A 144,179-nucleotide genomic window follows, 5' to 3' on the forward strand; every position below is an offset into this window, starting at 1 on the left:
AGACCTTGACCAGCTCAGGGGCATCCAGTGAGCTCACGGCTGAAGAAGCATTTGCACCCTGGACTCCCCGGTCCTGCTCCAAACACCCCAACTAGCAGGAGCCAAATGAGAGGTTAAAAGGCCCCCGGAGCTAGTCAAGTGGGGTGCCCCCCCTGTTTAGCTACAAGCCAGCGGGACAGGGCCACTCAGCTCAGTGAGGCCGAGAAGAGGCGTTAGCTTCCCCTCTGCATCATCCCCCAAATTGGAAGCCGGGCAAGAAGAGACAGCTGGTGAGCTGACACCAACTGCCATGGGAGGGGCTGTGGCTCAGTGGTAGAGCATCTGCTTGACATGCCGAAGGTCCAGTCCCCCGGCATCTCCAGTTAAAGAGACTAGGTGAGTAGGTGATTGGAAAGACCTCTGCCTGAGACTCTGGAGAGCTGCTGCCAGTCTGAGTAGACAATACTGACTTGATGGACTGAGGGTCTGATTCAGTAGAAGGCAGCTCCATGTGTGTTGCAATTGTCTTTGATGCTGAAAGCAGCATCTTTCACGTCCCTCCCTAGACATTACTGTCATAGTATTGTGTCTTAGTTTTGAAAGTGGCACCACAAGGTTTTTATAGTAGCATAAGCTCTTGTGGACTAGAACCCACTTCATTGGTTACATGTCCTGGGTCCTCACTAGGCTGACATTTATATGTGAGACTATGAAGAAAAACAGGTGTAAGTAGCAGGGTCAAAAGACCACGAAATGCAGGCAGTACAGTCTAAGATGGAATTAGACACACATGGAGATGCTCCGTATTAGACCAATGGTCTACCAAGGTCATTATTGTCTACTCTGAATGGAAGCCGCTCTCCAGGGGATCATGCACAGGTCTATAACACCACCAACTATACTAACTGGTTCTTTCAGCTGGAGACAGACATGGATTGTACTTGGGACATTCTTTGTGTGAAGCAGATACAGTACCTGCCAGCCAAGGCCCAGTGCTAGATATATACTCATATATTTTCTAACAGAGCAGTTCCTCAGTGGAACAGTCTTCCTTGAGAGGTGGTAAGCGCTCCTTCCCTGGAGGTTTTTAAGCAGATGCTAGATGGCCATCTGTCAGCATTGCTGATTCTGTGACCTTGGGCAGTTCATGGGAGGGAGGGCATCTTGGCCATCTTCTAGGGGTCACTGGGTGTGTGGGGGGGAGGTAGTTGTGAGTTTCCTGCATTGTGCAGGGGTTGGACTAGATGACCCTGGTGGTCCCTTCCAACTCTATGATTCTATGAAAGTACAGTGACTATTCATCCCAGCAGAAAATGGTTCATGAGGAGTCTGGGTCAAGTGGCCCCTGGGGGCCCTGGGGCTTGGCTCTGCTTGCTCCTGGCCACCATGGGCCCTCCAAGGCAGTGGCCCACTGGGAAAATTCCCTGCAGGCTAACTGGCCAGTCTGCCCAGCCCACCAGTTCACCACGCTGTCCCCCAGTGCCAGAATGCAGTTCCCACCACACCCTGACATAGGTACTGGTTGGAGATCTCCTGCTATTACAACTGATCTCCAGCCAATAGAGATCCGTTCACCTGGAGAAAATGGCCACTTGGGCAATTGGACTCTAGGGCATATGAAGTCCCTCCCCTCCACAAACCCAGCCCTCCTCAGGCTCTGCCCCAAAAACCTCCCGCCGGTGACAACGAGGGACCTGGCAACCGTACCCTGATATCATCACTATCAATGGCGAGACCCTAAATAACACTAGGGTTTCCAGGTCCCTCTTTGCCACTGGCGGGAGGTTTTTGGGGTGGAACTTGAGGAAGGAGGAGTTTGCGGAGGGGAAGGACTTCAATGCCATAGAGTCCAATTGCCAAAGCAGCCATTTTCTCTAGGTGAACTGATCCCTATCGGCTGGAGATCAGTTGTAACAGCAGGAGCTCTCCAGCTACTACCTGGAAGTTGGCAACCCTCCCAACACCCGAAGACACAAGCTAGAGCGCCACTTTGCTGAAGATGGACTGGTTCCCCCCACAGTTTGCAACCGTGCAAGCGGCACTTGGAGCTTTTCCATAAGCGCCTGGAAATGCCCCCAGCTGCAGGTTGTGCTGGCCAGTGGCGGACTGGCCACTGTGTCAGCTTGCCCGACGGCAAGTGGGCCCTGTGGGCCCCTGCTGAAGTGGGCTCCCTTAAACATTAGACAATATGTTAAAAATAAAAATAAATTAATAACAATTAAATGATAGCCTTATAGTTGTGGGCGGGCCCCTTTTGTCTCCTGGCAACCAACATTTTTAGACCCAGACCGCCACTGGTGCTGGCTCGGTCAAGAGTACTCTGTCCATGCACAGAGGCACTCTCTCCTTCCGCCAGCTAGCATGTGCAAGGCAAAATAACCCCAGCTGACGCATGATATTAAGCCCCCCAGACCTTCTGACCCGGAATGGAGTCCTAGAAATGCTGGGTTTATTGCGGGGGGGGGGCGGCGCACGCCCCGCCGCTTTCCCTTGGCGACCCCCCCCCCCGCCGGCTAAGCCGAGTCCGCCCGGCTCCTTTAAGGGCCGCGTCTCCCCCCCCCCGCCGCCGCCCGGTTCCCATTGGCCGCCCTGCCTTGCAAGCCTGACTTCACGGCAGCCCCCGCCCCGGCGCTGGGCTGAATGAAGGGCCATTGAGCGGGGGGCCGTCGGAGGGAGCGCAGCCAGCCCAGCCCAGCCCAGCCCAGCCGGACGTGCCGAGGGTGCCCCGGGAGAGCGGGCCGCGCAGCAGGTGGTGGGGCGGGCGGGCCCCTTGTGGCCAGGGCAGCGGCGGGAGCCGCGCTCGCCCTCCTGATCTTGCGCATCGGGGCCGAGCGAGCGCCGTCCGCCGTCCCCGCATCCCTGGCGCGGGGCGCACGGCGGCTGCGGCAGCGTCTTCCAGCATCTCCCCAGAGCAGCTGGAAGGAAGGGGTCTCCTGCCGGCTGCCTCCGTCGCAGCATCCTTCATCCCTTGGGGACCAGCATCCTTCATCCCTTGGGGACCAGCATCCTTCATCCCTAAGGGACCAGCATCCTTCATCCTTAGGAGACCAGCATCCTAGGCGTCCAGCATCCTTCATCCCTAGGCGTCCAGCATCCTTGATCCCTAGGGGACCAGCATCCTTGATCCCTAGGGGACCAGCATCCTTCATCCCTAGGGGACCAGCATCCTAGGCGTCCAGCATCCTTCATCCCTAGGCTTCCAGCATCCTTCACCTCTAGGGGACCAGCATCCTTCATCCCTAGGGGACCAGCATCCTAGGCGCCCAGCACCCTTGATCACTAGGTGTCCATCCCTAGGGGACCAGCATCCTTGATCCCTAGGAGACCAGCATCCTTCATCCCTAGGAGACCAGCATCCTTCATCCCTGGGGACCAGCATCCTAGGCGTCCAGCATCCTTGATCCTTAGGCGTCCAGCATCCTTGATCCCTAGGGGACCAGCATCCTTGATCCCTAGGAGACCAGCATCCTTCATCCCTGGGGACCAGCATCCTAGGCGTCCAGCATCCTTCATCCCTAGGAGTCCAGCATCCTTTCTGCCTTGGGGACCAGCATCCTTTCTGGGCACTCGCCCCTGCCCTGCGCTCCCCCTACCCCGGGGGGCTCAGAACCCGTCCCCGGCTTCCCCCTTCCCCGACATCTCCGCCGTCCAGCCCTCTCGCGCCTCCCCGAGGCCCCCGCACCGCAGCCAAGACGCCGCGGGCTGTGCTCCGAGTGAAGAATGGGGCGTCGAAGCTGGCCAAGCCGCAGGCGGCGGCCGAAGCCCCCGGCGGCGCTCCGGGCTCGGGGCTGTTCATGGAGCGCTCGCAGAGCCGCCTCAGCCTGTCGGCTTCCTTCGAAGCCCTGGCCATCTACTTCCCCTGCATGAACAGCTTCGACGAGGAAGACACGGGTAAGGCTGGCGCGGAAAGGAGGGCAGCCGAGCGGGATGCGGTTGTTTTGCGGGCTCCAGCCTGGGGAGTTGGGAAGGGGTGGGGGAGATCAGGGAGAAATAAGACATGGCGAGAAAGGGGTTAATAGTTGGAGTAAGCCGAAAGCCAGGTTGGAGTCAAGGGATCATATAACACCCCCTCCCATTAATCCCTTTTACTAACAGCCTACTATAGATGATCTTTGTCACCTTCCCCCTTTTGATCTGCATCTGGCTTCCAAGTGAGGTAAAGAACAGAATGAGCCCACTCCAGAGGGGGGGGGGAATGGACAATCCAGAGGGGTGGGGGAGGCCTTCTCCACACACTTCTGTTGTGGTATGCATTAAGATGCAAAGGGTCTCTCTCACTCCTCACACCTCGCCCTCCCACCCATTTCCAGCTGGGGGGGGGGAGATCATGAATGGAATGGAAGGAGGGGGGTTTGTGCACTGCTGCTGATGGAGAGCCTCCCCCCCTTTCACACTCCTGGAGTCTTTCTGCAAATATTTGATTGGAGGGGAATGACTGAAACTCCAAAGGCAGAAAGCGGGGGGAGCAGGTTAATATTGCAGGGGCCAAGGACATCTGGGGGACAGGGAAACAGAAGAGCAGGAGCCCGGTTGTGTCCCATGGAGACAACATGTTAGGGCTCAATGGGGTGTATGGAGAGATGAATGAATGGAGCGGGTTGGCTGGTGGGTGCTGGAGGCTGACACGGGAGCGTTGCTGGATTATTGTAGGGAATAAAAGACAAGGGAGAGCAGAAGTTGGAGTAAGTGGTCTCAGAACCTTAAAGTTGAGCTAAAAATTATAGCAAATTAATAATATTATACAGTGTACACAGAGATAAAAACACTTGGCCTTATATATAGTCTAATCAATGAAAATAATAGATGTGTACAGTTACTAACTTTCCAACATTGTTGATTATAAAAAAAAACCTTGTTAATGACCAATAATAAACCTGATGCATTTTGGCCTGTATGGCCTTCTTCAGTGGTCATATATACAATTACAATTATTATAAAGACACATCCAGAAATACATGTAAAAGGTGTTGTTATAAAGCAATAACCTTATATATTGTGTGGGCCCGTTGTCATTTATTGTTGTATACCATGGATATTTCACCACTGGAATTGGCTCACACAGAAGTAAGCGGTCCCAGGTGAGTGGGTAAGGCACTTGCTCTGTGCTGTCTTTCTCTCTCCCTGGGCATTCTGAACTGTGCTGGTAGACTTGGCGCCAAAGCAGTCCGTGGGGCCTTCTTGGCCTGTAGGACAAGAGAATGGCCATCTAGCAGTCAGCAACACTGATTCTGTGAACTTAGGCAGATCATGAGAGGGAGGCAGGAAAGGTTGTGGTCAGTGTTTGGCTCTCGTGGCCCTTTCTTACATGCCCAGGGTAATGCCAATCTTCACTTTGGGTCAGGAAGCAATGTTCCTCCAGGCCAAATTAGCCGGGGATCCTCCAGGGTTTTTGTTGCCATCTTCTGGGCATGGAGTAGGGGGGCACTGGGGGTGTGGGGTGGGGGAGGTAGTTGTGAATTTCCTGCATTGTGCAGGGGGTTGGACTAGATGACCCTGGTGGTCCCTTCCAACTCTGTGATTCTATGATTCTATCACAAGGAGGACTGCAAGACTCATCCTAGGAGCTCTGCTGCCTGGCTTTCTGCAAGACGTTGTGGTCATAGATGCCCTGACTCAATCTCTCCCTGACTCAGTGTGAAGGATTGATAGCTCTGCTTGACAGCTGCCTGTCACTCCCTGCCACAAGTGTGGGGGGCTGGGAGGCAAATTGGGTTGGGACCCTGAATTAGTGTGCAAGGGATTAAAGGGTTGTCCTTAGGAGTAGCCGAAGGAACTCCGGCCTTTTGGTTCACGCTGAAATCAATGCATTTCCAAAAGCAGGTTGCGAGTTTTAATCCTTCTATTAAGCTCCTCAGCCTTCTGGATAACATGATGAAAAGGAAGACTTTAAATATGTTGTGTGTGGGGGGGGGAAGCCTTCCGACTGTACATTCTTTCCAAGCGTTGGAGAACAACCAGCGCCAGTTTCATAAAAACAAAGCATGCCACCCTGGCTATTTGAAGGTGAGAGCTGCAGTTTCCAGAATAAATAATCCCGACCGTAATTAATCTAGCATTTGCAAGGGGTTTAGGAAAAGGAATTAAATGTTTTGAAGGGTTTGTGTCTGCATGTTAAAAGCAAGCTTCACTGAAATAAATGAGCCTTAATTCCCAGTACGTGATCTGAAATATCACTGCGTTGGGAATAGAGGTATTGATTCCTTTATTACCTGGTTAGAAGCGGTAGATATTCTGTGACTAGGTGACTTTTCAAAGGGAGGGTTGTGTGGGGTGGGGGGCGGGAGGAAGACTAAACTGACCTTATTTAATCATTGACAACAAAATTTAAAATTTTACAGGTACACCCAGGAGCCAGAAACGGCTTTGGCTCTCTGTTGAGTGTACTCGGAGTAGCAAGCCAGGTTTGCATTTCAGAATATATGAAACAATTTCTTAATTCAACCTCACAGATTGGGGTGGGGAGAAGCATCAAGGCCATTGATGGTCAGCGTGGGGAGTGTCAAACTAGGATCTGGGAGACCCAGGTTCGAATCCCCACTCTGCCATGGAAGTTTGCTAGGTGACCTTGGGCTAGTCAAATACTCAGAACTAACCTACCTCTCAGGGTCATGTTGAGGATAACATGGAGAAGAGGAGAACAATGTAAGCTGCTTTGGGTCCTCGTTGGGGAGAAAGGCAGGGCATAAATGAAGGAGTGGTGGACTCTGATCTGGAGAACCGGGTTTGATTCCCCACTCCTTCACATGAGCAGTGGACTCTAAACTGGTGAACCGGGTTGGTTTCCCCACTCCTACACATGTAGCCAGCTGGGTGACCTTGGGCTAGTCACAGTCTCTTAGAGCTTTCTCAGCGCCACCTACCTTAGGTGTCTATTGTGGGGAGAGCAAGGGAAGGTGAAGGTAAGCTGGTTTGATTCTTCCTTAAGTGGTAGAGAAAGTCGGCATATAAAAGCAACTCTTCTTCTTTCCTTGGGAATACAGAGATGTTTCACTTGCACCTTGGGCAGCAATCATGCAAGCAGCTGATGCAAATCTGTATTGGTCATAGATTGGAGGAGAGAGGATTTGGTAGATGGCATGGGAGATGGCATGGGAGGAGAGAGGATTTGGTAGATCTGGCCTCCTTTCCAGGAAGTTGGTAACAGTGCCCTTCACTAGTGCATTTAAGATGAACCACAGGAACAAGGCTGTATCTAAGCGCACAAGTACTCTTCTACTGTAGTTTTGCACATTTCTTTGACTATGGAGCATCAGTGTTTGTCCCTTGATATATCCATGTAGCACTACGCTCACCTTCTTTTTTTGGCCAGAGGTTCATCATCCACATTGGTCGGATCAAAAACCAAAAAACCAAAGTCAAGTAACTTATTTACTTAGATATTCCTACCCTTCTTTTCTCCCAATGAAGACCTAAAGCGGCTTATGCCATTGTCCCCCCTTCCATTTTCTCCTCACAACAGCAACTCTAGGTTAGGCTGAGGGTATGTGACTGGGTGTGAGAGCTGGACAATGAAAAACGCTGATATGAAGAAAGTAGATTCCTTTGAAATGTGGTGTTGGAGGAGAGTGTTACGGATACCCTGGACCGCCAAAAAAACAGATCAGTGGGTTCTAGATCAAATCAAGCCTGAATTGACCCTAAAAGCTAAAATGACTAAACTGAGGCTATTGTACTTTGGTAGCATTATGAGAAGACAAGAGTCACTGGAAAAGACAATCATGCTAGGAAAAGTTGAAGGCTGCAGGAAAAGAGGAAGACCCAACAAGAGATGGATTGACTCTATAAAGGAAGCCACCGCCCTCAACTTGCAAGACCTGAGCGAGGCTGTTCAGGATAGGATGTTTTGGAGGACATTGATTCATAGGGTCGCCATGAGTCGGAAACGACTTGATGGCACTTAACACACGCACACATGTGACTGGCTCAAGTTCACCCAGCCAATTTCCATGGCAGAGTGGGGATTTGAACCTGCGTCTTCCAGATCCTGCTCCAGTACTCTGGCCACTGTACCATGCTGGCTCTCTACCTTTAATAAAAAGTAATGGGTTGGATCCAAACTAAATTTTCCACTCACACAAGACACTTCCGTCATTGGAACAGAATGTCCCCAGCTGTCCCCCTCTGACTGCAGCCCATCATCTTCCAGAAATGCTGTTCTTGGGGAACCAGGGACCCTCAAGAACAGTATGAGAAGAAAATGAGGGGGATGCATAGGGTTGCCAGGTCCCTCTTCACCACCAGCGGGAGGTTTTGGGGGTGGAGCCTGATGAGAGTGGGGTTTGGGGAGGGGTAGGTCTTCAATGCCATAGAGTCCAATGGCCAAAGCGGCCATTTTCTCCAGGGGAACCGATCTCTATCGGCTGGAGATCAATTGTAATAGCAGGAGATCTCCCGCTAGTACCCAAGGTCTGCAGCAGGAAGAGGAAATAGTGGAAACTATCCCACGCCTTACGTTAGCTGAAAATTTAGTCTGGCTCCAACCCACTATCTTTTAGTAAGACCAACCCAAATGACACAAAACTATATGTGAGTTTCTAAGTTCTCCAGGTTTCTTCATCAGGCTGGATGTTTAAAAAACAAACAAACAGAAAAAAAGAAAAAGATGGGGGAAAGCTTGAAACATCTCTCCCTCCCCCTTTTTTTTAATATCCAGTCTGATGAAGAGTTCTGGAGAACTCAAAAGCTTGCACACTCTTTTATGTCGTTTGGGTCAGTGGGGATAAATGGCATTATATGGCTTTTATTTGTGGCTTCCTCATCAGTGTGTTTTTTCTGGTACTTGGGACTGTGGGCCTTTTGGGTCAAGATGTTTTTCTTTCTTATAAACGTCATGGTTAATGCACAAACAGCTGTGCTCTTATACCAATTACTTTGTTCAGCAGGAGAACGTTGTGTAATATCAAGGATAAAACCCTCCAGGCAGATAGCACGAGTTCTGTTTTTATGAGGAAGGATCAATTCATTGGATGGATTAATAGGTGGAAATGTCCATATTTTCCTTATTTTCATTTTTTTTTTATTGTATTTTGTAATGGCTCAGCTGAGGGAGACTGCGTAACATCTGCCCAAAACAGGCATAAAGAATACCGTGCAAAGTTTAGCATCTGTTAAATAGTTAAAATGATGACAAGGAGCATCATTCAAGGCAAGTCAAGGGATAATCTGTGGGCTATACACTTCGTCCGTGATTCAGATCAAAACAATTGATGTAGATGAACCCTTCGTCTTTGCTGGATTTTTTTTAACAAAGCTGTGCAGTCATAAGCAGAGTTATGTTTGTCTTAACCTACTGACTTCAATGGCCTTAGAAGGGTGTTACTTTGCTTAGAACTGCATTGCTAGACAGTCACAAATGCTGATAGTAATATATTCTAGCCCCCAAAATGGAAGTTAATTTGTTGGAAAACCTAAAATTGGGAGCTGATCTTTCAAATATATTTCTTTGAATATTTATTTGCTGCTGAGTGAAGATGGAGATCTGCATAATTTGGAATTATTGTAATTGTGAGTTTTCCTGATTGTGAATGTTTGCAGCGTGGCAGTACAGTTATTATTTCTCATAGTTTGCCGGAATGGATAGAATGTTGAACTTGGAAACATTGAGCTGGAAGGGACTCCAAGGGGGTCCAACCCCCTGCACGAAGCAGGAAATTCACAGCTACTCCCCCCACCCATGCTCTATGCCCAGAGGAAGGCAAAAAACCTCCAGGATGCCTGGGCCAATCTGGCCTGGAGGAAAATTCCCTCCTGACCCCAAAGTGGCTATAGACTTGGGTTCAAATCTCTACTCAGCCCTAAACCTCGCTTAATGATTGGCTGAAGGTCCCCATCTTTTGACCTCATTCACAATATGATGGTGAGGGTGAAATATATGATCCTTTTACAGTTTCAGGGCAAAATTAGTTGGAAGTTAAGAGGTTGTATACTTCAGTTTTTCTTTTTTTCTTTATTTTTTATTTATGATTTTGTTTGTTTTTAAACTTGTGGGATTCGAAAAGTGAAGGAGGGAAATCAAGTAAATTTCATTTTTAAAAAATAAATAAAATGTGTCCTATGCAGCCTCTCTCCAGCACACATTGCTTTGGGGGAAAGGAAGTGAAATCCATAAGGATTTCCTGGCTTCACCTCTGCAGTTAGAAAATGTTGGTGAAATCAAAAATACAGTAGTTAATGTCAACTCATTTGGCGCATCTGTGTTCATGGAACAGCAACAGCAGAGTGGGTGACATTAACAGAAAAGGGCTAAGCAGATATTTGCAAGGAAATGGAAACGGAAGTTCCCCCTAAAATGGTGACCGGGAATGAAGGGAATGAAGGGAAGGGGGGATTGTAAAGCATCTCCCTAAACTACACTGCAATCCTGAGAACACAACACTTTTCTGGGATTGAGCCCCATCGAATAGACCCGTTTCAGGGGGTAGCCGCATTGGTCTGCAGTAGAACAGCTAGTCCAATAGTGCCTTAGTGATCAATAGCGTTGCCAGGTCCCTCTTCGCCACCAGTGGGAGGTTTTTGGGGTGGAGCCTAAGGAGGGCAGGGTTTGAGGAAGGGAGGGACTTCAATGACATAGAGTCCAATTGCCAAAGTGGCTATTTTCTCCAAGTGAACTGATCTGAATAATGTTATGCATACTTACCAGGAAGTAACTCCAATTTCACATATTAGAACTAGGGATGCCAGCCTCCCTAGTTGGGATTAGGGTTGCCAGGCCCCTCTTTGCCACCAGTGGGAGGTTTTTGGGGCAGAGCTGAGGAGGGCAGGGTTTGGGGAGGGGAGGGACTTCAATGACATAGAGTCCAATTGCCAAAGCAGCCATTTTCTCCAGGTGACCTGATCTTTATCAGCTGGAGGTCAGTTGTAATAACAGGAGATCTCCAACTAGTACCTGGAGGTTGGGAACCCTGGTGACCAACAAGACCTATTTAGACCTGTTTGGGGTTGCTCCTCTAGTTATGCTCTTCTAGTTATGCACGCAATACACTTGTACAGCATTAGAAAAACATTGAGTTGTTTTGCTGTCATCTGGAACAAATGATAAATTGTGTAACAACCCCCCCCCCACATCACACTGAACACTAAACCATTCCATACCTCCCTCACTCCCATAGCAATACATTGTTAAGACAATAAGCAAAGCACTGTGTCTCATTTTCAGGTGCTGCAGTTCTAACAGAGTAGCTGCGGTAGTCAGTTGCAGCAAAAAATAATTATAAGAAAGTGTATGCTTTATCAACATTTTGTTAGTTTTCACAGTGCCACAATACTGCAGGATGTTTTTCAGTCATTACACTGTTCTTCTGAAGCAAGAAAGTAATCTGGTTATTTGTAGATGAGTCTACAGGAAATTACATGAGCTTCAGAGCAAAATGAATACCAAACAAACACAAAACAAGCTTTAATCAATGGAGGTAAGAATCCAGCATCATGATTAGCCTGAATAAGTTGCAGGTCTAAAGGGAGAAATCTTGGGTTTGTGGGGAACTGTGCACGTCAGTAGGAAACAGCAACAACAACCCTTTCTTTGTGTTTGCTAAAAGTAATTGAGTTATACATTTACCTTGAGAGCCAGCGTGGGGTAGTGGTTAAGAGCAGTGGTTTGGACTCTGGAGCGGTGGACTCTGATCTGGAGAACCAAGTTTGATTCCCCGCTCCTCCACATGAGCGGCGGAGGCTAATCTGGTGAACTGGGTTGGTTTCCTCACTTCTACACATGAAGCCAGCAGGGTGACCTTGGGCTAGTCACACTCTCTCAGCCCCACCTACCTCACAGGGGGTCTGTTGTGGGGAAGGGAAGGTGAATGCAAGCCGCATTGATTCTTCCTTAAGTGGTAGAGAAAGTCGGCATATAAAAACCAACTCTTCTTCGTCGTCATCCTTGACTAGGGAGTCTGGGAAGAGGTATATTAGAAAATATGCTCCTTCTATCATTTAAAGCCCAAACTGTGACAGAATTTATAAGGCTAAAAGTGAGATATAAAGCAATTTTCTAGTTTATCACCATGTATATTCTATCACCATGCTACTTCTACTGTGCACTTTGGTGCAAAGATACTCCAGTCTAAACCCACTGCATAAGATTGCTTTGTGAGATAAGCACCCATTGAGAAAACTTTATATCTTTTTACCAAAGTCCACTGAAACATTGGCATCTGTTCTCCCATGGCTCTATGCAAACTTTACTGATGTATGCCTCCAATCATACTCCAGATTTAGATAATTAAAACAGAGATTTAGCCAATATAACTAGAAAGGGCTGTCCCTGATATGTGTGGGTAAAGTGCCGTCAAGTTGCAGCCGACTTATGGCGACCCCTTTTTGGGGTTTTCATGGCAACAGACTAACAGAGGTGGTTTGCCAGTGCCTTCCTCTGCACAGCAACCCTGGTATTCCTTGGTGGTCTCCCATCCAAATACCAACCAGGGCTGACCCTGCTTAGCTTCTGAGATCTGACGAGATCAGGCTAGCCTGGGCCATCCAGGTCAGGGCCATCCCTGATCTAGTGTCCTTATTTTATTTTCTAGTGAGAGTCAGTTGGAAAAAAGAAGAAACCACAGAACTTGTTCCGGGGATCACATAGGCTTCAGATCTGTTGACTGCCTGAGCAAGTCTCATCTGTTCCTTCCTTTATCACCTTGTAAAAGAGCTAATATAGTGTAGTAACCATGACAGGGAACTAGGATTGCCAACCTCCAAGTGGTGGCTGGAGATCTCCTGGGATAACAACTGAACACCCGATGTCAGAGATCAGTTCATCTGGAGAAAATGGCCGCTTTTGAAGGTGGAGTCCATGGGACTCCCCCCTGAAGTCCCTCTCCTCCCTAAACCCCACCCTCCTCAGGTTCCAGCCCCAAAATCTCCAGGTATTTCCCAACCTGGAGCTGCAACCCTACTGGGTTACTTTAGTCATGAACGTAATAGTTGGCCTCAGACAAGCTGCTCAGCTTCAATATGGAGACACATTCCATGGTCTGAGCATGATCAGAAGGAACATGTTGCACAACCTTGTTGAAGCTAACCAGGTTTGGATGTAGATCTTGTCCATACCTGGATGGGAGACTTCCAGGGGTGGGGGCAGTCAAGCATCTTCTTAGTCAAGCATCTTCTTAGCATGCAGAAGGTCCCAGTTTCAATCCCTTTTTTCTCCAGTTAAAATGACCAAGTAGTAGGTGGTGTGAAAGACCTCTGCTTGAGACACTGGAGAGCCACTGCCAGTCAAAGTAGACAATATTTGATAGACCAATAGTCTGACTCCGTATGAAGCAGATTCATACAGGGCCCTGTTATGTTGCCCTGTGCTCTCCAAGGAAGACAGGTAAGTATGACTGTAATAAATAAAGGTGGTCGATCTTACAGGACAAGTTGTAAGAATTAGCAAGATACCAACACGTGTGAAGTCCCTTGAATACTCCAAGTGCTATATCATTGCAAAACAGTAATAACAGTGTCTGTACTCTTTGTTCTCTAGGTGCTTTTAGACAGTCACAGTCCTTTTACAATCTTTTCTTCCTTCCCCTTTGTCTCCCCCTTTCTTTTCTTTTTTTAAAAGTGAAATTTTTGGTTTTTTAAACATGATTTTATTTTATCGGTCTCTTCCAGGAGTGCTGAATGTATTTTAAGGTTGCTGTATAAATCATGTTTTTACAGCTAAAATGTGTTGGCTCTTCCATTAGCCATTGAGGCAAGTGTAACAGCTGAGTCCTAGCTGTGTGTAAGTCCCACTTTGCCCAGTGGAGCTTACTAACAAGTAAATGGGCATTGCAGCTGTATGGCTTTTCCCGATGATCAAGCAAAGTATACATTTCATCTGCATTTGACCCTTTATAAGATGCTTCTGGAGGGAAGGCGACATGGTACAGCCTGACCTTGGAAGCTAAGCAGGGTCGGTATTTCAAAGGGAGACCCCCAAGGAAGACTCGGTAGAGGAAGGCAATGGTAAACCACCTCTGCTTCTCACTTGCCTTGAGAACCCCTTGCTGGGGTCACCATAAGTCGGCTGCAACTTGACAGCACTTCACACACTCACAAGATGCTCCTGTCATTCCCTACAGCTGCAGTATCCCTTCTAGATGTGACAGGTGGGGTTATAGTCAAGGTGTAGCCAGTGACTCTACTGCCCCACCTACAGGACTGATAAACCCCACTGAAATATGGTTAAAACTAGGCTTTTTCATTTGTGGTATGACACTTTTTGGAGTCTTCCAGACTGCAGCCCTGCCAGGGCACCTCTGTTGATAGGGCCGTGGGACAGTCGTTCCAACGTCCTGTTTTTATGTGGAACTTCCCTGTGTGTGTGTGTGTGTGTGTGTGTGTGTCATACTTTAATTTTAAAGACTTCAGTATTTTACTGGTTTTGTGTGGGGTGTTTTTTTTTTTTTTTGCTCTTGCGCTGAAGCAATGGGGTGGTTTAATGCCCCCATTGGCTTATGCAGTGACCACCCCCCAAGCCCACCAATGAATCATATCTTGCCTATGTGTCTGTCCATTTGTTTGGTTAGCAGATTACCCACATGGGACTGGTTGTTTTGATTCACTGTGCTGCCCTTCCTCCCCTTTTTGAATTATGGACAGTAGGTAAAGAATTCAGCATAGCTGTGATTATATGGCTGCTTGCAGTGCTGAGGGGATATTGCTCTGGAAGGTTATTGTTGAGGTTCTTCAAAGCACCCTTACGCTGGTACCGTTCTGTCATCAATAAAGGATATTGCTGTGTTTATGCTGCACTCATGGTTACTGTGCACTGATTTTATTCACAGAATAAAATCAGTGCACAGTAACCATGTGCGGGGGGGGGGGGGGACTGTACACTTCTTTCGGCCAGCAGAGGCTGGGGCTCCTGTACAACACATGCTCAGCTCATCAGCCCTGAAGGTAGGGTTGCCAACCTGCAGGTAGTAGCTGGAGATCTCCCGCTATTACAACTGATCTCCAGCCAATACAGATCAGTTCACCTGGAGAAAATGGCCGCTTTGGCAATTGGACTCTATGGCATTGAAGTCCCTCCCCTCCCCAAACCCCGCCCTCCTCAGGCTCCACCCCAAAAACCTCCTGCTGGTGATGAAGAGGCACCTGACAACCCTACCTGAAGGGGCTCCTTGGGCTGCTGGCTGCTTTGCTGCCATTCCTCCTTTCCCTTTTCCATCCAGAGGGATCCTCCATTCTTGGAGTGCCCAGGGCTTTTCCTCTCCCCCCCATCGCTTTACCTTTTGCATAATTAAAGCCTTAGAAGCCTATCCATCACTAGCAAATTGAGATGACAAGAGTTTCTTGGGCGAGCGTATGCGGAGGTCTCTTTTGATGGCTCCTGGGCAGTTGAGCTGCGTAAATGTCATTTCTTTGTTGGGAAGTCTCAATACAATAAGGGAAAAAAGAAAAGAATATCAGCCTAAAAAAAGCAGTACTCTAGAAAGCAAGGTTGGTAAGGAAAGGCACTTGCTTAGCCCACCTCTCTGCTCAATTCAAGAAAGTTATCCCACCCCCACCCCCTCGGCTAATGGAGCCACTTAAAGATGTTGCTAATTTCATTTTGCAATTAGACAGAGACAGAGAGAGAGAGAGAGAGAGAGAGATGTGTGGGTTGCACAACCTATTTGCATTTTCTTTACTATATTGAAATGAAGAAAGAACTGCTGGGCGATTTGACTGCCCAGAGCATTCTTGGGGGTCATGCAGATATAAAATCACAAACAGGCATCATGCGGAATCATGCTGCTTCTCAAAAAAAGGTACCAGAGAAACTGGTTTGAGAAAGAACAGGGGAGGGGGAAGCAGAAAATCTGGACAGCACGGGATTGTTAATGAAGCTGGGTGGAAATGGGGTGGAGGGGAATGGGAACATAGGAAAATGGAAATGGAACATGGATTCAGTCTGGAAGACGCCTTTGTTTATTGAAGACTTGGTCATGGGGAAAATGCTTTTTTAAATTACTAGTGGTTGTTGAATTATAAATACGTTTGGTCTTCAGAACAGAATAGGTGTTTTCATTCACCTTGTATGTTTCTGATGCTAACAATTCATGGCCAATTAAAACACACGTAGGCTCTTGAGTGGAATGACAGGGTTGTAGATTTCTGTTCCCTAGTGATGAAGAAATCACTGATTCCCCCCACCCGAGCCTTTGTTTCTTTGAAGCTCCTCCTGGATAGTAGCTCTGCCTAGCAAGAACGGTCAGCTACAACTAGGTAGAGGGGATCTCAGAAGGTGAGTAGCCTTGATGTAAGAGGGGTGAGAATAGAATAATAGAATCATAGAGTTGGAAGGGACCACCGGGGCCATCTAGTCCAACCCCATGCACAATGCAGGAATTTCACAACTGCCTCCCCCCCAAACACCCAGTGACCCCTACATGCCCAGAAGATGGCCAAGATAGCCCGGCTGCTTTCTTCATTAAAATTCTAGATGGTCTGCATTGTAATAGAGATGGCTTGAAATGCTCCTCTTTCAAAGAGGGTCCTATTTGACTGGGAAACCTTTTCCTCTCTCTTTTTTAACACAATGTGATCCAACACAATGAAGATACAAGAGTGATCAGCCTACCTTGCTATTTGCTCCCAACATCCAAAACCCCCGAGATCTACTGCCTCTAAATATGGAGGTTCCATTTTTGTGCTGTTCTAGCCAATTGCTGTTAATAATAATCTTGTTTTTAAAGTCACCTAAGCCATCTGTAAGAGCCCCATGGCGCAGAGTGGTAGGCTGCAGTACTGCAGTCAAAAAACTCTGCTCACGACCTGAGTTCGATCCCAACGGAAGTCGGTTTCAGGTAGCCGGCTCAAGGTTTACTCATCCTTCCATCCTTCCGAGGTCGGTAAAATGAATACCCAGCTTGCTGGGGGTAAAGTGTAGATGACCAGGGAAGGCAATGGCAAACCACCCCGTAAACAAACTCTGCCTAGTAAACGTCAGGATGTGATGTCACCCCATGGGTCAGTAGTGACCTGGTGCTTGCACAGGGTACTACTTTTACCTTTAATAGGGCTGCACTGTACAAAATGGTTTTACAACTTTGTTTGGATAAATGATTAAGGACTGTGGTCTATTCTGCTGTGTTTAGCTTATTATAAGTAAAAAATGTAAAGGTAGTCCCCTGTGCAAACACCAGGTTATTACTGACCCATGGGGTGACGTCGCATCTATTTTTTTAAAAAAAGTTTTTAGTTTTGCATCCGTTTGCAACAGACAATATTATCTCAGGGTGACGTCGCAGTTTGATGTTTACTAGGCAGACTGTGTGTACGGGGTGGTTTGCCATTGCCTTCCCCGGTCGTCCTCGGAAGGATGGAAGGCTGAGTAAACCTTGAGCCGGCTACCTGAAACTGACTGCTGTCGGGATCGAACTCAGGTCGTGAGCAGAGCTTTTGACTGCAGTACTGCAGCTTACCACTCTGCACCATGGGGCTCTGCAACCCTATTGCCTGCGCAGAAAAGCTCTCTTGAATAGTTCAGTTTTGCAAAGTTTGCAGAAGGCCAGGAGAGTGGGAGCTTTCCTTACCTTCTTGGGCAGGCCATTTCACAAAGCGGGAGCCACAGCAGAGAACGCACTTGTACAGGCAGTATTTGATTTTGCCCATTTGCAGGTTGACACCTGCAGAAGCCCCTGATGACTTGAGCGAAGTTGTCATGGTGGGCCATAGGGAGAGAGGCAGTCCCTCAAATAAGAGGGGCCAAGGCCAAAAAGGGCTTTGTATGCAATAGCCAATACCTTAAACTGGGCCTGATATCATATGGGCAGGCAATGGAGTGTCTGCAAATGGGAGTAATACGCATGCTCTGATACATGCCTCTCTCTCTTTCCCCATTGACCAGGATGCGCAAGACACATTAAGCCTTTCTGTCCTGTCCCTTTAATAGAGGCTTAATGTGTAGAAATGGGCAGCTGAAGCTGTTCACTGCATGGAGGAAAATAACTTCACCCGGTAAATAACATCACATTAAAGGGACAGGATATTTCTCTCCAGGCCTGTTGGCAACTCCAACACCCCAAACCTCACTCCCCTGAAGGGGACAGAAGCAAATTTGTCCCCAACCAGCCCAGTATGGATGGGCGAGTGAAGTTGTATTACTGTTAATCCTACGCTCTTGACTATAGCTGGGCATCTTCAAGGAGATATGGGAAGGACTGACTGAGATTTATGCTGTGTATTTACAGAGATAGGAGTTATGAGGTGGATTTGGGAGGATTGCTCAGCTGTGAAATCACTTTCTTCCCCGGAATGTCTGCCTTTTCTCTCAAGGCCCCTCTCCCCTTGATGGTCTGGCCTCCACAGAGGCACGTACTGTCTCACTTCCACCAGTGGGAAGAGGAAATGGCAAAGTGGTCCCTGCCCCATAAAACCTGATGCCTGAAAAGAAAAATGAGTGACGCTTTAAGGAGCCACAAGATGCATGTTTATGTTGATGCAATACCAACATTATTTTACTTATGTGTAACAGACAGATTTGCAAACACAAGAAAATAGCAACACGAGGCCAAAAAAGGTGCCAAGGAAATGGGCAGCGGAGAAAAATAAAGGAACTGAGTTGTGGGGGAAAAAAGCTAAGCAAAACAGTTTTGTAAAAATGTGTTACTTGCTCAGGTCAAGAGATTAGTTGTTCCCAAGGTGAGCAGTAAATCGTCTGAACGTTTGGCACCATAATCGTGGGGCTTCCGGGATTTGGCTCTCTCAGAAATATTTACCCAGAATTTGTAGCTTGCTTTTCAAAAATGAAAATCTTGATAGCTCTTATTTATGGAGATAGTGGAGCACCGGGAGGCCATATTCAATCCACGTGCTCCATCAGTCATAATCCTTCTCCCAGTTTCCACAGTACAGCGGCAGTGAAATGTCTATCAAGCACTAAGCTTTTTTTTTTTAAAGAAAACATTTTAAATGAAAATTATTTCATAAATAAGCTTTTTAAAAAATTAATCTTATATGTTGTATATGGCACAGAATGAGAAGGCAAACATTCCACACTACATTTAGTGGTTGTACTATAGGAATAAATATGATCTGATTCCAGGAAAAGTTTCCTGCTTGTAGAACTAGTTCTATCCCACATGAATAATCACATTCTTTATCAGGGAACATTTTGTTTCTTTTCTGTGCTACCTTTCAAGTGGTACCAACCCCTTTTCAATCATGCCATCGCTCACTGCCTGTATGCAGTGGTAGTTCCTACGAGTTCTGTATCATGTGACTTGTCGATCTATTGTTCAGCTCTTTTTCAGGGTTAAATAATTGCATTCTAGACACTGTTCAAATCAGGATCTCCACTGTACAGGTAAAGTTTTGGAATACACTGGGAGTGGCGTTTTAGAGAGGCTGATTTAGAAGCTATACAATATTAAACTATGGCCAGCTTTATATGTGTTTGAGCTTTTTCGTGATCTCTAGGAAAGCTTTCCCCCAATTCAGTAGATGGACATTACCACCCCTCACTAGCTGTGTTTTTCCTAGGGTTGCCAGGTCCCTCTTTGCCAACAGCGGGAGGTTTTTGGGGTAGAGCCTGAGGAGGGCAGGGTTTGGGGAGGAGAGGGACTTCAATGCCATAGAGTCCAATTGCCAAAGCGGCCATTTTCTCCAGGTGAACTGATCTCTATCGGCCGGAGATCAGTTGTAATAGCAGGAGATCTCTAGCTAGTACCTGGAGGATTGCAATCCTAGTTTTTCCTCATTTCAGTCGTCACCAGATTTCTATCACCCTCCAACTAGCGTGGAAGAAGATGCTCCCTCATTGGGCTGTACTGCCTCCAGTTAGTGTTGGAAAAAATCCCATCACAACACAGTTGGTGAAAGTTGATAGCATGGAAGGCCTCTTAACTGCCATTTCTATCATGGTCCACCCCCTTTACTGGTTTCTGGTGAAATGGACATCATCAGAGGAATTCCTCAGTTTCACCAAAGCCTCCTCAGATCCCCCCCCCCCCCCCCGCCCAATAATCAGTCTGTTAATCAGAGCTGAAGCAAGAGGAAAACTGCTGTTGAAACTGACAAGCCCTGAAACCAGACAGCAGAAGGGGTGTGGGAGTGGTGAAGGAAATGCCTGTGCCATAGATACCCACAACTGTGGAAAGGAGGACATCTAGAGCCTCTGCTGAGCATGCAAAAGGTCTCTGGTTCAATCCTTGGCATCTTCAGTTAAAAGGATCAGGTAGTAGCTGATGTGAAGGACTTCATCCCGAGACCCTACAGAGTTGCTGCCAGTCAGAGCAGACAATCCTGACCTTGAGAGACCAATGCATTGATTCAGTTTGAGGCAGCTTCATGTGTGTAAATAGTGATCAAGTGAGTCTTCTGAACATGAAAGTCTGGCTAAATGTGACAAAGGCATTCACAAATGAGTGCATGAGTGCTTGAGTCGCCTTCCCTTCCCCTCCCCACAACAGACACCCTGTGGGGTGGGTGGGGCTGGGAGAGCTGTGGCTGGACCAAGGTCACCCAGCAGGCTTCATGTGGAGGAGTGGGGAAATCAACCCGGTTCTCCAGGTTAGCGTCTGCCGCTCCTTTGGAGGAGCGGGGAATCAAACCCGGTTCTCCCAATCAGAGTCCACCGCTCTTAACCACTGCACCAAGCTGGCTCTCAATGAATGAGGATGTTGGAGTGTTTTGGTTTCTGGGTCCCTCCAGTGCTGGATTTGGGGAACATTTTCCTGTACGGGATGGGCCGCCCATCTCTGTTGCTGTAAGACTCCTTCCCTTCCCCATTGAACTGAGAGGGTAGCTCTTTGGCTCCTGGGAATGAATGGGAGGGGAGTTGTTCTCCAATTTTGTGCCCCCCCAATGGGGTTTTGCCTGCCATTGAACCTGTAAATTTGTGATCTTGGAAAGCTGTGACTCAGTGGTAAAGCATCTGCTTGGCAAGCAGAAGGTCCCAGGTTCAGTCCCCGGCATCTCCAGTTAAAGGGACTGGGCAAGTAGGTGATGGGAAAGACCTCAGCCTGAGACCCCGGAGAGCCGTTGCCTGTCAGAGTAGACAATACTGACTTTGATAGACCAAGGGTCTGATTCAGTATAAGGCAGCTTCATGTGTTCATGTGAGTGTGTGTGTATGTGAATTTATTTTAGAAAAATGCATGTTAGATAGAATGCATGTGTTCACAGGTTACATAAATGCTCAGGAAACTAAAAAAATATGGCTGTAAGTAAAATTCCACTTCCTGGGTGATCATCAATTTATCTGCTACAAGTGCAATTGAAAGTGTTTCTGTCTTTCTCATCTACAAGTCAACAGCAGAGATGCTCAAAAGAGTTTACCAGTGCAGTCCTAAATAGAGTTACACCCTTCTAAGCCAAGCCCATTGACTTCAATGGGTTTAAAAGGGTGTAACTCTGTTTAGGATTGTGCTAATGTATGAAAACATGTAAGTGAAAGAAGGTGGGATTTCTCCCTCAAAATAATACTTCTGTGGGTTTTGAAAAAAATAGTTAATATACTCTAAAAAGTCCTCCTGTCTCTAGATATCTTTCGTTCAAAGAGCAAACCTTCTCCTGCCACTTCTAATTTATGTAAAATTAATTCCAGTGCAACAGTTATTACCTGGAAAAAAACGAAGCTATGGTAGCACTTAAAAAAAAACAGAAGAAAAATCCTTTGGTCTGTCAGGTTTTTACATCAGGATCAGTCATGGAGTGCTTGTAGCTGTGCGACTTCCATGTCTTTGTGTGATGAAGTAATGCATCTGATTTGTCACAAAAAGAAATGAGGCTCAGTTGTTGCTGTCGTTGGAGAAATAATTTATTTTCTGAATTACCCATTCACAGTTTCTGAAGTTGGAATTACATGGGGAAATGAGCAACTTTTTTTTTCCAAATGAGAAAAAAAGGCTGCAAAATAGATTCTGTCAAAACTGTCAGCTATCACCTGACTGCTCTTAATTATCATAGCACTGGTTCTGATCATTGAAGTCTTTACTTCTGTTTGGTATTTCTGTCACTTGTTGCCTGGGGTGCATCTGAAAAGGTTTTAAGAAATTTGAATAGGAGCTTTATGTGCTCCGAACAGCTGTGTAGCAGGCTTGGAATACTGTAAAACAACAACGACAACCCAGCACTGTTGGTGCATCACCTGCATACCTTCCAGTGGGATTGCATAGGAGCAGTGATCTATGAAAGACGGCCTCTTGCTGTATCTGTTGCTATGTTTATAGATGGTTCTGATTAATCTTCTGAACAAGAGAGACATCTGTGAAAGTTACAGGAGAGTGGGGAGGGGGGGAAGAGATGAGGCACAGAGCACGTTCCATAAATAAACATGCACGTATACACAAATTGAACCCTCAACAGCCCTTCATTTAACTAATTTATAAACCCACTTCACTGCATATAAAACATAAGAAGAGCCCTGCTAGATCAGACTAGTGGTCCAGCTTGTCCAGCAACACTGATTTTTTGACCTTAGGCAGATGATGAGTGGGAGGGCATCTTGGCCATCTTCTGGGCATGGAGTAGGGGTCACTGGGGTGTGCGGGGGGGGGAGGTAGTTGTGAATTTCCTGCATTGTGCAGGGGGTTGGACTAGATGACCCTGGTGGTCCCTTCCCACTCTGTGATTCTATGAACCTGTCTCACACAGTAGCCAATCTGTCGCCCTGGAAGGCCAACAAACAGAGTATAGAGACTATGGCCTTCCCCTGATACTGTGTCCTAGCACTGGGCTTTATTCTGCCTCTGAATATGAAGATTCCCTTTACTCACCATGACTGGTAGGTAATTGATGGACCGATCCTTAGGGTGGCCAGCTCCGGGTTGGGAAATACCTGGAGATTTTGGGGGTGGAGTCTGAGGACGACAGGGTTTGGAGAGGGGGCGGGACTTCAATGCCACAATTTCCAAAGCAGCCATTTTTTCCAGGGGAACTGATTTCTATCATCTGGAGATCAGATGTAAAAGCGGGAGATCTCCAGCCACCACCTGGAGTTTGGCAACCCTACTTATCTTCCATGAATCTGTCTAAACCTCCAATGACTGGGACCCAAGGTCAACAAAGATTGACTTCCATGTGTCTTAGGAAGCAAGATCTGAGCACGGCTGTTTATGATAGGACATTTTAGAGGTCATTAATTGATAGGGTCGCCGTAAGTTGGAAGTGACTTGACAGCACTCAACACACACAGCCATCGCATTGTGGGAAAGATATCAGCGAATAGCCACATATCCTACATTTCCCATGCACATTCCCTAACATTTCTAAGGATTGTTATCCCACATTATATATACACACAGAAAAGATTTGCAGCCACTCTAGAGGAGATTTTCACATCCATGTTAGGGTTGTTATCTGCAGTTGCTGATGCACTTGATGTTTTAAGTCTCTCTCTCGTTGATGCCGCTTGTTTTTTAGCTAGCTACATTCTCTTTCACACTAAGGGCGGTGGAAGTGTTATCCACACCCTGCAGCAAGTGTGTTCAACCCACTTCCACCACACTTTAAAATGTATGTCCGTTTCCTCCCCTCCGCCTGTCCCCTGTTTACCAGGGACAGTCCCTAATGAAATCCATTGTTGTTACAATCAGATCAGCGGCCGGAAACAATGTTATGTAAGGGTTTGAGGAGTCTAGAAAAACATATCTTTCTCAAATCACACTGAGAGTCAATCTTAAACTTTTACAACAATAAAAGGACTCCAGAGAGAGAGAAATTTGGGGATAATTTCCCATTGAGCCTATTTCATACTCATAAAACAGAAGAGGCAAACAGATTCTCATTACCTTTGTTTCCTGAGTGGGTAAGTGTTGTTAAGCACACACACACCCCTACACACACACCATTTCTCTGAGTTCTGAGAAGTTCCAGGGGTAACATTAGAGGCTTTTTTTTCTTTTGAATGAGAGATCATTGGAGAACTGCAATATTTGTTTGTTGACAAATAGACTCGCCATGAGCATGAAAGAGCGAACAAGAACGAACCCAGATGGACAGCATAGGTTTTTTAAAGCAGCATCTCAGTTCTTCCCTAAAATCGTTTGACGTTCCCAAGGTTCCCCACTCCTACATGTGAAGCCAGCAGGGTGAGCTTGGGCTAGTCACAGCTCTCTCAGCCCCACCTACCTCACAGGGTGTCTGTTGTGGGGAGGAGAAGGGAAGGTGATTGTAAGCCCGTTTGATTCTTCCTTAAGTGGTAGAGAAAGTCAGCATATAAAAACCAACCTTCTTCTTCAGCTCCCTGTCACTATGGAAAGTGACAGCAAATATTTGCATGTATTCCCTTTCTGATAGTTGTGTGTGTGTGTTAAGTGGCATCAAGTCGCTTTCGACTCATGGCAACCCTATGAATCAAAGTCCTCCAAAATGTCCTATCTTGACAGCCTTGCTCAGATCTTGCAAACTGAGGGCTGTTTCCTAGCATGGCTGTTTTTTCCAGTGACTCTTGTCTGATAGTAGTAGAAAAGGGCAAGAGTCCAGTAGCACTTAAAGACTAACAAAAATATTTTCTGGTAGGGTATGAGCTTTCGTGAGCCACAGCTCACTTCTTCAGATACAGCGTATCTGAAGAAGTGAGCTGTGGCTCACGAAAGCTCATACCCTGCCAGAAAATATTTTTGTTAGTCTTTAAGGTGCTACTGGACTCTTGCTCTTTTCTACTACTGCATCTGAAGAAGTGAGCTGTGGCTCACGAAAGCTCATACCCTGCCAGAAAATATTTTTGTTAGTCTTTAAGGTGCTTCTGGACTCTTGCTCTTTTCTGCTACTGCAGACAGACTAACACGGCGACCCACTGTGAATTATCTTGTCTGATAGTTGACGTGCCTTTAAAAAAAAACTCTGGGCCATGGCCCTAAGTGTCGTTTGAACGATCGAAAACAAGCCTCAGCTAACCACAGGTGGCTGGTGGTACAAGATGATGTTCATTGTTGCAGCTAATAGGCGCCGGGCCACGCTGTGATTTGTGATCCTCAAAAAGCATCCTCGTATGCTCGAGAGCCGGGAGCTGCCAGATTGGCCAGCGTCCCATCGGCAGGCCATTTGAATTGGCTGCCGGGTGCTGCAGTGATCACGGCGACCTCTAGATGACGCTTGACGTGAGCGGCATTGATTCTGCTCGTAACACACAGAGACACAAAACCAGCCTGTGTCAAAACCGTATGAGGACATTTCCATGGCAACGCACGGATCCCAGGGTACCTTGCCTTGCGCTTTGGTTTCAGCACGCACGGCCTGGGCTGCACATACTTCTCTCCCCCCACCCCCAACCTGATAGGAGAGAGCTTGGAGATGACACAGTAATCCTAATAAACATTTGAGGAAGGGCGTCTTGATAGAGGGCATGAAGCTTTGGGTGGTTAGATGGAAAGATGCTCCTTGAAGTGCTGGGCAGGAGAGTCTGTTTTTTTAAAAAATATATATATATATGAAGTTTTATAAAGAAGGGTACAGAAGAGGGAAAGGGTAAAAATAAAGATATCCAACATAGAAATGTAAGTCAATCAGACGACATTGCCCTGCTTTTCTAGGCAGGAAAGTCTGGAATCACACAAGGGAATTGTGCAGAGGGGAGATATGCAGCCCCCTGACCTGGATGGCCCAGGGTAGCCTGACCAGGGTTGCTGTGCAGAGGAAAGGCACTGGCAAACCACCTCTGTTAGTCTCTTGCCATGAAACCCCCCCCCCAAAAAAAAGGGGTCGCCATAAGTCGGCTGCGACTTGACGGCACTTTACACACACACAAGATATGCAGCATCTGCAGAAATCCTCCCAGGGGCAGAATCAATCTGATATTAATGCACTTATGATAAAAGATGGTCGTCTTGAGAAATTATGTGTTCTGTTCTCAGCTTGCCAAGGCAGCCCACTAACGCCATATAGCTACGGTTGCCAGGTTCCTCTTTGCCGCTGGCGGGAGGTTTTTGGGGCGGAGCCTGAGGAGGGCAGGGTTTGGGAGGGACTTCAATGCCATAGAGTCCAATTGCTGAAGTGGCCATTTTCTCCAGGTAAACTGATCTCTATCGGCTGGAGATCAGTTGTTATAGCAGGAGATCTCCAGCTGGTACCTGGAGGTTGGCAACCCTAAATATAGCCCACTGCCTTGGTTTGCTGCTTGCCAGCCGTTATAAGACAGATGGATTGATGAGAATCTTGTGGGTATATGCTTAAAAAAGGTTCAGCTTCTGCAGTGCTTCATTCCTGAGACTGTAGGTGATTCACAAAGGTAGTATATGAAGATATTTTCTTTCCCCTTTTGGAAAGGAAACCAACTAGCAGCCTCCTCCTTCTGTTAAAATAACCTTTGATTTCTGCCTGGGCGGATGGTTGAGCATCTGCAGAGTACTTGTGTAATTTCAGCCTCTGGATCTCCCCCTCTCCTGCTTACACGATTAACGGTGAAACAGTTTGCAGAGTTACTCTAGTCTAAGTCCATGGAAAACAGTGGACCTGGACTAGAGTAACTCTGCATAGAGATTGTGCTGGAGGTGCACTAACATCATTTAGTCTATGATGGATTTCTGCATGTTTTAGACCCCGTCTCCCAGTTCTGCCCTCGGGTTGCTTTGCAGAGGTAAGTGTTTTCTATATGCAGCCTGGCAGCGTGCAGACTTTCTGTCATGTATTCATTGACACCATGGACTGGAGGAAGTCTTTTTTTTTAACCTAACATAAACTTGTGGCCTATGAAACTGCCTAATCCCCTCCTCCACACCCAAGCCATTCCTCTAGTTTCATTCATGTCTCAGTCCATGTGTTTTGTGTGCTTATAAATAATTCAACCCTGCTGCTACTTTGATGTACAACACAGACTCTCTAGGACTCTTCATTTCTCTATTTATGCATCTTTAGTGCATGAATAGTTTATGGGGTTTGTTTTCTTTTATTAGTTGTAGGCTCTTTTGGCTTGTTCTGAGGTTGTCTAACTTTTATAAGGGAGTTTTTCCATTTCCGCAACAGATTTCCTCTTTATTTATAAACAAGCGGGGGAGCAGGAGGAGGATTTTTATGTCACTTTCAGATAAGTGATATTAAGTCATTATTTATGATCCTTAGTAAAGAAGGTACAGCCAATCTGTACAAGTTGTTCGGAAAATGTCAGAACCAGACACTGTCAGTGTGGGTATAGTAAAAGTAGAGTATCTGACTAGGATCTAGGAGACCTAGGTCTGAATCCCCACTTTGCCATGGAAACTCACTGGGTGACTTTGGGCCAGTCACACACTCTCAGCCTAACCTCCTTCTCGGGGTTCCTGTTCACAAATTACTGTGAGCAGACATACAACTCATGTACAGTGTACACTTGATTTTTCTTTATACATGCATTGAGTAAATAAGAACACAAGAAGAGGTGGTAAGCTCTCCTTCCCTGGAGGTTTTTAAGCAGAGGCTAGATGGCCATCTGTCAGCAATGGTGATTCTATGTCCTTAGGCAGATCATGAGAAGGAGGGCATCTTGGCCATCTTCTGGGCATGAAGTATGGGTCACTGGGTGTGTGTGTGGGGGGGAGGTAGTTATGAATTTTCTGCATTGTGCAGGGGGTTGGACTAGATGACCCTGGTGGTCCCTTCCAACTCTGATTCTATGACCAGTGGTCCATCCAGTCCAGCATCCTGTCTCACACAGTGGCCAACCAGTTCCTCTGGAGGGCCAACAACAGGGCATAGAGGCCGAGGCCTTCCCCTGATGTTGCCTCCTGGTATTGGTTTTCAGAGGAAGACTGCCTCTCAATGTAGAGTTTTCCTTTAGTCACTATGGCTACTAGCCACTGATAAACCTATCCCCCACGAATCTCTCTAATCCCCTTTTAAAGCTGTCTAGGCCCGTGGCCATTACATCCTTTGGCAGTGAATTTCACATTTTAATCACTCACCGTGTAAAGAAGTATTTCCTTTTCTCCATCCTGAATCTCATGTTACATTCAGCGCACATACAGCTGAACTTGTGCTCGAAACCACAAAGTTATCCTGGTGCTGGTCCCTGGTTTCATTTGTAAAGTGAATGTGTGCCGGCTGTTTCTTACAAACATTCATGCAATTCACTTAAACTTGCAAACCGAGCTAGGGTTGTTGTGAGGATGAAATGGAAATGCTGTGTGGCTGCCGAGAACCCAAGATGGGTTCGAGGAACCCGGATCCAACTCTTTAAAAATAAGCACATCTGTTTCGGCCTTCAGTTCCCCCCATGAGCGCTTTTAAAAGAAATGTGGAGAGACAAGCAATGAAGTCATGGATCGCCAGCAGCTCATCCAGTTTGGTGCTAATTAGGGTTACAATCCCATGCACCTTTAATTTTGGAGCAAATCCCACAGAATTCAATGGAACATCCAGCTAAACACACACAGGGATGGATTATCCATGTGTCAACTTGATTGCGAACCAGTTTTTGCTTAAAATATATTTTGATGCCAATTGTTGCTGGACCTGATATATTTCAAATGGTTGGAGAATAATTCCGTGGTTACTTGCAAGGGGATGTAGTTATGTGGTACAATACAGTGGGCTGTATCCCGACTAAAACTCCCATGCACAGGAGGACTTCTGTGCTGGGCAGCGCAACTTCCCAACTCCCTTTCCACTGCAGCCTGACATGCCCCCCAAATGCTGCTCCCGAGGGATGGGGGACCCCCAGGAACAACATGAGGGAGGAATTAGAGCGCTTCCACAGAGAGGGGAGAATCAGAAAAATCGCCTCCCTCCTGTGTGCACAGATCTTGATGAGATACAGTCTAATAATTTGGATCCACTGGAAGATTTCCACAGGAGAGGAGGCAATTTACACCAGTTCCCCCACCCACTGCAGACCTCCTGTTCCCATCGTTATGTTTCTGGTGGTCTCTGTTGCTCCCCCAAGCAGTATTTTTGGGGAGCATTTTGGGTGGAAGAGGCAAGTCCCATTCCACCATCAGATATAAGAACATAAGAACATAATAAAAGCCATGCTGGATCAGACCAAGGCCCATCAAGTCCAACAGTCTGTCCACGCAGTGGCCAACCAGGCCACTTTTGTCCATGGAGATTTTCCATGGGATCCAAGCCAATGGGTTCCACATTCTACCAAGCATAGAGAAATAAACGATTCCTAACATTAAATTCCCTTTGTCACCATTCACATGTAACCACTGCCTAATGTATATTATACTGACACAGCCACATCGACAAAACACACACAAAAACTTTATTTGTAATGTATGGGAAGCATCTTTTATTTGTTAAGGGGTTGTTGTTTTTAAAGGATTTGGTATTCAAGATAACAGGTATCCCTTTTGGAGAATTTTCCATTTGGTTTTCACTTGATGATACTGGAACTCTGGAAATGTCATATTGGGATGGGCTCTCCATATTACTTTTCTGGGATCAGCCAGTGAGCAGGTTCTACTGCAATAGTCCCTGGAAATGTGTTTGGCTCTGCATTCTGGGCGCTCATCAGTTGCAAAAAAAAAAAAAGACAGCTAGGCTTTTTGGAAAAGGGAGAGAATGAATCTTGGCTGCCTCTGTTACGTAATATGTTTTGTTTATTCCCCCAAGAAGTACTGGGCTCAGGTCAAGAAAAGTTGGCTTCTCTTAAGAGCAGATGCACATTTGAACTGCATTCTAGCGTTTCTAACTAGCAAAGACTGTTTTCATGACTAAACATTTGCCTTATTTATTCTGCTGGACTACAGAACGTGTCCCAGTGACCACCCAGGAAATCTAAAGGCAGCCCATGCTAGAACTGTTGGAAATGCGTACCTTCAAAATAGTTGGTCTGATATGCTCAGCAAAACCAGCACCTTAACAGACCAACACAGGGTCCCCAGCCCCAAGTTTTCCTTGTAAGGCAAACATGGGAGGGCATTTGCCTTAACCTTTCCTTCTCCTGCCCATTATCCCTGACTGTTCCCCTCCTTCCTCATAGTCATTTGTAGATATTTTCTCCTCCTGGGTTCCTAAATTGCAAGTTAGCTTAGGGTTGCCAACAACCGGGAAGAAAACAACCTGGCAACCCTACCCTAGGCTCTCCAGGTCCTTCTTCGCCACCAGCAGGAGATTTTTAGGGCGGAGCCTAAGGAGGGCAGCGTTTGGTGAGGGGAGGGACTTCAATGTCATAGAGTCCAATTGCCAAAGCGGCCATTTTCTCTAGATGAACTGATCTCTATAGGCTGGAGATCAGCTGTAACAGCAGGAGATCTCCAGCTAGTACCTGGAGGTTGGCAACCCTACCCTACCCTCAGGATGAAGGCTAGACTTGGCAGTAGGCTGGCAGACAGCGGGGTTGCCAAAGGTCCGGCTCTGCTTTGCTTCTTCACCTCTGCAATTCAAATCAACAGTAATAGAGCAATCCAAAGCACAGCTATGTCCTTCTAAGCCCCTTGAAGTCAATGGACTTAGAAAGGTGTAACTCGGTCTAGGATTGCAGTGATAGAACCTGTGTGGATCTGACAAGCTGATCACGTATCTGCGATGAGGAAGCCGCATGGACTCGTTCTTGAATGAATCTAGGATTGTATTCATGTCTTTGATTAGTAATGCACAGAGATCCTTCCACATGCTATTAGCTGCTGCAGTATCTTTTGCAAACCAGTAAATAGAAAATTTTCCTTCACATGCTCCATTGGTATGAAAGGGAATTGCACAAGGGCTTTGCAAGAGTTTGCTAATGGGTGGGGCTCCGCCTTGAGTGAAACAAGGAAGAAAAGGTCTGTTTGTTAATGTATATCTTTGCTTCTCTGTTGAAGTTGGGAAAATGTGTAGGCCCGGCCTTAAACAAAAGTCCCCAGGCTCCGGCCCCAAATCTCCAAGAATTTCCCAACCTTGAATTGGCAGCCCTACTGGGACAGTTATGAAAGGGCCTTACAGAATAAACAAGACAATGGCCAATAGGCAAGATGGAAAGATACTGAACTTCCTATACATCCACCAACTCCCCCTTGCAAATCTCCTCCCCAAGGCTGTTTTTCCACCAGCCAGGATTATTTAGGGTTGCCAACAATCTGGAGAAAATTGCCCTGCCCCCTTTAACAGAGGCTTAATGCAATCTCCATTGGTAGGGTTGTCAGGTCCCTCTTCTCTACTGGCAGGAGGTTTTGGGGCGGAGCCTGAGGAGGGCGGGATTTGGGGAGGGGAGGGACTTCAATGCCATAGAGTCCAATTGCTGAAGCGGCCATTTTCTCCAGGTGATCTGATCTCTATCGGCTGGAGATCAGTTGAATTAGCAGGAAATCTGCTACTACCTGGCGGTTGGCAACCCTAGCTGGAGATCAGTTGTAATAGAAGGAGATCTCCAGCTAGTACTTGGAGGTTCAACCAAGGAAAAAAAAACACTAGTGCTGTATCACAAAGTATAAGGGAAAAAACAGCACACATACTCTCTATGTTACAACATAGAGAGCCCGTGTGCTGTTTTTTTCCTTATTCCTAGTACCTGGAGGTTGGCAAACCTATCCATTGGTAAGAGCACCAGTAGTGGATCTGCCATCCTGGACAGGCTCATATGATTGGGGTTTAAGAGGGAGAATTTTTAGGTAGGAATATTGCAGCTTTTTGAAGATTCCATCAGAGTTCATGACCCAAAAGTGTTATCAAATACATTTGATTCATTGGATAAGAGAGGTTATTGCAGTTGTTGACAAGAAATTGTAGCCACATTGTCTTTTCCTGGTAGATGGAAAGCAAGAGGAAGAAAGATCCCTAGACCCAAATACATCTTTTTGGGGAGAAATGTGTAAAGAATGTATTGACCCAGTTTCTCAACCTTGCTTCATTTTGGGATGGACGGCGGGGGGAAAACCTTGAAACTTTTGAATCTTATGAATCTTTTGAAACTTATGAATTTTTTAAATCATATTGATCTGAATACTCATGAATAGTTTAAATGTTTTTGTCCTGGGCATATTCTCTCTCTGTCTCTCTATAAACTAAGCTTGTCTCCAGGCTGACACGTTTCCCCTCCCTACCATGCAGAGAGCAATGGAAAGTTTCTGGGTTTGGAAAGCCCTGAATCAAAATTCAATTAGTGTATTGCCCGAATGCAGACACCTGGGGGAAGTGGAGTATGTCTGCCCACAACTAACAAGATGCTAAACTGAAAGTTGTGGAGGAAACACACTCCCCCTGGGTGTTTGGATAACGTGGAAACTGGGTGTTAGTTCAAACCTTTCCAGATCCAGAAATCTTCAATTGCACTCCAGAACGAGGGGAGTATCATGCTTGTGCCTGTAATGGCATCTGAATGCAGATCCCTCCCTTTCCCCAGACTTATGTCATGTGTTCTGCAGGTGTGCTACCCTGTCAAGCAACTTCCCTAAAAAAAAAAAAATCTAGGCCAGATCTGTGCTATTTTTATCACCGTCCTAGTTCAAGCTGACAACCAGCTATTGAACACCTACAAGTTTGCATTGGTGAATCACTCCCCAACGGACGCGACTGATGTCACTGGGTATTAATAGCCACGTAATGGTAATCACATTGAGGAAACAGCTTCATTCACAGCTTTCACTGACAGACCTAGAAGGCTTTGGTGCTTCCAGGAGCCCACGTGCCAACTTAGACCTCCTCGGCTGGGCTATTTCCCCCGTCTGCCGGCTGCGGACATTCTCTGCAAGAACTTGTGCTTCTTTCGTGGTGGCACCAATTCTACAGCGTGGGATGCTGGAAGAAGTCCAGAAGACACCTTTAATAGCCATATTCTGGAGAGGCTTCAAATGAGTCTTTTATCTGTACAGGGCTTGTTTAATCCAATATGATTAATTTAGTTTCTGACAAAGGGAGCTTTGACTCTCAGCCTCTCCCCAGCCCTGCTCCCTAGGAGTGAACCCCTTCCCTTTTCAGGAAAAGCCTTTTATTCCTTCTGCCCAGGTACCACTCCCTTACCCCCGATTGGCCCTAGCCTTCCCTCCAAATCCTCTTCTACCAGTCACAAGGCCCAGAGGGTACCTGGGAGATGTAGGCCTGGTAACTACGGGCTATGAATTTAACAAATAAATAAATAAATAATAGGGAGGTAGAAGGTCATCAGAGGAGGCTTGTTAGGATAAAGAGGTGAACATATGATTTTTGGTGTTAAAATGTACAAGCGAAACGAGCGCAGCCTGAGTTGAGAATTCAGACATCTTTTTATGGTTCCGATTGGCTCTACCCTAAGGGCTGAGCTAGAGAACTATTAAGCCGTGCACCAACGAAGGATTTGAGGATCCAGCTGCCAAAATGTAGGCTATGAATAGATTCTGGTGAGCTCAGTGAGCCCTTACAGCTGGGGGTTCAAGCTCTGCAAGCCCCCAAGAAAATTTTGAAATTTTACCAATTACAGGGACATTTTGAGGCCATATGAAATGGGTATTAGAGCATATTCTAAAGTCAATATTACGTACTTCAACCCATTGGCTTATGATTGTATCACTAAAAAACTCCCATCGATATGGTAGAGAAATTCACTCATTAAAAAAAATTGCTTCGGGGGCCCCTCCAGGATTAGGGGCCCTGAAGCTTAAGCTTCATTAGGTTCACAGTAGATCCGCCTCTGCCCATGGGTCAGGAATGACCCGGTGCTTGCACAGGAGACCTTTCCCTTTATAAATAGAGTTACACCCTTCTAAGCCACTGACTTCAATGGACATATAAGTGTGTATCAATGTTTAGTTAATCTCTAGGGTACCAAGATGATAAGACAGAAATCCAGCTCTATATATGTAATGTTCCAGAGTGTCTTTTCAGAAATCCATTGAGAATAAAGTCCTTGTTTATTCAAATCTGGAGGATAGTCTCCTTCTTGACATTGTTAATTAATAAATAAAATCCTTGTCTACCCGAACATGGAAGTAAACTAGAGCTCAAAGTCAGGAGAGTTCCAAGAGAGTATGGCTCAGTTCAGCCGTCACATGAAACCATAATTGACTAACCGTGGTTAACAAACCAGCTTCAAACATGGTTTCATAGTTTGATATACCTTGAATGAAAACTACAGTTGCTACGATACTTCATACTTTGTGGAGTGTCACCTTTTGATACTCCTACCAACTATAGTTTTCATTCAACTATAGGTTTGTGTGACATTTGCAGCAAATACTTCAACACAATCTGACTCATCAGACTCATTGCATGCCCAATGACCCATAGAGGGAATTCACTGATTCCTTCTGGAACTGATGATCTAATTAACCATCACTAACCAACTTTGCAGCCTCCTTGCCAGGAACGAGTGCTCTCATTTCGGATGAGTTATGTGAATGCCTGTGAAAATCTGCAGTCACCAATGCTTCATGATCCATGATATCAAAAGGCTGCAGATCTAGTAAGCTAGATAAGGTGCAATTTTCCTTGCCAATTTTTAGACATAATCCACAATACATTTAAGGCAAACAGTCTAAGCGCTGTTATCATACATGTATAGAATGCATGACTGAGCATTCTAATGGTTTTGTCCTATTCTCTACCTGGCCAACCAGGGGTGGGGGGAGGAAACAGGTCTTTGGCAACTGAGTACAGGCCTGGCTGCCCCAGGAGCTGGATGGGAGGGAGCTTTCCAGGACTAGCAGAAACTAGATTGGAGATCTATTGACCCACCAACAGCTAGAGCTCAACTGAAGACTTATATAGGCAGCTGACAAACCGACCCCTTCCTGTAGCCAGTCTGGGTCCTGCAAAAGATGTAGACAGCAATGCTCACTTTCTGCCTGAGACCGGAGCGTGGGATGCCTTGAGCTGGCAGACACGCACTCTTTCACCTGGTCTGTGCTTCAGCTGTGGCTCTCTGACTGCTTTGTTCCAGGGGTGCTAGGAGCCCCCCTGGGAGTGCTGGAGGTAGATAGGACCACTTAGGGGTTCCTGGTCTGCTTCTTCCATTGGTTCTGGAACATGAGCCTGCTGTTGTAGAGAAGGCAGAAGGTCTTGGAGGATCTTGGCTGCAGGGAACCTCAGGTATAGTGGAGCTGCTAGATTCGAGTCCAGTAGAACCTTAGAGACCAACCAGATTTTGGAGGGTAAGAGCCTTAGGGAGCTTTGACTCTCGAAAGCTCATACCCCCAAAATCCTTTTGATCTCTGTGGTGCTACTGGACTTGAATCTAGCTGTTCTACTGCAGACCCTTTGACACTGTCTTCAGGTATAGTGGGGGATGCAGGGGGATGCTCAGCCCAGGAGGAGAGAGCCAGCGTGGTGTAGTGGTTAAGAGTGGTGGTTTGGAGTGGTGGACTCAGATCTGGAGATTCCCAGCTCCTCCAGATGAGCAGTGGAGGCCAATCTGGTGAACTGGATTCATTTCCCTACTCCTATACACAAAGCCAGCTGGGTGACCTTGGGCTAGTCACACTCTCTCAGCCACACCTACCTCACAGGGTGTCTGTTAGGGGGAGGGGAAGGGAAGGTGATTGTAAGCAGGTTTGAGCTTCCCTTAAGTGGTAGAGAAAGTCGGCATATAAAAAAGAACTCCTCCACTTCTTCTTCTTCGTCTTCTTCTTCTTTCTCTCAAGTCTGGGACAGTTGAGGTCCTGACAGATATAGAATCTGTAGCCTAAGTAGGAATAGTCAGGAACAGCAAAGTAATGAACTTTGATTGTATCTTCTGTTACTCACAGAAATCATCCAATTGTATGTTTTCTTGTATTTTTGTCTATTCTTGGTTATCCTTATGCTTTTTGTCCTCCTTGTTTACTTCTTTCGGTAATGAATAATTCATCCGGGTTGCTTAAATTTTTGCAGCCTGACTGCTTCTTCACCATCTGTCCTCTTGTCTTTGATATTTATAAAAGCGTCGGTCACCTTGAGATGACTTTGAATTCCCTGACCCATAGCTTTCTTGTGAAGCTCGATAATTATACCTTTCTAGTGGGGGCAGGAAAAGACTGGAAAAGAAAGGCAGAGAGGCTACACACCAGAAAAGGGAAGAAACTGTTTGGAGGGGAGGAATAGAAAGTCATACTAAATATGTCATATTTCATAATATATACATCTGCAGTATTCATCTGTTTCTCCAGGGTAATGTACACATTTAAAATAAACAGAGCCTATATATTGGGCCTCACTGTCCTACTCAATCTATGGACTCATTTAAACCTGAACCACTCTATTTATTGAAAACTATTATTTTTCATCCAATATAACCAGAATCTAGTATTCATTATAAGTATGTATTGTATATATGGAGTACATGGTATTGTACTGGATTGGTAAAGACAAACAGCCCTGACCTGAACGTCCCAGGCTAGCCCAATCTCATCATGTTGCATTTTATATGTAAGAAGGCTCATCCTTTTGTTGCTTTATATACCTTGGTGGTCCTAGTGTGGTTGCAACAGAAAAGGGCATGGCATAGCCCAATCTCGTCAGATCTTGGAAGCTAAGCAGGATCAGTATTTGGATGGGAGGCCATCAAGGAAGGCTCTGCAGAGAATGACAATGGCAAACCACCTCCACTTCTCATTTGCCTAGAAAGACCCTTGCTGGGGTCACCATAAGTCGACTGCGACTTGACGGCCCTTTATGTACACATTTGATGCACTGACATTTTTAAATGCACCCTTCAAATGCAATGTGTGGTAGCATTCTTACAGTGACACGCTAAGCCCAGTTATACCCTTTTAAGCTCATTAACTTCAATGGACGTAGAAGGGTGGTGTAATTCTGCTTAGGGTGGCATTGTTAACGTAGCCATGCTCTTTTATTTTTAAGATTCAGTTTAAGCCTTTTTGAAAACAATCAAAAGCCAGAATTCGGTACCAGTTGAACAGAGAGGAAAATATATCTATTTAGGCAGACCTTTTCTGCCGTTTTGCCTTTTTTCACATCTGCACAAACAGAGCCTGATATAAATGGCCCATTCATTCCTCCTCATCTCCTGTCTGCACTGCCAGCGATTTGCCCAACTAGCTGAATTTATATTTCAATATCTTCCAGTAATATTGCCTGTACACTCTGGCATTTCGGTAACGGGTGATGCATTGTACATGACTATGTCAAGCCGTCCTCTAGTCCAAATTGAGTAGGTTTCATCAGCATGGGGCTGTGAAAGATGGTAATTAGCAAGGTATGTAAAGCTGGCTTGGAAACGAGATGTGGAAATAAACAGGCGCATTTGAAAGGGATTATAAAGGTAGATGACAAAAGTAGAGGTTTCGAGGTGCATGAGTAATGGGTAGGTGCAAGAGTTCGCTAAAATATTATGAGTTTATGTCAGCTGTTCTAATGCATAAGAAACCCATTAGTGCATGATTTTCATAACTTGCATCTTTTAAAAAAATATTTTATAATAAAAGGGGTACAAAAGGAAGAAAAGGGGAAGGGGGAAAACAATGATATCCAATTTACATTTAAAGATTAAAAATGCACAAATGCAAAGACAGAATGAGCAGACTACATCGCTTTGCTTTTCAACACTGTTTTACAATCAGGTGATTACCCAGGTTATAAGATAAAAAAAGAAAAGAGTGTTGAGGCAAGTTAAGCGTATAATATACCGGTAGCTGGAAGATAGTAATCTTTTATATCTATCAAACATATTTAACGTCACTACCATCAGAAAAATTGCCTAAATCTAAAATTGAAGTATCATTACCATTAGTTAGTATCTACTTTCTTATCTTATTTTTGTTAAGCCTCAACATATTTATAAAACAATTTCCATTTCTCATAAAACTGCTCGTAACTCATGCCATTACTTGTGTTTATCATATTGGTCAATTTTGCCATTATGGCATATCCCATTAGTTTTTCTTTCCATTCTTCTATATCCAGGAGAAGTGATGATTGTTTCCATTTCCTTGCAACAACTACTCTGGCAGCAGTTGTAGCATATTTAAACAGGTCTTTAAGTTGCTAGGATAGTTCTGATCCATCAGAACCATCAGAAATAACTTGCATCTTAATGATTGCGTGGGCATGGTGGATGCTAATAGCATAATGAGAAGACCGAGAGCATCAGCGTTCTCACTTCATGCTGGAGGGGCCAAGGAAGATGAAAGAAGAATCTTCCTCTCCTCCCCCCGACCCACATTGTGCAGCCTGTGTCCTTCCTGGATAGGCACCCCCACTTGAAGTAAGAGGCCATGCCCTCATCAGAATCCTCTGCATGTAGGGTTGCCAACCTCCAGGTGCTGAAAGGCACCCTGACCACTGCTGCCACCTGTTTATCCAACAGGAAGCCCAAGTCCAGGAGCTCTCCCAAGCTATGGACCTTCTCCTTTAGGGAGAGTGCAACCCCATCCAAAACAGGAGTCAACCCATTCCCTGGGTCAGACTTTCCTCACACCAATAGCATTTTGGTTTTGTCAGGATTAAGTTTCGGCTTCTTAGTCCTTATTCATCCCAAAACTGCCTCCGGTAGGGTTGCCAGGTCCCTCCTCTCTTCCGGTGGGAGGCTGTTGTTGGAAAGTGCGTGTGTGCACGCACGCGCCGACACACACGCGTCACTTCCAGTTTAGAACCGGACGTGCCGCCTCACAAAGGGCTTTTCCCTCTTAGTTTGAGTGGTAAAGCGGCCCTTTACCACTCAAACTAAGAGGCATAAGGCCCCTCGCGAGATGGAACTTCCGATTCTAAATCAGAAGTGACGCGTGTGCACATTCACCCGCTGACTCTCAGGTGGTCGGTGGGCAGAGGGGCAAATTGCCGGGGGGTTGCCCGCCACCAGCCTCCAGGCATCTGGTCACAGTTTTCACAGCCTCCCTGGGATCTGTAGATTTGAGCACTTAGACTATAGGTGTGGGGATGCCATTTTTAAAAAAACATATTACCTCATGTAAAGACATTATCTGTAAGCAGAAAACTATAATTGCAGGAGGAGCATCTTAATGTCATACACAGAACTTCCAAAACTGCTGAAACAGCTTCCAAGGTGCTGGTTTGGAAGGAGGGAGGGAGGGAGAGAGAGAGAGCTCCCTTTCTCTCTCTCTCACCTAGCTGGCCTGCCGGCCAGCCAATTGCTGATGCTGCAGCAAGTAGGTGAGTGACATTAGGGAGAGGAGGAGGAGGAGGAGGAGGAGTTCTTCTGGAGCTCAGATATCTGAGCTAGAGAATAACGCAGGGTAATGCTCACCCCTGTTTTGAAGGAAATCATGGCAAACATTATGAGACACGGAGGTTTATATTTCCAGCATCTGAATCATACTTCAGCAGCATCATTAATCTGTAGCGGTGCTTTTCGTTTCCCCATGTACTTCTACCACCTGAGCCTTTCAGTTTAAAGAGTCGCTGGACAGATTTGTTTGTAAAGTAATTGCCTGCCAAATAGGGACGACAATTTCACCACACATTAATAACCAATCAGAAATCCCTGGGGGTCAATACTAGGGATGTGCACTGAGAAAAAAATAATCTTATAATTCTGGATCCAGGGGGAGGGGGATTGTTGCCCTGATGGCTTATTTTCAAGTAGTAGATTTTCAGTTCAGGATTCAAATCCATGTGGTTCTGGGGTCCAGGACCATTATTTTCAATGGGCAATATATATGAACGTCTGGGGCAGCTGTTTATAAAGATAATGCCACCACATTTGTACACAGCACAGCCCTCCCTGTAATCTAAAGACCCCTACGTTTCAAGTGAATTGGACCAAGTGGGTCAATTTTACAGAACCCTGAAATAGATGCCACTAGGCACAGACTCAGTTCTCTGCCCTGATCCCCAAAATGGCAGTAGCAGGAGAGCTGCAGCTGGCCATGGTATTTTTTTTTTAAAAAAAAACCTGCCTGCATTTTCTTACTCTTATAGTGACTGATAATAAAAAAAAAGGTGAGGCAAAGATCGCGGCTGCACCAGTGCGATTGCATCACTTCCGGTTTACACCCAGACGTGCCACATCGCAAGGGGCCTTTTACCACTCAAACGGAGAGTTTGAGTGGTAAAAGGCCCCTTGCAATGTGGCACTTCTGGGTGTAAAAGCATCACAAGGGGCTGTTTACCAGACTCCCAGTTTGAGTGGTAAAAGGCCTCTTGCGATACATTTACACCCGGAAGTGCCACATCGCAAGGGGCCTTTTACCACTCAAACTGGGAGTTTGAGTGGTAAAAACTGGGAGTTTGAGTGGTAAAAACTGGGAGTTTGAGTGGCAAAAGGCCCGTTGCAATGCAGAGCTTCCGGGTGTAAACCGGAAGTGACGTGGCACGGTGGGTAGGTGCGCGTGCACACATTGCCCAATGACTCTTAGCTGGTCGGCGGGAGGCCAGGTGGATTGGCGGGGGTTTTCCCACCACCACCTGGCACTTGGCAACCCTAAGTCCTTAAGGTATGTTGGTCCTAGGCTGAATGGGGCTTTAAAAGTCAATACTAGCACCTTGAATTGAGCCCAGAAGCAAAATGGAAGCCAGTGGAGATGGAACAAGACTGGAGTGATATGGTCCCTAGGATCCACTCCGCTCAAGACTCTGGCTGCAGCATTCTGTAGCAACTATAGCTTTCAGACAGTCTTCAAGGGCAGCCTCATATAGAGCCCATTGCAGTAATCTAATCTTAATGTTACTGTGAAGATCTGCAAAGGAAGCTGGCTCACCAGTCAAAGTTGGTGAAAGGTACCCCTGGCCACTGCTGCCACCTGTTTATGCACCCCCAAGCTACAAATGTGCTCCATTAGGAGGAGTGCAACCCCATCCAGAACAGGGGATAACCTGTTTCCTGGACCACACCCTCCCCCCAGCAGTAGCACCTGTTTTGTCAGGATTAGGTTTCAGCTTGTTAGCACTTACCTATTCCAAAACTGCTTCTAGGCACCTGTTCATGGTTTATACAGTCTCCCTTACACACAAAAGTTGCAATCAAAATGTGGAACAGATTACAAGAAACCTGCCCTGGCCCTGGAATGACAGCCTCCAGACTGGAATGACGGTCCCTGAAAAAAATGCTCTGGGACTGGAATGGCAGCACCCACAGTGGAATGACAGCTCCTGGGACTGGAATCAGTGCACTGGTGGCTGTCCAAAGAGGCTTCTCTAAATACTTCCCACATTTTCATTGCAACTTTTGTGACATAATGTGTTCCAACGTCGCTCATACAAGTCAATTAGCATTCCTGGCTCCCATTATATGCAATGGGCATTCTTGTTACTTGTTTTAGTATATCTCTTCCTTTGCTCTCCCCTCCTGATCCCTTCCCATTGGTCTGCCATTATTCCCTATGGAGTACTTTCAAGCAGGCTAGAGTGGCTGTTTTTCAACCAAATAACACCAAAAATGTGGTGGAGTGGGTGCTATCTATCCTCTAAAGAAACCCCAAGTTTCAAGCAAATTGGACAAAGAGTCTGAATTCTATGGGCCCCTGAATAAGCTGCCCCCCAGATCTCTATTTCTCAGCAGGGTTGCCAGCTCCAGGTTGGGAAATACCTGGAAATTTGGGAGGTGGAGCCTAAGGAGGGTGGGGTTTGGGGATGGATTTCAGTGGGTTATAATGCCATAGAGTCCACCTTCCAAAGTGGCCATTTTCTCCAGGTGAACTGATCTTTGTCACCTGGAGATCAACTGTAATCCCAGGAGATCTCCAGTCACCACCTGGAGGTTGGCAACTCTATTTCCCAACCATACTATTTGCAAAGAACAAAGGGGCTCTGCCCCCCCCACACACACACAAAAGAACAAGTGAGGGAGAACAGCAGCTCTCTACAAAGAGAGAGCTTGTCTCCAAAGGTGATTGGCTGGAAGTGCTCTGAGCTCCTCCCTCGCAAGGATCTGAGAGGAAGGGAGACATGCCACTTCCCAGGAAATCAGTGGAATCAAAGATGAGCATGTGATGATTTGCTGGTAAGTATCCAAACTCAAAGAACAGGAAAAAAAATTAAATACCTGATTTTTTCAGGGAGGGGGTTATACCAACACCCCTGGATTTGTATTACCATTCCGGGAAATCACTGTACCAACCCAAACCAGCCATTTCCATGTATATCTTTGGCTCAGCAATTTTGTTATGCACAACCCTAATCAGTACAATCCCCCACACTCCTTGGTAGGCCTTAATGGATAACCTGTTTGGGAAAGGGCTCCGGGTCAGTGGTTGAGCAGCTGATTTGCAGGCAGACGGTCGCAGGTTCAGTTCCAGCATCCCCAGTTAAAAGGCTCAAGCGCTATGTGATGTGAAAGACCAATGCTTAAGACCTTGGGAGGGGTCATGGCTCAGTGGTTGGGCATCTACTTTGTGTGCAGAAGGTCCCAGGTTCAATCCCCAGCATCTCCAGTGAAAAGGATCAGGTAGAAGGTGATGTGAAAGACCTTTAACTGGAGAGCCACTGCTAGTCAGAGTAGACAGTACAGATCTTGATGGACCCATGGTCTGTTTCAGTTTAAGGCAGCATCATGTTTCCTGGAGAGCCAGTGCTAACCAGAGACAAAATGTCCAACAAAGGGTAAGGCAGCATCATGTATTTACCAATGGGTTTCATGGACACCATGCTTAGTAGCCAACTGCTAAGAGATTATTTGGATCTACCCATTCTGTGGTGGGAATTTAACAAATGACACATCTGGCATCTCATTGCCTGAATCTCCAAAACTGTCTGATGTGTGGACTTGAGACAGGTCTGCTAGTCTGAACTGTCACTAAACAGAAGCAGCGCGGTAAACTACATCTCAACAAAATGCCTTCAGCGCTTTCATCTTGTCAGCCAAGGCATTAGGAAAGGCTGCATATGAGGGGACCCATTAAGCTTCAAAGACAAAACCCTCCCATGAAAGGCTTTCTGACACCGTGGGATGAATGATGCCACAGCAGTAACGCATTTGTATGACTGGTGTTTTAGGATGAAGAGAAACATTTAAACAGCACTGTGAGTATGCTGAGCAAAAATGGATAATGAAGGTTTTATTCGACACAGCTTCTACAGGTTTTTCCCCCCTCCATAATGCAAAGTGCTTTCCTAGCAAAATAAAAAGTACAGATTCAGGTGTTGTTTTGTTAAGCTGAAATCAAGGTTTCTGTTCTCCCTTTGATGCATCTGCACTTTCCACTGGCGTTAATTGGGAACTGCTGGCTTTATATAGAGAACAGCAGCAGGCTTTCTGGGTTGGTATATACTGAGGACTGAAATCTGGAAAATGCGGTGCTCAGTTTTACAGGGAACTGGGAGGTTCCTTGACAATGAGTTTTCTAGGAATATCTCAGCCATCAAAGTTCACGGACAAAGTGGCTGATTAACCCAAAGTAGAAAAAGAAGAGTAGTTTGTTTTTGTATGCCGACTTTCTCTACCACTGAAGGAAGAATCAAACCGGCTTACAATCACCTTCCCTTCCCCTCCCCAGAACAGACACCTTGTGAGGTAGGTGAGGCTGAGAGAGTTCGGAGAGAACTGTGACTAGCCCAAGGTAGCCCAGCTGGCTTCATGTGGAGGAGTAGGGAAACCAACCCAGTTCACCCAATTAGAGTCCGCTGCTCGTGTGGAGGAGTGGGGAATCAAACCCGGTTCTCCAGATTAGAGTCCACCGCTCCTAACCACCACTCTTAACCACTACACCATGCTGTCTATCAAGTATCGAGTAGTATCAAGTAGGACAGTCACACAAAAAAACCCTGACTTGAATTGTGTGTTTTGCCTGATCCCACACCAGGGGACCACAACAGAGACCCAACTCCCAGCTCTTGCGATGTCCTTTTTTCGTAAAGCAGGGAAGGGCTATGGCTCAGTGGTAGAGCATCTGCTTGGCATGCAGATCCCCGGCATCGCCAGTTAAAGGGACTAGGCAAGTGATGTGAAAGACCCCTGCCTGAGTCCCTGGACAGCCGCTGCTGGTTTGAGTAGACAGTATTGACTTTGATGGACCAAGGGTCTGATTCAGTATAAGGCAGCTTCATGTGTTCAACATTCTACTGTGCCTTTTTGATTTCCAAAAATTGTATATATATATATATATTTTTTTTTAAATTCCAAAGTCCTGTACTGTGGTACTTCTCAATGTGGTCGTTATCACAACAAACAGAAAGTGGATACCATTTCCCCAGCAGGGTGTCAATCACACTATAAAGTGGGAGATGGTTTTGCTGGGTTGTTGAAGGTAGGTTGCAAGGTGGATAGCAGCAGGTGGGGTATTATCCTACCCCATGTTTACGTTGGCTAAACAGGGCTTGCAGGGTTTTATACACTTTCAAAAACCTGCAAAGCCTGTTTGACAGATATGACAATGGGAGAAAAGCAATATGCATTAGGGAAATTGTGGCTGCCTCCACACAAGAGTCTTGCTTCATCCCCCACCCCCCCATCACAGCAGATTTAAATTTGGCTTCCGCACAGATCATCATGCTTTGGATGATCATGCTCAAAACAGGTTTGGGAAAATGTGGAAGGAAAAATAGATTTCCATACCTCCCCACCCATATCTCACCGCTTCCTCTCCCACCCACCATTTAACCCACCCAGGGTTGCCAACCTCCAGGTAGTGGCTAGAGATCGCCTGCTATTACAACAGAGATCAGTTCACTTGGAGAAAACAGCCGCTTTGAAAGGTGGATTCTATGGCACTATACCCCCCTGAAGTCCCTCCCCTCCCCAAACTCTGCCCTCCTCAGACTCCACCCCCAAAATATCCAGGTATTTCCCAACTCAGAGCTGGCAACCCTACCCCAGGCAGGATTTTTGCTGTTTTCCAAAAAACAAAAACACAACAAAAAAACCCTGGTTAGTACATACATCACTGTAGTATTACCACACTAGTGCAATATACTAACTACCAACTATAATTAAAAACGAGCAAAAAGCTGACCAGCAGCAGGGGGTCAGCGGAATGACAGGCAGGAGGGGAAAGCATGGAATCTCTGTGCAGAAGCTGCATTGCCATTAGTAACGTCTTTGCATTTGCAACGGAAGTCAGAGCATATGTGAAAGCATGTTTCTCTTAAAACCACTGTCAACTTTCTTAAATATGACTACCTGTTTCTAGCCAAAGACTAGGGCTATGATCTTCAGGCATCTGCAGGAAGATAAAAGGCAGTTTGGGGGCTTTGGTCCGGAGTGTTTTATCGTTTGGTAAGCCATATTGAGGAAGCAATAAAGTTCAAATTGCAATAAGCCTAATGAATAAGGTAAGGCAAAGAAAAGATCAATTCCTAGATTTCCCTACTGAATTTACCCCAGTGGCCAAATCTGTCTCAGGACACTTAAAAATATTTTGATGATGTCGTGCTCAGATTTTGAGCATAGTGGGATCACAGCATTAAATAGATCTCCCAATGGATATTGGCTTTCTCTCTCCACCTGTATATAAAGAATGCTCTTCGTATTCTTTCTTTAATGGTGAAATCAGAAACTGGAGGTTCCATCTCTGTTAGTGTTCACTAGACTGGCAATTTATAGCACGTCGATAAAAGCCTCCCCAGGCAAATCAGAGTCTGTGTACGTTAGCTCCCGGCTTATGTAGTTTAGGTTTGCGTCTGACTTAGTAAATTGCTTTTTGCTCAATAATTTATTGCCCTCCAACTGTTTTATTGTCATTTTGATTTATTAATGAGTTTGGCTCGAAAAGGCTGTCCTCATGCTGCCTGGTGCAACAGACTCTTGTACTGGCCACATTTTGGAAATGCAGCCAGGCTTTCTTATATGAATGCAAAGGCTCCAGACGTACCATGCCCAGGCATACCAGTGTCTGCAGGGGCTATTTTGGCTCCTGGTGGCCCAGGCTGTGCATCTGCTGTGATTTCATAGAAGCAAAATGCGATATGGATAACAGAATCCAAGTTCTGGAGAACTTGGTGTAGTGGTTAAGAGCAGTGGTTTGGAGTGGTGGACTCTGATCTGGAGAACCGGGTTTGATTCCCCACTCCTCCACATGAGCGGCGGAGGCCAATCTGGAGAACTGGATTTGTTTCCCCACTCCTACACACGAAGCCAGCTGGGTGACCTTGAGCTAGTCACAAAATCAACCCCACCTACCTTGCAGGGTGTCTGTTGTGGGGAGAGGAAGGGAAGGTGATTGTAAGCCAGTTTGATTCCCCCCTAAGTGGTAGAGTAAGTCGGCATATAAAAATCAACTCTTCTTCTTCTAAAAAAAAACAAAGAGAGAGGATAAGAAAGTCAAACAATACAAGCCAGTGAAGTCTAGTGGTTAGAGACTTGGACTAGGGCCTGGGAGACTCAAGTTCAAATCCCCACTTAGCCATTAAGATCTCTGGGTGACATTGGGCCAGTCTCTCTCTCTCGCTCTCCTGAATCTAATAGGGCTGTTGTGAGGAGAAAAGGGAAAACAGGCAACCACATATACTGCTTAGAGCTCTTTGAGGGAAGGGCAGGATAAAAATGTATTAGGCAGACATTCACATCTGTAGTGACACTGAGGTAAAACCGACCGCACAGGTGCCGGTTTCTCCCATAAGGAATGTGGAATTTATTCAACTGGACCAGGTCTTAAGCGGCTAGACCTCAATGTAGGGTTCACTAGGGCTGTTGAAAAAAAAAATCGGTTTAGTTCAGATTCGGCCGAATTCGGCCCGTCTGGATTCAGGATATGCTGAAGTCCGAACTCCCCCACTTCGGGTCTGTGCAATTCGGCGCGAATTCAAAGTTCGGGAAAAAAATTCAGCCGAATAAAGCCATTAAAAACACAACCGCGCCTTTCCGCGGCTCCGGGGGGGCATTTTTGGGGGTAGAGGTCCCAAACTTTCAGCGGAGCTTCAAAGGATCCTTCTTGCCAAACCCCCCAAGTTTTGTAAAGATTGGGTCTGGGGGGCTGAGATATGGGCCCCAAAAGGGGTCCCCCCACCCTTAATGTGCATCTCTGAGCAGAGCTTGCCGCCCATGCACAAAGCTCCCAGCCCCGACAAACAGCTGAGCTGCGGGGAGCAAGGGCGGGGCAGGTGCGAAGAAGTTTGCAAAGCAACACAGCTGCAAAGCAACACAACCATGCAAAGCAACACAACCATGCAAAGCAACACGTTTGCAACCATGCAAAGCAACACCTGACACCTGGGAGTTTGCAAACCATGGAAAGGGACAGAGGCAGCTAGCTATGCATAATGAGCAGGAGGGGGTGGAATTTCCCCTTTTGCATCGGACTCGAGTTGGGACCAGGCAAATGCATTCTTTAAGTCACCATTTGAAAACCAGTTTTGAGCAAGCATCAAAATAGAGACTCGAGGGGGCACACACACCCCAGGCAGAACGGGCAAAAGTCCCCTTTGGCTTCCCCCCCCCCACAGAAACTGCTCCCTCCCCACACACACACAGACTCTGCTCCCCCCCCCACACACACACAGGAGAAAAATTATAGATTAAAGCCCCCAAAGGGGTCTTACTGTGGCTGTCTTCTGTTCCATCAGGAGGGGCTGGGAGGAATGGGTAATCCAATACGATTCTATTTAAGCACTGGAGGTTTTGCCTTGGATTTGCCGCTCTGGAGATGCATACAGGATCGGGTGATCCATTCATCCCAATAGGGAAAAGGGGAAAGCCCATATCTCGGGACCCCCTGACCCAATGTTTACAAAACTTGGGGGGTCTCTTAAGAAGGCTCGTCTGAAGCTATGCTGAAAGTTTGGGGGCTGCACCCCCAAAAAAGCGCCCCCTGCAGCCACGGAAATGGAAAAGGGGGGAGGGAAAAGGGGTGGAGCCCATATCTTGGGACCCCCTGACCCAATGTTTACAAAACTTGGGGGTCTCTTAAGAAGGCTCGTCTGAAACTCTGCTGAAAGTTTGGGGTCTCTACCCCCAAAAATGCGCCCCCTGCAGCCATGGAAAGGAGCGAATGTGCACACCCATCCCCCCACAAGGATTTCTCTCTCTTTCTCTCCCTGGCTGGGCCGCGCAGCAGCTGATTCCTCCAGTACTCAATCCTGACTGGCCAGAAGAAGACCCAGCTTGGCCACCGATTGGCTGGGGGAGAATGCTGCTTACTGACGGTTATGCTGCTGCGCCCCGAATTTGCCAGATTTATTCATGAACTCCCGAACTTGCTGAATTCAGCTCCCCCGTTTTCCCGCCATTTTTGAGTTTGGTTCGTCCCGAACTAAAAACCGCCGAATCAGGGAAATTCGGCTGTTTTTCGGTTCGGACCGAATCGACAGCCCTAGTGTTCACCTCTTCCATTTTATCCTCCCCATCTAAAGATCCATTAGGCCAATAATTAGAGATATATTTGTCTTGCGGCCTGAAACCAGCCCCCTCTTCCCGTCTCTTAATAGCCTTTTCTATCAATTAATAATCATTTTCCAACCACTGTGAAATAGGGAAAACCTTGAAGAGCACACTTTTTAGGATTATTCAAAACCAAGTAGTACCTTCTCTATGTATCCTGGTAAACATGAGTCAAGTTTGACTTTCAAATGTGGGTTAAGCCAGAGACCAAACACCACCACTTTCATGAGAACATAAGAAGAGCCTTGCTAGATCAGACCAGGGGTCCATCTAGTCTAGCATCTTCACACACTGGCCAATCAGTTGCCCTGGAGGGCCAACAAACAGGGCATAGAAGCCAACCCACCCCCCCCCTCAAGTGTTGCCTCTTAGCAATGGGTTTCAGGGGTATATTGCTTCTTAATAAGAAGTTTCCCTTTCAGAAAAGGCTAACTTTACCAAAACAAGCTGTCATTGGGTGCGAAAAGTGTACAGTTGAGCATATTGACTAACTACATCTGAGCAAAGTTAAATAAAAAGGGCATTAAAGACCATTCTCTCTCCCAAGATCTAAAACTAACCCCTATGATAGTTAAGAGGTAGGCAGAATACTCTTAATGTTTCCAGATTTCTTGTTCTATCTCTGTTCATATTATTTTTCTCTCCCATCTTGCCGGCTGCCTTCTTCCTCCTTGAGATCTCAGACACCTCCAGCTTTGCAACTGGCATGAGGCGTCCGTTCCAACATTGAGTCCACCATTAGTCGTGTTCCTTCCTCATCCAACAGGTGGCCTGTCCACCTCTGTTATCTTCAGAAGTGTTAATATGCAGCTACCCTTTAATGTGTTCATTCTTTGTCCTCTCCCCCCCAAAAAACATTTAAAATGGTTGTAAAACTGCTCTGAGGAATGGGGTGGGATGTACATCTTGGTGATGTCACAGGTCCTACCCATTATCCCTATCCACAGCCAGCTTTTTGCAGAAAACTTGGTGGGTCCTCTCCCTCCCCAGTAGGGTTGCAAGGTTCCTCTTTGCCACGGGCGGGAGGTTTTTGGGGTGGAGCCTGAGGAAGGCGGGGTTTGGGGAGGGGAGGGACTTCAATGCCATTGAGTCCAATTGCCAAAGCGGCCATTTTGTCCAGGTGAACTGATCTCTATCGGCTGGAGATTAGTTGTAATAGCAGGAGATCTCCAGCTAATATCTGGAGGTTAGTAAACAGAGACAGCAGCATAAAATGCAGAAACGCTATGATTTGTAACAGTAGTGGTATTATTGAAGCATATCCACTCAAAGATACATAAATACAAAAGATACTTTCAAAGTAGTATATACATTGACATACATGGGTCAATTTGAAAGCAAATTCACTTGTACATTGACAAGATTAAATAAATCAAATATACTGATTATTCAAGTTACGAACTGCCAGCGTTGCTCCCTGAGGAAGGCTTCTTAGCCGAAACAGAGAGATAACCTAGACCTCTGTAAAGAACTACACCTCTTGAATGGAAGAACCACAAGACACTGAATAATCAGTATATTTGATTTATTTAATCTTGTCAATGTACAAGTGAATTTGCTTTCAAATTGACCCATATGTATCAATGTATATACTACTTTGAAAGTATCTTTTGTATTTATGTAACTTTGAGTGGATATGCTGCAATAATACCACTACTGTTACAAATCATAGTGTTTCTGCATTTTATGCTGCTGTCTCTGTTTACTAACTAACTTACATCAGGCTAACTCTTGTTTGCTAAATATCTGGAGGTTGGCAACCCTACTCCCCCAGACTCAGTGTTGGAGTAGAAAAGGTACATTTATACTGAATACCGTGCGGGTGTTTCCAAACCACTCCTGCTTCTCTGAAATATGATGCCTGTTCACCCCTAGATAGAGTGTTATTTACTCGTTGATTGTGGGTTTGACTTCAGTGGCTTTCCTGCTGAAAACATTTGCAGTTCCAGCCGAAAAGCCTGCCAGGAACAAGCAGAGCATCTCTTGTTTTGATTTTGTGTGGCTAGCAGAGGACACCGCCAATAGCTTCCATAGCTATTACAGAGAGCCCTTGCCACAAACAGGAAAGCGTGCAGGAGTGGAATGGGCACGTGTCCTGATGGATGTTTGAAATCATCCTGCAGTCATTTTGTAAAGACCTGTGTCTGAACACCGTTAAGGGAGGGTGATTGATGTAACTTCTAAGGTAGAGTTCCAACAACTAATTCGGTTTGTACAGGGTGATGGAGTAAAATACTCAACACTGCATGCAGTTCCTCCTTCATCTCACAGTTATGACTTAGGGCTGTTTTCTGCCTTAGTCTGGGGCTTGGGAGATCTCACATCGCATTGACGAACAGCTGCACAACCTCCCTTCCTTTTCTCAAGAGGCACAAAGCAAACAGTAGATCACACTCTTTAATCTATGGAAAATCCAAGCTTTAAAAGTCACTTGGCTTAGAAGCTGGATGTTCCAAACATGGTGGATAGAACCAAAGGGCATTTTGAAAGCCAAAAGTGTATTTTGGGGTGGGGGGGGGGGGAGATGTGTAGCTCCTGGAAGAGCAATATCAGGTGGATAAGCGGTTCAGATGCTGACAAAAGTGGTGTTCTGCCCTGGCTTGAAACATGAACTGATCCTATTTTGTGTGTTGTGTGTGTAGGGCTGCCAGCTCTGGGTTAGAAAATAGCTGGAGATTTTTGGGACGGAGCCTGAGGAGGGCAGGGTTTGGGGAAGGGAGGGACTTCAATGCCATAGAGTCCAACCGTGAGCCTTACCTGGGACTTCAAGCCTTTTTGGTCCAGGCTGTGAATAGAAAAGACACTGTTAGATATATTGCTATGATTGTACTTACCTTACTTACCTTATTATGTACCTTGGAGTGATGTTATTTATTGCTGTAAACACAACCTCTATTTTTCATTGACATTGTATATTGTAATTTGTATGTTTCTATGATGTTTGGTGCACTACCTGGAGGTTGGCAACCCTGTGTGTGTGTGTGTGCGCGTACACGCATGCCCTCAAGTTACAGCTGACTTATGGCGACCCTGTAGGGCTTTCAAGGCAAGAAATGTTCGGAGTTGGTTTGCTATTACCTGCCTCCATGTGGGCTGAGAGAGTTCTGAGAGAACTGTGACTGGCCCAAGGTCACCCAGCTGGCTTCATGTGGAGGGGAGGGGAATCGAACCCGGTTTTCCAGAACCCAGTCTGCCGCTCTTAACCACTGCACCACCCTGGCTCTCTGATCATATTTTACAGTGGGGAAAAAGGCAGCTGCAGTTCAAGAAAAATTATATGTCCTTTATGCATGTTTTTAAGGTTTCTAAAAAGCCAAATGAAAAACAATCAAATACAGTCAGGTGATAGAGGAAAAGACTTCTGTAGCCCTAGTAATTAGGTAGAAGAGGGAAAACTAGCAACAGCAGCTTGTCATAGATGGCTTTTAGAGGAGATTAGACAGGTTCATGGAAAGGAGGCCCATCAATGGCTGTTAGCTAAGGTGACCTAAATGGAATCTTCATAGTCAGAGACAGCAAACCTCTGAACACTAATGCAAAGAGGCAACATCCAGGGAAAGCCTTGACCTCTACACCATGTTTCTTGGCCCTCCATGGCAACTGGTTGGCCACTGTGTGGTTGCCACCCTCCAGGGGGGGCTGGAGATCTCCTGCTATTACAGTTTATCTCCAGTTGACAAATATCGGTTCCCCTGGAGAAAGTGGCTGCTTTGGAGGGTGGACTCTATGGCATCATACCCTGCTGAGGCCCCCCTCGTCCCCAAACACTGCCCTCCCCAGGCTCCACCCTCAAAATCTCCAGGTATTTCCCCACCCGCAGCTGGCGACCCTGGAGGAGGTTGGGTTGAATAATCCACTGGTCTGATCTGGTAAGGCTCTTTTCATATTCTTATGCCATAGCGCTGTGAGGATGAGAAATGTGGACCCTTCCTACAGTCTCTTTCCTATACAGTGGTTAAAGGTACAGGAGTACACTCAGTTCTAGCTATGCATGGAGAGTGCTGGTCATACTGGATACCATATCTCAGTGGAAGGAGACATGCTCTGTACCCACAAGGTCCCAGGTTCAGTTCTTGCTGTCAAATGTTAAAACATCTCAAGAAGCAGGTGGTGGAAAAGACCTTTCTGTGACTGAGTCCCTAGAGAGCAGCTGCCAGTCAAAGTAGACAATACCTAGCTAGATGGGAAAAGGATACAACCTTGTGTTCTTTTATTTATTTACTGACTTCATTTATTCTGTTTCCCCCCCCCCATCAGAACCCAAAGTGGATTACATTGTACTCCCTTCCTCCATTGTACATGTTCAGAGAGGAACAAAATTGCCTCCTACACTTCGGTTTTTTGTAATAAAGCATGAAAGAAGAAACATGAAAAGTCCTTCCCTTTCCCTTGTCTATAGATTTATTCCCGTTTTACAGCACTCTGAAAAATGAAACTTCTTCCATTTCATTAGTCTGTTGCTTCAATGAAAATAAAGGCCTCTTCTGTTGTTTTGATATTCCTTTATGGAAATATGGGCTGTCTAGTCAATGCCAGTGTACCAGCTGTGAGCCATTAATTGGAAGAGCACTGTAGTTACTCTACCAGATGTTGGTTGGAAGAAAGGTCAGAGTGGCTCCCCCTTAATTTGGGCTTGCCATTTCCCTTGATAGGGCATTGCTCCCCAGTAGCTGGCACAGGCTAAGCCTTTTATGGGCATTTATGAGCCAGGTCAGTCACAGCAAGAACATTTTGCATTTATGAAAATGTTCTGCAAATGAGTGCAATCTACCTATACTTGGCACTGCTCTGCCAGACATTAAAAAATAAATTGCTACAGCATATGAGCAAATGTTACCAAGAAGATATTACATGTGTGAGACTTAAATGCAAACCCCATTGGCTTGACCATTAGCAAGCTACTATCTTTTGTCCTTTGCTATGTAACCATAACATGTAAACATTAGTGGAGGGGCTGTGGCTCAGTGGTAGAGCATCTGCTTGGCATTCAGAAGGTCCCAGGTTCAATCCCCGGCATCTCCAGTTAAAGGGACTAGGCAAGTAAGTTATGTGAAAGACCTCTGCCTGAGACCCTGGAGAGCCACTGCTGGTCTGAGTAGACAATGCTGACTTTGATGGACCCCACTGAAATATGGGGAAAATAGTGAAAGTAGGAGTTCTCCAGAAGGAGAACTGTGCAGGGGAATCCAGAAAATTATTTTCAGTGTGCACTGTGAAAACCGAGTATTCTTAGAATTTGGAGCACATACAAGAAAGCTTTGTTTTGTAGGCACTTGACAACCCTCCACACCATTAGGGATCTCCCTTCCAAAGAGTCATCACCAGAATCTACAAAGCAAGGGGAGGGGATCTTTGGAATAAATGGATGTGAAGTCTTTCTGTGGGCCTGAAGAAAATACTTGGAAAATAAATAAAATATTAATCAGTTCTCGGAATGTATCTATTGCCTTACTGGGTGTCCATTTAGTTCACCATCCTGTTTCTGACTATGGCTTTGGGGGAGTTCACAAACTGGGCATGGTGGTCCTCTTCAGTTGTTTATTCCCACCATCCGGTGTTCAGTAGCAAATTACCACTGATTTCATCTTCTAAATGCCCTTACTTAAGTAAGTGCCATCAGATTGCAACTGATGTATGGTGACCAAAGCAAGGGGTGTTCAAGGCAAGCGAGAAGCAGAGGTGGTTTGCCATTGCCTTCTTCTGCAGGACCTTCCTTGGTGGGGGTTGCCCCGGCCACAAATGGGAGCTTCATGGGGGCGGCGATCCACACATGCGGTGCGATGGCATCACTTCTGGGTTTACCCTGGAATCACTGGCATCGCGCCAGGATGCTCTAGCAAATAATGTCCTCAAAAACTCTACCCAGATTCGAGATAGATTCAAGTCCATTGGCACCTTAGAGACCAACAAGATTTTCGGGGTATAAGCTTTTGAGAGTCATAGCTCCCTTTGGTATGATAGGGAGCTACCTTCGCCTGAAACTACTTGATAGACCAATGTCCTCCAAAAACTCTTTGGAAATCATAGAGTTTTGGGGGGAGAGTGCTAGAGCATCTCCGTCATGATCCTGGTGCTTCCGGAGTAAACCCAGAAGTGATGTCATTGCGCCCCGTGTGCAGATCACTCCCCCCCCCTTCAGCTGGCCTGCTTCTACTCACTGACATAGCTGAGGGTCGGTGGGCAGCCTGGTTAATTGGTGGGTATTGCCTGCCATAACTGGGCAAATGGGAACCATATTCCTTGGTGGTCTCCCAAGTACCAGCCCTGCTTAGCTTCTGAGATCTGATGAGATCAGGTTATACCATTCGGTCTTTCCTTCCCTAAATGTCTTTATCCTTTTCAAAAGTCATCACAGGACTTCCTCACATCTTCCAAGATGGGTGCTTTAGGTAGTGTACAAAATAATAAATATTTGTGTACTGCAGACCTAACTGTGCCTTGAGAGAGTATGATCAATTTCCTCTTGTCTGTTGGATGTTTTCCCATTGCTTTTTACTCCAAGAATTTTCCTTTTTGTCTCCTGTTGTCTTAATTGGTTAGCTAGGTATCTTCCAGGTTTGTTTGCCTTCTCAAAGTATGTTTGTTTGGCATATTTGATTTTTTTTTTTTTGTATTTCTTCCGTTTCTATTGCCTCTATTCTATGCTTAGTCAATTTTATTTCCTGAGACACCTTTTTAGTTGGTTTGCTCTGGTTGCTTTTTTCTAGTACTCTCAGTCGTTCTAAAAGATTTTTGTAGGTTTTTTCTTTGTCTTCCTTAATTTTAGCGTTAAAGGCGATTAGTCTTCCCCGCAAGAAAAGCATTACTCGCATCCCAAATGGTAACGCTTGGCACATCTGGTGTATTGTTATGAAGAAAAAACTCTGTTATATCTTTTTTGCATTGCTCAAAAACTGGCTTCTTACGTATTATCTGGTCATTCAATTTCCATCTTCTCAGTCCTATTTTTCCTCGAACCCAGACCACTTCTATAGAGTTATGATCTGATAATATTTTGGGACCGATGCTTGGGACCGAGTCTTGGGGCACCTTAGAAACTAATACACTGTATTCTAGCATAAAGTTTTATGGACTATAGCTAGGGTTGCCAACCTCCAGGTACTAGCTGGAGATCGCCTGCTATTACAATGGATCTCCAGCTGATAGAGATCACTTCACCTGGAGAGAATGGCTGCTTTGGCAATTGAACTCTATGGCATTGAAGTCCCTCCCCTCCCCAAACCCCGCCCTCCTCAGGCTCTGCCCCAAAAACCTCCTGCCGGTGGTGAAGAGAGACCTGGCAATCCTAACTATAGCCCACAGAGGCATGCCACAAAATTCCTGTTTGTTTTTGCTATACAAAATTAACATAGTTACCCTATGGAATATGTGATCAAAATTTTTACCGGTATCAGATACTAGTATCATCTCCTAATTTATGCATGGCTAGGAACATCCTTGACAGAGAAGCATTGGCTTATAAGGTTTTCTGCCGCTGCTGTGCCATGAGATATTTGTGAAGCTCCCAAATACCAAATTAGATACAAATAAAATTACCTATGCATCCTTAACACCCACACGGCTGGTTCTGTTGACTGTAGGTGTTCCTCTGAGAATGTGAGCAGACAACTTGTCAGTGCTGCACCAATTGTGTGGCAAATTATTTTTCTATTACCTCTGGGCCAATATGGATTTGGGGGCCTTCACCTAATCGTCGCTGGCTGTTACAGTGTGACTGAATGTGTACAGAATGGTAACGCAATTACAGGCCCTGTCAAAAAAGGGACATGTTGCTCTGAATATAGTTAGAACAGGAAATTTGTCATGCCATCTCTTAAATTAATTTTCTTCGCCACCAGCTAATCCCCTCCCCCTTTTGCCTCGCATGAAAATGCTGGTTTGAGTTAGATTCTGAAAAAGCTTCCCAGTTCATTATCAGAGGCTCTAAAACATGAATAATGATGGAGAGGCCACAGACAGAAAGGGAAGCCAGGTTGCATCATCTGAACGCTACCGGGATAATTTACAAGGACCGTAATATTCCAACTTCTCACTGCAGACTGACCTTGTTTTAATCACTGTTTCTTGTAAATAGCTTCTAGTGCACCCTATCAATCTGTTCCCACCTGATATCTTCCCATTAATAAAAGCAGAAAGAATACACACAGCCTCCCCCACTTGAGACTGTATTCGGATGCAGAATGCTGCTATGTGACAAATGAGTTCCACAGAATTATACTTCGTCCTGCTGTGTCACAAGCACAATATCTTGCTTCTCCACCTCCCTGAATACTCAAGATGGTCAACACCAGAGCCATAGCAAAGCACTTTACCACCTACGGTTGAATTCCTTCCATAGTACTCTCAGTCTTTCAGAAGACGGCATGGTGCATCATCAGGAACTCTATTCTACCCAAATGACTTGTTAAACATATCTACTAATAGGACCTCTGCCTATTAGGGAACTCAACATTTGAACTGTCAAACATTTAGATTGCTAGCTGGTGTCAAAGGTCTGTGGTTGTTAGGGTTGCCAGTTTCCACATGGGTTCTAGAGATCTCCTGGAATTACAGCTGATCTCCAGACTATAGAAAGCCCCCCCCCTGGAGAAAATGGCTTCTTTGGAGGGTGGACACTATGGCATGCTCCGTTGAGGTCCCTGCCCTTTCCAACTCAACCCCCAAATCTCCAGGAATTTCCCAATGCAGAGTTGGTAATTCTAGTCCTTGCACTGATGCAGCATTACAGTTGCCAGCCCACACCCTCTCTTTTGTTTGTAGCGCATGCTGCTCCAATAATGGCCCTGTTCAGATGTTTAGTGGGGTACAATGGATGTGCATGGAGGGGGGAAGGTGATTGGGGTGGCATGCTCCACCCTTGACTTAGGAACATTTATTAGAAAGTATATATACCCATAAACATGCATATGGCATGGAGAACCTTGCTTTTTCCAGGATTCCCAAATGCATCAGTCTATGCATGTAGTCTGTATACATACATACTATGCATGTAGTCTGTGTACATTCTGATGGACACAAACAGATGGAGGCAGAGCTTTTCACCATGATCTCCCCACCACCACTGCCGCCACCACCACCATTGCCTTCAGTCTACTTCCTTTGAGCCTCTGAAAAGGTTTCATGGCTGTAGGAATATCTATAATCAGATGGGCCAAGTGACTGAGGTAGTTATTTTCCCTACCAATCTCACCAGCCCCCTGAGGGAGGAGCAGTATCGCCATGGAAAAATAGCCATGGCATACATTACCTGGCCTGTTGCTGATTAGTTCTTCCTTCAAGCGTTATCTAGCCGATGGCCACAGGGAAGCAATGAAGAAGGGCTGCAGGTCCAAATAGATACTTTGGATTACAGATGCATCTATAAAGAGGCAAAAAGACACAAGGCTAAAAAGTAGTTATAAGAGAGGCTGTATGACCAAGCTATAGGAAGAGACACAGGACGAAAAGGTGGAAGTTGCAAGCATTATTTCATTTCATCTAAATCCCACCTTTAGTGCATCATGGGATTCAAGACAGCATATGCAGGATCCCCAGAATCTCGGGGCAAATAATTCTGGAGCTCTGGAGCCTCAAGACTCACACCATACGTTTAGAAGGTGTAGCTGGTAATGGTAGCTTTGCAGTTTACCCCAAATAACCAACAACTGAATTCTGATAAGACTTTCAGCTGTATGCCATTTAAAAAGAAATACAAAGTGCTCATTAGAAACCTGAAATACTGTTCTGTGCAGGAGAGCATGTGGTGGCTTTATGATTGTCACAAGAACTAACTAGTCAACACGCTGGACAGTTGTCTTCTTTTCCGCGTCTGTTTCCCCAAGGAAGGTTGTATATCTGATTTATCTGACCAAAAAGGGATCAATACAGACCTACAGTGGGCTTTCATTCATGCTTCATATGAAGTATGCATCTTTAGAAAACTAGGAAGAATAGGGTTGTCAGGTCCTCTCTGGTGGGGGGGGGGAGGAGGGGAAGATTCTAGCGGGTGGGGGATAATTCTAGCCTTGCACTTTTCAGGATATGCTTCTTTTCTACATGCAAGGAGTTCTTTGGGTGAGGAAGCAAGCTTTGGTCTGTAATTATTTATTGTCACTCTATGTCTTGGCTATAGACCCCATTCATGAAAAATAACTTGTGTAGGTGGATCCTGGAGGCCACACAAGTTCATTTCCTGGAGCAGAGCTCTAAGATGTGAGCAGGAAGAGCTCATTAGCGATTCTGTGTTCCTATGTGGCAACGACACAGACTACGTTCCAAAAACCACTGTCTGGAACTCCCAAGTGGGTTTTATTTTAAACCAAGTGAATTCTGCAATCACCATAGACACAAACATACAGTGCAGTCCTGTATGGAGTTAGTCCAGTCTAGGCTCATTCATCTCAATGAGTTTAGACCAGAGTACTGTGCATGGGATTACACTGTCACACATCATACTGTGTGATTACTGTGGTTGGCTACAAAATGGTGATGGTTTTGCCATAACTGTGTATATAGAGGGCTATCTGTAAGCATTAGAGCTCCAGTCAGAAAGTGTCTGGAAAAAGGTAGTCAAATTCAGCAACAGGGCAAGAAAGCCAAAGCACTAGACTCCAGCCCTCTCCAATTTGCAATTGGAGAGGGCTGGAGTCTAGTGCCCTGGCTTTCTTGCCCTGTTGCTGAATTTGACTACCTTTTTCCAGACACTTTCCATTTTTTGAATTTGACTGCCTTTTTCCAGACACTTCCCAGACACACCTGGGGTCTTCTGCGTGCAAAGCAGATGCCCTACCACTGAGCCACAGCCCCTCTCCAATTTGCAATTGAAGAGGGGCTGTGGCTCAGTGGTAGGGCATCTGCTTTGCACGCAGAAGACCCCAGGTTCAATCCCTAGCATCTCCCACTAAAATGACCCAGTAGTAGGTTATGTGAAAAATTGCTGCCTGGGGATCAGGTCTTCCACTATAGAGACCTCTCCACACTGTACTCCCATTCCCTGCCCTCACTTTACAGGGAGATTTTACCATAGAGTTTGTGGCGAATCCTAGAGCATTGCCCCAATGCAATGACATCACTTCTTATTTTGTGCTGGAAGTGACATTTTGCATCGGCATGATGCCAAAGAGATTGTCCCCACATCCGAGTTTCTCCTGGTAGGTGCCAGCTGCAACTGGCAACTTTACCACTACCTGAGACCCTTGAGAATGCTGCCCATCAAAGTAGCAATAGTAACCTTGATAGGGCAATGCTCTGATAAGGCACCGTCGTTATGTCTTCATGTGTTCAAATAAACACCGTAAATTCAAAGAATAAGTTAAAAGGCAAAAACCAGTCATGAAGGTAAAAAAGTAGCAGAGGTGTGTGATCTGTCCAATGTGTTGCATGCCTGAGAGGCAGAAGTTGTGAATTTCTGCTCAGTACAGTGAGCTGATGCCTCTCAGGGAAGTAATGTGTACCTTTGAGGCTCATGCTGCTGACCTGGAGAAGCTGAGAGGTATGTAGAAGAAACTTTTGGAGACCTGATAAAGGCATCCTTCTCTCCTGGCTCCTCTGCTGTCAGGGGAAGTGAAGATGGGTAGGATGAGTGGGAGAGAAATGATCATATAGAAAGGACCCAAATGACTCAGATGGTAAACTGATATTTTTGTGCTAGGGTTAGCTGGAGATCTCCTGCTATTGCAACTGATCTCCTGCCGATAGAGATCAGTTCACCTGGAGAAAATGGCCTCTTTGGCCATTGGACTCCATGGCATTGAAGTCCCTCCCCAACCCCACCCTCCTCAGGCTCCACCCCAAAACCCTCCCGCCAGAGGCAAAGAGGGACCTGGCAACCCTATTTTGTGCCAAGGATTCCCCCTCTGGGGATAGAGGGACAGAGGGCACTTGTTTGTATCAGATTGTTGTGTGAGGTTGTATGATGGGCATTTTAACTGTATGGAGACTTTACTGATTGAAGCAAAGGTTGCAGACATCATTTACTATCTAAATGGGCTGATGAGTTGTACAGGGAGGAAGCCAGAGCACGTTGACAAAGAGGATGCTGAAGAATGTAGTCACATGGTTCTAAAGGGAAAATTTAGGTTGCTAGGAAGCAAGTTAAAAACCAGGGGATCCAAGACAATATTTTCAGAAATACTGCCTGTTGTTTGCACAGGGCCAGCTAAAGAGACAGAGATTAGGGGTTCAAAGAGTTTAGATTTGTCAAGCGTTGGGGAAGGTTTTGGGACAAGCCAACCCTGTACAAAGAAGCTGGGATCCATTTGAATCAAAATGGAACTAGACTGCCAGAACTTAATATCTAAAAGGTCACAGAAAAGCTGTTCTCCTGGGGGGAAGCCAAGAGGAGCTGGGGATTATCTTGTCTGGGATGACTCATTCCTAAAGGATGGTGGATTGACTAGTCTGGGTCATGTGAATGGGGATGGGTTAGAACTTGACAATGTGAGGATGCCAGGAAATCACATCTGTTTCAGGGGACTAAAGGCCTGTAGGGGGACAATGTGTCACATTAAAGCCACATAGAGGAAAAATCAAAGCATAGGTGTTTATATACAAACATGAAAAGCCTCCAAGTTAAAGACGGGAAAGCTGTAGTGCTTGCTGTAAGAAGTAGACACCATAGGAAACTTTTGCACCATTTCAGGCAGGACGTTCCAGCAAAGGAGCTGCTACTGAAAAGGAACAGACCTGTACTATTGGACAGACTGCAGGGAGGGTTCAGCAAGGAGGAGACTTTGGGAAGCTCTGAGGTGGCAAATGGACTAAAAAAACCACCCTAAATTGGATCTGGAAGCACAGCAGTAGCCAATTTAGCTGTTTCAAGATGGGAGTAATATGATCCCATCATCTGCACTCTCTAAACAAAAGGCGAGTGGCCCTTTTTTGCACTAGTTGTGTCTTCCAAATAGTTTTCAAGGGCAGGCTCGCACCAAGCACATTGCTGTAGTCTAACCTTGAGATTACAACAGCATGGATCAGCATGGCCAGATCCACAGAGTGGAGAAAGGGAAGCAATTTCTGCAACAGACACAGCTCATAGAAAGCGTTCTTTGACACTGTGTTTGCTTGGCCTTCTAACAAAACTGCAGGGTTCAATGATATCCCTCAGGTCTCTACAGGGGTAGTCATAGAATCATGGAATCATAGAGTTGGAAGGGACCACCAGGGTCATCTTGTCCAACCCCCTGCACAATGCAGGAAATTCACAACTACCGCCCTCCTACACCCCCAGTGACCTCTACTCCATGCCCAGAAGATGGCCAAGATGCCCTCCCTCTCATGAGGTCATAGAATCAGCATTGCTGACAGATGGCCATCTAGCCTCTGCTTAAAAAACCCCAGGAAAGGAGCGAGTACCACCTCTCGAGTAAGCCTGTTCCATTGAGGAACAGTTCTCTTCCACACCATCCAAAGTGGGTTCAGTTGCATACCACCCAACCCCTGCTGAAGTCTCTGCTTTACCAACTCCATCTGAGGACTTTAGCATGTTCTCTAGCAGCCATGAAATGCAATATGGTTAGATAATGAATGGCCGTGCCTTGAAGCTGTTGATTATGGAGCGAAATTAGGGTTGCCAACTGAGTGCTGGCAACTAACAAGAGCTGTAGGGGAGGCAAATACATGCAATGTTGCAACCACTTTCCACACAAGGGTTTTTGTGGGATCCTATGTCAGGGCACTGACCTCACTTCTAGGTTTTCACCAGAAGTGACATCGCAACACCACTGTGGTGCCTGTTTTGCATGCCAGGATTCCAGGATTTTCAGGTGCCCTCTCCCCCCCGTCAGGCAGTTTTTGTGAACTTGAGCAGTGGCTGCCATGTTCCCTCCTTGGCACCAGAGGGAAAGGATCCACACAGGACACACGCCGAGGAGGGAGTATAGTGATAAAATGCTGAGGGAACAGAATGGACTGCACCACTTCAGACTGCAGGTGGATCAGGGGTCACATTTTGGAATGCTCCCGTGTATAGAAATCCCCTGCCAATAGAAACACAGTACAGGAAGCAAAGAGAAGAGGCGTAGGGTTGCCAACCTCCAGGTACTAGCTGCAGATCTCCTGCTATTACAACTGATCCCCAGGCAACAGAGATCAGTTCACCTGGAGAAAATGGCTGCTTTGGCAATTGGACTCTATGGCATTGAAGTCCCTCCCCTCCTCAAAACCCGCCCTCCTCAGGCTCCATCCGAAAAACCTCCAGCTGGTGGCAAAGAGGAACCTGGCAACCCTAAAGAGGCAGAAGGTTTCTCCCTGTTGCGTTTGTACAGAATGGTTTTTAAAAATATGTGAATGAACAGTCAGAGCTGGAATTTTGCACCCGCCGTCTGAAGTGGTGCATTCCATTCTCCATTCTGAAATCCATTCTAGCACCTTGTTCTCTGGCGTGTGTTAATGGGGTCATGCATACAGGTTGCTGCTCTTCAGGTTGCGGCTCTAAACTGTGCGTATTCTGGAAGGCCTCCAGTGACTCAAATGACAGCCCAGAGAATGAAGCAAACTGACACATTCTTCTGCCATTTTCTGTCCTTTTCCCACTCGATTATTTCAGCACCATCATTGTTATTGTTGCTGGTTCCTGGGCGCAGTATAAAATGCCTGGCTTCAAGCGCTGGCAGAACGCTGAGCCCATTAAGACAGACGCCCTTGACATGCCTGTCAGAGGCACATTCAGTCTTCCACCCAAGCGGGCGTAGAGTTCAGTGGGTTAAACGGCATTCAGAAACAGTACCTCAGTCACTGGTTCCTGCCTGTGCCACTTCCTCCCCAAAACAAAAATTCTCCTCTAAGCAATGTCGCCTGCTAAAGAAATACAAATACATGTTGCCAACCAAAAGTAAGGGAGGCGAAGCTTGTGCCAGATTCCTACGGAAGGCCAATTGCTCTGTGCGTCGAGGTGTTCGGTATTCTTGCCGTTCTGTTGGAAATGCTATTTTTATCCGTTGTATTCTGGACCAAAGGGATTCTTCTGTTCAGCTCAGAATGGACGTGTTAATGAAATGCCTCCTGGCAAACAGTCCACAGGCAATTGTGCTCTTTGCATCTGAATAAGCCAGAAAAGGTGTGTGTGTGTGGGGGGGGGGGGGACTGTTAAAAAAAAAACACAAGAACAACAAAGCAAGAAACCTGACCCGCAACATCAACCAGGCAACAATACTGTAAGCGGAGATAATGGCAAGTCAATTTTTTTAAAATCCAACGCATGGAAATATCAGGTTTGGGTTTTCAGAGGCAGTTGCTGAAGGTTGACAAAATCACCCTAAGTTCCTGACTCCTTGGAAGTTCTAGGAGCAGGTTGCCACGTTCCTGCAGCACGTGCCAGGGCGCATGGGAAATCTGCTGGAGAAACGCTGGCACTGGCTCCCTTTTAACATCCCTGCACTCATTGCAAAAAGTTAATTTGGCAGTTTGCATCCCTCCTGCTGGTCCCTGGCGGGGTGTGTGTGTGTGTGACACCATTACAATGATATTAGGAGTCAGTTCTGTAAGGAATACCCAGATGACTAAGCAGATGGGATATTTGATAAGGTAGAATGCACTGAGAAAAGGCAATCAGGAAGCCGAGTTCACAATCCAATAAAACACAGACCTCAGCTGAGGGCGACCCAAGGCTCAATTAGCCTCCTGGGACTATGAAATAGTGATGCCAGCCTCCAGGATGGCCTGGGGATCTCCCAGAATTAAAGGTGATCTCCAGACTACAGAGATCAGTTCCCCTGGAGAAAATGAGTGCTTTGTAGGGTGGACTCTATGGCATTGCCCCCCACCCCCCCACTGAGGTCTCTATCCTCCCCAGGCTCCATCCCCAAATCTCCAGTTTTCTATACTCATTCCAAGTACACATTTGCTTGGACCTTGTAGATAATAATTCTTTTAGTCTTTTTAGGAAATAAAATTAAGAAAGTCCAGTTGCATCTTTTAAAAGAGCAACTGGATTTTTAAAATATTATTTTGTATGTGGCTTTATTAGTTAATTGGTTTTGTGTAGTTAAACACAAAGGTCTCCATTGTTGTTCTGTGCTCACAAAAACAATTGTCAGTTTGCTTAAGTTCTATTTGTACATAAATTCTGGATCCATGAATGAACAATTTGAACAAAACAGAAGAAGAAATCCTGGACTGTAAGCAAATTCATTTTAAATTCATTTGGTTTCTATTCAACCTCAAATCAATAGCACTTAATCGTGCAGATATTGAAGGCACCACTCAGAGATACTTCTACAACCCACTAAATTAATTTCCTCCTGTGCCATTACTGAGGAAGCCAAATATGGACCCAAACTGAGAAAAAAATGAATGGCAGTCACAGCAAATGGAATTTTAAATTAAAGAACTGGGGAGCCAGGAGAAGAAAAGCACTAAGACTGATGAGGAAGGAAGGAAGGAAGGAAGGAAGGAAGGAAGGAAGGAAGGAAGGAAGGAAGGAAGGAAGGAAGGAAGGAATTGTCATAGAATCATAGAGTTGGAAGGGACCACCAGGGTGATCTAGTCCAACCCCCTGTACAATGCTGGAAATTCACAACTACCTCCCACCACCACCCTAGTGACCCCTGTTCCAGGCCCAGAATATGCCCCCCCCCAAAAAAAACCTCTCTAGGATGCCTGGCCAATCTGGCTTGGAGGAAAAATTACTTCCTGACCCCAAAGTGGGATTTCGCACTACCCTGGGCATGCAGAGAAGGGCCACAAGAGTCAAACACTGATGCAAACCTTCCTGCCCTCCCTCTCATGATCTGTCTAAGCTCATAGAATCAGCATTGCTGACAGATGACCATCTGGCCTCTGCTTAAAAACCTCCAGGGAAGGAGAGCCCACCACCTCCCAAGGAAGCACTGAGGAACCACTCTGTTAGAAAGTTCTTTCTAATGTTTAGCCAGAAACCCTTTTGATTTAATTTCAACCCGTTGGTTCTGGTCCGACTTTCTGGGCAACAAAAAACCACTCAGAACCATCTATATGACAGCCCTTCAAATACTTGAAGATGGTTATATCACCTCTCAGTCGTCTCCAGGCTAAACATACCAAGCTCTTTCAACCTTTCCTCATAGGACTATTGACAAATGGTTTGTAGGAAATGTGAAAGACTTTGGGGAGCTTTAGTGTGGGTAGGGATATGTTTGTGAAATTAGTGATAAGTTGGGGGAGGAGTACATAGAGAAAATATTTTCCGTCCCTATCTCCAAATACTAGAAATTGGGGGTAACCAGATACATTTATCAGCAGTAGATCAAGTACAGATTAAAGAAAGAACTTCTGCATGAAAGGCAAAATTAATTTATGAAAGTCACTGCCAGAAGATGTAGTGATGGTAGTGTTGCCAACTCTGGGTTGAGAAATTCCTGGTGATTTGGGGGTGGAGCCTCAGAACGGACTTCAGCAGGGTATAACACCATTGAGTCCATCCTCCAAAGCAGCCATTTTCTCCAGGGGAACTGTTGTCTGGAGACCAGTTGTCATTCTGAGAGACTCCCAGCCCCCACCTGGAGGTTGGCAACCCCACTTGACAGTCATGCTTTGACAGAAGGGGGTTAGACAACTTCATGAAGACATGCAGTGTATCCTTGAATATGAGTTGCGGGAGATTGACTGTAGAGGAGGGTTGTCTTTATGCTCTTCTCGTTGGCATCCCAGCCTTACCTGTGCCACTGTGAGAAAGGGGAAGCTAGACTAGATGGCTCTTTGTCTGATCCAGCAGGGCTCTTACTAACTCTGCAAGATAGGCTTTTATTTTACCATTATTACATTTGGGGTGGGAAATGGCTGTGGTAATCAGGGTTAGGGTTGCCAGCAGTGCCTCATCAAATGCTGGGAAATTTTGAAGGAGGTGTCTGGGAGGGTGGGGGGGAGGATTATGTGATGTCACTTCTGGGCAACTGTCTAGGAATCTATATATTTAATTCCCAAGTGTGTCCCCCAGCTGTGGATACCTAAATCTGCGGGTCAGGACTACTTACCCCAAACAGATGCTTCCACAGAGTTGGGAGATCCCCTAGGTCTGCAGAAAAATCTTACATTCAAAATAAAACATTGGGGGGTTGAATTCCACCCCCAAATAAAAAAGTGTTCTTTGCATAAGCACAGAGAATGCACTTACTTTTCGAAATGGACAATTATATAAATTATCTTAGGTTGACTTAGGATGAGCTGTCTTACCCAAATTGTGATGTTTCATACCCTGGAGAACCTTCAGTAGTAGACCGAGCCAGGATGTGGTAAGTTGTATAGTGATGCACATTGGGTCATTAAACACCAGTTTACCATTTGTGTGTAAAGTGCAGTCAATTTGCAGCCAACTTATGGCAACCAGGGGCTTTCAAGGCATGTGAGAAGCAGAGGTGGTTTGCCATTGCCTTCCTCTGCAGAGACTTCCTTGGTGGTCTCCCTTCCCAAGTACTAACCCTACTTAGCTTCGAAGATCTGATGAGATCGGGCTATATCATGCCACCTTCCCTCTCTCTGATAACTAAACCAACCATCCTATCTTGATAATGCCACCGTGGAGCAACCATGTGGGGAAAACAAAAACCCTGGTTGTGTGAAGTCACCCCATTCTGCTGGAATAGAATTCACTATATATTATCAAGATCTGTCCTTCAAACCAAAAAGGGAAGCTGGCAGCCTTTAATTCCTCAACTAGTTGGATATGAAAGCTGTGTACAGAATTCAGTGAACAGCTGGGCCTGCCAAGCTGTCCAATGCTGAATCTGTGGCTACTTTTAATCTTGGATTGTAATCAGAGCGGTATCTTTTATTTAAGTAATCAAGATCAGCATGACTGCTTATGTAAAGACAGCTCTTCTTAAACTCTTTTCCAGACCGTAATCACTTCCACAGTGGCCTTTTGTTCTGATGGGGTGCATATTAATTTCTTAGCAGCATGTATGTTGGGTTTGGGAATAAACCTGAGCTCAGCTCCAAGTGAGCTCTGGGTTGTTTTGCCACGTCCCTGGCCCTTTTTGCTGAATTACATATAGTTGACATTGAATGTAGGACTGGAGATACAGAAACTGGTTTGGACGCACCATTCTATTTTGTCGAAATGTTGATAAACTATGTCCGCAATAAGCCTTTTTATTTATTATGGACAGAGCTCCGGAAATACAAGTAGCTCATCAACTTTATCAGTGTGGGGTAGGATAAAGCAGGGGTCCCCAACCTTTTTGAGCCCATGGGAACCTTGGGAATTTTGACACCAGATGGTGGGCACAGCCACAGAAATGGCTGCTGCAGGAGGTGAAACCAGCCACAAAACGGCTGCTGCAGCTGACCGTCAATCACACAGGGAAGATCCTTGTGCTATGGTGGCACAGCCAATCAAGTCTCCAATGGCCAATGAGAGGACTTGCTGGGCCAAAGCCCCACCTGGCTCCACCCACTTTCTGTAGCACATCTAACCTCCCCCCCCTCCAAATAGGAGCCATAAGGGACTGGTTGAGATGGAAGCTGTGGCACGGGGAAGTTAAGACTTTGCTTCCATACCATTTTCCTGCCCTTAAACAGCCCCCCTACTATTTAGAAGGTGACTTCACTGAAACAGGAAACTGACAAGTTGTCTGTATGTTCCTCACAACAGAACACATAAGAGCTCCCAAAGGGGGGTTATTTGAGGTCAGTAAAACAGCATGGTAGGGAAAAGTCCCACTCTTAACTCCTTCCCCCCACTGGCTGCTATTTAGCAGGTTGTTGTTGTTATATTAAATTTTTATCCTGCCCTATCCCATCCAAAGTCTGGCTCAGGGCGGCTCACATCAATATAACATCAACAATATTCTAATTTGAAATGATATCATAATATACAATAAATTACAGTTAAAACCTCTAATACAATATAAGTATAAAAATCTGTAGATTAACCAGTGACCCATATGGTGCCGTTAGGGTTGCCAGGTCCCTCTTTGCCACCGGCGGGAGGTTTTTGGGGCGGAGCCTGAGGGGGGCAGGGTTTGGGGAGGGGAAAGACTTCAATGCCATAGAGCCCAATTGCCAAAGCGGCCATTTTCTCCAGGGGAACTGATCTCTATCGGCTGGAGATCAGTTGTAATAGCAGGAGATTTCCAGCTACTACCTGGAGGTTGGCAACCCTAGGCACCGTTTATTAAGTCCTGGTATCCACAGTCAGGAGGGAAGGCAGGGAGGACAAGGATGGAACAGAAGATGTAGCAGGGAGGCTAGTTATTAAAAATGCACCAGATCTTCCAGATCACTGAACTTCCATTGTGTTCTCTAGTTTGAGAGTGACAAGTTAGCAGTTTGAGGGGGTAATTATCTCACCTGCTGTGATACGCCTACTGCAGGCACCGGTCCCTTGCACAAAAGACCGGTGTGTTCTAATGGCAGGGCACATTTTAAAGAGAGTCCAGCCACCCCAATTCATTAAAAGAACGTGCAGCCGTTGTCAGCATTAACGGTTTAAAGTACTGCATGTCAGCCGAAACTTTTCAGTTTCTCTGACGTCAGGCAAAGCAATTAGCATTAATGGTACTTGTTACATATTCATTATATAATATAATATATTCTAAGAAACACGGACTGCTGTGAGAGTGGATAATGCAAAAAGGAAATGTAAGAGGATGGCTTTTTAAAGGCTAGTCCTTTCGGAAAGGGAAATTTGTGGTATCAAATTGTTCATTCTAGTTGGTTTTAGCTTGGCATGGAAGGATTCTTCCTTGTAATTCCGCCAGCAGGACTAACAAATAGCTTCTCAATAGAAAGTATTTTCTCTCTGAGAAACCGGTTTCTAGGGTGTGAGTTATGGTATTCATTAATAAAGTTGTGGCCTAGACTGGCAGAATAACTAACAATTTCTCTTCCAAAAGGAAAGCAAAAAAAGCAAAGCAAAAGTAGCCACTCTTCTGGTGTTTATGATCAAATCCCCCCCACCAAAAAAAACATAATGTCATGTGAAACTAATGAGGATGGAAAATGTATAGATTTTCAGTTTCTGAATAAAGTCCATCTGTCTCTCTGTGGCCCTTATCTTACCACTCCACTTAGCAAAGTCTGAAGACTTTCTTCAGGGTAAGAAACCTTCCTCTAACTTAAGTGGCTCTTCTTTCAACAGATGCAAACAGGAGCGAACAGTACTGGGTTTCATAGTCCAGTGATCAGACAGTTTCATTTGTTTATATGCTTCATTATGAACTCAGATGAACTCAGCATTCCTTACAAACTTTCCAAAGGAAAGTTAAGCCTAGTTGCATGCACTGGAATGTAGCTCTTCACGTAGCTAACCACTCCGATTATTGTTTTACCATAAGCAAAATGACACGGTAGTTTTAACTCCTTTTTTATTGCATCAATGGTGTGAATTCCTGATTCTAGTATGTTATAGTTTTCAGATGCCCAAGTATTGTTTGCAAGGTCTCCTTGTTAAGCTTATTGCGTGTCCCATTTTATTGCCTAATCTCTTTCTCCTCTTCTCTGTCCCTCTCCATTCTCTCTTCCCTCTCCCATCCCTCTTGGCTTTAGAAGATGGCAGGAAACTCAAAGGTGCAATCCAGCGGAGCACAGAAACCGGTCTGGCTGTTGAGATGCCAAGCCGAACCATCCGACAAGCCAGCCATGAATCCATTGAGGAAAGTATGAACAGCTACGGGTCTGAAGGAAAGTAAGTTACAAGCTGGCTAGGAACCGTTGTTTTCCCCTCTAGACCCACTAAATACCTTTCTCTACTTGCTGTCAAATGTTATGCCTGCAGGGAAACAGTTTCCACATCACCTTGTTTGCCGAGGAAATGCTGCGCATTGCAGTGGATTCTGGGTTATGTTAGGGGAAACATGGGTCCGGGCCAAGCCTGTTGAATCTTACCATTACGCTGACTGAATTTAATGTGACATATGGCCAGACTAAAGATGATGATGGTGATTGCGTTTTCTTTCTTGTGTCTACTCTATTCACATGTGGGAGAAGGGTGTGATCTGGAGTGTTATCGTGTGGTTTTAAATTGTAATGTTTTAATTGTGATTTGTAAGCCATCTTGAGCCATGAGGAAAAGAGGAATATAAATATTAATTTATGTAAAGTGGGTTTTATTTGTAGTTAGAGTGCTGGAATAGAACTTGGGAGAGCTTGTCAAATCCCTGCCCTGACATGAAGAAGTCTCTGGTGACCTTGGGCCAGTCATTATCCCTCAGTCTGATCTACCGTTCAGGATTGTTATGAGGGTGTCAGGAGCAGTTCATGGTTGTGCTCCCAGGTGTTGTTTTGCAGTTCTCTCCAAGGCCAGTCCGTGCCCCGTGTTTAGACTTCTTAGAGTCCTTCATAGATTCCTTTAGTGTGGGAATTGCCAAGTACTCCTTCCTGCCTCTGGGAGGGGGGTTGCCTGGGTTACTGGTTATCTCCTTTTGCTTTTCCATATGTGCCATGTGCCTTGCCTTAGCTCCTTACTAGTGTCATTCTGAATATGGCTTCTGTAACCTGTCGAGTCTAATCAATAAAACTGCTTTCGTGGACTTGCCGTCTGCTGGAATCTGTTTATGGGTTTGCCGCAGGGCTAGAGCTTACAGAGGGTAAGATGAACTGCTTCTAACTTTGGTTCTTGTAGGTTATCCGGACTGTGTAACCGTGGTCTTGGTATTTTCTTTCCTGACGTTTCGCCAGCAGCTGTGGCAGGTATCTTCAGAGGAGTAACACTGAAGGACAGTGTCTCTCAGTGTCAAGTGTGTAGGAAGAGTAATATATAGTCAGAAAGGGTTGGGTTTGAGCTGAATCATTGTCCTGCAAAAAGTAACAAAGGTAATGTGCTAACCATTGTTCTGTAAGTATCCAGATAATGTGCTAACATACCATACCCTCATTAGCACATTATCTGGATACTTACAGGACAATGGTTAGCACATTACCTTTGTTACTTTTTGCAGGACAATGATTCAGCTCAAACCCAACCCTTTCTGACTATATATTACTCTTCCTACACACTTGACACTGAGAGACACTGTCCTTCAGTGTTACTCCTCTGAAGATGCCTGCCACAGCTGCTGGCGAAACGTCAGGAAAGAAAATACCAAGACCACGGTTACACAGCCCGGATAACCTACAAGAACCAATGAACTCTGACCGTGAAAGCCTTCGACAATATTTTGCTTCTAACTTTTTTTCAGAAGAATGGTACAATAGTAGTCTGCTGCTCCGTTCTGAGACCAGGAAGGGAGAAAAATGCATGGAGAAACTGAGTGTGGGTGGGGAAGAAGAATCAGCTCCCCTCTCCCTGCATTGTGCAGGGGATTGGACTAGATGACCCTGGTGGTCCCTTCCAACTCTATGATTCTATGATTCCCTTTTATTCTTGTTATTAATAATATAGCATCCCCCCCAATTTACCAACATTAGACATACCTGACCTACCATACAGCACAGGTGTATCTTATTATTGTAGCATACCTGACCTTCTGGCAGCTACATATTGCAAAATAAGAGGGGAGGGGTCATGGCTCAGTGGTAGAGCATCTGCTTGGCATGCAGAAGGTCCCAGGTTCAATCCCCGGCATCTCCAGTTAAAGGGAATAGGCAAGTAGGTGATGTAAAAGACCTCTGCCTGAAACCCTGGAGAGCCGCTGCCAGTCTGAGTAGACAGTACTGACTTTGATGGATCAGGGGTCTGAGTCAGTATGAGGCAGCTTCATGTGTTCATGTAAGGATGGTAAAATTTTCATGCCACCAAGTATCAGATTTTTTAAATTGGAGATGGCAGGTAGGGAGACTGCACACTTCCGCATGCAAAGCAGATGCGATGCCACTGAGTCATGGCCCCTCCCACTGAGTAATCTTTGATGAACTTCTTTGCCAGAAGCGATGTTGTGGTGTTGGCGTGACCCCAAATAGCCCCCTATTTTTACTTCACTGTCCTTACTTCACTGCAGTGGGGAACTGGGGGTCCAGGGCTGGGGGTCTCCCATTAGAGTGGGAGATCTGGTTCCTTTAACACCTAGGCTTACAATTTGGCTGCTTTGAGCGAACACCCTTCTGGTGGTCTAGCCATCCCACTAGCCCTTGTGTTCAGGCCAGTGGGAGGAATGTGGGGGGCAGAAATGACATTGTGCTATGCATCGACTTAATTTTTGGATGAAAACCTGGACATGATCCCAGCATGTCAGGCAGCGTTCTAGAATTCCCTCTCTAGGGTGTATCATAGAGCTTTAGGGGAATTCCAGAATGTTGCCTAATGTAGTGGTGTCGTGTCCAGGTTTTCACAATGGCATTTCTGCCCCTTGCTCCACCTCCAAAGTTCTCAGGGGTGTCAGGCGATGGCCTGACAACTGTAGTACATACTGAAGCTGCATGCGCATGGAAAATACACTGATTCACAATTGTGACCACGTGTATCAGGACAGAGTATAATATATACTTCCAAAGCATCATACTGGAACATCTGAAAAGGGCTAATTTGAAACTGAGTTTCTTTATTGTGCATGTGCTATGCACTGTTGAGTCTGGGTTTTCGAAGTATAGGCCTTGCGGCTTGCTGTGAAGTATACCCATTGGCTGGCTAGCCATTCTGCTGAATCTGGAAGAGAATTCTGTGCATACTGTGATAAATAGAAAAGCAGAGAATATACTCAGCCATCTCCAAGTGGAGTTGCCATTTTTTGGCGTTGTACGCAGGGAAGCAGTTCTGATACTTCAATAGAATTTGTAATAGACAGAAAAATATCAGGTGAAGCTTTCTGCATTATTGTCTCTGCCCACTGAAGAAAACTTTACCTGTTACATCTCTGCATATTATGCTGATATTAAATATACAGGATCCCTTGGGGGGGATGCCAACTCTCCAGATACTGTGTACATGAACATATGGAACTGCCTTATACCAAGTCAGAACAACGGAGGCGCTGTCGGGTCTGGACCTAGAAGTGTAGGGACCAGGGATTGACCTTGAAACCTTGTGGTTCTGGGCATGTGCTTTTACTCAAAGCCATTTTAGTGGGCTGGGCAGATGTAATAGAAGCAAAAGTGGTCACATCTGGGAAAGAGCAGCCCAATTCTTAAGACTTGTGATGAAAACAAAACATTCTTTTATTTCACAGAATGTACAAAGCTGTCTTACACTGAAGTGCACTCCATGTTCCATTTCAACAGAAAGAAATTACTGACATTTGCATGTTGCTGGAGTTCTGAGAAATGTCACCTTTTCCTCCCAATTTCTGCAGCTTTAGTTGTCTTTCTTCATCCAAAACTGACTTGGGAAACAGATTATGTCAAAGGATAAGACCATGACTATATTAAAAAAAAAACCTTTAGCGAAACTCAAATGAAAAACCTCAGTTGTTGCTCTTAGAAATTGTAATCTATTTTGCTGCGAAAGTGGAGTCCCCCTGACAATATATTCACTATAAAGCTCCCCAGGATTGAGAGAATGCTAGAAATCCCCAGAGCAGCTTAATGAAGTCTAAGCCCCAAAGCAGTGAAAGAGATAATCCAAGATTTCTGAGGACTGAATTGCTCAAAATCATTGATATTTCTTTGCACACATTTGCCTTGCTTTACTAGCGGACTGTCTTGAAGACAAATTCCGTGACCATAGAATTAAAACAAGTGACTAGCTTTCTTAACAGCACAATCTTAAATCAATGCCCATACTTACCTTGAAAGACCTCCATTGCCTCCTTCCCCCCTTCTCTTTGGTCTCATCCTTACCACTTCCAGCTATCCAAAAGATTCCAGCTGTCTCAAACCACCCTTTTCCACGTGATTGCCTCTTAAGCCTGGTCCTCACCCCACACCCTGGGCAGAATATCTATGAGGAGAGACAGTGGCAGAGCATCTGCTTGGCAGGCAGAAGATCCCAGGTTCAATCCCCAGCATCTCCAATTAAAAGAATCAGGCAGTAGGTGATGTGAAAGACCTCTGCCTGAGACTCTGGAAAGCTGCTGCTAGTCAGAGTGGTGCTGGCAAAATGTCCATCAGTATTGCATGTAAACCAGGCTTCAGCCTAAGCACGGGGAACTGGAATAGACCTATATTATTTCCCTCTTGGTCCCTACCTTCATCTCCATTGGGGTCTCTCTCTTCTGGTAAAGTTTAGATTGTAACCTACACAGGGCAAGAACCCATCTTTTTTTCTACACTCTATAACGTGCTAGATTTTTAAAAATAGTAGATGAACTGCTAGGATTTGCATAGGAGATATGTTTGGGGGAAATCTTATTTCAGGGGAATACATTTTCAAGAACCCCTGTAAACGTTAGGCTTTTTTAAAAGTTTGTTTTACACATGTTCTTTCCCTGAATCCTTGGAGATTTCTATAATAATACTACATTTTGCATTGCAAGTTAAAGAAGAAAGCCAGTACCAATAAGGACTGTGCTGGGATTATTCCTTCATAACCAAGAGGAGGAAGAAAGAGCTGTGAGAAAGGAGTTGAGAGGTGGTGTTCTTTGCAGAATGCATGATTTATGTATGGAATGTGGTGCTGGCTATTGACATAGCTTTAAAAGGGGGTTAGAGGAGGAGAAGAAGAGTAGTTGGTTTTTATACCCCACTTTTCTCTACCGAAAGGAGTCTCAAATTGTCTTACAATCCCCTCCCCCTCCCCCCACAACAACAGGCACCTTGTGAGGTAGATGAGGCTGAGAGAGTTCTGAGAGAAATGTGACTAACCCAAGGTCACCCAGCAGGTTGCACGTGGAGGAGTGGGGAATCAAACCCTGTTCTCCAGATTAGAGTCCGCCGCTCCTAACCACTACACCACACTGGCTTATCAATGGCTATTAGCCAACTAATGGTTATTAGCCATGGTGGCTAAACAGAACCTTCATGATTAGAGACAGTGCCTTTCTGAATATCTGTTGTTGGAGAACAGGGAGAGGTTTTGAACTCTATTGTAGGCCTTCTGGAAGCCTCTAATTGCCTACAGTGGGGACTAGATGAATCTTTGCCCTGTTCCAGCTGGGTTGTTCCACAATTCTTACATTACCTGCAGTTCCTGGCTCCTATTATGATCTATGGGCAACCCAGGCCATAAGACTCCGCTTTCCTGGAGAAAGCATCTTTTCATTGGTTTGTTGACAAGGAGTGGGTACCGTAGGTGAGCCTTTTTGTATAATGAGGAGCAAAATTGTGATAACCAAAGTCTGCCACAGAAGAGTGGAACAGGAGGTTAAAAGTAGTGGGTGCAAGCTTTACTCTGCTCTGGTTAGACCTCATCTAGAGTATTGTGTTCAGTTTTGGGCGCTGCAATTTAAGAAGGATGTAGACAAGCTGGAACACGTCCAGGGGAGGGCTACAAAGATGGTGAGGGGTCTGGAGACCAAGTCCTATGAGGAAAGGTTGAAGGAGCTGGGTATGTTTAGCCTGCAGAGGAGAAGACTGAGAGGTGATAAGATAACCATCTTCAAGTACTTGAAGGACTGTCATATAGAAGATGGTGCTGAGTTGTTTTCTGTTGCTCCAGAAGGTCGGACCAGAACCAACAGGTTGAAATTAAATCAAAAGAGTTTCCGTCTAGACATTAGGAAGAATTTGGCTTCCTCAGGAGGTGGTAAGCTCTCCTTCCCTGGAGGTTTTTAAGCAGAGGTTAGATGGCCATCTGTCAGCAATGTTGATTCTATGACCTTAGGCAGATCATGAGAGGGAGCACATCTTGGCCATCTTCTGGGCATGGAGAATTGGTCACTGGGTGTGTGGGTGTGTGTGGGGGGAGGTAGTTGTGAATTCCCTGCATTGTGCAGGGGGTTGGGACTACATGACCCTGGTGGTCCCTTCCCACTCTATGATTCTATTATTCTAAGTTGCAGTTTAATAGGCATTCTCTAGAAAGTATTCAGAGATTATTGGATAGATTCTTTAGTGGATGATCTAAGTGTGAAAAAATTCCACCAACCCAGGTGGTGGTGATGTTGATGATGAAAGAGGCATTTTCAGGTACTGCTACAATGACATTCTGTAGTTATGACTGAATTATCTTATGGCCGCCGTTTAAAATCTGCTTTCAGGGAAATATTTCTGCTAAGCAGTTGCAGTACTGCAGCTCTGACCTCCACCTGTATTACAAAATCCAAAGAATTAGAAATTGATTTTTTTGTCCACATGCCATCAAGGACTTATACCTCTAGATTTTTGTAGCTTCAGGGACAGTGCAGAGCCATGGCACCACGGGGTTCTTGGTGCCAACCACGGGGTTCTTGGTGCCAAACTTTCCTTTTGGGAGTCTATGCACCAGCAGTCTCCAAGCTCAAATCAGGAAGTATTTGAATTCCCGCCCCTTGAAATGCTGCTTCATAATTAGCTAAAGTGAGATAAAAGTTCCTCCCCCACAACTCAATTGCTGCATAAAAATGCATTTTAAGAACATAAAACAAAAAAACGGAGCAATCTGAAAAGGAGTGGGGGAGAAATCTCGGTTTTAAAAAGCCTTTCTTCTGCTCAGAAGGAGCTCCAAGGAAGCAGGAAGTATTTGAATCCCCGCCTCTGGACATGCTGCTTTGTAATTGGCTGTGAGCGAAACTAACAGCGTGTTCCTAAGGAGAGTTACTCCAGTCTAAGCCTATTGAAATGAATGGGCTTAGACTGGAGTAACTCTGTTTAGGAATGCACTGTAAGCTTGCCTGTCCTGCACTTTGCCTTATGCACAGGGATTTCACCCGGGCTGAGCTCAGGGGAGAGGGAAGAATCGGGTTAACAGAGGAATGGGAAGGCCCAGGATTTGTGAGGGCTGGCAGCGAGTTCATCTCTAATGGAGGGAAAACTCATGCATAACTCCAAGGAACAACCGAAACAGACTGGGGGAGGGGGAGACGTGGGTGAAAGTTCCCATGCATAAACGACCTTTGTCTCCAAGTATGCCTTGGGTGTCTTTTACGCTATAAAAGTAGCAGTTGGTTTAATGAAGTTTTACATCATTCCCCCTGGCAACTGGTTTTCTTAGAAAGGCTGACATTAGAACAAATGATCCCAGAAGAAAATATTGAGGGCTGCTTGCCACAGTCCATAATATGTAATTCCAGATGGCTTTCTCATTTCTGCTGACTACTACTGAGATGATTAGGTCAGAGAAAGCTTAAGGTGACTTTCTCGCCTTGGAATGTCTCAGCAGGTAGGGACTGCAGGAGACACAGGAAAGATGTGTTCTCATTTGATGGGGGGGGGGGCTCAAAACCGTCTCCTGCAGTGACATATTGCCAATGTGCTGTGCTTCCCCTTTCACATTTTTATTGCAGCTTTCAAAACAAAATGTTCTGTTGTTGCTTCCCCAAAGGTTTGTATCATGGGAAGGTTTCTCCACTCTGTTAAAAATACCTCATGAAAAGCTGTAGAACTACCTGAAGTTCTGCTGATTACCTGCAAAGCCAAGACATCTTTATCGGATGTTTGCACTGCCCGTACATATGTACACTGTGCTGTCAAGTTGCAATTGACTTATGATAGCCCCAGCAAGGGGCTTTCAAGGCAAGCGAGAAGCTGTGGTGGTTTGCCTTTTTGTGCAGAGTCTTGCTTGGAGGTCTCCCGACCAAGTTCTGACCTTGCTTCGCTTCCGAGATCTAATAAGATGGGGCTATACCATGCCACCTTCCCTCCCTGCACTGTCCATAACACATTTTAAATTATTGGGTCTACCCATATTCTAAAACTTTACCAGCGAGCCAGTGCTCAGGCCAGTGGGAAGTGGCCACTGAGGAAGCTGATTGCTCTGACCTCCATTTTGTTTTTGCTGGTTTGAATTTAGAGATGGACCCAATCAGGTTTGCTGGTGGGTGCTTCAGCACAGTGACACTGTGGGAAAGCAATACGATCCGCTGCTAAGCCTTAGCCTTTCCTCAGGGAAATGTGAACAACAATTAAAGCACTTTACGCGACATGCTTCCTAATATGAGAATGCCCCATCCCCATATTTTCCTCCTAGTAAATGTCGATGTGAGGGAGCACATACAATGAACAATGAATGTGTGGGAGAGGTAATAATACGTTTTTTGGGGAAGGGCATAGGAGCAAAATTATGCCACTTTCCATCTCTATGTTTCAGGGGGGTTTCTGAGTCATATGAAGCTGCCTTATACTGAACCGTGAGTCTACTCTGCTTGGCTATAGCTGTCCAGACAAGGTCTTTCAAATCAGCTTCTTCAGAAACCTTTTGACTGAGATGTTAGGGATTGAACCTTCTGCATGCAAAGCAGATCCTCTGTCACTGAGCCGTGGCCCTTTTCTGCATGGCAGCAAACAGATAACGATTGGCAAAATATGATTTTTTAAAATGTAAAAACTCCCTTGCCAACCTGCTTTTTATCCCATATTCATCTGATTGTTTAATATGTAAGTTGCCATTTTATTGTAATTTTAAATGATTTTGTTAGCTGCTTAGAGAAGGTACTCTGTTTGACCACAGCAAGGATATTATAAATTCTTAATTAAGTACCCAATGGTCAAGAAAAAAATCAACATCCAAGGCCAAAAGTTATACAATATAAAGGTTATGTCAGTACAAAATATGTATATATTTATTACAGGTTAAAATCAATAACATATATAAGGCCAACCCTCTGCCCAATGCAGGAAATTCACAACTACCTCCCTCCCACACCCATAGTGACCCTACTCCATCCCCAGAAGGTGGCAAAAAGCCATATTTCGCATGATCTGCCTAAAGTCATAGAATCAGCATTGCTGACAGGTGGCCATCTAGCCTCTGCTTAAAAACCTCCAGGGAACGAGAGGCCACCACCTCTCAAGGAAGCCTGTACCACTGAGGAACCGCTCTAACTGTTAGGAAGTTCTTCCTGATGTTTAGCTGGAAACACTTTTGATTTAATTTCAACCCGTTGGTTCTGGTCCGACCTTCTGGGGCTACAGAAAACAACTCGGCACCACCCTCTATATGACAGCCCTTCAAGAATGTACCATAATGTACATTCTTATGTACATTTTAAAATTACCACTTTGTCTTGTCTCCCCCACAAACAAACACATTGGCTGCCTTATTCATTTTCCTGGCTATGGAATTTGACACTAAATTGTTTCGGGATGAGTCCAGGTGGTCCGTAACCCCCATTCAATCTACAGCAGAAGCGGGAAGGAGCATCCATGTGCTTGCAACTGGGGGATTGTTCTGAAAAACCGAGGGCCTAGGAATGTCTGAAAATAATGATATTGGTGAAAACTCTTCTGCAGCCGGGAAAGGGATGATTGGAAGTGCATTTAGCAGTCCATATTAGATAACGTCAGAAGCAGTAAGGGCTAATCCACTTTAAGGAGTGGACGTGATGAAGAAATAGCCCATTAATCCAATTGCAAAAGATGATTTGCTCCATTTATTTTGTTGGATGATCAGCCCATCATCTCCGTGCCAATGAATCTGGGGATATGTCAGCTTTTGAGCAATTCCAGCAGCATAATGAATGTGTTAATGTACATCAGGCAGATTATTGGCAATTCTTTCTGCAGAAGCCCCATTCTCTCATCATTAGTGCTTTATTTACAGACACTGCCCTCTAGCAAAAGTCCTCATCTTACAGGGGTAAGAATTTGTAATGTCCATTACAAATCTGTCCTTAAGCTAAAACATACAGAGCTCTAGATTAGATTCAGTTTCTCATAAGTCTCCAGGCAAAGGATAATCAGATGTTTTATGGAACCTACAGCAGATCTTGAAAATGAGCATCACTGATCTTGGTATCGGCTATGGCTTTCATGTGCTCCCACGGTATGCCCCTCAATATCCTTCTCTGGTGTGTACTGGAACCTTTGCTTTTTCCTGCTACGCTTGCATTCATTCCGATAATTGGAACTTGTGACTGTCTGATGCCTCAGGATCTGATTATGGCCCTTCCCTTGATCATTCCCACTGGGGAAAATAATAGTCAGGCTAGACTTCCTTCACTGTGAACATAAAGAAAACCCTTGTTGGATCTCACCAAGGGCCCATCTAGCCCAGCATCTTCTCTCCTACAACAATGTTTATGGGAAACTTTGCTGTCCCCACCCCCAACAACAGCTAGTATTCATACAGCCTCTAGACTGGAGGTTCTATTTAATTATCAGGACCTCAGAGCCACTGAAATATCTGCCCTCCATGAATTTGTCTGATTCCTGATGAAAGCTATCTGAGCATAGTGTTATCTCCTCCTGCACCATCTGAAAGCCATCTAAACTAGTGATCATTGCCACATCCTCTGGCAGAGAGCTCCCTAAATTGATTGTGCAAGATAGATCTATCAATGGGCTGTTAGCAATGATTACCTAATTAGAACCTCCATGTTCAGAAGCAGTGTATCTCTGAATACCAGTCATGGGAAGGACAGCACAGGAGGGCAACTGCCTTCATGTTCTGATTGTGGGCTTCCCAAAAGAATCAGGTTGGTGACTGCGAGAAACAAGAAGGGCAGATCCAGCTGGGCTACACTTATTTTTTTGTTTTGTTTTAATAATGCATTTCTTTAAATATTTTTACCTGAACCTTCCCCCCATCAAGCAGAACACACATGGACACTCATAAAGCTGCCTTATACTGAATCAGACCCTTGGTCTATCAAAGTCAGTATTGTCTACTCAGACTGGCAGCGGCTCTCCAAGGACTCAGGCAGAGGTCTTTCACATCACCTACCTGACTAGTCCCTTTAACTGGAGATGCCAGGGATTGAACCTGGGACCTTCTGCATGCCAAGCAGATGCTCTATCACTGAGCCACAGCCCCTCCTAATGATGACCAAGGTGGCATACCAAACATATAATATATAGAAGAATTGCCTAATACTTCATCTGGTCTGCTTCTGGACCATTTTCCCACAGTTACTGTGATGGGTGATGACTGGAACCTGGGATCTGTGCACTGGATCCTTCTTATCCTGGCTGCTAAAATCATGTAAGACCACATTAATGAGCCCTTGATGTACATCAGGCCCTAACTTACAACACCTTCCCCCAGCCACTCCAAGCGGCTCTCTAAGGTCCCAGGCAAAGTTTTATCCAATTTTGCTCCCAGAGATCCTTTTAACTGGCAGTGCCAAAATTAAACCTAGGATTTTTTTGCATTAAGTAAAGAGACATACTACCTTTCAGCATTTTCCTCTCCTACCCTGCTTTAGCAACATGAATGGGTGGGAGGTATATAGCAATAGCTCTTTGGGAATGAGGAATTTAGGAGACTGGGGGGTAAACACTGTGAAATCTTCAGGCTGTTGGTGAAATGAAAATATTGGCACTCTACAACAGTGTTTGGCACGCAAGATCTCAGAAGCAATTTAAAAATAGATTTGAAAAGAGGTCACAAACTCCACATGGACAAGAAAATAAATTAATGATACGTTTGCCTAAACTTAGCTGCGTGAAGATACAGTTTGCATACTAATGTACCACAGTTGGCAGGTTGGAACAGTACAGCTCCCACTCGGGATTTTCTTCAAAGCATTCCTCACTGAAAGCAGTTTCTGTTCATTAGCTATCTGAACCGCTGTTACTTTCCAAAACTGGATTTAAAAGCAGGTCAAGTGTATGGAGCAGCCCGAATAGCTCAGCTTAGCCTGGGCTCACCAGAGCTTAGGAGCTAAGTAGGGTTGGCCATGGTCAGGACTTGGATGAAAGACCACCAAGGAAGGCTGTGACTGCTATGCAAGGGAAGGCAAGGGCCAACCACCTCTGCTCATCTCTTAGCTGGAACATCCTATGGATGTGGTTGCCCTGACTAGACTGCGACTTGACAACACATTCTTCTTCTTCAAGGGCATGGGGAATTATTAGAAGTGTCGTTATTAGAAGCATAGTTAACTTGTGGAACTCCCTGCCCCAGGATGTGGTGATGGCTGCCAACCTGATAGGCTTTAAGAGAGGAGTGGACATGTTCATGGAGGAGAGGGCTATTCATGGCTACTAGTAAAAATGACTATTAGTCATGATGCATATCTATTCTCTTCAGGAACTGAGGAGCATGCCTATTATATTAGGTGCTATGGAACACAGGCAGGATGCTGCTGCACTTGTCTTGTTTGTGGGCTTCCTAGAGGCACCTGGTTGGCCACTTTGTGAACAGACTGCTGGACTTGATGGACCTTGGTCTGATCCAGCCATCTCCTTTCCTAGCAGTGCATGTTTCTGGTGTAAAAGAAGCTGCAACTGATCTTCAATAAGGACCGCTGCACCTGCCTGCGTACACGTGGAACCTGCCTGTCAGTCAGTCCTGCTTGTCTCCCACAGCTTCACCTCTCTGCTGTTGGCTGTAGGAGCGTTGTAGCTCTGGCTGACCTCCTCTGACTTTGTTCTACTCCAGCGATACAGCACATATTGGTCCATCGGCTGCTGCCTAGGGCAGGTTCAGCCAGCTGTATGAAGTTCAGCAGAAGAGTCAAGTGCTCTTTTGAAAGGCCATCTGATCTAATTTTATTAAAATCATTAACATGCCGCGGTAACAGAGCATCATTAATTATAATGACTATGAGGTAAAGGTCATAAAAGAAGAGAGATTGTATTCCCCATTTCCTGACAGCCAGGAAGCAGCTTACATCAAGTCTAGCAATGATTGGGTATCCTGCTCTTGCCAGTATAGAGAGCGTAGCTTTTCCTCCTCATTTTGGCAGAAGCATTGCACTAGGTGTTAACATTTTGTGTGACGAGTTGCAAAATAGCACAGCAGTGGTTCCCTCCTCTGCTCTGGTAACAAGATCTACTCTGTTGACTCATTCATCCTTTCCAGAGTGTAGGCAAAACATTTGTTATTTAGCAGCTTCTTCCTAGGTTGAGGCAGAATTATACTTGTGACTTGGAGAGCGCATGTGCTGAGTCATGCAACCATGGAAAGATGCTGACCTGGAGTAGTGTTGTATGGCTGACTGTTAGGAGCCACACCATTCCAAGCTCCACAGTGACCCATGCTTTGGCCAGTCATTCAACTAGAAGTTTACATAAATGGGTCAGAAGTATCACAAAATCAATGGGGCTGGCACTCAGGCAGCATGATGTCCATGAAAATTATTCGAGCTGATGGAAAGGGGGAAGAACAAGGATGAAAGGAGAGCAAGCCACAGAGAATCAGCTTTCGGACTGGTGAACAGATAGGAACACATTTCAAAGAGGTGGCAGAACATACATCCCCCTAGCTCAGTGGCTCTCAACCTGTGGGACGCGACCCCCAAGGGGGTCACGACGTGTTTTCTGGGGGGTCGCCGCCACTGTCCTGGGACAGCCCCCATCCTGGCGAGGAACCGGCCGACCGACAGCTGGAAGGAGCGCGTCTCTATAGCCCGGCTCCTTCCGGCTGTTGGTCGGCCGGTTCCTCGCCTCTCTCCTCGCCTCTCTCTCTCCGGTTCCTCGCCTCCCCTCTCTGTCGGTCGGATGACGCGGCGGGATGTATGGGAGGCCGAGGAAGCTCCCCTGGCTCGGCCCGTTCAGGTATTGGAGGAGAAGAGGGCGGTCCCCCTTGAGGCCGCCCGAGGGTCCCCCCCCAGCCCTCCTCGTGCTCCATTTCCCGGCCGCGCGCTTGCTGCGCTGCAGCCGGAGGGTCCCCTCCAGCCCTCCCCATGTACGTGTGTGTGTGCTCGAGATCCCCGGGCCGCTGGCAAGTGCGTGTGTGTGTGGGGAGGGGAGCCTCCCTTTCTCTCTTTCCTTCCTTCCTTTTTTTCTTTTTTCCTTTCTTCCTTTCTTCCTTTCTTTCTTTCTTTCTTTCTTTCTTTCTTTCTTTCTTTCTTCTCCTTTCTTTCTTCTCCTTTCTTTCTTTCTTCTCCTTTCTTCCTTTCTCCTTTCTCCTTCCTTTCCTTTCTTCCTCCCTTCCTCCCTCCCTTCCTTCCCTTTCTTACTTTCCTTCCTTCCTTTCCTTCTTTCCTTTCTTTCCTTCCTTTCCTTCTTTCCTTTTTTCCCTTCATTTCTTTCCTTCTTTTCTTTCCTTCCTTTCCTTCTTTCCTTCCTTTCCTTCCTTCCTTTGCTTCTTTCCTTCTCTCTCTCCCCGGCATAGCCTCTGCTAGGTTTGCAACCTCCAGGTGGTGGCTGGAGACCTGGCAACCCTAGCCTCTTCCAGGAAAAAGGTTCCCCACCCCTGCCCTAATGTAATCAGGAAAAACCAGCCCAAAGCATAAAAATGTCACCATGCTCGCCTTTCAAGTTTTAATTCCATTTGCCTCTACATATCTCTGCGAGAGTGGATTTTTAATGCTTCTTCATATCAAAACACTCTTCTATACCATCCCTGCCTGCTTCTCTCCTGCTCTGAGCTTGCCTTTCTCTTTCCATACCCTGATCCCTAGGGTTGCCAATTCCAGGTTGAGGAATTCTTGCATATTTTGGGGGTGGAGCCTAGGGAGGGCAGGGTTTGGGGAGGGGAAGGAGTACACTGTCCAGGGGAGCTGATCTATGGCATCTGGAAATCAGTTGTAATTCTGGAAGATCTCCCCACCAGGAGGTTGGCAATACTACATATTTATTTGCTCAAAGACAAGAAACAGACTAAATGTTGAGGATGACATGAGGTTGGCTTTAACAAACACTCAGCCACGAATTTTGAAGCTGGTTACCCAGATGCAAGCACAACCATCACATTAAATATTAATTAATTAATGAAATTAGTTAAATATTACGTTGGAATTATATTCTGAAAAATCTATTTGTATTGTGTTTTCTTTATCCTATTGAAAATGTCATTTATGGCTTTATTATGCAAATGTTATTTATGACTTTATTATGCAAATGTGGTGGGGGTCGCAGGTTACTTGGCAATTGTAAAAGGGGGTCATGACTTGAAAAAGGTTGGGAACCACTGCCCTAGCTGGAGAAAACTCTCGTGTAACCAAGAGAGGCTACTAGAGGAAGAGGAACTCCAGTATCTGGGTCTTTGAGAAGGCCAGCCAATGCCAATACAGTTCTTGGGCAGAGGCCAAAGCTGAGATGGATGAGCTCCATTTTACTAGGTCATCTTGGAGTGGAGTTTACATGTCCAGCCATGCTGGATTGGACCAGTGGCCCATCTATTCCAGCATTCTTCTTCCAGCTCTGGGGGGGGGGAGAGAGAGAGAGAGAGAAAGAGAGAGAAAGAAAGAAAGAGAGAAAGAAAGAGAGAAAGAAAGAAAGAAAGAAAGAAAGAAAGAAAGAAAGAAAGAAAGAAAGAAAGAAAGAAAGAAAGAAGGGAGAAAGCACAAAGCCATGCATCTGAGCAAAGGCGAATAGCCAAAACCCGGAAACGCCAAATAATTATTTGGCCAAAAATTATTTAGCAAAAAATAATTATTTGGCCAAACATTATTTGGCTTTTTTGGGAATTGCCTATTCGGCTTTGGGAAGATTCTCAGGTTTTGGTATTCGGTCTACCCCAAACCCGAATATTGCCAAAACGGCTATTTTCAGATTTATTTTCAGTTCGGGTATATCAAGATGCACAACACTATTCAGAATCCACACATGGGCCTGCTCTCCATCATGATGATGTGTTCCAGTGATTTCATCAGTCCACATGAGCAAGCCAAACATGTTTCACCCATCCCATAAAGGTGTGTTCTATCTGCTCAAATGAATCTTTTACCAAGCAACTAATTAGCAATGAATACCCAAAATTCTATAGCAGCTGGTTCTGGCTGTTCTTGACTCCACCTGTTAGTCTTCAGATACAGTGAGGGGGAAAAGTATTTGATCCCCTGCTAAATTTGCCCGTTTGCCCTCTGACGAAGAAATGACCAGTCCATAATTTTAATGGTAGGTTTATTGTAGCTGTGAGAGACAGAATAACAACAGGAAAAAACCCAGAAACCCAGAAGACAAAAGTCAGATATTGATGGGCATTATAACGAGTGAAATAAGTATTTGATCCCCTATCAACCAGCCAGATTGGGGTTAGGGTTAGGGTTCTGCTGTCGACAGAAGCAATCAATCCACCAGATTCCAAACTAGCCACCATGACCAAGACCAAAGAGCTGTCCAAGGATGTCAGGGACAAGATTGTAGACCTGCACAAGGCTGGACTGGGCTACAAGACTATTGCCAAGCAGCTTGGTGAGAAGGTGACAACCCTAACCCTAACGGTCAACCTCCCTCGGTCTGGGGCTCCATGCAAGATCTCATCTCGTGGAGTTGCAATGATCATGAGAACGGTGATGAAGAAGCCCAGAACTACACAGGGGGAACTTGTCAATGATCTCAGGGCAGCTGGGACCATAGTCACCATGAAAACTGTTGGTAACACACTACGCCGTGAAGAACTGAGATCTTGCAGAGCCCGCAAGGTCCCCTTGCTCAAGACAGCACATGTACAGGCCTGTCTGCAGTTTGCCAATGCACATCTGAATGACCCAGAGGAGAACTGGGTGAAAGTGTTGTGGTCAGATGAGACCAAAATCGAGCTCTTTGGCATCAACTCAACTCACCATGTTTGGAGGAGGAGGAATGCTGCCTACAACCCCAAGAACACCATCCCCACCGTCAAACATGGAAGGGGACATATTATGCTTTGGGGGTGTTTTTCTGCTAAGAGGACAGGACACCTTCACCGCATCGAAGGGACGATGGACGGGACCATGTTACGTCAAATCTTGGGTGAGCACCTCCTTCCCTCAGCCAGGGCATTGAACATGGGTCGAGGAAGAGAGACTTCCGGTGGTGCCGTTGGAGAGAGCACTCCATTTCCCCAGGTTGTCCTGGGAGAAATCCAAGTTTGCGTTATTTTTGGGGTACATAGATACCCCAATCCGACCCTTGCAAGTGGGTTGGAAAGCAGGAACTCCCTGCAGCCCGCAAACGCGGTTTGACCTCCTAGGTACTCTGAGGGGGCTTTTTTAAGCCCCTCGGAGTCCTAGACGCCGGTCCTGCGAGGGCACTAGGGAAGGACATCGCCAAAACGCAACTCTGGCAGCAAGCTCTACCCTCCACCGCCTTAATACCAACATAAGGACTACATAAAGAAAAGAACCTCACCTCTTGACACCCAAGTGAGTACAAAAGAACTCTTCGTCTACTTACTAGAAATTTGAACAGACGGGGGGCTGATAAGAATATTTCTGGGACCCCCACCCCTCCATAATCCGAACTGAAAAAGTTTGATCTGAGTTAGTCATCGGGATTAGCGACAGGAGCCTTATCGGATCAATCAGCCTAAACCATAACAAAGAGTCGGAAGGATACCTTTTAGACTGACAAGAATTATCACCAATGAGAAGGTCCGAAGGAAGGGGAGGGTGATCTCTCTTCCTGATTTTCCGGCGAATTCCTGCCACATTTGCAGTAAGGGAGTGCCTGGAACGGAAGACTCTCTATAACACCCTCTCTATCATTGGAACTAAAACAACAGGAAGTAGCCGCGGGACTGAATATCCGTCGCACTCGAGTTACTTTCAAATCATTCCTGAAGGAATAACCATCGAGAAGAGGCGATAGAAGGTCTGCAGCACTAGTAACTTCCTGTTTACTTCCTGATTAACCCGATCTAGAGCGACCGAAAAAACTCACTGGTATTTTAAAACTTTAAAATGCAATTTTAAAGCCAATTTCGACTCTTTTCAACCCGAAAAAATTATTAGGCTGATCTTTGAACTATCATCTTTTAACCAGCACCTTAAAGGCCCTGTCGGTGGACATGTATTTTACCAGCTTTTTTTGAATGTAAATGTCTCGACCCCGCTCTGGATCACTACACAGCCCTGCCTATACTAAACTAAGGGACTCTTTACAAACCTCGACCATGGAAAAAAAGTTACAGGATATGCTAACTAAACAAACTGAGGCAACAAATAAACAGTTTGAACAGATGTCTACACAGATGGCACAGTTGACTTCTATGATGACAAATCTTGGTCAAGCATCCCAAGCTATTAATCAGAAGTTGGATGTGGTCACTGGAGACTTGAAAGAAGTAAAAACTCAAATGACTGTTATGAAGACAGATATGCAAGCGATGGATGTATCAATTAAGAAAGTGATGGATGAGCACAAGGACACAAAGAAAAAATTAACAAGCCAAGAAAAACAGATTGAAACAATACAAGCGGATCAGATGGCGGCAAAAAATCAAATGGCAATGATGGAGATGAGAGTGAGAGAGACCAACCTTCGTATACGCAATTTTCCAGATATGATGGGAGACAATAAAGAATCTGCAATACCAAATTTGGCCTACTTATTTCAGATAGATGAACAAGAATTAAAACAAGCCATTAATAGAATATACAGGATACCACTACCTGCTAGAATGAGAAGATCTAAGCCAAGAGATTTGATGATAGTGTTCTATGACACCAGAGTTAAAGATAAGATTATGAAGATTCATTATGAAAATCCAGTGTCAGCAGGAGATTCCTCTCTTATACTACTGAAGGATATTCCAAGGCATCTACTTTCACAGAGGAATAACTACAAAGACTTTGTGTCTATACTGAAAGCTAATGGTATCAAATACCGTTGGATTATGCCACAAGGTCTGGCTTTCACCTATAAGGAAGTGAAAACGACAATTCTATCCCAAGCAGATGTGGGGAAATTTCTGAGAAAATATAAAATGGACCTTAAAGAATTACCTGGAGAGAAGGAGGAAGAAGAAGAGGAAGAAGAAGAGGTACAGGGTGCAGAAGGTGGTACCAAACTATAGACTTTTTATTTTGCTAAAAAACACTACATTATGGCAAAAGCAATTTCTTGGAATGTAAATGGACTGAATGAGAAAACTAAAAGGGCCAGAATCTTCAAATATCTACAGAAATATAAATACTCCCTAATTTGCCTACAAGAAACCCATATAGCTTCAAAGCATAAAAAATACTTGGAGAAACAGGTGCTTGGACAAGCATTTATTGCTTCTGCTAAAACTAAAACAAAGGGAGTGGTAATCTATGCCCACCCCAGTCTCTGTCCAGAACTAGTATATAAAGACAATGAAGGAAGAATTGTAATTATCAGAACTAAAATATTGGGACAAAGGACAATAGTGGTTGGAATCTATGCACCCAATGAAGGGAAAAAATCCTTCTATGAAAAATTACATGATCTGATAGCCCAGTACGCAAAAGACCAAATTTTATTGATGGGCGACTTCAATGGAATTATTCTCCCATCTCTGGACAAAAAATCAAAAGCAAAAGATATTAATGATGGATGCTTGCCTAAAACTTTCTTTGCCATGGCTTCAGAATTAGAATTACAAGACATTTGGAGAACAATGAATACAACAGCTAAAGAATACACCTTTTATTCAGCAAGACATGATTCACACTCCAGAATCGATATGATATGGGCCAGTAAATCAATTTTCACGCAACTACGTAAAATTCATATTTTACCTAGAACTTTTTCTGATCACAATCCTGTTACCTTTGATTGGAACAATAAACAAGCATTTAGATGGCGAATGAACGATAAACTTTTAAAAGACAACAAGATACAAAAGGAATTACAGGTTTTAATGAAAGATTTTTTTGAAATTAACCTTAATGGGGAAACTTCTTTAAATACAGTTTGGGACGCATTCAAAGCTGTTCTGAGAGGTTTTATGATACAGAAACACTCGGCCTGGAAGAAGACTCAATTGCAATTTACAAACAACATACTTTGGAATTTACAAAATTTGGAGCAGAAATTGGTAATGGTAACACAGGAAGAGGAGAGAAGAGAAATTCAAATACAGATTTCTGCATCTAAACACCAATTAAATTTGGTAATAATGGAGGAAATGAATAAAAATCTGAAACTTGCTAAACAAAAGTATTTTGAATATGCAAATAAACCAGGAAAATTTTTAGCAACACAACTGAAGGACTCATTTCAAAAGAAGATTATAACAAAAATCCAAACTGCTAAAGGACCAGTTTATTCAACTTCAGAAATTCAGAAAGAATTTGTTTCATTTTACTCTAAGTTATATCAGAAAGAAAATACTCCAAAACAGAAAATAGATAAATTTTTAAACTCAATACAGATGAAAGCTTTGTCAATGACCCAGAGAGAATGTATTGAAGCTCCAGTAACAAGGGAAGAAATACAAGAAGCAATACTGAGACAAAAAACGGATAAAACACCTGGACCAGATGGAATTACTGCACTATTTTATAGAACATTTAGTGACAATTTAGTTGGATTTTTTGGTTCACTTTACAATGCAATTTTGGACGAGGGAACATCTCCGGAGACTTGGTCACACGCATTTATATCACTGATACCCAAAGAAGGAAGAGATCCAGAAAAAACATCTAATTACAGACCTATATCGCTCTTAAATGTGGATTACAAAATTTTTGCTTCAGTTTTGGCATGTAGGATAAAGCAATTTATTAAGGATCTTATACATGAGGACCAAGCAGGTTTTATACCAGGAAGGCAAATAAAAGACAATGTAAGAATTTTACTAGATTCACTGGAATATTATGACCATAATATTCAACAAACTGCGGCTTTTGTATTTTTGGATGCAGAAAAAGCCTTTGATATGGTCTCTTGGAACTTTTTGAAACGGATTTTGGATAAATTGAATTTTGGAGATCGTTTTCAGAAAGGTATATCGGCTATTTATACCTCCCAACAAGCTAAAATTTTGGTTAATGAATCAATGTCAGATAACTGCCAAATCACGAAAGGGACTAGACAGGGATGTCCCTTGTCTCCACTTTTATTTTTGTTGGTGTTGGAACCGCTATGTGTGAAACTAAGAAGTATGGAGGACATCCGCGGGCTAAGAATTAAAAAACATGAATTTAAGTTGAGAGCATTCGCGGATGACCTACTGCTAATTTTGGAAAACCCAACACAGTCAATGAATATACTTCAGGAGACTTTGGATGATTTTGGAAAAGTATCAGGCTTTAAAGTGAATCAAGAAAAAACAAAGATAATATTTAAAAATTTATCGGAAATACAACAACAGGAATTTATATCATATACTGGCTGGGAGAAAGCTAACAAAGTTAAATACCTGGGAATTTGGATCACTGCAAAGAATAAAGATCTGTTAACCAACAATTACCTCAAGTTATGGGGTAAGATTAAAACTGATATGATTATATGGTCAAACAAAAAATTGTCATTAATGGGACGTATCTCAACGATCCAAATGAATGTCTTACCGAGGATGCTCTTCTTATTCCAAAATTTACCAATAATATCACAAACAAAATATTTTGAAACTTGGAGGAAAGACATTTCAAACTTCATCTGGCAAGGAAAAAAACCAAGGACTGCTTATAAATACTTGGTGGATCTAAAAACTAGAGGAGGTTTAGCACTGCCTAATTTTCAACTCTATGCTGAAGCGGTAGCTTTAGTATGGCTAAAAGACTGGATGAATTTGTCAAATGTACGTTTGTTAGACTTGGAAGGTTATAATAACTTAAGTGGATGGCATGGTTATTTGTGGTATGATAAAATTAAATTACAAGCAACATTCCGTAATCATATAATCAGGTCCTCTCTACTTCGTATCTGGATGAGATATAAACACATTTTGGAACCAGAAACACCGATGTGGATATCGCCCCAAGAAATGCTAACTTTGCGCCCACTTAGACCAGACAAATTTATTACTTATCAAGATCTAATTAATTGGGAAGGAAAGAAATGCTCACTAAAAGACTTTCAACTTCTTAAGGATGATTTACAATGGCTTCAATATTACCAAATCAAATCAGTTTTTGTACAAGATGCAAAAAAAGGTTTCTCTAAAGAAAAATCTCCTTTTCAAAGGATTCTACTAGACAATAATACAAAGCTGATTTCTAAAATGTATAATCTCCTTTTAACAATATACTGTGAGCAGGACACGATTAAACCAACTATGATCGATTGGGCTCAAAATGTGGGACATGATATTGTTTTAAATAAATGGGAAAGATTATGGTCTAAATATTTAAAAGGAATAAAAGCACAGTCAGTGCGAGAAAACATCTATAAAATGATGTATAGATGGTATCTAACACCCAAGAAAATTGCAAAGATTTATAAAACGATGTCCCCTACTTGTTGGAAATGTAACAAAGAAATTGGTTCCTTTTATCACATGTGGTGGACCTGTGACAAAGCCAAAGACTTCTGGGACATGATCTATAATGAATTGAGATTAATACTACAAAAGAATATACCCAAAACACCAGAAATGATGTTATTGAGTATGATTCCAGACGACTTAGCAACACAAAGAACCTTTTTGATTTATGCCACAACAGCTGCGAGACTGCTTTATGCAGCGAAATGGAAAGGGCTAGAAACTCCCGAGAAAAAAGACTGGATTGTTAAAATGTTTGAAGTGGCAGAAATGGCAAAACTCACAGCTATTCTAAATGAAGAAAATGACGTTCGGTTTTTGGGGGAATGGGGGGCGTGGATGCATTATTGTGAATATGAGTTAAAATTGGGAAGAATGGAAGAATATTTTCTAATCTGATCCAGAGGATTATTTTTGATTTTTTTTTTATATTGAATAAGCATAATTATATTTACTAACAGATTATGGTTTTTTATATATGGTATTGATATTTTATCAAGATTAGATTACCTATGACGGGATGAACTTTTTATTAAGAGGCAGATAGAGGTGATGGGGAAGTCAAAAAATTTTCCATTTCTTTTTTTCTTTTTTCTTTTCTCTTTTTTATTATATGATATGGAATTATAACAACTTTAGGTTAGAATTGAAATTCGATATTGTTATAGATGTTGTTTAATGCAATGGAAAATTTCTATCATAAAACCCAATAAAATTTATATATATAAAAAAAAAGAACATGGGTCGAGGATGGGTATTCCAACATGACAATGACCCAAAACACACGGCCAAGGCAACAAAGGAGTGGCTCAAGAAGAAGCACATTAAGGTCCTGGAGTAGCCTAGCCAGTCTCCAGACCTTAATCTCATCGAAAATCTGTGGAGGGATCTGAAGGTTTGAGTAGCTACACATCAGCCTCGAAATCTTACTTGGAGAGGATCTGCAAAGAGGAGTGGTACAAAATACCTCCTGAGATGTGTGCAAACCTGGTGGCTACCTACAAGAAACGTCTGACCTCTGTAATTGCCAACAAGGGTTTTGCCACCAAGTACTAAGTCATCTTTTGCAAAGGGATCAAATACTTATTTCACTCATTATAATACACATCAATCTCTGACTTTTGTCTTCTGGGTTTCTGGGTTTTTTCCTGTAAAACATGTGCTCTGCCCCTGAACTATGGCACATGCTCAGAGGGTTCCCTAGACAGTTGGATATCTTTGGCCCAGGTCTTAGCAGAAAGCAACAGAGAGGTGAAACCCTTCAAGATCAGGCAAGGCAGTCCAGTTCCTTAGGAGTGAACCTGGAACCTTCTATAAGCAAAGCAGATTCTTGGCGACTGAGCGATGGTCCTTCCCATTACAGTGACTTGTCCAAGGTCACCCAGTGCATATTTAAATCCAGGCCTCTCTTATCTTAGTCTATCACCTTAACCACTAGACCAAGCTGGCTCACTGTCCTTTGTTATTATTTTCATTTCTGAATAGGATCTCTTCAGCTTCGCAATGAGGGTGGAGGAGAATATATGCTTTCATCTACTGCATTTTCTATGAGAATAAAAAGAGAAATGCTAATCCATTCAGTTTTAGAATCCCTCCCAAAAGTCACCTCAGGGGGAAGAAAGAAAGTGCAAACCAGCAAAAAAAATATAATTGCTAAGCACGCAGCCCTGCAGACTAGAAATCGTTCTTTTTTCCCCCCTGCTATGTAGAAGGAAAGAATGGGAAATACTTACTCCTGGGACAGGAAAATATTACCGTTTTTTTCATGTTGATTTCACTGTGATGATAACTGTTTGTTTGCAATGATCTATAATTACACTAGCACATGCTCAGAAAGCGACGGAGGGGAATTGAAAATGGAGGACATATAACAAGCCAGTGTGGAAATCAATGAGACTAGGGCGCATACAAATAGCTCTTCGTTTCATGCATCTCTCCAATTAACTTAAGGCTGTTTAATTGCCAGGTCATTGTAAAAGCTTGAAATAATGACTCACCCTAAGCAATTTCTTTTGCAGCTTGAATTTCAATGGAGTTCATCTGGCATCTGCTGGGCAGTTCAGTGACTTCCTGGGAAGCATGGGGCCGGCACAGTTTGTTGGCCGTCAAACCTTGGCCACTACCTCTATGGGTAAGAACAAAAACCCTACCATTTAATGAGCATGGCTTTGCAACACACAGGCTGCAAACTATCGAACAGTGACCTTGAAAATGATTGACTTCCAATCATTGGCGTTTAAATCCAACACCCCAGGAAATAGGAGAGCATTTTTCCAAGTCCCATTTTGACCCTTCCTGTGATGTCCAATACAATGAAACACAATACAATGAGGTTCCCTCGAGTGACTAAAAAAGGGAGCGTGAGAGGGGGAAAAAGAAGAAGAGTTGGTTTTTATATGCCAACTTTCTTACCACTTAAGAATCAAACCGGCTTACAATTACCTTCCTTTCCCCTCCCCACAACAGATACCCTGTGAGGTGGGTGGGGCTGAGAGAGTGTGACAAGCCCAAGGTCACCCATCTGGCTTCGTGTGTAGGAGTGGGGAAACAAATCCAGTTCACCAGATTAGCCTCCGCCACTCATGTGGAGGAGTGGGGAATCAAACCCACTTCTCCAGATTAGAGTCCACAGCTCCAAACCTCTGCTCTCAACCACTACACCACGCTGGAAAGGTGAAAGCCAAAGGATTGGGTTGGATCCAGAGTAACATTTCCACAGGCGCAAGGATCTCTGCCATGCGGAGTGTGATTTTTTTTTTTTTACCCCCAGGAACAGGATGGGGGGTGGCATTTCAGGCTGCTGCAGGTGGTGGGGGGGAGTCATGCTTTGCCAGTTGAGGCCCTTGTGTCCATGGAAACGTTAGTCTGGATCCAAGCCATGGTCTCTTTTTGGAGTTCTGCTGCAGCCCAAATTAGCAGCTCAACATTGGCTGCAAAACAGTACAACTGGAAGGAGCGATACATTCCAGCAGCCAACAGTTAACTTTGCTGGTATCAATACTTCACATCTCCAGAAAGAGAAAAACCCTTCTGGAGCACAACTGACTTGCAAATGATAACAAACAAAAGAGTTTAATACAACACAAACACAACTGTGGAGAAAATGTAACTATCTCAGTGTTGGGCATCGCCCTGAAATCGCATGCTGACCAGCACAGGGGAAGGGCCTTGGTGCCTAGCCTCTCTCAGCATGGTTCATCATGCAAGCAAGGGGAAGAGAGAAGGGGCTGTCTTATCGCTCACGCTTTGGGGTGGTGATGATCTGGGAACCCCGTGGAGATGAACACAGTATTTTCGAGTCTCAGCAATAATTCAGAGGACTCATTGCAGTGGATAGCAGTTTCTTGATATCTTCTCATTTGGACAATCTGATGTTTGTCTATATGTAACATCTCTCTTTTGGTGTCCAGGGGATGTGGAAATCGGCTTACAAGAACGAAATGGACAACTGGAAGTGGATATCATTCAAGCCAGAGGATTGACCCCCAAGCCTGGTTCCAAAACCCTACCAGGTATCGTTTCTCAGTCTCTCTCTAACTTGTCTCCATCTTTTAACAAGCTTCTGACTCTGCCTCCATGAAATGCTGGAAAACTAGGAAGAAGTATGGGCAAAGCCTGCTTGGTACTCATCATATATTCCTGGTTAGTCAAGTCTGATGAGAAAGGTCCCCCCCCAAAAAAAAAACTCTTAGCAAAATAGGGCAGACTTTTCCCCCTTGCCAAGTCACTTGCCCATTCCCCCAGCTGCCACTGATATACAGCTGGCTGTTTCAAAACTGCCTGAAAGCAGCTGTTTATAGGATAGCATGATGCCACTTCCAGAAAAACCCCAGAAGTGCCATCACACCTCTCTGGGAATAGCTGGAAAATCAATGGTAAAACCATAGAATTTTCAGTGATTCTTAGAAGGGACTGACATCACTTCCTAGGGAAACCTCTGTGATTTTACAATAGAGTTTTTGCTGATTGCTAGAGAGATGTGATGTCACTTTCAAGTTTTTCCAGGAATTGATGGCATTCCATCACCAACAGCTGCCCACCCATGTCTCCGCGCCCCACCCCCCCACATGTCTCACTGGATTCCAGCCTTTAATTCAGGCTGGGCCTGGCAACCCTATGAAGTCCTCTTATATTGAATCACACCATTGGTCGGTCTAGCTCAGACATGTCTACTTGGACTGTCAGCAGCTCTCCAGGGTCCCAGGTGGAAGTCTTTCACATCAGTTAATCTATGATCCATGGAGATGCCAGGGACTGAACCTAGGATCTTCTTCATGCAAAGCAATGGGCAGTGGGCTGGTATAAGCTTTTCCCCGCCTCCTCAGTGGTAGATCCCACTACCGCCCCTCTCCTGTGCCAATCTATACCTATAGTGGCTCCACCTGAACAAACTGGATTTGTAAAAAAAATGTCTTGTGCATTTATCATACAAAGAAGCCAGCTTTCACCATGTACTTTACTTTCAGCCGCTTACATCAAGGCCTATCTTCTAGAAAATGGGGTGTGCGTTGCAAAGAAGAAGACCAAAGTGGCCCGCAAATCTCTGGACCCCCTGTACAATCAAGTATTACTGTTCCCAGAGAGCCCACAAGGCAAAGTACTGCAGGTAAGACAGACCTGGGCCCACCTGCATGTAAAGCAGTTGCTCTGCCGGTGAGCCGCAGCCCCTCCTGGAGGGCCTCAGCCAGGGCTGGGCCTGAGGGCGCACCGTCCTACCTGGAACACTTGTTCAGCCCTCCTTAGGTAAAAAAAAAGGTAAAGGTCCCCTGTGCAAGCACCGGGTCATTCTTGACCCATGGGGTGATGTCACATCCTGACATTTTCTAGGCAGACTTTGTTTACGGGGTGGTTTGCCAGTGCCTTCCCCAGTCGTCTTCCCTTTACCCCCAGCAAGCTGGGTCCTCATTTTACCGACCTCGGAAGGATGGAAGGCTGAGTCAACCTGGAACCGACTTCCGTTGGGATCGAACTCAGGTCGTGAGCAAAGCTTTAGACTGCAATACTGCAGCTTACCACTCTGCGCCACAGGGCTCCTTAGACTTTTTAAAAAATAAACTTCTAATGTTTAACGAGACATTTTCCATTTAAAGGTTTGGTTTCATGGCCTTTTGCTTCCAGGGTGCGCTTACTGGAACCATTTCCCTCTATTATAAACTTTTGAATAGAAATAAAATAATACCTTCATGAGAAAGTAACATGGCTTACATTTTCTTATGTTTTTAATGGTGGAGACCAGCTTTCATTTATGTAGATGATGCGAAAGTGTTGACTCGAGGAGGCATTTATTGTACGTTTCTGCTCATTGCTATACCTCCAGGAAGAAGCATTCTCCAGTAGGAACATACAGGTCAGATGAGTGAAATGCTACTCACCTCCCTCTTGAGTCCTTCCTTGGTTTTCTCTGTGGTTCACATCAGGCATGGAAGTCAGGAGGCAGCAGTCTTAGACAGAGGCAGCGTTTAATAAACAGCTCCTTCTCTGCCATGAGTTACAGCAAGTCTGATTTGTCCTGTAAATTCCGGAGCGGCTTGCATCAAGGAATGGCGTCGCTCCCAACATTGTAGTGGGAACGTGTTGTCCCATTCCCTTCTGCCCTCCCCTTTAATTTGTGTGAAATTGCTGTTGAACTAAACACAACCCCCCCTTTTGTTTCCAAGGTCATCGTCTGGGGCAACTACGGACGCATGGAACGCAAGCACTTCATGGGAGTCGCCCGGGTTCTTTTAGAAGAACTGGATTTGTCAACGTTGGCGGTGGGCTGGTATAAGCTTTTCCCCACCTCCTCCATGGTGGATCCCGCTACCGCCCCTCTCCTGCGCCAGTCTTCACAGCTTTCCTTGGAGAGCACAGTTGGACCTTGCGGCGACAGGTCTTAATGAGCCAGGAAGTACCGAGGGGACCGCTTCTGTTTTTAAAATCATGCTGTCAAGGTTTTGTTTGCTGGAACGCTGACCTCAGGCGCCTTGCATCTTAGATCATCCGTGGAGGATCCTGAAGGAGAAGGAGAGCCAAGTAACCTTGGGCAGAAGCCAAGATGGGTGCCAGTGACCCTTCTCCATTCAAGTAGGAAGGGCTGTGGGGCACCAGGCCTAATTATGAAATAACACACACACACACACACAAGACATGCCTATTGTTTCACTTTCTGCCCGCTGTCATCCCATCCACATTCTCTTGCTTCGGATTAATGTAAAATCTCAAAAGGTTGCAGCATCTTTTTTTAACCGGGGAAGATATGTGTTTTTGAGCAGTTTTACAAAATTTGACAAGATAATTTTTGGGGCAGTTCTTAAATATTCAGAAACAAACATCTGATCTGAAACCAAGCAGCAGTTTTGAGGAAACTTTTGAGTTTTTGTGAAGCTTGGGGAGAGGGAGGGGAAGGAACGGCCACAATTTATTTAGAGCAAGTTCTACAGTTCTGTTGGATCTAGAAATGTCGTTGCTGTTATCTTTACACTGTGCCAAATTACCAGCAGTGTCTTTTACTATCGGACTTTGGCCAACGGTACTGCTGAGGCATTTTGGTTAGAAGTACCCTGAAAGTATACTTGGGTTACATCGGTCGGCTCTACCGGAAAGAGCCTAGCTAGCAAATGAGCCGGATCATTTCACAGAGAAACACCAAATGTGAAATCTTGCAGACAGTGTGAGTCGGTAGTCCATTGCTAGATAATGAACATTTGCAAACTTTACACACATATACACACATTACAGCTTACCTCAGTTTTTGCTCTGCTTCCTCCATTATATTTTTGTCCTATATCTCTGCAGGCATACTTCAGGTTTACTCGTTCCCGTCTTGCAATGTGCTACATTCCTCTGCAACAGTGGGGAGTTGGTTCGATGTAGCAGCAGAATATTCCACCAGAGCAAACAACACACTTTAAAAGGTGGCTTTGTAAAAAAAAAAAGAAGAAGAAGAAATGGAGGGAAAGGCAGAGAAATTACAGGAGATTAAATCCCGTTCTTTACGTGCAGGTAGGATGCAGGAGATCTTGGTAGGAAAGGGACGTTTCGTTAAGGCTGCTTTATTAAGACACAAATGGTGTGCTGCAATTGAGGAGGAGGAGAAGATTTGCCCCAGAGCTCAGACATTGGAGGCAGTGAGCGACAGAAGGCATTTCCACAAGTGACATTAAAGGCATGGTTTGTGAATGGCTGTAACGAATGCGCGTGGGAGCGAATAAGCTTTAGCATTTCGACTTCCCTGTGAGTTGTGTGCGTTCTACAGATGCGCTCGGCCTCAAGAGCACCGTCCGCCACAGTTCCCGTAGCCTTGTATACATTCCAGGCTGGGTGGGAAAGCTTGTCTTGCATTGCATGAGAGGGGGGGGGGGGACGTGATGTTGTGATGCAATGACCTTGGCTGCAGGAGAAGCCTGCATTGCAGATGATCAAAGAATGGCCGGCGACTGCTTTCAAGTCACTTGTGAAAATGCCCTGGTCCCTGCAGATACACTGCGTGGCTTTGCTTAAACGAAAAAGGAAGAGGATTTATGTAAATATTTGTATGTTCACCAGCGAAGGACATACATACAATGCAGCTAGGAAGGCAGCAACTGTCCACAGACAAGAGTCCACATATTGTAGAAGTGGTGGATAACAGTGCCGTCAAGTCGCAGCTGACTTACGGCAACCCTGTAGGGTTTTCAGGACAAGAGGTGAACAGAGGTGGTTTGCCATTGCCTGCCTCTGCGTAGCAACCCTCAACCTTGAGTCCTCAGGGGTCTCCCATCCAAGTACTAGCTAGAGCTGCTTAGCTTCTGAGATCTGACGCGATTGGGCTAGCCTGGGCCATCCAGCTATGGTAGAGATACTGGGCAAATTCACTTGGTTGAGCTGGTTGCATAGATGAAGCGGCACCATTTACTTGGACGCAGCCATGTGCCAAGGGCCCAGGAGAGTAATTTTAGAAAGTAACTCAGGCCATGATGCTCTATCTGCATTTAGATCAACCTACTTTACTATATGTTTCTCTGGATCCTTGTTTCTAATTAACATTTAGCTAGCTATCTCACGTCTGTTTTGCTGTTAAGAGTCCCATGTTAATATTTAGGAACTACCTTGGAAAATGGCTTCCTGACCTGTTGATACACACAACTGAGGTCTATACACAGACTTTCAAGTAAGCATGGCTAAAGCATGAATTGCTGTAGAATGAAACCTAGACAGTGGTATGTTATAGATAGCCTTTTTAGTGGTTTTGGAAATAATGACAAGATTACCAAAAAAAAAAAAAGTAGGCCCAGTAATGAGCTGTTAGAAATAAAACTAATATAGATAATAGAATAAGGGAAAGCTAAGAACCTGTTTTTTAAAAGTATATTAAAATCATAGATGCTCCAAAGTTAGGGTCTCATTATCCTAATTTCTTTGACGCCTGCAGTTTCAGTATAATTCCCTTTTCCAATTTTGTATTCAAGATTTTCTGTATAGTGGCTGAAGGAAGGTAGTTGCATGCAGGTTAAAAATATGTTGTGACTCTTTTTCTTATTTATACACACGTTGATTGTATTTCAAGCTGACACCTCTTCATATTTGTGTACAGGCAATATTGTACAATATATGTATGAACTAGAATAGATTGGAATTAGATTTAGTGGTTGGTAGCATTGACTCTTTTTGAATAACCTTGTCTTTAAATATAGGGAGGGGGTAAAAACATTCCAAACCTGGGACTTGAACAGCGGATGATCATGCTTTCTAATTCAAAGATTTTATGTTGTTTGAACCTGTAAATCTAAATCTGTCACGTTTTGCGTGTCTCCTGCCGTTGTGAGTCTCAGTTCTTCCCCCCAATGTTTGTAGGTGGAAGAGTGGGAGTAAACATGTCCTTGAATACAACGTCCAGACTAGATTTTACAAGATTTAGAGCTGGCAGCTGAGACACTGGCTGTTTTTGTGAATTGCAAATTCTGCAGTGTTGTGTCCCCCTAGACTATCCTAAACTACTAAAGGGCAAACAGGTTGGGTTTGTTTAAAAGTACCTGGAATTAAAGGGACCAATCCCTAAACTGCTTAGAAATAACTTTTAATAGAAAATATCTATGACGCCTGGCAGACTTTTCAGACAGGTTACTACAGTGACAGTTAATTCCTCTCTTCTGTCTTCCTTTCCTTTTGAACGTGGCACTTTGGATCATGGCCAAAACCTTTAATTGCATGAAGGGGGGGGGGATGGATGTCTTGAATGTCCAGATATGTGTAGGCCCTCAGGCACACTTCCACGGTCTGTTAATTGCGTGAAGTCAGCAAAACTGACAAAAATTCTATGACTCCATTGTTAAATCTCATTTTTCACTGATGCTAGCCCCGTGTTGGCGAACCTATGGCACGCGTGCCACTTCCGGCACGCGTAGCCCTCTCTGTCGGCACGCGCGGTTCCTCCAAGCCGCTGGCCTTTCTGGCTCTGCCCCGCCCTGGGTGATCTCCAACCAATAGAGATCAGTTCCCCTGGAAAAAATTGCCACTTTGGCAATTGGACTCTATGGCACTGAAGTCCTTCCCCAAACCCCGCCCTCCTCAGGCGCCACCCCAAAAACCTCCCATTCATGGCGAAGAGGAACTTGGCAACCCTACCCTCTCCCTCTTGGCCCCCTCTGGGGGTGGTATTCAGGTTAAATTGCCGCATTGGCATTCGGCGATAAATAAGTGGGTTTTCGGTTGCAGTTTGGGCACTCGGTCTCTAAAAGGTTCGCCATCACTGTGCTAGCCTATGCATCTTTATTTATTTAATTCATTTATACCCCACCTTTCTCTCCCATTGGGAGGATCTTGCTGCTGTGGGAATACTGAAAAGTGTTTGGAATCAGTTTCACTTTTCTGTTCTGATTCCATTGCAGAGCACTGAAATATTTTAAAGCTTGGTTGGTTTCAGGACTATGTACCCCACCTCAACTTTTTGAATCACTGTGGGCACAACTCACAAGTGGTCCAGGTCTTATTTATTTCACTTCTGCCCTGTCCATCTCCTCAGTGGGAACCCAGAGAGGCTGACATAATTCTCTTCACCTCCATTTTATCTGCACAACAACCCTGTGAGGTAGGTAAGGCTGAGAGTATGGACTGGCCCAAGGTTACCTGATGACCTTCCGTGTCAGGGATTTGAGCCTGGGCCTCCCAGATCTCAGTCTAAGCTACGGTTGCCAGCCTCCAGGTGGTGGCTGGAGATCTCCTGCTATTACAACAGATCTCCAGCCGATAGAGAGCAGTTCACCCGGCGAAAATGGCCACTTTAGCAATTGGACTCTATGGCATTGAAGTCCCTCCCCTCCCCAAACCCCGCCCTCCTCAGGCTCCACCCCAAAAACCTCCCACCAGTGGTAAAGAGGGACCTGGCAACCAAATATGCATCTCTTATCAAAGCTCTCTTACTCTAACCATGCAGTAAGCTATGTATCTAGCTAAGGTAGTTTCCAGCAGGTACTGATTTTCTCATCAGCACTGTAACGGAAGAAGCCTCACCGGTGTCCATTTTTTTTACGGGGATGGCCAGAGTTCCCAAGAGTTAAGTGATAGCCTTAGAATTGAAGCAGCTGTTCTTTCTTAAAGCTCAGCCGAGGCCTGCTTGTTCTGTCTTTGCATGGTATCTGGCCATAATCCACAGAGCAAACAACCCAGGAGTTCTGCCCCCCCCCCATCCCTCCCCAAGAGATCTTCATGCTGAGCCAGAAGATATTTCCAAAGCCTTCTCAAGATTTAAGAGCCGCTTCCTGTGCAGTCCTTTCATCTCAGGACCCAGAGGTTTTCGTCTTTTGGAGTCTGTACAGCAAGCCTTGTGCTTTTTCCTCCTCAACCTGACCTTTTGCCACTTCGTTAACCTTTGAAAATGAAGCTGTGTCTATTATGTAAATTTTAATGCTTTTTCTGGGGAAGTAGTAAATGTGCTTGGACAGGCCTGGGGATTGTCCCCCCCCCCCCCAAGTGTATGATTGTTTGGGGTGGACTGGCTATTTCACTTGCAGGGAAATTTCCCGGTGGGCTACTGCTCTAGAGGGCTGCTGTTGGCCAGGAGCAATCAGGGTTAAGTCTCCCGGGCCACTCTGTCAGTGCTTTAGGGCCGGCTTGGCTTGGCCTCTTCTGCCGCAGTCATGATCGGGGTCAGGTCAGCAATTACTTCCTCCCACTGCTGCCTTTTTGCAGGAACAAGGGGTGAGCTAATGCGAAGGTTGCCAACCTCCAGGTACTAGCTGGAGATCTCCTGCTATTACAACTGATCTCCAGCCGATAGAGAGCAGTTCAACTGGAGAAAATGGCCACTTTGGCAATTGGACTCTATGGCATTGAAGTCCCTCCCCTCCCCAAACCCTGCCCTCCTCAGGCTTCGCCCCAAAAACCTCCCACCGGTGGCAAAGAGGGTCCTGGCAACTCCAGCTAATGCCCATTGTTGGTACCAATGAACTGAGCACCCCCTGGAGCTCCAGCGTTTAGGGCTTCAGAGGGCACTTGCTTTGGCTGGCGCCAGGGGGCCCATAATAACTTGCCCTTGCTTTATATTAATGGGAGGAACCAAGGATCAGCCTTTCTTTGAGCACATTTTTCACACCTTTCGCTGTTTGGTTAAAATAACTGTGACAGTTACCTTAAGAGCAAAGCCCCCTCAGACTCTACCCCAAGGCCACAAAAAATTGTGGATCTGAGGTAGGGAGGCCAGCCGCCAAGTGGGACCTAGGGATCCCCCGGAATCCCAGCTCATCTCCAGACTACAAAGGTTAGTTCCCCTGGAGAAAATGGATGCTTCAGAGGGTGCACCCTATGACATTGCATCCCACTCCTCCCCAGGCTCCATCCCCAAATCTCCAGGAGTTTCCCAGCCTGGATCTGGCATGCCTACCCCCCATCCCCCACCAGTGCCTGGGAGGGACCTGGCAACCCTAATCTAAGCTCCATTGCCCTGTTAGATTTGAGCCCAGTAGCACTTTAGAGACCAGCAAGGTTCAGATGGAGGTTTAACCCTCGAAAGCTTATCCCCCCCAAAATCATGTTCATCTCTACCTTCCTGAAGCGATCTTGATGGGTTGCCCTGTTAGAGTCTTCAAAAACAGGAGTGGTTGGTCTCATATCTTCCGGCACAGAGCTTTGGCTCGGGTTGCCAGGTCCCTCTTCGCCACCGGCGGGAGTTTTTTTGGGGCGGAGCCTGAGGAGGGTGGGGTTTGGGGAAGGGAGGGGCTTCAATGCCATAGAGTCCAATTGCCAAAGCGGCCTTTTTCTCCAGGGGAACTGATCTCCATCGGCTGGAGATTAGTTGTAATAGCAGGAGATCTCCCGCTAGTACCTGGAGGTTGGCAACCCTAGCTTTGGCACAGTGCTCCTTTTTTTGCCCTCCCCATATTATTCATATGAAATAAGGGGAAAAATCCAAGGGCAAAAATGCCTGGAAGAAGACCTCTTAGTGGTCCCTAAGACACAGCTATTCTCTTCGCACAGGAAGTGCCCTAAGAGTCTATTGTTGGAGTAAAGAACTGAGTCTCCATCCCCAGTGCCTCTAAGCACCAGACCACTCTTCCTCTATAAACAGAGTTGTTTTTGGAGGTTCAGGGATTAAGCAAAACCCAGCCTGCTATTGGCTCAACCCATGGCCTCCCAACCTGGGGCAAGTGGTTTTTGAAGCAAAAGTAAAAACAAAATTGTGAATGCTTTCATTGTATATAATTATACCTTTTTAATGTTTTTAAACACTGGATTCCCTTATAAATGTACTGTTTTAAAACAAACCGTAGGTCTTCAGGCATAGGAAATGTCATAAATTTATGTATAGAAAGAAATTACGTATGATGTCAAGGCAGTTAGCATCTCAATCTAAGCATGTTTAGCAGTAACCATAGTAAATAGCAGAACAACTTTTTTATTAAACTGATTTTAAGTTAGTTTATTACATACTACTTAATAATTTTTGAAAATGGAGAAATATTTTCTTTAAACACCAAAAATGCTGTATGTTTTTTAACAGATTATATAATTTAACCTTTTTTTAAAACAAAAAAGTTTTATGCTCTTGGTATGATATGTCTGTATTCTTTTTTCTCAACCCGAAGAAGGTCTGTCCCCTTAAAGTCCCACTGAAGCAACCGGGACATGTTTGTACCTAACAGGTTTGTCCCATTCATTTCAATGGAATTTGAGCACCTCTCACATTCTCTGGATTGGCGCCTTATAGGTTTAGTGTTCCATGTTAAGTTTTATCAGCCTCTGTTTCTTTTCTCCTCCCCCCGATTAAAAAAAAAGTATATGTAAATAGCTACCAGGAAATAGTCCTATAGAAATTCCACTTGAAGCTGTCATTGTTATAATTATGTTATAATATTGTTAAGAATATTTGCGGTTGTTCATGACATCTCTGCTAAGATCTAAGCCTAAGATCTAAGCTTTTTCTCAAAGGAATTGATGTTGTAGTTTCAAGATGAAAACAGCTACTTAGCGAACTTGTCATAATCCTGTATTCTGTAAACAACAAATCTCTCTTTTTAAATATAAAGACGGTCTAAATAGGCTTACAAGCAATAATATATTCCTTTTTTGGTGAGTGAGTGAAGGTTGTTACGTGACAATGGGGCAGCATCCTTGGATGCAATATGTGAGAACAGATTTCATTCTTGGGGATCTGGTCAGCTCTGACCAGGCGATCTTGACATTGGTTATTTAGTTCGGGTATCTATACCTTTAGGCGTGCCCCAACCAAATGAACTGCAACTTTCCAGGGTTGTTTCAGGTTGGGTAAATGTTGTGAGGGGGATGGCTCAAACACCCCCTCTTCTTGCACCACAGTCTCAGTCAAAAGTGGGGGTGCTTTCGTTTGATTTTTATAAGGGGAAAAGTACTGGGGGTCCTATTCACAGAACTCCCAGCATACTGTGTAGCAGAGCCCTTATTTGTGTACGCAGTAAGATCCCTGTAGCCAACTTTCATGCTACAATTGTCAGATGTTTCGACAGAACATAAATAGGTCAGCTCTCCCTTGTTTTCAGATGCTTGTTTAGCATTTTCCACTGTCCTTTCTAGCACTACCAGGGCCAAGCATTTTGTATTTTGAAATGAATGGCCGCTCTGCCCTCTAGTGGCCAGTGAGGCAAATACATCTCATTGGACGGAAGGTTTTCAGGAGCAGTTACTCCATTGCAGGGGCATATGTGCACCTTCACTAACGTTCAAGCATAATTCAGTAGACAAAGCAAATCAAGCTGCTCACATCAATAGCAAATAATACTGGGGTTATATAGGAAGGCTTCTGCATGGACTAGACAGACACCCTTTAAAGGGATTCCCATACAGGTGGAGTACATTTGCTTAGCAAAATGATATGTCTGCTGCAAGCAAATGTTGAAACAAGACTCCCCAAACCATTGTAAGGCCACCCTTTAAACCAGTGGTTCCCAACCTTTTTTTGACCAGGGACCACTAGGACTTTTTTGTTCGGTGCAGGGACCCCAAGGTTCAAAATAAAAATTCTGAGAATTTGAAAATAAATTTTAATCATAACTGTTAGTTAAACATTAAACTTAGAATAATATTCGAATATATATTTTTATAATAGAGAACTTTTAATTGAACATATTAATTTATTATGGGTTTATAAGTTTGTTTCGCGGACCTTAATTTAGTTCTCGCGGACCCCTAGGGGTCCACGGACCCCTGGTTGGGAACCAGTGCTTTAAACGTAATCTGAAGAAAAAGAAGAAGAGTTGGTTTTTATATGCCGACTTTCTCTACCACTTAAGGGAGACTCATACCGGCTTACAATCACTCTATAATAAATTATAATAACAATGTGTATAATATTAGCTCAACTTTTAACCCTAGGAATAGACCACCTGCAGTTTGAAGGAGTGCCGTTAGGGTTACCACCTTCCTTCTTCCTTCTGCATGTGCAAACAATGGCTAGTGACTAATTTTTGCCCGATTATGCCCTGCTGTTTACATGGGTGCATTTAGTGAAATGTGCTATATGGCCTCCCCCCACCCCATTCTGATATTAGTGTTTTCCTTCCACATAGCACATGGCAGTTGCAAGATTTGAAATGGACACAGCACGGTAACAAGAGGAGGGTAAGCTGCAGTACTGCAGTCAAAGCTCTGCCCACGACCTGAGTTTTGATCCCAAGGGAAGTCAGTTTCAGGTAGCCGGCTCAAGGGTGACTCAGCCTTCCATCCTTCCGAGGTCGGTAAAATGAGTCCATAGCTTGCTGGGGGTAAAGTGTAGAGGACTGGGGAAGGCAATGGCAAACCACCCCGTACATTCAGTCTGCCTAGTAAACGTTGTGATGTGATGACGCCCCATGGGTCAGTAATGACCTGGTGCTTGCACAGGGGACTATCTTTTACTTTTAATGCTGTTTGCCAAAGGTGTCTTTTTACCACCAAGCTTGCAAACGTTCGGGAGCATGAGACACCACATTAGCTCTCTCCAGCTCACAAACCTCATTGAATTTTTTGTAAGGTGCATGAATGTCCCTGCTAGGATGCTCCTATGGCAGATCGCTCTGTGCACAGTAACACACTGCCCATCCTCAAGGTGTGACTCAACACATAGTGTCCGGCACATGAATGTTGGCTACTGTCCTTTGTCTTTAAGGGAAGATTCTGACATGCTGTTTTTTTTGTCTGTCAGTTTTATCCAGACAATATGCCATGGTTGGGTAATTTATAATTTAGTATAAAGCTAATGAAACTATTGGGGGGGATCCTCCTCCTCCCCCCCTAATTTGAATCTGAGGCTTTTAATTGAATGTATGTTTTTGATCATGTTCCGGGCACCTGAATACTAGGGCTCAGCACTAGAACACATAAAATAACAATAAAGAGTGTTTTTTGAACATAGGCAACGTGTCTTTCTTGTAACTACTGAATCATTCAGCAGGAGCTGCCAGGATAGATTCGCAACACACAGTGCATAATGAACTTATGGAACTCCCTGTCCCAGGATGTGGAGATGGCTGCCAACTTGGGAGGGTTTAAGAGGGGAGTGGACATGTTCACGGAGGAGAGGGCTATCCATGGCTACTAGTCAAAATGGATACTAGTTATGATGCATACCTGTTCTCTCCAGGATCAGAGGAGCATGCCTATTATATTAGGTGCCTTGGAACACAGGCAGGACAATGCTCCTGCAGTCGTCTTGTTTGGAGGCTTCCTAGAGGCACCTGGTTGGCCACCATGTGAACAGACTGCTGGACTTGATGGGCCTTGGTCTGATCCAGCATGGTCTTTCTTATGTTCTTATGTGACGAAGGCCGTTGGCTTAGATCGCTTTAAACAGAGGACAAGTCTGTCCGTGGCTGACAGTCCCCACAGCAGAATGAATCCTAATAACTGTCAGAGGCAGTCTGCCCCTAAGTACTAGTGGCTTAGGAACAACAGGGGAGGGCTGTGCTGCCTCCTGAAAGCATCTGGGTGTGCACTGAATGCATCAATCTGCCTTACACTGAACCAGACCACTGGTCTACCGAGAGCGGTATTATCCACTCTGACTGGCAGTGCCTCTCCAGGGAAGAACTTTCCCATCATCTGTCACCTGATCTTTCGAAGTGGAGATGCGAGGGATTGAACCTGGGGCCTGCTGCATGCCAAGCAAAGGCTCTACCACTGAGCCATATCCCTACTCTATCCCCCACACTAGATGGAGGCCATTTATGCATGGGAGGTTTTGCCTTGGATTTGCCCCTCAATAGATGCACATTTTCCCCATCCGAATACTCAAAACTCAAAAATAAGCGCCCATGCAGAGTTTTGAGAATTCGAATAGGGAAAATGTGCGTCTAGAGAGTGACAAATCCAAGGCAAAACCTTCCATGTGTTGGGGACTGATGATTAAAACACCATGTTAAGAACACCCAAGTCTCAAGTGCATGCATTGAATGCAAATCTAGTAATATATTTATGAGATAGATTTTTATCCCAGCTTTTCTCCAAGGAGCTCATGTATCCTCATTTTATCCTGGCCGCAACTCTGTGAGGTAGGTTGGGTTGAGAGAATGATTGGGCCACAAGGGCATCCAGTGAGCTCCGTGGCAGAGCAAGGCTTTGAAACCAGGTCTTCCCAATCCAAGTCTAACACAGTTGTTCTCTGCTAAATACTGGCGCTGTATTCAGTCCCGTGGCACAGAGTGGTAAGCTGCAATAGTGCAGTCAAAAGCTCTGCTCATGACCTGAGTTCAATCCTGGCGGAAGTCAGTTTCAGGTAGCTGGCTCAAGGTTGACTCAGCCTTCCATTCTTCTGAGGTTGGTAAAATGAGTACCCAGCTTGCTGGGGGTAAAGGGAAGATGACTGGGGAAGGCACTGGCAAACCACCCCGCAAACAAAGTCTGCCTAGTAAACGTCGGGATGTGACATCACCCCATGGGTCAGGAATGACCCGGTGCTTGCACAGGGGACTACCTTTAGCTTTATTCAGTCTCAAAAGCAGCCACCATTCAGGGCGTCCTTTCGGGGCTGTACCAGAAAAGTCGACGGTGTGTGCCAACCTATGCTTCAAGGTCAAAGAGACACAAACACCCACCAACAGGCTTCATGATTTAGTACATTGATCCATGCCAAATTTCACATCTACCCTGAATCCTGTCTCTCATGTGATGGTAACTATGTGAGCTCACAATGGTGAGCTCAGTATACTCTTCCTGTATCATCTCCACAGTTTCCCATGTTCCAGAGCAGAACTCTCTGGCACTGAAAACATGCTCGGGACTGAGGCCTCATTCAAACTAAGCCCCCAGTTCAGCTCCCACCTCTCATGCATTCAAACCACATTCTCTACAGCTGAGCTGTGGCCCTTCAGCAACAGGAGGAGAAAACAAGGCCCTGAAAATGAATGGAGAAACAAGAACAGATACAGATATGGTTGCCAGGTCCCTCTTCACACCAGCGGGATATTTTTGGGGGTGGAGCCTGAGGAGGGTGTGGTTTGGGGAAGGGAGGGGCTTCAATGCCATAGAGTCCAATTGCCAAAGCAGCCATTTTCTCCCAGTGAACTGATCTCTATCGGCTGGAGATCAGTTATAATAGCAGGAGATCTCCAGCTAGTACCTGGAGGTTGAGGTAAAGATAGTACAAGGCTCTTAAATGATTGCACAAAACGTATCTTGACAAGTACAAAAGTGAAAGTGCTGACGTGTAATAAAGGAAACTTATCAGTTCTATATACGGACTCAATACAAAAAAGCAGAAGCTACTCCAATGACAACAACAATATGTACAAACACACAAGCCAACTGTAATAAATAAAGATCAATTCATGTGCCTTAAATTCAAGTCAGAGAGACTAAATTTCAGTTCATAAGTCTCTTATTCCTTAGGAAAGAAAAACAGAAGGCAGAAGAGGGAGAGCGAGATCGGAACGCCGTCCGGATGCTTTGCGTTTTCGCCGCCGCCGGGGGCAGCTTCTTCAGCTCTCCGTGTACGAGGAGACGAGGCTCCTTAAATATTAGAATGAATACCTTAAATATAGGAAAAGAACACCATTCTCAGCTAGTCACTATTTGCTCCCAGAGGGTTGCTCTATGCTCTGTCTAAGACATCCCTGTGGGAGCAAATAGTGACTAGCTGAGAATGGTGTTCTTTTCCTATATTTAAGGTATTCATTCTAATATTTAAGGAGCCTCATCTCCTCGTACACGGAGAGCTGAAGAAGCTGCCCCCGGCGGCGGCGAAAACGCAAAGCATCCGGACGGCGTTCCGACCTCGATCTCCCTCTTCTGCCTTCTGTTTTTCTTTCCTAAGGAATAAGAGACTTATGAACTGAGATTTAGTCTCTCTGACTTGAATTTAAGGCACATGAATTGATCTTTATTTATTACAGTTGGCTTGTGTGTTTGTACATATTGTCGTTGTCATTGGAGTAGCTTCTGCTACTTTTTTGTATTGAGTCCGTATAGAGAACTGATAAGTTTCCTTTGTTACACGTCAGCACTTTCACTTTTGTACTTGCCAAGATACGTTTTGTGCAATCATTTAAGAGCCTTGTACTATATTTACCTCAGCCGGACTATTTTAGTACTTGTGCATATTTATCTCAGCAGTACCTGGAAGTTGGCAACCCTAGACAGAGAACAGAAACAGAATGGAAGATGTGGAGATATCTCTGTCCCTCCCTCCCTCCCTCGGCTCCTTCCTTTGTATCAAACACAAACAAAAGCCACCAGTGAGATGTGCCACCGTGAGCCCCTACTAACACCCCATCCCCAACTTCCCAAAGGAACATCAGCTTCTGGCGGTTTCCAAGCAACAGATGGGCCTGAGCATCAATAGCTCCTAGCAACCCGATCCCTGCCTTAGCCCCAAAGAACACACAAGCAGGTGCCCTGCCTTGCCGGTTGTGTCCAGTTCCATATTAACAACAGCCACTACATTTGTCAAGCAAACACGCTGCTCCGCAGAGCACAGTGTACTGTGGTGTTTCTGGCTTTGATTCTTGTGCCTTGAATCATTGCCTTTGAAGAATCAGCATGAGATCATACAACGGGGAGATCGCACATCAAACACGCAGAAGCTGTCAAGGAACATTCGAGATCCTGATTTGGTTTCCTGAATGTTCTTCTTAGCCGCGGTGTGGGGCTGTTCCTTGTTAACAGAAAGAGCTTGAGGGGAGGCCGCCTTTGAAGCATTTGTCCCTGGCTCCTAATTCTGCTTGTTTTCCAGAAGGACATTCTGCATCTGTCCTGAGCCTCACGGGAATGAATCTAGGAAAAAGAGTAGGGGACAACTTCATTGTTTTTCTGCTAGCAGGAGAACAAAGCAATTCTGGATAGAGAAGGCCATCCAAGAGAGGCAGAAAGAAGACACCCACTTTTTAGCCATTACGATTGGCTATACTTAACATGTTTTATCAGATTGAAACCTTGTGCCATTATCGGTTAATTGTCACTTAAACTTTATTAAGGATTAAAGAAACAGATGTGAAGCGTTTGGATCACTCACGATACACACACACACACACACACTATACAAATACTAGATAATATTCTTGAATATTGAGATTAAGCCGTGTGCACTGACCACGTGCTACCAAAAGGCATTAGTAGAATAAATTTGGGAGGTAATTGTTAGTTCATAAATTGCAAGTGCAGAGAGAAACTGATCCCTGGATTTGAGCCACATGCAGCCCAATTCTTGGCATGTTTACTCTAAAGAAAGTCCAGCTGTGTTCAATAAGGTTTAGCGTGCACAGCATTGTAGCCCTTAATCTGATAATCTTCATGGCAAACATTTGCTCCAGTGTTAGATCGGGCAGAAATGAAGAAGAAAATGGGAAAGAGACATTGCTTCAAAGGGAGGGATTTGTGACTTCTAGAACAATATATCTAATTCTCAACATGGCCAGAACTGTTAATATTGCATTTGATTAAAGGACTCCTAAATTGTAATTTTAAATTTTGGTTTTATGTATTTTGTGTAATCTATTTTATTCATATTGTAACCCACCTTGAGCTCTGTAAAGAAAAAGGTCAGCTAATAAATGTTTTAAATAAATAATTACCTAAATCCAGATCTTGGAGCCTTGGGCAGGTAAAACAGATCTTTCTACAAACCTGCAAAAAGCCCCAAGTTCGTAGAAATTTCTGAAATCAAAACAAAAAAGGGGGAAGATTAAAATCTCCAAAATAACAGAAAGACAGTCTGTAACTTTGAGAAACAAATGCCTGCTCAGCAGTCATTGTGGGGATTGCTAGGCAACTAGAACAGTACTGCCAGACTTCAGAACTTGGCTTCTGCCAGAGAAAGGTACAGTCAGGGGGCAGGGACCTTTCCTTGGCCTCTGTGGGAGGACTCATTATGGCCAGCCCTGGCAGCAACCACCAGGTGACTTGATACCACACGAATTGCATGACTTAACCAGGACTAACTTCTTGCTACTGTTCAACAGCAGCCATCCCATGAAAGCCAGGATAGTATAGTGGTTAGAGTTTCAGATTGGGATCTGAAAGACACAGGTTCAAATCACCACTCTGCTGTGGAAGTTCTTTGGGTGACCTTGGGCCACTTACACATTCTCAACCTAACCTACCTCACAGGTTTGTTGTGAGGATAAAACGGAGAAGAGGAGAATGATGTAACATACATTGGGGCCCCATGGTAGAGAAAGGCAGGGTATAAATGCAGTAAATAAACTATAACTTAAGTTGAAGACGCAGGGGCAGATAAATGGCAGGTTGTGGATGGGTGAGAAGGAGAGTAACAAGCAGGGAAAGGTGAGGATATGGGAGTTGCTAGGATGAGGGAAAGGAGAAATAGTGTGGGGGGTATAGAGGGGAAAGGGAGGTCCTCTCCACAAGTACTTGCAGATTCCCCACTGTGCAACTGAACCTGGGAAGTGAAGGAGGGAAAGCTGAAGTAGGATTACCATGTTACCTCTGGGAGTGGGAAACCTCCTGCTCCCTGTGGGCCCTTCCCACCACTGTTCAGCCGGGAAGCAGACGGGAATGGGGGGGGGGAATATTGCCAGATTCCTAGTGTGACCAGAAGTGGTGTTATCACTTTGCCAACAACACCCTAGCATTTAGTCAAAACTCTATAGTTAAACCGTAGAGTTTGGGCCCAAATGCTAGAGTGTCACCAGAGATGTCATTACATCTCTTGCAGTCATGCTGGGAGTGCCACCAGTGAGTTGCTGGCAACATCATTACATTGCCAACAATCTCCCTCCCCCCCCCAAAAAAAAGGGAGTCTTCCACTGGTTGCCAGTCTCATACTTGCAACCCTAAGTTGAAGACAGTTTGGCAGATAAAGGTGAGTTGGCTGGTCAGTAGGAAAGAGGGAGAGGCTGTGGGGGCTTTCAGGAAGCAAAAGAGGAAGTAGTGGGGAGGGGGGGAAAGGAGATGCCTCCTGCAAGTCTTTACAGGTCCCCAGCTTGTTAATATACCTAATTCTCAGCATGGCCCCATGTGTGGATACTTAAATGCAGAGTTTGTAGCCATCAATAGACAAGACAATCTTTCTACAATCCTGAGAAAAGCCCTAGGTTTGCATAAAAAAACTGAAATCTAAGAAAAAATACATTGGGGGGGGGATTACACCTTTCAAAATAGAAGCACCACCTGTATCTTTATGAATGGAGATCTCAGTGGCTGTTGTGGGAGTTGCTAGGCAACTCTAACAATGTTGCCAGCCTTCAAAGCTTCTTTTTGTCAGTAAAGGTGAGGGGGAAGGCCCCTTTCCAGGGCTATTTTGGCCTCCCAGTCAATCCCTGTTTTCCTCTTCCCTGCCCTGGAGGGAGGACTCATCAGGGCAAGCAGCAACGTCTATGCAACTTACTACATGCAATTTGCACAACTCACCCAGGGGCGGTGGTGGCTATTGGATGGGTGACTGGTGCCACGCCACTCAGCTGAGCCCAGCAGTAGCCTTCACACGAGGGTCAGATATGACATGAATGTCACTTGGTCGGGCTGGGCCATGTGTACCATAAAATTTAATGCCCAGATCAGGAGTGGGGGGTGGTAGTGGCTACCATGGCTGGCTCGCGGGCTGGAGAAGAGCTTTAAGAACATAAGAAAGGCCATGCTGGATCAGACCAAGGTCTATCAAGTCCAGCAGTCTGTTCACACAGTGGCCAGCCAACTCTAGGAAGACCGCAAACAAGACGACTGCAACAGCACCGTCCTGCCTGTGTTCCACAGCACCTAATATATTCGGCATGCTCCTCTGATCCTGGAGAGAATAGGTATGCATCATGACTAGTATCCATTTTGACTAGTAGCCAGATATAGCCCACTCCTCCATGAACATGTCCTCTCCCCTCTTAAAGCCTTCCAAGTTGGCAGCCATCACGACATCCCGTGGCAGGGAGTTCCACAATTTAACTATATGTTGTGTGAAGAAATTCTTCCTCTTATCAGTTTTGAATCTCTCACCTCCAGCAGAAGTCCCTGCATTCTAGTATTGTGAGAGAGGGAGAAAAGCTTCTCCCTGTCCACTCTCTCCATACCATGCATGATTTTATAGACCTCTATCATGTCTCCCCTTAACCGCCTTCTTTCCAAGCTAAACAGCCCTAAGCATTTTAACTGTTCTTCATCGGGCAGTCGCTCTAGTCCCCTGCGGGCCGTATGTTTGACACCCCTGGGCTAGAGTGTCCGACTAGGATCTGGGAGATCCAGGTTTAAGTCCCCATTCTGCCATGGATGTTTGCTGGGGTGGTCACTCTCAGTCTCACCTACTTCACCGGGCCATGGCGAGGATAAAACTGAGGTGAGGAGAATGATGTGAGCAGCTTTGGGCCCCCATTGGAAAGATGGGGTGCAAATGTGTAATAAGTAAAGCTGCAGACTTGGGGGGTGGGCAGAGAAAAGAAAGGTTGGTTGGTTGGTGAGTGGAAGAGAAGGAAGCAGGGAAAGGGAGAAGGTGAGGGTGCGGGCAGGAGGAGAGAAAGAGGAAATAATGTGGAGAAGAGGATACAGAGGGAAATGAAGTAATTGCTGCAAGTCTTTGCAGGTTTCCTACTAGTTATGGTGTATTTTTCTTACCTTTTGAGAGAATTCCACACAAGCCCTTTGGCCAAACACCACTTTGATGCTCTGCTCAGAATATTGTAGCATAATAGATAAAAAAGGCCATAAACCAACACAGATTTCAGTAAGTTTAAACAAATCTAAATAAATGGACATTAGTGATTTTACCTCTGCATTAAATTGTGGCCTTTGGAGTCTACCTTGCAGAAAAGCAAGGAATTGCTTTTTTTGTTTTCTTTGCCATAAACTAATTGAAGATGGGGTTCTCATTTTGAAGACCAAATCACAGCTGTAGGAAATCAACACCTACCAGCCTACTGATCAATTTGGCAAGCATGTGAAAGAACCACACGCACGGTAAATTCCTGCAGTCAAGACTATTTTTAGATAGACTTGGGTGGTTTGTGTATTTCAGTGAGAGACCAAAGAATAAAAGACATGGACTGAATGCTGCTTCCCAGAGACCAGGCTGTAACTCAGCATCTCAGCAACAAATTGAAGTTGCTGCCTGCCTGCATCGCATAAAGGACTGCAAGATCACAGCTCAATATCATGGTCTGAGAAATCTGCCTTCTATCCTTTTAGATTTGGTACCATTCAGCCTGATGAAGAGCTCTGGTGAGCTCGAAAGCCTGCACAACGTTTTGTGTCGACGCAGTTGGTCCTGATAAAAGGTACTGAACAGATTTCTTTCTTGCAATCAGACATTGCCCATTGGCACTTCTCTTTCTCCACCATGAGATGGCAGTCGGAAGCACCAAATCACAATGTGTTCTGCCTTGCCCAAGTGCGGCAAACTAGAGAATGGTTTTCTAACCCTAGCAACAGCAGTGCTTTCGCGCTCGCCACTCACCACCTGCAGTACATATTTTTGTATGCATGGTGCTTCCCACCCAATGCATAAACGAAAGCGTGAAATGTCTATTTTTAACACTTGTTACACAACTAAAACACAAGGGGAGGGAAAGCTGCCACTTCGGTGTTGGGAGTGGGGCTGGTATTTAAGATTGCTAGATCACTTCTTCATAGTCCTCCTATTCAACAGCTAACACAGGGGTGTCAAACATAAGGCCCGCAGGCCAGATCCGGCCCCTTGACAGCTCTTATCCAGCCCGTGAGCCAGCCAAGGCAGCCACCACCACCCCTCTCGATCTGGGCTGGCGTGGCATGGCCCCGCCCAATCAAATGACATTTATGTAGGTTTGCCAGGTCCCTCTTCACCACCTGTGGGAGGTTTTTGGGGTGGCACCTGAGGATGGAGTTTGGGGAGGGGAGGGACTTCAATGCCATAGAGTCCAATTGCCAAAGCAGCCATTTTCTTTAGGGGAACCGATCTCTATCAACTGGAGATCAGTTGTAATAGCAGATCTCCAGCTAGTATCTAGAGGTTGACAACCCTACATTTATGTCATATCTGACCCTCATAACAATTGAGTTCGACACCCCTGGCTGTACTACATTGGCTGTCACTAGAGAACTCCAGCTATTATATTATAGAACCAAGGTGGTTTATGCAGGCATGTAGGAAAAAGATTTTTTTGGGGGGGGGGATTCCACAAGAGTCAAAGGCCCATTTAGGGGTGGGGCTGTGGCTCAGTGGTAGAGCATCTGCTTGGCATGCAGAAGGTCCCAGGTTCAATACCCGGCATCTCCAGCTAAAGGGACTATATGAGTAGGTGATGGGAAAGATCTCTGCCTGAGACCCTGGAGAGCCGCTGCTGGTCTGAGTAGACAATACTGGCTTTGATGGACCAAGGGTCTGATTCAGTAGAAGGCAGCTTCATGTGTACTCTTGTGAATGTGTTTAATCTCAGCTTGCAAAACATCAGTGTATTTTAAACTAATGTGTTATGATTCTTTTCCAACCTCACATAAGTGTTAACACAGGGGATGTTCCTTTTTAAAGCAACTAAAATTGTGCCTTAGGCATGTATTTGTTTCTTTACAAATGGGGGGGGGGGAGATTCAGATACAACCCTAGAGAGTCACTGTGGTGTCATGGTTAGTGTTGGACTAGGATCTGGGAAACCCAGGTTCAAATCCCTACTCTACCATGGAAGCTTTCCAGATGATCTCAGGCCATTTACATACTCTCAGCCTCACCTACCTCACAAGGTTGTTGTGAGGAGAAAATGGAGGAGAGGAGAATGATGTCAGCTGCTTCAGTCCCCACTGGGGAGAAAAGCAGTATGCAGTTGAAGTGAATAAATAAACATTTGCAGGGGACGACGGGCCATTGAATGCACAGGGAGCGTTCCTGCGAGCCCCGCTGCCCAGAAGGTCCACTAACCGCCAGCAGCAAACGGAGCCAGACCCCAGTAACTGTGCCAGCATTGCAGGGGCTGCTCAGCTCGAATTTGGCCAGCACCATAACGGTGAGTGCCACACCACCTATTGTCTCCTCTTGAACCACCTGGCGTTATTGCAGGACCTGGCAAAAGGAGAGCCGGAGCCCATGGCTGGCACTGCTGGAGAGGCCTGAGGCCATCCGTCTCCACAGTGCCAGCCCACAGTACCACGGGGGCACTCAGCCAGCTTGCTTCTGAGCCGTTTCGACTCCCCAGTCTGCCCCGCTCTCTTGGGAATGTTGATGGACATTCCAAACCTCAACATCCAAGGCCAAAAGTTATACATATATATTTTACAGGCTAAAATCAATAACATATATAAGGCCCTGCAGTAGCCTACCAAACCAATATGCTCATGTAAACCTACAACACAACAAGACATAAAATCACAAAATTAGACTTTGACCAAAAGCATTTCAGCCAAATGGCCTTCTTCGGTGGTCAAAACAATCACAATTCCAGACTAAAAATGTACATAACTCTTTATGACTGTAGCTACGTAGTGTTTGCAGGATAACAGTTAATATATAGAAAACTGCAAGAACTCATCTGCTTTCGGCTTCCAGGCAAATGGGAAACTCATCCATGTGTGTATTTCCCTCTGAGATGTTATATTTCAGCCATAAATAAAACTGTCAATATCTCAGTCATAAAGTAGCCTCAAAGTCTAGAGTAGTTTACTTTGAGACTACTTTAGGACTACAAGATGTTGATTTTATGTCTATTTCCAGGGCATTATATATGTTATTGATTGTAGCCTGTAATAAATATATATATATTGTATTGACATTAACTTTTTTATTGTATAACTTTTGGCCTTGGATGTTGATTTTTTTTTCTTGACCTTTGGGTACTTAATTCTGTTGTTTTTAGGGTTAAGACTTTCCCCCCTTTGTTGTTGGTGCAGCTGTTCCCAAACCACCTTCAGCAGTATTTGTTGCTATCCTTGGCACAAGGAAGCCACAGAAAAGGTGAATCAGGAGAGAAGTTACTGACCACACTCTTCTTCTAGTGTTTTCTGTGCCATGGAGCACCCGCATCTATCTCTGAACAAGGCTAGCCTTGGTGCCCGCATTCTGCCTCCCTGCCCCTTGTGGGGTGCCCAGCGCTTGACTCACCCCACTCAGCAAGAACGTAGCCTGTAGAAATGGGAAGGTTTCTTTCTCCCTTCTGTCTGAAATTTGGCAGACAGAGTGATGGGGACAATCACTGAGAATGTCATCCCAATTAGATGGAAAATAAACCCCAAGCTACAATCAGAAATGTGATTCTGTCTTAACCACTGAAAAACAAAATAAATGCTGGGGGTGGGAGGGGATTTTTTTTTTTAATCTAACTTTTCAGTGTTGAGACCTTGATGTACATCTATTATGTAAGCCCATTTATTTGTTCATAAAAACATCGATGCTGAGTGAAAACCAGTGAGCAGACCAGAGCCATGGACGTTACTGAAGAATATTCACGTACTGTCTGAAACGCTGAGGGGGGGGGAGGCATGTGGCTGTTCCCAGCTGACCCCCCCCCCCAACTTGTGCCCTGGGGTTAGAATAGTAAACCTGCCTTTCCCCCTGCTCTGACAATGCACGCGGGCGGATGGATTCTGATCGGGATTAAGGCTTAGAAGCACATCAGGAAGGAGTAGTCACCCCAAATCGATTACCCCGTGTTTCAGGATGCAATCTCGCATACATCAAATATTTGCACGTTTCGCGTGCATCAGCACCAGTTCCAATCCGAGCAGCCCTTTCCTTAGCACCTCAGGCCTGCTGATTTCAAATAGGAGGATTTTCAGCCATGTTTTGAGATAGCTTTCCAGTCTCGAATCATCCCAGAGTCCAGACAATCATTTTTTGAAGTCTGCAGTCTAAATTCATTAAAAGGGCCAGATACTGCACAGACTGGCAGTGTTCTATAATAATGCAATGTCCTACACTGTTTTGTGGCAATTAAGTCTTATTGCCTTGGAGGGCAACGCCGTGTTGTGCTTGCCGCTGTGTTGTGTGGACTCATGTGACCGCTCTCACACACATCAATGTATCTCTCTCACATACACAACACACACAGAGAGACATCTCTACCTTAGTCTGGGTGTTTCCACCCCATCCAAGGAATATAAGGTATTCTGATGGTGAATTTTACTTCAGGTTTAGGAGGCAGGAGCTAGAAGACCGGAGGGGAGAGGGAAGAAACCCTCCCCGTCCATTCAAACCACAGCAGCACTGCCAACTTCCCCTTTCTACCAGAGCATCCATATGCTGTTCAATTTCGAAGACATCACTATTTTAATTCCAAACCGTTCTCCTGAAAAACTCTGCAAAGCCTTTGAGCAATCGGCCATCTGTGTGTCTTTCATGCTGTGTCCTCAGAAGAGCCCTCGGTTCAGTAAACCTCGCTTGATGTTAAGCAATAAGGCACACACGGATCTGAACAACCCACTCAGAGAAGAAGAGTTGGCTTTTATATGTCTGGGGGTAATTTAAGTGCTCAGCAGTTACTTCTGGGAGCCTACCGATGCAACCCTGTAAGAGTTAACCCCACTAGACCCAATAGGATTTGCCTTTCCATTGGTAACAAAGCTCAGGATCCTAATGAATTCTGGGGAACAACAGGGCTGCATTAATCATTAAGCTAAGGGCAGAACTGGATGTGAGAGGAGATGTGGGATATGAAGCACAAACCCCAGTGCTTGTACACAGTAGAACTGGATGTGAGAGGAGATGTGGGATATGAAGCACAAACCCCAGTGTTTGTACACAGTCCAGGCTTGTATTGGCCCTTTTTCCAACGTTATTTTAATATTTACATTATATAAATTTGAATCAGAAAAATTTCTCAGAAAACCCACATCACTAGTGAAGAAGCCCTATTCCAATGACATTATGTCGTGCATTTTCTTAAGCCAGGGATGTCAAACGTAAGGCCCGGGGGGTGCGAATCTGGCCCCTTGAAAGTTCTTATCCAGCCTGCGAGCCAGCCGAGGCTGCCACCCTCCCGCCCAGTCCCAAGGATAAGTGCCGAGTTCTACATCTGGGTAACGGAAATGAGGAACATGCATATTGGATGGGGGGGATACACTTCTGGGCAGCAGTGTGCGTGAACACGATCTTGGGGTACAGGTGGACCATATGTTAAATATAAGCAGCCAATGTGATGCAGCGACAAAAAAAGCAAATGCGATCTTGGGGTGCATCAACAGAGGCATAGCATCCAAACTGCAAGATGTCATAGTACCACTGTACACTGCATTGGTCAGGCTGCACCTGGAGTATTGTGTGCAGTTCTGGAGGCCTCAATTCAAAAAGGATGTGGACCGAATCAAGCGGGTGCAGAGGAAAGCGATGAGGATGATCAGGGGCCTGGAGACCAAGCCCTACGAGGAAAGGCTGAGGGAGTTGGGAATGTTCTGTCTGGAGAAGAGGAGGTTGAGGGGGGATATGATTGCTCTCTTTTAAGGATTTGAAAGGCTGTAGAGGAGGGCAGGGAGCTTTTCCTGTTGGCAGCAGAGGACAGGACTCGCAATAATGGGTTCAAATTGCAGGTGGAGAGGTACTAGATGGATACTAGGAAAATGTTTTTTACAATAAGAGTTGTTCAACAGTGGAATCAGCTCCCTAGGGAGGTGGTGAGCTCCCCCTCATTGGCAGTCTTTAAGCAGAGGCTGGACAAGCACTTGTCAGGGATGCTCTAGGCCAGTGGTTCTCAACCTTTTTCTGACCGTGGCCCCCTTCCGACCTTGCTTCCTTCCTGTGGCCCCCCTGTCCTACCGGTAGAAAGGTAGCTATTTAAATGTTTTGTTTGTAAATAGCCAAGGAACAAAGAAGCGTAAACAATCACACAAAATGGACACAGCAATTTTCACCTGTGGCCCCAGGTTGAGAACCACTGCTCTAGGCTGATCCTGCATTAAGCAGGGGGTTGGGCTAGATGGCCTGTATGGCCCCTTCCAACTCTACGATTCTACAGGCTGGCGAGGCCCAGCCTGACCAAGTGACATTTATGTCATATCCTGCCCTCGTAACAACTGAGTTTGACACCCCAGCCTTAAGCAAAGCAGCTCCGTGTACCTTATTTCTACTCTACATGGGCCAGAGAATCAGGCTGTAGCTAAACCGGAGGCCCTGCTGTGGCTAGGGTTGCCAACCTCCAGGTGGTAATGGCAAAGATCCAAACAGCACACACAAGGTACTTAGAATTAAAGTGATAATTTATAAAAGGTGAAAATTAGTGCAAGAAGTGAACATATATACAAATAGAATGCAATAAGATACACACCCCAGGCAAGAGCCACGAAGAAGAGATGTCAGGACGTGCCGTCCAGATCAAAATCACGTTTCGCACATGGCTTCGTCAGCTATATGTATCCAAAAGGTATACAAGAAGGTTAAAGTCTCAAACGGGACCCGAAGAAATTCATCTAGGTCTCACAGACCTAGATGAATTTCTTCTGGTCCCGTTTGAGACTTTTAACCTTCTTGTATACCTTTTGGATACATATAGCTGACGAAGCCATGTGCGAAACGTGATTTTGATCTGGACGGCACGTCCTGACATCTCTTCTTCATGGCTCTTGCCTGGGGTGTCTGTTTCCAGCTGCCTACAAATACATAAGAAGTCTATTATGGACAATACATATTGACTTACCTGTTTTATAGGATATTCATATTTTCCATTGAACCTGATATTATTCTGGACTCCTTTTGAAAATTTGTGTTTATTATTGCATTCTATTTGTATATATGTTCACTTCTTGCACTAATTTTCACCTTTTATAAATTATCACTTTAATTCTAAGTACCTTGTGTGTGCTGTTTGGATCTTTGCCATTATCCGTACAGCACTGAGCCTTTATTTTCTCCAACCTCCAGGTGGTGGCAGGAGATCTGCTATTCCAACTGATCTCCAGCCGATAGAGATCAGTTCCCCTGGAGAAAATGGCCACCTTGGCAATTGGACTCTATGGCATTGAAGTCCCTCCTCTCCCCAACCCCGCCCTCCTCAGGCTCCGCCCCAAAAACCTCCCGCTGGTGGCGAAGAGGGACCTGGCAACCCTAGCTGTGGCTCATTCAGCTGAACATTTACCTAATGTGAAGCTCATGCCTCCGGTGCAGCATTCAGAGCTCTCTGGAACACTACTGAAAACGCTTCAAATGATGGTTTATCAGCCAAGTCCTTAGAAGCAAAAAAAAAAGAGAGAGAGAGTCCTGGGAACCAAGCCAGCAGGATACGCACAACACTCTCTTTACTGGAGATGTGAAGGGCAGTGCAACCAGGGCGGGAGATACACGTGTTAGGCTGCATCTAAATTTGTCTGTGTCCCTGTTGTAGGGGAGTACTGGCAGATGAGGAACTAGGACTAGTGGGTATCCATCGTATCAGTGTATGATTTGGCATACGGCCTTTAACTGGCCATTGTTAAGAATATCTCATAAGCAACTTTCTGGGCCTGACGGTTCTAACAGATGGCACCGGGCTGCCATTAAAAGCAACAATTTGCAATGTAACGTGTTGTCGCTACACCAGGGGTCTCCAGCTCTTCCGAGCCTGCGGGCACAGACAAGAGGGAAATGGGCACAATCAAAAAATGGCTGCTGCAGGAGGCGGAGCCGATCACAAAATAAAGAGGAGCGGGGAGGGGAGGGGCCATGACTCCGTGGTAGAGCACCTGCTGTGCGTGCAACAAGCCCCAAGGTTCAATCCCCAGAATCTGCAGGTGAAAAGATCAGGTGGAAGGTGACACGAAAGGCATCTACTGGGGAACCTGAAGAGTCAGTGTAAAACTAGACTGACTTTGATACACTAGTGGTCTGACTCAGTATAAGCTTCATGTGCTCAAAACCAATTTATGCCGCTGCACAAAGAAAATAATCTTTCCGTAGGTCCCCAATCTAACTGCAGATCAGTATCAGACAACTTACCATTCTAGCATGGGAAAAAAACAAACTGGAGGGCCTAGACATACATATATATATATCAATACATTATCCCCAGGGAATAATTAGAGCTTTCTACAGAGGGCACAGAAACTTGCATGCACTGTGGGGTTCTATTATTTGAATCCCCCGAAAGCTTATTTCGACAGCAAACATTGTGACGTGCTCTGTTGGGAGAAACTACTATTCACCATTAGTCTTTAAAAAGCATTGCTCATTGCAGCGCATTACGAGACTGGCAGGGGTATGAGTTTGTGCAGTCATTTCAGAGTGCGCCTGGGAAGGGAAGGCCAAGGAGATGAAAAAAGGGCAAATCACAACCACCCAATCTCTCACACAATAATTTATCATCAAAAGACAGGTTCAGTAGCAGAACACAGCTCCGGGAAAAAGAAATGTTTTTTTTTTTTTTTAAGAGAGAGAGAGAGTTTAAAAGAGCATGCACACTTCAGATAGACTTCCTCCGTAACCGAGAATGTTCCCGGCAACTGGGGCTGTTGGATGACAACGTGCTCCTGGGAGAAGAAGACAAGCCGGTGTGGTCCTTACCACCCAGGGAGACTTCCATGATTTTGTAAGAAATTGAATTGTAATAAACCAGATTGGTGTGGCAACTGAAGGGCTCTGGGTGGGAAGGATCTGGACTCCTGTTCAACCGCGGCCTGTAACACAGACACGTACAAAAGGAAGGGACTCTGGTGGTGGAGCTCGAGGACCTGCCCCTCTGCCTCTCGGGGTCTTCTTGCATCAGCGGGATGAGGTTCATTTGACTCGTCCGGTCTTCGATGGGAAGCAAGATATCACTTTGGCTCCTATTGTCTTCCCTGGGTTTCAGGTTGATGTAATTCCTGGCTCTCCTCAAGGAGGCCCTCTCTTCTTCGTCCCGCCTCTCATCTTCCGAGTTCATAATCAAAAACCTAAACACCACCAAGTTCAGGAAAGCCCCTATCACCGTCAAGCCCACCAGGATGTACATGAAGCTGAAAGCGACGTAAGGGGGCTTCTTCTGCAAAGCTTCGTGTTTCTGCAGAGCCACAAAGTCGCCAAACCCAATGGTGGTCAGCGTTATGAAGCAATAGTAGAAGGCGTGGAAGAAGGTCCAACCCTCAAAATAGGAGAAGGCCGCGGCTCCAATGCCCAGTGTTCCCATGCAGGACAGGAACCCCACCACCACCATGTTTTTCATGGAGACCGTCGTCTGCCTCATTCCCAGGCACTTCTTTATTTTCTTCAGCAGCATCCGGACCACAATGTTCATGCGCTCACCAAGGCTTTGGAACATGACCAGGGTGAGTGGAATGCCGAGAATTGCATAGAACATGCAGAAAACCTTGCCCGCGTCGGTCCCAGGAGCAGCATGCCCGTAACCTGTAGCAAAAGAAGGACAGAGAGAGAGCGAGAAAAGGCATTATCTAGACCACAAGAAAGCAATGGAAAATCTACATCAAGAGCCTTCAGAGTAATCCCTATTTCTGGCCATTGTATTGCTCTGCAGGGACACAAGATGATAAGCAACTCAGGATATAATTACTAGTTTCAAGGACTGGATGTTCTTCTCGGTTACACTGTCTGACGCTGAGCTACAGAAAGAAGATGCAGCCTCACCTACTCCTAAAGAGCCAGATTTTCTAGGAGCGCTGAGGGAGTGATTTCAAGTGCCAGGGTACACAGATGATAGCCCTGTTCCCCCCCCCCAAAAAAAGAACTCATTTTCCATTTCAATCGTGATCGATCAAAACAAGGGCCAAATCTGGAAAAGTGCCAAGGGTAAGCACCACTCCTCCGTCGCACGTGGCCCAGTTTATAAAGCACAACAAAATCAGAATCCTTGTCATCCTTACCACAGCATGGAAAAGTCAGCTATAATTCTCATCGTTCCCATATTAGAGATGGGAGATAACGTGCTCAGGGCTACCTAGTGATCTCTCACGATGGGTAGCCATGTCAGTCTGTCTGTAGCAGTAGAAAAGAGCAGGAGTCCAGAAGCACCCTAAAGACTAACACAATTTCTGGCAGGGAATGAGCTTTCATGAGCCACAGCTCACTTCTTCAGATACCAGATAGTGATCTCTCAGGTGAGATTTGAACCAGGGACTTTGTAGGTCATGCACGGTCACATTTTCTTGAGGCAGAGTGGGAAAGAGTGACTGGCCCAGGTTCACCCAGTTAGCTTTTGTGGCTGACTGGGGACTTGAACCTGGGTTTCCCAGATCCTAGTCTGATATTCTGACCACTACATCACACTGGTTGTCTTAACCAGCATAATGCACGAGCTCCCATACAGAATTCCTTCCGCCCAATGACAAAGTTGCAGAATCACCACTAAAACATTGTTCTCAACCAGGTCAGCTGATTAAAATGGGCATGGCATTGCCCTAAAGAATAACGAATGTTTGACAACATGCGTGCAGCTATGACAGAAGTGTAAACAGTCACTTCCCTGGTCACCTGTCCTCAACGAGCATCCCCCCCAGGCAATATATTTGGGTGGACAGAAGTGTTAGTAATTTCTACAGATTTACAAGGGCCAAACATTGGAGAGGGTATAATTCCCACTGTAAGAATCAGAGGCTTGGAGCAGAGGCTGGACAAGCACTTGTTAGGGATGCTCTAGGCTGATCCTGCATTGAACAGGGGGTTGGACTAGATGGCCTGTATGGCCCCCTCCAACTCTATGATTCTATGGCACAAGTCCCCTCACGCTTCTCTCTGGCTACTGCAGAGGCTTCCCTCCACCACAGTTCATTTCTTCTACCACCAGCACTTCAGCGTGCATTGGGGCTTCTTGAAAAACACTGATCTTGTGCAAGCAGAAGGGCCGTCAACAGAGGAAGTGAGTGCTACAGCAGAGGAAAGGCACCGCAGCAACTGGAGAGAACCAAGAGGGGAATGACGTCTTAGGATCCAAACCACATGGTTTGATTCCTAATAGGCTACCTGCCTACTTGAGAAGAGCCCATTTAGAGATGGCTGCATCTTCCACCATCGACCAGCTTCCAAATGGAACTCAGGCTAGTGACAGATTCCAAGCAATGAGTAGCAGAAGATCTTTCACTTGTGGTTTTACAGATCTCATACCCGTTGACAAAACAAGCAAGCTACAGGAAAGACAGAGCAGCGGGGAACACCAAGGTCTTGGATGGACCACCTTAGCCTATAGCTCTGGTCCACAGAAGCTCCAAAAATACAGAGGCAGAAACGGAACCATTATTAAGACACAGAAGCCTCATCAAGGACTTCTGAAATATTGAGACAGAACTTGGAAGAAGTCAGAAACCAACTGGAGATAAGCTGTTCCCTCAATCAGTCTAGCAGTTGCACTGTCAGTTATATAAGAACTTTGGCTCTGCAAATGTTTTATTTACTTCATTTACTTCCCATGAAGTCCCATTTTTCCTTATAAACAAGCCTAGTCCCAAAGTCATTCAAACAGCTTTATGGCCAAGTGGGGATTTTAGCCCAGATCATGCTACAGCAAACCCAACAGCCTATCTGCCTGTCATATGGGGGACCTTGGGTGGATGTCATAGCCAAAATTTTCAGCGTAACACAAACACTGTAGTGTCAAGCCCACGTCATCATTCCATAGGCTTTAATGTTCACCACCGTTTTTCACAGACGCTGAATGGAGTTACTTCTAATTTATTCTGGTGAAAGAGAGGTGTCACACGCAGAGTTCTTTGGAATATTTAGTATTTATATTTCCACTAATTAATGTTCACAGGAACAACGCTCTAGGAGATGAAATAAGCTGAACAGTCCCAAGAGAGCCAAAACACAAATCCATTTTGGTGATAAGAAACAAAATCAAAGCAGAAACACAACAGTGTTCCGCAGACATGTGTATTAATATCAACATATATAGATACCACACACACACACGGGGTAGATACCAAGCTCACAAGGTGGCAAAGCCAGCATGCTCATTCCCACTTCCCCTATATGCACATTGATTTCAATATACATATAGAAATAGAGCTGGAAATTCACAACTACCCGCCCTCTCCTCCAGTGACCCCTGCTTTATGTCCAGAGGAAGGCAAAAACCCTCCAGAATCCTCGGCCAAGCTGGGCTGGAGGCAAATTCCTTCCTGACCCCAAAGTAGCAATCGGCATTACCCTGGGAATGTAAGAAAGGGCCATGAGAGCCAAGCACTGACTCATCTCTTTCTGCCCTCCTTCTCGTGATCTGCCCAAACGCACAGAATCAGCATTGCTGTCAGATGGCCATCTAGCCCCTGGCAGAGGACTTCTATGAACAGTAATTTTAAAACATTCAGATACACCATTTATGGAATTGAGAAAACTGGAATCTGTACACTTCTCGGTCAAATTTATGTTATGTGGTTCCAAAGTCTGGCTTCTTTCAAAGAAATCTGGGGCATGACAAGGTCATGAAGGCCAACCATACACCAGACCTCCACCTGGGAGGGGTATTGGGCATCCAAGATTTCGAAGGCAGACACAAGCATGGAAAACTTAAGAGCTATAATCTGCTGTTTGTTACTGCTTTGATGGAATGCTGGATTTGGGGTTAGGCTGCTGTCTTTTATACTGGATCTAAATTGTACGATATGAATTTTCATGCAGTTTTTTTGTTGCACTTCGTGGAATGCCATGGGGTGTGTAAATTCCTTTGGTCACTGTCAGGTGGGAATGCAAATTAAAAACGTCAAAAATAAAATGACAAAATCTAAACCATGCCCATAAAAATTGTTCAAGTATTCTCTAAGACCTTACTTTAGGGAAGAATTTAACCCACGTTCCGGCAGGGTTTTTACTCTTATCTATTCGGCACTCAAACACAAATCAAAGATCCAATGAATCATGCGAACAAAGAAAATCTCTCTACTTGCTTATTTGCATAGTTTATTCTTCTACTGATTATGGGGTGGGATGTCTTTCAAAGAGCTATACAGAGCCCCTGAATATCCTGCTCAGTTTCACCAGCCATCTCCCACCAACTTTCCACCTTATCTTTAAAAGGTCTAGAAAGGGCCTCTGCTTTAAATCTAACCCAAAATGCTCAGCATCTTGAATGTAGTGGGCAATACCAGGTCCCGCAGTTCACAGAGCCTGCAACCAACCTAAATCTACAGAGATCCAACCTGAATCAGTCTCCATGCATACTGCCCTATGCTTCCACAAGGATGTTGCGGTGTCACTGAAAAATACTAAAATTTCCATTGCCAATTTTTTAAAAAGTATTTTGCCTCTTCTTGCTGAATGAAGCTTGGCTACATAACCAACTGCTATAAGGCAAGGCACCTGGGGTGAAAGTGAAACTGAAGATGCAATCCTAAACAGAGTTATACTCCATAACTCTGTTTAGGATTGCACTGGGACTGACAGATTACAATAATGTGCAATGTGCAAACAGATGATTTGCATGCCCTATCTCCAGTGTAGCCTTGACTTGGTCTCCCTCCCTAGCCGCCATCAGCGATTGTGGAGCTAGAAGACAAACTGGAAACAATTCTTTGGGGTAGCTAAATAAGGACTCAAATTCTGAAGCGAAACTTACAGAATTTTAGGCTGGAGACACACAATAGCGGTTAAGGGAGTTGAAAGTAGTGCACAGAGGTATTGTTACCCATGGAATGCACAAGCCTTTCCTTCAGCCAGCTTTTGCCTCTGGCCCAATAGTTTCCCCAGGCTTGCAAAACACTTAAAAAAGAAGAAGTATCTGCTCCTCAGAGAGCGTAAACACACTGTGGGCGGTAAACTTTTTTTATAGCACCTTCAAGTCTCAGAAATAACTCTGGCCAGCTTTAAACAGATGAGCCAATTTGGGTAGGAGCCAGACAAACTTAATTTGTCTTTGGTCAGGGAAGATTTCACCATGTCGAAGTCACACATCCTGGAGAACGTTCATTTACCTGATGGACAGAATTCACTACCGTGACACCCATTTTCTGCCCCTTTTAGGTTGCTTCAGGCACAATGTTCTGCCTGAATGAGAAACCACAATATATGCACCATCATATCTAAGACTGTGAGTTTGCTACTGCAAATATACAGGTTGAAAAGCCATGATTTAGGATCTCAACATGTGTGCATGCAGTAAAATGGGCCCATGTAACTAGCCTGATCTCGTCAAAGCTAAGTAGGGTCAGCTTTGGTTAGTATTTGGATGGGAGGCCACCAGAAAAGTCCAGGGTTGCTACGCAGATGGCAAATCACCTCTGTTCATCTCTTGCCTTTGAAACCCTACAGGGTCATCTGTGATCTGATAGCACTTTCTACCACCAAGACCATCACACATAAAAACATGTTTGTTGTTCCTCCAGCGCCTGAAGAGGGATAAACATCCAGCATGAAGTGAAACACATCTCTGATGAGGCAGGCAGGGTTAGCCCAGAGAACAGTCTGAAGGCAAGTGATGCAGTCCTAATGCTGAAGCTAAACAAATCAAGCCATGGAAGCTGTCTGGGTTGTTATGGTGCCAGACCAGGCCCTGGGCAACCCTGGGATATCCCCACATGGTGTACAGGACCGAAGCTGGTGTGCAAGGATGGCACAGTGCCATGTAGCCAGAGATTACAAGGATCTCCTGGCATCCACCTTGGTTGTGCAAGGCTGAAGCGAACTGACAGGGCTGGAACAGCTGAAGGTGGGCCATACCCTCCCTGGAAAGGAATGTTGCAGCGTCTCCGTGAAGACAAAAGAAGACCAAGATAAGCCGTTTATATTTCTATACCCTTCCTGCAGTAGACTGCCCACTCCCAGCCAAATCCCTTCAGTCCATTCAGATGTACCCTTAATTCCATCCTGTCTCCAGCCAAGCCCTTCTATGACTCACCTTCCAGACCCCACCTTCATCTCCAAATCTATCACTCAATGCTTAGACACTTAATCCCAAGTATCCAGCCATCATTTGATGATGTTCTTATTCTCTGCACCCTATTAATCCTGTTGCATGCAAGCAAGCTTTTTGTCACTGGCAATGTACAGGCATTGCCAATCATAGCCTCCAGCTACATTTGGGGATATAAGTATAGCCCCATTGGCCACTGTCAGGTTGCTACCACTTCCTGGATCCAAAGTGTGAGCCACAAGTTCACAAGGTTGGAAGAGACCACAAGGGCCATCCAGTCCAACCCCCTGCCATGCAGGATCCCACAATCATAGCACTCCCGACAGATGGCCATCCAGCCTCTGCTCAAAGACCTCCAAAGACGGGAACTCCACCACCTGTCCTGCATGTATCGTTTTCCTTGCTAAGTATTGCTGGCCAGTACTAGCTTCCTTTGCTACTGCCATTCTGGACCTCGCTCTTCAGGAAGGTAACTATAAACCTGCTTGGGACTCTTAAACCTTTACTTTCTTACCTCTGTGTGTGTTGGGAATTGTTTGTGTATGTAAGTTTTTAACCTATTTGATTATTTTTAATAAAATCCTTAAAATTCATAATAGCCTTCTTGATATTGGGTTGCTCTCCATTTGGTTTGCTCACCTGGAGCGGAACTGGTTAAAAGACCCCCAACGCCAGCCTCTTGTATAGCTCTATCTAGTTTCCAACTAATTTCCCTCAATAAACGGAGACCCCTGTGCTTGGCATAACAGGGCGGGAGGCCTTCCCAAAACTATACTGACGCCACTGTGAACTGTTTGCCAGAAGAATGAAAAAAATTTTTTTTAGTACTGTGCACTTTTCCCCAACTTGGTCCCACATGGATCTAACCCGTCATCTGCTGCCATGATGACCTCATCCTTCCCTTGAGGAACTCAGAATACAGGAAGAGAAGATTACAAAGACATGATGCTTGTTCAGCACCCAGCTACAATGGGCATTTTTATAACTAATATTTTTTTTCTCCGTTCCAGCTAAAGTTGGTTTGCCTTCAAATGCCAGAAATAAAAAGAGTTTTTAGCACAAAAATCTAGAAATAGTCTTAACAGTGTAGGAGAGGGATGGAAAGAGAAGGAAATCCCCACTACAGGTAACAAGGGTTCTCAGGACACTTGTGTGATGGTGCCTGGGATGGGCTTACCCACGTTGGTGCCCAGGGCAAAAAGAAAACATGGCACAGTGACCCTGTCCAACTAATTCACATGGGCATGCTCCATGGAGAAGTTCTCCTGCACAGCCTCTGCTGGAACAAAGAGCAGCTGAACAAGGGCGTAGCAATGCTGTGGCACAGTAATTCACTTCCTTTCTATCAAGCTTGAGCAAAACTTTTCTGGGGATTGTGTGCAATGGGGTTTGATCTGCCTGACTTCCACTAGGCCACCCTGGCTGGGGCTCCAAACCCACCACCTGATAGGGCCAACCCTAGATGCTGCTTCCTTACACAGTCAGTAAAAGGAAACCAGGCTCAATGCTGATAAAAGTGAGTTGTGTAGAAGAGACAGGCAGGCATAAATGCCGCTGCTCCCCAATGGCAGCTTAGCTTTGGCAAGCTCCTTTGCAAAACGACAGCCAGTCGCCAAAGCAACTGTCACCTGAACTTCCATAATTAGTTACTGAAATGCAATATCTAGCATCCAACTTGCCAGATATGGGGATGTGACAAGATGCTGTGGAACTGGCTGCTGGTAACAGGAAAGGTGTGAGTCTATGGGAGGAGGGGGCAGAAGGTGGCGGGCTGGGGAAAAATGCAATGATTACAACAGTTTCTACATCTGGCAAATGTGACCAAGAGCTCACTACTTCCCTTCACGCTCTTGGTTCTTCATCTGCAATATACAAGGTGACTGGGGGGGGGGGGAATTGCAGAAGCTATAATAATGTAGTAAGCAGATCTACTAGTCCTGGGTGACATATACAATCATGGTGGTGATGCCTTGGCCATGCATCATGATAGCACATGGTCAATTAGTTCCTTCAAGGTGTGTTGAGCTGCAAAAGGCAAGTGTCAAAGTGATGTCTTGGCTATGCATCATGATAGCACATAGCCAATTAGTCCCTTCAAGGTGTATTGAGCTGCAAAAGGTAAGAGTCAACATTTAGAGAGAAGACCTGGAGTGAAGGGAGGGGTGACAAATGCCAACAGCTCAGAGGTCAACGAGAAACTAAAGTGTTCCAACTGGTGGCTGCATCCAAAGGGGATCCCAGTGGTTGATTTCCCAAATGGAAAGCTCTGGAGGTCAAACTTATCAAGTTGTCCCAAACGCAGTCAGAGCCTTGGCCCTCCTAGCTGGATGCTTTCTACTGTGACAAGTACCGGCTCTCCAGGGTTTCAGGCCAGGAGGTCTTCCCCACCATTTGCAACCCTTGAATGCAAAGACTTAACCGAGGTCCTCCTTTATGTTAGATGTGGGTTGTACCACTGAACACCGGCTCTTCCCCAAAGTTACATGAAGGAAAACTCATTCCCACCAAAGTGAAAAGCCCTCTGTGTATACTCATAGGTGTCCTTCAATACAGGTAGTTCGTACCTACCTAGATTCAGAGGCCATGTTGGTCTGCAATAGAACAGATAGAATCGACTCCAGTTGCACCCTAGAGAACAGCAAGATACTCTGAAAATGATGTTGGTCTCTACGGTGCTACTGGGCTCGAATCTAACATGCGTACCTAGTTCGTTATGTATGTTTTTAATCGGTAAGCCACAGTCAACCAGCAAATCACTGGCCAAATATTGGTGAATAGCCTATGATAACTAGAGCCTAACGTTCTTGCAAAACAGAAAATCTCAGATAAGGTAGCCCTTGATCTGGACAAGAAACAAAATCAACACAATACCTTATATTAAACCAACCGAAATGACCCAACCAGGCCCTTCTTGAACACATGAAGCTGCCTTATAATGAACCAGACCCTTGGTCCATCAAAGTCAATATTGCCTATTCAGACCGGCAGCTGCTCTCCAGGGTCTCAAGCAGAGGTCTTGCACATCACCTTCTTGCCTGGTCCCTTTAGCTGGAGATGCCGGGGATTGAACCTGGGACCTTCTGCATGCGAAGCAGATGCTCTACCACTGAGCCACAGCCCCTCTCACAACCCCCCACCCCAATGTTCTAATGTTTTACTGAGCATGGGTGCATCCTGATGATCGCTTAATACATATCTTGCGATGCCTTAAGCGATTGGGAGGATGGACCCTTGCTTTTAACTTTTACACACATCTCTGGGGGGAAGATTTGCAGTTATTAACAAAGGTAACCTAGGCAGCCCTGAAGTCAGCTCTCTCCTGCCCTGGAAAGCCACAAGGAGAGCAGCCATTAGAGGGTTAAGAGCACCCCCAGATAGCCAGGCACCTTCCCACAGCCTTGCATTATGGGAGGGGCCATGGCTCAGTGGCAGAGCCTCTACTCGGCATGCAAAAGGTCCCAGGTTCAATCCCCGGCATCACCAGTTAAAGGGACTAGGCAAGTAGGTGATGTGAAAGACCTCTGCCTGAGACCCTGGAGAGCCACTCAGGGGAGGGGCCGTGGCTCAGTGGCAGAGCCTCTGCTCGGCACGCAGAAGGTCCCAGGTTCAATCCCCGGCATCTCCAGTTAAAGGGACTAGGCAAGTAGGTGATGTGAAAGACCCCTGCCTGAGACCCTGGAGAGCCCCTTAGGGGAGGGGCCGTGGCTCAGTGGCAGAGCCTCTGCTCGGCACGCAGAAGGTCCCAGGTTCAATCCCCGGCATCTCCAGTTAAAGGGACTAGGCAAGTAGGTGATGTGAAAGACCCCTGCCTGAGACCCTGGAGAGCCCCTTAGGGGAGGGGCCGTGGCTCAGTGGCAGAGCCTCTGCTCGGCACGCAGAAGGTCCCAGGTTCAATCCCCGGCATCTCCAGTTAAAGGGACTAGGCAAGTAGGTGATGTGAAAGACCCCTGCCTGAGACCCTGGAGAGCCCCTTAGGGGAGGGGCCGTGGCTCAGTGGCAGAGCCTCTGCTCGGCACGCAGAAGGTCCCAGGTTCAATCCCCGGCATCTCCAGTTAAAGGGACTAGGCAAGTAGGTGATGTGAAAGACCCCTGCCTGAGACCCTGGAGAGCCCCTTAGGGGAGGGGCCGTGGCTCAGTGGCAGAGCCTCTGCTCGGCACGCAGAAGGTCCCAGGTTCAATCCCCGGCATCTCCGGCTAAAGGGACTAGGCCAACGGGTGACGTGCAAGACCTGTGCCGGAGAGCAGCTGCCGGTCCAAGTGGAGCAGACCATAGTGACTTTGCCGGACCCTGGTCCAGTGGCAGGCCGCTCGGCGCGTCCCCGCGGCACTCACCGATGGTGGTGATGACGGTGATGGCGAAGTAGAAGGAGCCGGCGAAGCGCCACTGGCGGCCGGCGCGGTGGGGCTCGGCGCGCAGCACGAGGCGCTCGAGCTCGCGGTAGTCCTGGCCGCTGAAGCCGTACTTCCGCTGCAGGTCGAGGCGCTTCTGCTCCAGCAGGCGCCGCTGGCCCGTCTCGGCCTCCGACTCGAGCGCGTCGAAGACGGCGGCGCCCACCAGCAGGTACGAGAAGACGCACACGATCAGCGAGGCCGTGCGCACGTTCTGCCGCTTCATGGCGAGGAGGCAGGGAGGCAGGGGCCGGGGACCCCAGCCCAGCCCCGCCCCGCACGCCCAGATCCCCCCTCCGGCCAGCCGGACAGGCGGGGAGAGCCGCGCGCCCGCTCCCCTCGCGCGCCCGCCGCACGGGCTTACTGGCCGGCGCCACGCCTCCCCTGGCAGACCGGCCAGCCCTGCGTGGGTGGGTGGGTGGGGAAGGGGCCGGCCCCGCCGCTCCTCCTCTAACCCCGGCGTGGCTTCACTCGCCTGTTTCTCTGCCGACCCCTTGAACATTGCCAACCCCCTTTGTTTTCTTTTTTCAAAATATTTTTTTTTATTTTCTTGATTTAAAATGTGAACATATAATACTTATATTATTATATATTCTATTATTATATATTATTATTATATAATATAATTATTATTATAATATTATTTATAATAGTATATATTATTCTATTATTATATATTATTATTATATAATATAATAATTATTATAATATTATTTATAATGTTATATATTATTCTATTATTATATATTATTATTATATAATATAATAATTATTATAATATTATTTATAATGTTATATATTATTCTATTATTATATATTATTATTATATAATATAATAATTATTATAATATTATTTATAATGTTATATATTATTCTATTATTACAATGTCAACATCTAATACGCTTATCCGACATTAAAGAAGGCTAATAATACTAAAAAGTCAAAGAATGTTGCTAAATTAATCACAAATTGACTTCCCCCTCTCCCGTCTACAAATAAACTGTATAATCTTTTGCTAACGGAACTAATCCCAATACTGGTTCTTGTAGGTTATCCGGGCTGTCTTGAGACCACAGTTACACAGCCCGGATAACCTACAAGAACCAATGAACTCTGACCGTGAAAGCCTTCGACAATAATCCCAATACTGTTTTAATTAATATATTCCTATCCTATCTGACATTATTAAATCACTCCCTAATATAAAATGGATAAAAAGTGTAGATAAGGGGTTAGATCAAAGAATATCTTTTAAATGGTCCCATTAAGAATTAAATTTTTCCAACCCCCTTTCTTTTCTTTTTTAAATATTTTTTTTATTTTCTTGATTTAAAATGTCAACATCTAATACGCTTCTCCAACGTTAAAGAATGCTAATAATACTAAAAAGTCAAAGAATGTTGCTAAATTAATCACAAATTGACTTCCCCCTCTCCCTCTTCCATCTAAAAATAAATGGTATAATCTTTTGCTAACGGAACTAATCCCAATACTATTTTAATTAATATATTCTTATCCTATCTGACATTATTAAATCACTACCTAATATAAAATTGATAAAAAGTGTAGACAAGGGGTTAGATCAAAGAATATCTTTTAAATGGTCCCATTAAGAATTAAATTTTTCCAAGCCCCTTTATTTTCCATGGCGGTTTATGCCTGGGGAGGTTTGGCCTTGGGTGGACCTGCCACACTCTCTCGAGGCACATGTTTCCCATCTGAATCCTCCAAACTCACAAATAAGTCCCCAAGCAGAGTTTTTAGCGTTCGGATGGGGAAAATGTGCCTCGAGAGAGTGTGGCAGGTCCATCCAAGGCAAAACCTCCTCAGGCATAAATAGTTTATGACATTGTAGTCGCGTTTTTAAAAAGAGGCTTGATCACACATCAAAATTGACCATGCAAATTGACCATGCAAAGATGGCCATCGTCTCCTTGGAGCATCGGATTCATAGAGCTGAGGAAAGCTGACGCTAGAAGAAATGACGTTAATAATTATTATTATATGTAAATGTTACTACTGGACTCCTCTTTTATATAGCAAAGTGCCGAGGTTCCGCAAGTTGCATAAGGCAGAGCTGCTCAGGTGGGTTTGTTTAAGGAGAAGAACATACCGTTGAGTCGCAGCCGACTCATGGCGATCCCATCCATGCGCCCTTGAGACTCCAGATTTCCAAGTGAAGCTAAATTCCAATATTTCAAAAACAGAGGGGGGCAGGCTGTGGCATCGGCCCAAAGCAAAATCCTGAAAATAAATGCCATCTAATACGTTTCAGTAAGGCTAACCGAAATAACAGAAATCAGTGTGTGGGCTTTTGGGGTTCTCCAACACTTGAGACAGGCGGATGTTTAAAAAGGAGAGGGGAACATGGAAAAGCTGCACTGCACCCCTCCTAGGAACAAGTCCCAGTAATGCATAATGACACTTACTTTTGAGGAAAACCATTTAGGATCAGACCAGAGGTGTGGCTAGGGTTGCAGCCTTGGAATGTTATAGAATCACAAAGTTGGAAGGGGCCATACAGGCCATCTAGTCCAACCCCTGCTCAATGCAGGATCAGCCTAAAGCATCCCTGACAAATGTTTGTCCAGCCGCTGCTTGAAGACTGCCAGTGAGGGGGGAGCTCACCACCTCCCTAAGCAGCCAGTTCCACTGCTGAGTTTCTCTTACTGTAAAAACAAATTTCCTAATGTCCAGCCATTACATTTCCACCTGTATTTATACCCATTATTGCGAGTCCTGTCCTCTGCTGCCAACAGGGACAGCCCCCTGCCCTCCTCTACAGCCTTTCAAATCCTTAAAAGAGAGCAATCATGTTCCCCCTCAACCTCCTCTTCTCCAGACTATACATTCCCAAGACCTCATAGGGCTTGGTCTCCAGGTCCCTGACCATCCTCGTCGCTCTCCTCTGCACCCGCTCCATTCTGTCCACATCCTTTTTGAAGGTTGCAAGAACCTTCCCAAAACAACACTCTAGTCAGATAATGACGGTAAAGTGCATTTTCATGCTAAAGAAACACACAACCTAATTTAATGGATTAATAGTGAGCGTAGGGCTCTCTCAGTGCCCTAATGGAGGCTGCTGAACTCTGGCCTGGCAGGAAAGAAATGCAGAAGATTCTCCTGCACCCTAAAGACTGCTCCTCCATGGAAAACTTCCCAAAAGCAACCTTTGTTTGCAAGACTATTCGAAGTATCACAATATGGTGTGGAAGCCTTGAGATTCTGAGAACTCTGCGCAAGGAGCGATTCTTCAGGGTTTTATTCATTCATTCATTCATTCATAGACCTTTATTGGCATAAAAATTATTACAATTGTAAAGGGTTTTATTCATTGTTATCTTGAGAGGGGGCTGCTTCTCTGTCCCAGTAGCTTTTTGCGCATTTTGAAACTTGTTTTGCGACCAACAACACCTAATTCAGTTACATTCGCATCACTGCATTCAGTACTAAGGAATACAGCAGACTAGGGGCTCCTCCCTCATGCCTTGAAACAGCTTTTCCTCACTGCCCTTTTTATTTCACACTGCTCTTTTTGTGTACTGAACATCTATCAAACCTCTGGGGAGGTCCACAGTGACATTTATATTGCATATGTCACTAGAGCGACATTCCTCTGTGTGTGGGTGCGCATGCATGTGCACATACGCATGCTTTTCCTTCAAAAAAAGTTCCCCTCCCCAGTTGTTTTGACCCATGAGGGCCAAAATCAGTGGGAGAGGAAACCGGAGCGAGGTGGATGAGCTAAATAGACCCCTCCTCTTCCCCTTTGCCAGTCTTTTCAAATGGCATCCTGTAAAAATCCAGGGAGGAAAGCCAGTTAAAATAGTCATTGGGCATGTAACAGATACTTCTGCCTGCAGAGTACTGAAATGGTATTACAGAAGGTCCAGGGGGAAAAGGCAATAACCGAACATTCAACACTTTTCAATAATCAACACAAACGTTAAAGCCTCAAGAACATTAGAAATTGCTTCAAAGACAAATGGAGCCAGCGTGGTGTAGTGGTTAAGAGTGGTAGTTTGGAGCGGTGGACTCTGATTTGGAGAACCGGGTTTGATTCCACACTCCTTCCCATGAGCGGTGGACACTAATCTGGTGAACCCGGTTGGTTTCCCCACTCCTCCACGTGAAGCCAGCTGAGTGAACTCAGGCTAGTCACAGCTCTCTCAGCCCCACCTACCTCACAGGGTGTCTGTTGTGGGGAAGGGAAGGTGATTGTAAGCCGGTTTGATTCTTCCTTAAGTAGTAGAGAAAGTCAGCATATAAAAACCAACTCTTCTTCTTCTTTGCCAGTCTTTCTTTTCAAACGTCATCCTATAAAAATCCAGGGAGGAAAGTCAGTTAAAATAGTCATCGGACATGTAACAGATACTTCTGCCTGCAGAGTACTGAAATGATATTACAGTCACAGACGGTCCAGGGGGGAAAGGCAATAACCGAACTTTCAACACTTGTCAACAATCAACACAAACATTAAAGCTTGCTTGCTCTATTCTTGATTGCCAACATTACAAATTGCTTCAAAGACAGATGCTGCCTCTTTCACACAGCTTCCAAATAGGGTTGCCAAACTCCAGGTGGAGCCTGGAGACCTCCCAGAATTACAACTGATCTCCAGCCAACAAAGATCAGTTCCCTGGGAGAAAATGACTGCTTTGGAGGGTGGACTCTATGGCATTATAACCCCAATGAGCCCCCCTCTCCTCCCCAAGCTCTGCCCTCCCAAGGCTCCACCCCCAAATCTCCATGACAGTAGTTGGCAACCCTATTTCCAAGTCTGTATAAAACAACTGTCTCTACATGTTGGTGTGTCTGGGGTGTGTGTGTGTCAAGGCTGGCTTCTGTACCCTACCATATGGGTGAGTCCACCCCAAGTGTTCTTCATCCCAGCTGTAACGAGACAAACTATACAGTGCAAAAACAGCTGGGTGCACGCTCTGCCCTAGCCATCTGGATGGACCATTGCCCTGAGCTGCCATCGGAAACGAGAGACTTAATTTTTCTGTGCCCACATCAATTGCCAGGTCCATTATTGGAGAAATACACACAGACAAAAAAAATGGGCTTTTGGTTTTATCAGCACGAGGATAAGCCACAGGCAAAGTGCTGTTTGATGAATGACTTTTTAAATCATTACTGCATTTTAAATGAAAGGATGAGACCTCTGTTGAGAAAAACACAAGCACCAGGCAAGCTACTGCTGGCAGGGAGGTTTTTGATGCCTTTGCAAGCCAGGTCATACATGGGAGATGGATCTGCTTGCTCTATTCTTGATTGCCAACTTTTTTACTGGCTATTGTAGCAGTGCCTTTAATGTCAGCTTGATGTGCAGACATTAGCAGGAGATGGTGGTCATCTCTGTGCTGTGAAAGGCTTCGCTAGGATTTCTGCTATTCAATCTGCAGTTCAATGCACAGGAGCATTTTCCTGGCCAGTTGGCAATTCTTATTTTGACTTAGCAAGCCAAATGCATCTCATCAAGAACGTTTGGCAACCCTGCCCTGATAATCAATAAGCCTGTATTTTTCCCATTGCCTGGCATAGCAAGATCAGATTGCAGAGCATCAAATGCTTGACAGACATGGGGGATCTGGCTTGTTAGCTTGACAAATTCTACAGTCTTGGAAAAGAAGGAAGTCATATAGCATTAATTGAAGGGAAGGCAGCATGGTATAGTAGCCTGATCTCATCAGATCTCAGAAGCTAAGCAGGGTCAGCCCTGGTTAGTATTTTGATGGGAGACCACCAAGGAATACCAGGGTTGCTGTGCAGAGGAAGGCACTGGCAAACCACCTCTGTTAGTCTCTTGCCATGAAAACCCCAAAAAGGGGTCGTCAAAGCTTTCATAGAAAAAGAAGAGTTGGTTGGTTCTTGTAGGTTATCCAGGCTGTGTGACCGTGGTCTTGGTATTGGTTGGAGTTGGTTTTTATATGCTGACTCTCTCTACCACTTAAGGAAGAATCAAACTGGTTTACAATCACTTTCCCTTCCCCTCCCTACAACAGACACTCTGTGAGGAAGGTGAAGCTGAGAGAGTGTAACTTGCCCAAGGTCACCCAGCTGGCTTCATGTGTAGGAGTGGGGAAACAAATTCAGTTCACCAGGTTAGCCTCTGCCGTTCATGTGGAGAAGCGGGGAATCAAACCCGGTTCTCCAGATTACAATCCACTGCTCCAAACCACCGCTCTTAACCACTACACCATGCAGGCTCTCCTACTTCCTAGATGCAACTAGTGCAAAGGATTATGAAGAATTCTGCAGACTGTATTTTGTTTTCTTCCTTTTCAATTATGCTATGTGTGCTATCTTGGTAGAGATTCCCCTCTCCCCCGTAATTTGGTTCTCCAACTTATTTTATGTAGAACATAAAGACTGGCATGTTTACAATATACCTTACATCCAACAACGGACCGAAACAAAACAGAATGGCTGTGTGACTGGCAATGAAACCTTCCCGTTTCTTTCTTTGGTATGCTTATATACTGCTTTCCTGCCATTGCATTCAAGCTGGCACACCATTCAAAACAATGCCTACGATAAGTTTGGTGCAACAGAAAAGGGGAAGGAGACAGAAAGGAAAGAAGAAAACAAGCAGTTTCAAGCACAAATGTTTTGGTAACGTATAACTGTTCCGCAAGGACCAGATGAATGGACACAGCAAGAGACCGCAGGAGGAGGGCATAGTGGAGGGCACAGAGCCAAATGCAGATCAGTGGAGGCGACTTTGCTGTCTCATCTTATCCTCTGATGCATTTTTAAGCAGAATTACAGTGCCCTGATTTGGATTAGAATCAGGCCAGGGAAAAGGAAGGCGGTTAACCCATTCACTTCTGAATAGTTTTAGAGATCAAAGCTCAATAGGGTAGCCAACTCTGGGTTGGGAAATTCCTGGAGGGTAGAACTTGGAAAGGGCAGGGTTTGGGGAGGAGAGAGGCCCCTGAAATGTTTAATGCCATACACCCCACCCTCCAGAGTGGCCATTTCTTCCAGAAGAACTGATTTTTGTAGTCTGGAAATCAGTAGTAATCCTGGGAGATCTACAGATTCCACCTGGCAGTTGGCAACCCTAAAACCTGAGCCCCCGTGCTGTTATAGCCCTTTAAAGATGGGTCTTCTAAAGATCTTTGTTCTTCTAAATAAAGAAAGAAATGGCTAAAAATGGCCAAGGGCTGGTGCAGTAGACAGTTCCGATGAGAAAAATTGTGTGGCAGTAGAAAGGTTAAACCTTTAGAAAAGACTGCTGGTTATTGATAATCTCTGTGACTTCTAGTCTGACTCAGGATTGCAACAGGAGAGCAGGTATAACCACTACAAGGATTGCAAGGGGCATTATGTCCCTTTCAGCTTTTCCATGAACCAAAGCATGCCATTGCTCTATTCATCACCAGTGGGTCTGTTCCCATTAGGGTACCCTCTGAACTTCTCAGGACCACAGCTGGACAACATCTGCAACAGTATTTCTTGCTGCCCTCCTTCCAGAGATCACCACTATGGCATCTATGTACAAGCAAGCCATAAGCAAAACTGCTCCCATCAGCTATTATTTGGCATTCAGGCAGGGTACTAGTTAGGGAGCAGCCCTGGAAAAGGGCCTTGCTCCAGGCTCCCCAAAGGAGGTGATGTGGTAAACAAGGGTTCATGGGGGGAGAGAGAGACCTGAGATTGTTATTTCAAGAAAACAGTTTATTTGCAGCTGCTGACTCAGAGGCCCTAATGGGCAGAAATCTCTAAGCCCCGATCATACTGAGGAAGGGATATTTATCCAAATTCAAGATATGACAACCCATCAACATTCAGGGTAGAGCTGATAACACTCTAGACATCGAGGCGGCAGTAGAGTAACAATAGAATAACAGTTTCACCCAGTTCTTGTTATGGTTTACTGTAACCCTCCATGACTCTTGCCCCAATTCCTTAGCACACAGACATACACACACAGAGATATCCTGCCCAGCAACAAGCTATTCCCTTGCTGTCCTAATACATTTCAATACATTTACAGAAAGGAAAAGAGATTATTACAAATTGCTAAATCAGTGGATCTTCCATAGTCAGGGGAAGTCTACCTTGCTGTCTCAGAGGGAAGAAGATAGAGCCACCTTGCCTGCCCAGCCATGCCATCTTTGCACAACTTGGCGGACACCTCTTCTGCTATGTACACAGCTCAGCCGGCCAGTGTCTTTTCCCCCTTGTTGCATTTCACTCAACCAGGCTTAGGGTTGCCATCCTCCAGGTGGGGGCTGGAGATCCATTTCCATTTGTTCCATCTCTACTGGAGAAAATAGCCGCTTTGGAAGGTCGACCATATGGCATTCAGCCCTACCGAGGCGCCTTCCCTCCCCAAATCCCACCCTCCGAAGGCTCCACCCTCAAATCTCCAGGTATTTCTGAACCTGGAGTTGGCAGTCTTACCAGGCTAGGTGCTGCCCTTCTAACCTTTGGCTTGGCATGGCCAGGTGTGGGGTGGGGGGAAGTGCAGCCATTGGCCCACCAGAAAAGGTCCCAGTGGCCATAAAGCCATCCCTGCACTCAGCCTGGGCTAGGCTTAGCGTTGCCAACCTCCAGGTGGGGCCTGGATATCTCCCAGAATTACAACTGATCTCCAGACAACAGGGATCAGTTCCCCTGGAGAAAATGACTGCTTTGAAGGGTAGACTGGACTCCATGGCATTGTACCTACATTTTAGGTTAGGTTTCATAGGAAACATCAGGGGAAGAATTAACCCCCCTTCCCCAATACAGCAGCCCCTGTCCATACTGGGCCTTATGTTTTGAAGGGCTAATTTGCAGTTCCCGTACCACATATAGTTGGGAGTAAACCTCACTGAAATTAGTTGCATGTATTTTTGAGTGTAGGGTTGCCAACAGGCCTGGAAAAAATATTTAGTCCCTTTCATAGAGGATTAATGTGTGGAAATGGGCAGCTGAAGTTTTTTTTGGCTGGAGGTAAATGGTACCACTAGGTCAATCACATCCCGTTAAGCCTCCTTAAAGGGATGGACATTTTTTCTCCAGATAGTGTTTGGTGTTCTATTGAATATCTCTTTATCCATGGAAACCTTGAACCGAAATTCATTATATCTCCTCTCTCCACCATTAAGAACCATGCGTTCTTTGGCTTTCGGGCCCTGCAGCAGCTCAGCAGCAGCTCCTCCCATGGATAGGGTTGCCAACCTGCAGGTACTAGCTGGAGATCTCCCACTATTACAACTGATCTTCAGCCGACAGAGATCAGTTCACCTGGAGAAAATGGCCGCTTTGGCAATTGGACTCTATGGCATTGAAGTCCCTTCCCTCCTAGGGTTGTCAACCACGTACTAGCTGGAGATCTTCTGCTATTACAACTGATCTCCAGCTGATAGAGATCAATTCACCTGGAGAAAATGGACGCTTTGGCCATTGGACTCTATGGCATTGAAGTCCCTCCCTTCCCCAAACCCTGCCTTCCTCAGGCTCTGCCCCAAAAACCTCCCACCGGTGGCGAAGAGGGACCTGGCAACCCTACCCATGGAAGAGGGTTTCTACTTGCAAAGAAGGGGG

At 45.4% G+C, this 144,179-nt stretch overlaps 2 protein-coding genes and 1 non-coding gene across 4 annotated transcripts; 1 reads left to right on the forward strand and 2 right to left on the reverse strand.

Moving 5' to 3' along the window:
• The first annotated feature begins 3,668 nt into the window (after positions 1–3,668).
• RIMS4 (regulating synaptic membrane exocytosis 4) lies at positions 3,669–97,819 on the forward strand. 2 transcript variants are annotated; one of them, XM_056845014.1, is made up of 6 exons: positions 3,669–3,870; positions 69,329–69,467; positions 93,731–93,843; positions 95,123–95,224; positions 96,179–96,318; positions 97,370–97,819. In XM_056845014.1, exons 1-6 carry the CDS (start codon positions 3,774–3,776, stop codon positions 97,586–97,588), a joined length of 810 nt encoding a protein of 269 aa, XP_056700992.1. In that variant the 5' UTR covers positions 3,669–3,773; the 3' UTR covers positions 97,589–97,819. The 2 variants fall into 2 exon arrangements, with proteins under 2 accessions (XP_056700992.1, XP_056700993.1); XM_056845015.1 differs by having other exon boundaries at positions 69,332–69,467.
• A 26,038-nt stretch (positions 97,820–123,857) lies between these two features.
• On the reverse strand, positions 123,858–134,864 carry KCNK15 (potassium two pore domain channel subfamily K member 15). The gene is made up of 2 exons (XM_056844481.1): positions 134,579–134,864; positions 123,858–124,797 (listed from the first exon to the last, which is right to left on the reverse strand). The coding sequence occupies exons 1-2, from the start codon at positions 134,859–134,861 to the stop codon at positions 123,878–123,880; spliced, it is 1,203 nt and encodes a 400-aa protein (XP_056700459.1). The 5' UTR covers positions 134,862–134,864; the 3' UTR covers positions 123,858–123,877.
• On the reverse strand, positions 133,296–133,367 carry TRNAA-CGC (transfer RNA alanine (anticodon CGC)). The gene has a single exon. It is a non-coding gene; the product is annotated as a tRNA-Ala (tRNA).
• Positions 134,865–144,179: the final 9,315 nt, after the last annotated feature.

This window comes from Euleptes europaea, chromosome 2 (genome assembly GCF_029931775.1).
Source record: "Euleptes europaea isolate rEulEur1 chromosome 2, rEulEur1.hap1, whole genome shotgun sequence".
In the NCBI taxonomy this organism is placed as follows: domain Eukaryota; kingdom Metazoa; phylum Chordata; class Lepidosauria; order Squamata; family Sphaerodactylidae; genus Euleptes; species Euleptes europaea.

Excerpts from the sequence above, each read along its gene's own strand:
- KCNK15 (XM_056844481.1), bottom strand. The coding sequence starts at position 134,861 with ATGAAGCGGCAGAACGTGCGCACGGCCTCGCTGATCGTGTGCGTCTTC. Across the intron at positions 124,798-134,578 it reads CACCGTCATCACCACCATCG|GTTACGGGCATGCTGCTCCT; the intron begins GTGAGTGCCGCG and ends CTTTTGCTACAG.
- RIMS4 (XM_056845014.1), top strand. The coding sequence starts at position 3,774 with ATGGAGCGCTCGCAGAGCCGCCTCAGCCTGTCGGCTTCCTTCGAAGCC. Across the intron at positions 69,468-93,730 it reads AGCTACGGGTCTGAAGGAAA|CTTGAATTTCAATGGAGTTC; the intron begins GTAAGTTACAAG and ends TTTCTTTTGCAG. Across the intron at positions 93,844-95,122 it reads CTTGGCCACTACCTCTATGG|GGGATGTGGAAATCGGCTTA; the intron begins GTAAGAACAAAA and ends TTTGGTGTCCAG.